We start from the raw sequence: 144179 nt of genomic DNA on the forward strand, positions 1-144179 counted from the left end.
TTTCACATTTGGACATTATACCTGAGTGTTGAAATCAGGAACTGAGATCAAGCATTCAATTAAATTGTGAATTATGTTAATTGTGATGACATTAGATTTCTTTAATTGAAGAAAGAAGCCTTGAAACCTATAATAAAAGGTGCGTAAATAAAGGGTAACTTCTGAAATGACAGCTAAGTTCTAGACTGTACTTTCAACATCATGTGATATATGGTCACAATCCCATTGCAAATCTGGAAGTCTGGAAATTCTATTCAAAATAGACTTCCATATCTAGTTGGAAAAGTGGAGGAAGATTGGGTTTTGAGGCAGCAATTTGGTCACCTGGGCTTTTGGTGCTTTTGAAGCCTCAAAATCTTGTTCAAAACACATATACACAAAAGAGGGAACATTTCCTTCTTTTTGAAAGTTCTAGGCAGGCACTACCAGATAACCAGCTACTTTGTTCAGAGAAATTATGATTGCCTTTCTTCATCCACAGTAAGGGACTGTGCATTATGGCCACTTGAGAATTGCATAAGACTGCTTAGTGATTATCAAGTAATGGCTGATTCCTTTTGCTAATGGGTTCACTTTTGATGTTGTTTGTGTCATGTCACTTCACATGCAAGATTCTGAAGTATTTTGCTGAACAAGAGATCAGTGTTAAAAAATCTGTCCTAAAATTCCACTGTTTGTGAATATAGGGGGTGTAAGCTATAGGAGGGACACAGGCACTACATCTCTGCCATTATTATCACAGATAGAATGACAGAAAAATTATAAAAAAATATATCGAGCTTAGAATGATGTAGTTCTTCAAAGAATAAATAACTGCTTCCCTCTTATCATGTTTCTTCCTGCTATTTGATAGCAACTTATCAATACTTCATGAGATATTTTTCATTTTTGGATGTTTTCTTCCTGTACTACAAGTAATTCTCCAGTGAGTACTCACAGTTATTGCCCATGTACTGAGGGTGGATTTTTATTTACATAAAATCCATAGTTTATTTCTGCTTTAAGGAATGATCTGTGAAACTGAGTTAAGTATAGATTGTGCATAGTACTAATTGTTTTACTTTTTTGTGTATTATAACAAATACTTTGCATAGAGCTTCTGGAAATGTCCATATATTTACCTTTTGGTATCCTTTCTGAAAATCTTTGTTCTGCTTCAGCATGATTGAAGTTATTTCTATCAGGACAGTTTCTTCATAGAAATCATCCCTGTTCTGGAACATCCTGGAATATTTTTCATTAAAATAGCTAGTCACATGTGCCAGCCTCTTCAGAACTGATGGAGTTCATCACACGTGTTTGAAGGCTCTGGCAGTTACTGAGCAGTGCTTGCACAGCATCAAGGCTTCCTCAGTTTCTTAGACTTTGAGTGGACTGGGATGCTGGGGTAGGGAAGAGCCTGGGAGGGGACACAGGACAGCTGGCCCTGACTGACCATATTCCATTACACATAACATGGTGCTCAAATGTGTGTGTGTGAGTTTTTCCGAGCTAGCCACTGATCAGTGTGGCTGGGCATTGATGTGACAGTGCTGAGATGCTGAGTGATTGCCTGTGCAGCACTTGTTTTCTTATTTTTACTCCACTTACCAAACTGTCTTTATTTAAACACAAGTTTTTCTTGCTTTTGCCCTTAAGATTTTCTCCCTGATCCGACTGATGTGGTGTGAGCAAGCAACAGGATAGTGGCTTAGCTGAGGGTGGGAGTCAACCCACCAGGTGCTTACATTTCTAACTGTTCTGAGAGTCTGTGATCCTTCACCTGCAAATTACAGCCATTATAAATGTCTCATTGCCTGAGTATCTTGTGTAGACTTTCTGTTGCTCTCAAAGAGACCCACAGTTTTGAGTATGAGGTAATATACCATAAAAGAACTAGCATTTTAATGGAAGGTATTAAGATACAGGATTTTACTGATATGTATTTGTGTTTTAGAATAGAGGTGAACAGACCTATATTGGCAAATCAAAGATCCACCTTAGAAACCTGGGTATCAAGCTAGTTTCCTGGACTCATCTTTTAGAAATTAGCTTGGGTTTATTTGTACATTTTTATTTTCTTTTTCTATGTTGGGATTGCATTGGTGCTTAGAAATAATTGTTAAAATAACTTCCAGAGAAAAAATTACTTGGGATAGGATTTAAAAAGTCTGAGAGATCTAATATAAAAAATTATAAGTGAAGCAAAAAGCAGTGCAAACAGAAGAGCTGGTGTATGCTGGCAAGTCAAGGATCAGAGCACTCACTAGAAGACTCAACTTCCAGTATCATGATTTCTTCTAAGGACATCCTCCTACATCTGCAACATCCCTAAAAGATGTTTTAATGGGCAACATTTTTTTCTGGGGGAGAATGGTGCTACCCATTTCTTTCAGCGAACCTGATCCACATTCTGGAATAAGTACTAATATCTGTACGTACAGTCTTCTAAATGAATATCATAATCAATAGGTTTACCATTTTTTCTCTTGATTACATGTATTTAAGAAATTAACACTCAAGTTTGATATTTCAAGTAGAATTGCCTAATATGAGACTGAAAGTTTTGCCTTCTTCTCCCAGTGTAGCTATAGGATCTGGGTAGGAAGTATTTTTTTTAGAGAGAGAGAGAGATATGTTTAAATCCTCTCAGAAAACTCCCCAAAAACCTAAAACCAAAACGAAACAAACAAGCAAAAAAACAACAAAAAAAACCCTCAAATAGCAACTTTGCTGTTCCATCATTACGCATTAGATGTTGAACTGAATAATACATTTCATTTCCTCCAGAATGCCTGTAAACACAAAACCAATTTTCCTTCTCTACCAAATATAATTAAAAATTGTGGATCATTCTTGGAGAACAGAAGCCACAGTAGGTTGTAAAAATAGATTCACAGGAATTAATTTTAATAGTTTTTGTAATGCTGTTACTAAATGCACATGGAGAAAGTAGTGAATATAGTTCATTTTATATAGACCGAGAGTTACAAAGTCTCTGAAGCTAATTACACAGGGAAACATTTTGTGCAAAAGGAAATTACTTATTTGCATAGTGTTAATAGCTGTATTTAGAACGGTGCTGGTTTTGGAAAAAATACTTATTTGCACTTTTGCAAATTCAGGAAGGTTTCTAGGTTGATCATAGGAAATTCTGGTCAAGAGTGACATCCAGTCTTACCTATTGTTCTGAAAAGCATAAATTATGTGGTCAGGCCAGGTTATTCAAGACTTTACCCAGACTGGCTCTTGAAATTATCTAAGAATGAAGTTTGCATAACCTCTCTAGACAGCTTGATCCACTGCTTGACTGTCTTCATGATGGAGAAGTATCTTCTTCTATCCACTCTGAATCTCTGTTCTTTCAACTTACACACCTTGTCTCATCCCACTGGCACACACATTTGTGGAAAGCCTTCTTCCATCTTGATGACATCCTTGCAGGTTTTAGGAGGCTATTAGGCATGTGTCCCACCCCAAACCTTCTTCTCTCCAGGCTGACAGGCTCTGTTCCCTCAGTCTCTCCTCCCAGAGCAGATGCTCCAGTCCCTTGACTGATCAGGTGGCCTCTGCAGAGTGTTCCAGCTTGTCAAGGTCTTTTTTGCATAAGTGGAACCCAAGGCTGAGTGCAGGTTTTGAGATGCAGCAAGGAACAGCAATTTTCCTCAATATGACAGCTATACTCTTATTGCTGCACTCCTTGGTAGAGCTGACCTGTTTGGCTGCCAGAGCACACTGCTGGCTCTTGTTCAGCTTGCTGCTACCAAGACTCCCATTCCAGCAGAGCTGTTCCCCCAGCCAGAACATCACCAGCCTATGCTGTTGCAAGTGATTTCTTCTTCCCAGGTATAGGACTTATTGAATCTTTTAAGTTCCTTCCAGATCCTCCCTGAACCCTGTCAAGTTCTACTGAATGGTAGATTAGCCCTTGAGCATGTCAAAATCCATCCATACATACAAATCCATAGGCATTCAAGCCACTTCCCATCAATGTTATTTGTGGTAGAAGCGTGTCAAAATGGAAAAGAAACAATATAACTTAATAACAAGAAAAACGGGAAATGGTACATCTGAAATAACAAACATGGAACCAACATATGCTTAGCTAAAGCAAGCTTTCAGACCAACTCTTGGCACAACAAATGTGACAAGTGAATGCAAAATGAAGAATGTAAAACTGTTCTGTTAAAAGCATATCTAAATCCCATATGCTTTTTCTGTGAAATAGCTGCCCTCTTTATAAACCATTTTCATCCTTCACACCTGAGTAGACAGGCTGTGAGATACTCACAAAAAAAAAAAGAATTCTAGGAAATTTCTTATCCTGAAGCCATTTCAAAAAAAGAAAAAGATAAAAGAATAATAAAAAATATTATTCATGAAACTTAGTAGCATCTATGTATGAATGCATTTATGTATTTTTAAAATAATAACACTATAGGTAATTTTGCAATGGTATACCAAAATCAAGTTATAATGTCTTTGATAAATGTCATTGTTTTCATCAACGTGGAAGTTTACAACCAACTTAACCTGAAGATAATTTTCTTCTTGGAGCAGTCCTGGCAGCATGATACAGGAGCTAAAAATTAATGAGGGGACCAAGTGTCAGGAAACTTCCAAAAGGAATGGTATATATTGGATTGAGCCGGTTGAACAGGATTATTAAATTACAAATTCAAAATGGTATCTACTAGTCAATTTTCTTTGGTGGACTTTCTTTGCCAAAGTGTATAGATAAGTATATAGACAATTGGACAAGAAAGTACTTTGAGGAAAGCTTATAAAAAAAAATGAAAGCCTAAGTTTAGTTCAATGTAGGCTTTCATTTTTTTTTATAAGCTTTCCTCAAAGTACTTTCAACTTAAAAAAACAAATCTATAAATAAAATAAATCTATACATTGTGGCACTTAGCTGGTTGCTGCTTAAGTCTGATATCCCAGAGAATTCTTAGACCTGCAGGTGCTGAGTTGAGAGTAAATACAATGAGATATCCATAACAGGTAAGCTATCAAACAGTGCCTTGATAGTGTAGATCATTTCTCCTGGAAAAAAAGAATTAATAGAAAATAGAAAAAAGCAAACCTTGCTTTTTGGTATGAACAGCTGAGGTACTTCCCATTCACAAAGAAAACATATCAATTATTCTGGTGATAGTGTCACTTTTTCTGTATACTCAGCCATTCAGACTTACATTTCAGTCCTTTGGAATAAAGCAGGATCTTTAAACTCAACTCCTTCCCAACCATACAAGCACACACAGGACAGGTTTTTGTTCTGTTCTGTTCTCATGCTCATTCACAATGGGAATCACCAGCTAGCTGGAAGAAGTCATGAGCAAGGTTTGTTTATTATCATTTTCTTGAAGGATTAAATCATGCATATTTTTACTTTTGGAGAAGTAATATCTTTAGAAAATACAAGTTTACAGGACTGGTCAACTTAACCCCCTTTTGTTTATTCCTATTCTCATTATGCTTTTGGAATCTTATTTAAGCATAAATTGCAGTCTCTTTCACTCAATGAGTGCTAAATACTGTACAAAATTTGGAACCCAACACTGTCTGGGGAACTTAGGACTGCTGTTTCCATATGGTACTGAAACCAAAGCACACCTGTTGCATCTGAATACCGCTTTTCCTCCCCATCCCACGTTCATGTAATGTATCACCTCACACAAGATACATAAGAGCAGAAATTAATTAGATGTTTTATATTTGCATTTATTTTATTCCCTCTAGTTCAATGGTATAGAAAAGTATGAAATTACATTGTGTAACATTCATCAGTATGGTTCATTTGAAATAACACATTTAAAAGTTTAAATTTCACTAAATGAACCATCATAAAAGGTAAAAAAAAATGGAATAGAAGATGGAAATAACACAATATGGTGCTAAATCCTTTTAGAAAATACATGATGTCTGAGAAAATCTACAGTCTATGAAGCCTACAGTAAGACTGCAAATTACGTGATCTACTGAGCTTTTAAAAATAAATTTATGTTATAAAACACCTCTTGTATTTTTCTTATAAAGAAACCAGAGAGCATCCTTTCTGGTTCCCTATTATTGGAATAGTATTTAAATAAATATTTTATGCCTTCCACAGCTGTAAATATTGCTGTACTTAAAAGCCTTTTCTGTTTGGATGTGAGCCTGTCTCCATGTGGGCATTACACACTCTGCATTCACCATTTTGCAATCCACTCCTTAACCTTCTTATGACAGAGACTCTTTGGCTGCTGTACCATTCAAATGAATTCACAAATCTGAATTAGATACGAGCTTAGCCATGCAATGTGTGGGCAGCATTGTGCACCTGAGAAATGTTAACAGAAGCCAGAACACTAAGCCAGAAGTAACTTTCATGAGCTGGAAAGAAATGCCAAGAAGAGTGATGAGACCTTGGAGCCTAAATTCTGTGTTTTAATTTATGGGTTTTTCAGAAAGGTGAGGAATGTTGTGTTTGACAAGTAGACTTGCAGAGGTGACTCCCAACCAGTAATATTCTATGAATCCTTGATTCTGTGGCTCCAGATGGAGGAAGCGACCATTACTTCAGCCTTTGTGTCACATTGATGACAAAAATCTGAATGTCAGTTTGTACCCGTGGTGTTGGCTGGCCTGGGTACATCAACTATAGTTGTTGTTCTGGCCAGGGCTCACAGAAGTCTAAGAGTGAATTTCTGCTTGGCCTGTGCAATGCACACAATGGCACCTGCACACCCATTTCTGAGAGCCCTCCACCAATCAGTAAGGACCAGTTTGAGCTCGGCAAGACCACACAAAATGGGCATAATTATGGCAAATGTCCTCCCTTCACCTTTGCCTTTGCTTTCTTCCCAATGGCACCTGTAGTATCTGTAGCATCCAGCAAAGGTGCTCCTAAAGTTCAACTGCCCTGCTAAGTCAGACAGACAGCACAGACAGACAGCAGCAGTGGTTGGGACAGGTAAAAAAAGCTCTGAGTTGGCTTCTAAACAGCACTTGGAGCAAGAGGATGAATTGGAGCTGCATAAATTCAGTGTGCAGAGAGACTGCATGGCTGGTACGAAGACATTCTGCATGAATAATGCAGAATCCAGGGAAAGTCAAAATATAGTGAACTTGGGCAGGGCTAAAGGTTTGCCTTGGCAGTGGCTGGCAGAAGGCAGAGAAAACCCACAGATATGAGGAAAGATTGAAGGTCATGGGAGCTTATGCAGGAAGTAGAGTTCTTTGGCCTCTGCCACACAGGCATGGATGGCTTCATACCTCTGCCTTCCCTATCAGCAGCTCAGATACCCAGGGAAAGAATATACAAATAGAGAAAACATATAGTCATAAATGCTCCATATACTTTTCCAGCATCAAGGAATTACAGCTTGGAAACTTGCCAGCAGCTGGCATGAGAGTTCTGTAGTTTAACATTTAACATTGGGTGAAGAATCTCTTCCTTTGATTAGTTTGAACCTACTAACCTTATTTGATGACTCCTAGGTTTTTGGGGTTTTTTGTAGAAGCAGTGACCAATATCCTCCCTCTCTCCCTGGGCACTTTTAATTTTGTAGGCTTTTTTTGGCACATTTTCCATTATTTTCCATTATTATTATTCCCATTGGTCATCTCCAACCTAAATGGAAGAGTTATTGTCAAGTTATTCTCACACAGAGGTTTCCCACACCCTTTATCTTCACTGTTGACCATATCCATCTATTTTCCAATCCTGCTATAGCCTTTTTTGCAGTTAAGTTGCATAGAGGAGGAGGCTGGCAAGGAACAGTTTAAGAAATGCATGGCAGTAGCATAGTATATTCTCTATTCTTTTTCTAGTAATTTACCAGCACTTACCATGGGTTTTGGCCACCACTGAGAACTGATTTGATGTTTCCATGGAACTATTCATTTCACAAAACAGGCAACTCTATCATATGCATACCAAAGAAGCATTAAAAGTTGCTAATTTAAAAGACACTGCTGTATGTTAATGGAATTTTTTTAGAGCACTCTAAATAATTCCAAGGGGAAAAAAAATGCTGTATGTTTTTATTTATTGGTGAAAGGAATAGCTGCGGGTTTTATCAAGACAATAAGGAAAATTCTGTAAATAAAATTGTCAGATTAGGAAAGTCAGGAGTCCTGTACTTTTTTTGTGTCAAGAAACACTGTGAGGAAGACAGTTGACTCAGAAACTCCACAGATAATTTTTACCCTAATACATGAAACTTTATAATTTAAAATAGGCAGAAGTTGAATCAAATTTTCTGAATTAATACGAGAATCTCAACAGCAAATAAATTGATTTAGAGGGGGTTTTCTGTTTGGGTTTTATGTTTCTTTGGCTTTAGTAATTGGATCTTCATTTTTGTTCCAAAATAATTCCATTATTTTTCCTTGTCTTTTAATCTACTGGTTTAAATGTGTGTTAGCTCTATGAGAGAAAGTAAGAACTTGGGCTGCAAACTCCAACATGGAGGATGAGTATTTAATTACTTCTGTGACATTAGTCATTGAGCTTGTCCAAGCCATTTATTTATGAAATAGAGGGGAAAAAATGGAAGCAAAAGAACCTTTTTCTACCAGCAGTAATTTTAATGGCCTATTCCTGTGAATTTTCATTAATGATTCTTCAACTTTTTTTTCCCATTTTTAACTCTGAAACACTGGGAAATAAACAACAGAGTATGCTTCCAAAACTTCATTTAGAAAATGGAAATGAGAAAATTTTCTTTTAACACTTGATGAAAAAGAACATTTTGGGAGAAAAATTTGGTAACACCTAACAATAGTTTCATTCATTGTGCTTTGAATTGCACACAATTTCTGCTTGCTTCACCCAGAAATTTGAAATAGATATGCTTATAAAAATTCTAAATTACTAGTAAGGTAGGTAAAGTTACATTTAGTGATAAAAGTTTGTTCACCTTGAACAATATAGTGAGCAACATCAACCTCCACTTAATGGCATAGTATATTCCTCAGCTGACCATCTGTTCACATGAATGAGATTATCAATCTCACTTGCATAACAACATGAATAACTACCCAGATATCCTGCCTGGACTTGAGAAACATTGGGTTTACTCTGCATTCAGTGAGTTAACTGAAAAAAAGGAGAGGCCCTATTTTTCACAATGAGATAATAAAAATTCTGGCATCCCAGGAACCTTCTGAAAGACATTTCACATCTACAGCCTGATTTTGTCTTCAGCCATTATACTTATGACAACACAACACCAAGCATTTCAGGTAAGATCAGGTGGCATAAAATGAGAGAGACACTCTGGTGAAACCCATCCTGTAGAGAGCACTCCAGGGTAAAGGAACTGGGAGATGTGATTCCCAAGATCTACATCTTTGTCCAGAAAGGAAGGTACATCTTTGTCCAGTGACTGTGGAAGGTATGATGATGGCTGCTTCAGGCAGTGACGCAAAAATGAGTGAGTTTTCCAACTTCTATGGGCTTCTGCTTTTGCTCTGTGAAATAATCATCTGGGCTCAATAAAATATCATCATTCCCCACTTCATACTTCAGCTTTTATTTATGGTTAAGTCATCCTCTTTTTGTCCTATTGCAATATTTTCCCCCTTTGTGCTTACTGTGGATAAGTATTATTGCTTTTTCTATTGTAGCAATGCCCAGAAGCCAACAGAGAACAGAATCCTGATATATTTGGAACACTTGGTACATACAAGTGGTAAGCATTCACATCCCAAAAGGACATAGTTAACAAAGTGGCAAGAGAAAAAGAAAAATTATTGTGGTTTGGTCTTCTCAGAGTTGCACAGCTGGAGAGTGGAAGAGGCACGAATAAATCAAAAGGCAATGGCTGCAATAGACTTTGCAGCACCACAGAACTGCAATTAATCTAGCAGGGGGCCAGAATGAGATGGCTGAGGGGCTGGAGTACATGATACAAAGTGAAAAGCTGGGAATTTGACCGTTTAGCTTAAAGAGAGGCTCAGGGAATCCAATTGTTGTGTTATTCTGCCCAAAGGGACACAAAGAAAGGAGTGAAGACAATACTCAGGCTGGAAGAAGGAAAATTCCAAGCAGATGGAAGGAAAAGGTTCCCCATCTCTATGATTCTGTGTATTCACTATAGCATTTTGGCTCCAAGGACTTTCACTAAACACAAGATTGTTCATCCTGTGAAAACTAGATCAGATGGGGTAAGAAGTCATCTGTGTTTCAAGCAGGGATCCAAGTGAGAAGAATAGACAGTTTTGAAGAAAAGCATTTGTATACATTTGCTTACAGTCCAGTAGTTATTCTGTGATTTCATGTTCATAGTGAGGTATTCTTACAGGCGGACCCACATCCTTTTTTATTATCCCAAAAGAAAATGATTCTCTGCTATCACATTTTCTTACTGATTATAAAAAAAATCCGTCAGACTCTGTACCCTGAACTGAGCGTCTGGTTACAAACATAAGCCATGGGCACTGCTGGTAACTAAGACACAAGCACTGAAACAATTTGCTGGTGTCAACCTCTACTACAACAAACATTTTCTAAGATAGCAATGATTGTCTTTCTGTTGTGTTTTATGTGAAATTTACTCTCTTTTTTTTTGTCACAGAGCTGAAAGTGAAGGGTAATAAAACCAGAATCCTCTTGATTAAAGGAGAGAAAAACCTTAAATATCGATTCTGTACTGAGAAAAAAAACCTCACTTTGATGTCTTTATTCTTCAGTGTTAGTTAATTTATTTTTGGAGAACACTCAAAAGCCCTTAAGGAAGTGTTGGCTTGGTCACTACAGTGTCCATTTTATCTACAAATTGCATTAAACAAGTAATGCATACTAATGTGATATATTTGTACTGCTTTGAATAGATATCCATTTATATATGTAGATAATTTTCCCAACAACGACACAAGATGTTTGCTGTTCTGTTGGGAGGTTTTTGTTGGTGGTTTGGGGGGGGGGGGGTTGTTGTTTGTTTCAGTATACTCTTTTGAATATATTTGTTAGTTACCTTAGATTTCAATAAGGTAAGTGCACAATTAGTCTGAGAAGTCAGCAACAGTAACCAAAACGTCTTTTTAAAAGGTCAGCAGTTCCTTAGTTTCTTTAACTGAAAAGTTTGGCACAAAACAGCTTGCTTAATGTAAAACATGTAACAGTTTTACTAGCTCTATTATGATGTGGGTTGCTCACTTTAAAATTGCAGACAATGTAGACTTCAACAAGTTTTGTATCCTATCCCAGATCTCTTTAGAAAGAATCTATTTTAAAGATATGTGGCAGAGCAGGCTGTATATTCATGTCTATTAACTTCTGCTTTACTTTTAATCACCAGGCAAAAGAGACTGCTCTTGCGTTTTAGATTATGTTTGCATACCGCATATATTTGCATATAAATTGGTACTCAGAAAAATATTCTATAGAATTACAAAATCATCTAAAAGTAATTAGTGCCCATGAAATAAAATATGTCTGTCTGTTTGTCTTTATGTATTTATTTCTGCACTGGGAGCAGAGTGTCTCAATATATTTTTACCAAAGCAAAATGTTTCTTAGAGAATTTCTTTTTGTCTTGTATCTTTGAAACACAATAACATTTTATTGATCTGAGAACTTCCATCAGGTGTTATAATTTCATTAAGTGAAACATTTGGTCCATAATATTAACTTTAGTACACCTAAGTACTTAGCCAATATTTGGGACTCTACACATGGCTTATGTTGGTTTAGACAGAGAAAATAATGATGAAAGGCAGCTTATCCTTTTTAAAAAAATCTTTCAAAATGGCACGTAATTTTATTTTCTTGCACTACAAAAGCTCTAATTTAGCTTATTTTCTGACAGCTCTGGAGCTTCAGAGACAGAGTTATGTCTCAGAGCCACACAGTTTTTCTGTGCCTGAGGCAGTGGTTATTTTTTTGTTCTTCTCTAATGGTTCTTTTCATTGCCTTTTTTCTCTGGTTAATGGGAAATTAGGCTCTGGAAATGTCTGCCATAAGCAGTTATAGCCCAGTTCTGACAAACTCTTCAGAAGGTCCTGCTATCTACAGGACAATAGGCTGAGCTGCTGAGATACCCAAACTTCTTCATTAGCTTCATCCTAACTCTCTACGATATTTTGACAGTCAGATTTACTTATCATTTGAGTCTAACTCATAATGGTCCAAAGGACTCATTTAAGTTGGAGGAAGCAAAAGTAGGAATCAGGGCTCTTCCTGAGTATATTTTCTTCTGTGCCACCTGGTAGGCATCAGGAACTGGTATAATCTAAGGGTTGGCTCTCACAGAACCTGCTCTGGAAGTGCAGAGTCACTTTTCAATGGTACACTGAAATCAGGATTTCCAGCCTTTCCTAATCATCAGCCTTCCTTGAGGAAGAACAGCATTGGCACATCTATCATGTCAAGGGGAAAACAGTAGTTTTAAGGAAGGACCACACTGACGTACACTTTAACAAACTTACTGTCAATCTACAGAGAATAGAAATTGCTCTACTTGTTTAGATTGCTCACCTGGTTTCAAATAGCTGCCCTAGCAAAAGTTGAAGTATTTTACAGCAAGTATTCTTTGAATAAGAAATTGGAATCCAAGTTGTTTTCCTTCTGAGAGCTTCTGCTCACAAACTAGAGGATCATATTTCACTCTCTTGTAGATTCAAATAATTCACAGAATAATAGAAAATGTGTTACAATCAACAGTTTGCTGCCTAGGCTACAGTCTACCGAAAAGAGTATCTGTTTTCAAATGATTTTAACATTGAGGTTGTTTGTCTCATTCCTGATCTTAACATAATTTTTTTTGTTTACCGTCTGTCTTAATTACAGCTTAATCAAATAGACCAAAGGCAATATGTCATAGAATTATAGAATGGTTTGGTTTGGAAGGGGACCTTGATGATCACCTAGTTCCACCCCCACTGCTCTACCCAGCCTGGCCTTGAACACTCTCAGGGATAGGGCATACAAAGCTTCTCTGGGCAACCTGTTCCAGTGCCTCACCACCCTCATAGCAAAGAAATTTTCCAAATATCTCATCTAAACCTACTCTCTTTCAGCCCTTTCTTCCTTCTCCTGTCACTACATAACTACATACCCCCATAAGTAGTCTTGCCCCATCTTTCCTCTAAGTTCCCTTTAGGTACTAGAAAGCCATAATTAAGTCACCTCAAAGCCTTCTCTTTTCCAGACTGAGCAATCTTAATTCTCTCAACTTTTCCTCATGGGAGAGGTGCGTCATCCCTTAATTTATCTTGGTGGCCTCCTCTGGATTTGCTTCAACAGGTTCTTGTGCTGGGACCCCAGAGCTGAATGCAGCACTGCAGGTGGGGTCTCACCAGAGCAGAGCAGAGGGGCAGATCCTCCTCCCTGCCCTGATGGCTTTAGATGCACCCCAGGACACATTTGGCTTTCTGGACTGCAAACACACTTTGCCAGCTCATGTCTCATCCACCAGCACTGCCAAGTCCTTCTGGGCAGGGCTGCTCTGATCTGTTCAACCCCCGGCCTAATACCAGGGGTTACCCTGATCCTGGAGCAGCACCTTACACTTGTTCTTGTTAAACCTCATGAGATTCCCAGGCACCCACTTCTCAATCTTGTCCAGGTCCCTCTGGATGGCAGCCCATCCTTCAGGTGTGGCAACTGCAGCACTCAGCTTGGTGCCATCTGCAAATTTGCTGAGGGTGCACTCAATCCTTTTGTCTACATCATTAATGAAGATATTAAATAACACTGGTGCCAGTATGACCCCTCGAGGGACATCCCTTGTCAGTGATGCCCATTGGGACTCTGAGCCATTGACCACTACCCTCTGAATGTTACTCTCCAATCTAGAGACAAGGATTTTGTGGGGGACCACATCAGGGTTTTTACAGAAGACCAGAAAAGTGACTTCTGTAAGACTTCTCTTGTTCACTGATGCAATCACTCCCTCATAAAAAGCCACGAGTTAGCTCAGACAGAATTTTTCCTTAGTGAAATCGTGCTGTCTCAAACCACTCCCACTCTCCTCCATGTGCCTTAGCAGAGCTTCAAGGAGGATCTGTTCCATGATCTTCCTGGGCTCAGAGGTGAGGCTGTCAGTTCAGTAGTTCCCAGGGTCCTCCTTTCTTCCCTTCTTAAAAATGTTTCCTTTTTTTTTTTTTTTTTTTTTTTTGGATGTTTTTTGGACTTCCTCTGACCACTTCCACTATGATCACTTTTTGAATATCATGGGAAGTGGTTTGGAAACTACATCAGCCAATTCCTTCAGGTGTCTGAGGATGCATTCTCTGTATCCCAGGAGCTAGCACGAGAAACACTCTTCAGAGAATACACTGTACAGTAACACCTGGGTTCACATCCATGCCAGAATGAGGCACCATTCTTGAGTCTACCATAGCCTTGTCTGCCTTGCATGAGACCACCAATATCACCAGGTTCTGGCTTTTCTGAACTCTGCATGTGTAACAACTGTCTGCAAAGCTTCAGAATATGTCACCTTTGCTCCAGTGAACAGAAGAAAAACCTACACAGCTTTAGATAGGGCTGTCTGCTGGCCTGTGGTCCTATGAAATAAGTGAGCTGGGAACATCCAGCAGATTCTTTGGATGCTTTGGCATTTAGAGGAGATTTCCAGGGAGCAAAGCAGGACAAGCAGCACTGCAGTCAACAGCACAATGGGATACCATTGATGTGCTTAATACCATGCTTGGTTTGCTATAGATCTCAGCTACCCCTTTGTAGGGGTACATGTCTCTCTAATGTGTTACCTCTGTGACCTTTTGAATAGCCAGTGTCAGAAATGAGCCCTTTTGTCACCTAGGGCTAGACTCACAAGAAGATGTGTAAGCCCAAAAATGTAAATGGGCACCTCCTGGGTGCCCTTTTTTGTTCCTTTGATAAATTTTCAATTGTCATTACTTTTTAATAAGGTGGATGTTGGTCATCTATCCACAGTCCCACCCCATTTCAAAAGCAGTCCTTATACCTCAGACAAGAGACACAGACTCCCTCTAGATTCTTTCTACAGCTGTTAGGTCCCAGACATTCTGGTTTCATTAATCCCTACAGCTCAGTTTTCCCTGAGGAGCTTCGGGAGGAATATTGCTGCCAAGCTGGGGAGACAGTGCAATGCAATGGCTCAAAGCAGCAGCAAGAGCACTGAACATGATATCAAAATACCAAGTCGTTTATACTAAATATGGGAATTTTTAAATTTTAATATATTGAACTTGCAAAAGCTTTTGTGTATGTGGAAAACCGTGGTTGCTTAGGCAAAACAGTATTTCTCCCATCCCAAAATATAAGAGAAAAAGTTAGGGGAAAGCATTTTAATTGTTTCTTTGCATGTTAGTAAATTTTTGACTGAAGTGGTAATGGAAAACCCTCAGTGAAACTGACAGTTACTGTTCCAAGTGTGAAGACAAAAATGTGTTTCACATATATCAGCAGCCAGAACTGAAAGTTTGGGAAAGAGAATAAGAACAGGGCTAGTACAGAATGATACTGTTTGTCAAATACTAGGAAACCCACTTGTTATGTGAAAACAAACCACGTTTCATTATCCTTCTGTTATACTACTGTAAAGAAAAAAAAGCTAAAGCCAAGTTGTAACTTCAGTAAAAGAAAGAGCAAGAAATGCTTTGGATGCAGTGGTAAATTCAATCTCCCAAATCTAGTACTTCTATTTTGATAACACATTTCCCTTTTTATTTTGTTTTTTTTGTTTTGTTTTGGTTTTAATGTTATATCTGGCTCTGCTCCAGGATTCCAAGGCCTGGGCTTCAGTATGACTGGATTCACAGCAATGCAGTGAGTCTGTTTTGCAACGTGTCATATCCTTTGTGTAAAGTGAAGGGGCACTTAAATCACAGATCTATCTTTGCATCTGGGCAAAGCAGATAACACTGCTACTTGTTAGGCACAGGCCAGTTGTTGTCTGCCCAGACTGTCTGTGTAGTCCCTGTGAATAGATGACAAAATTTAGCATGGGTGCACTAAAGTCAACAGGCAAAATGGATGTTCTCATGCTAGATCACTTCTTTGAGGGAGTTCCCAAGTCAGAGGTTATATCTGCCTTTTTCATTGTAATAACCTCTAATGGATAAGATTGTCTGGATTTGTCTAATCACTTTTACGAATTATATATATTTTGGGGAAGTATGGCATTGTGAGGCAAAGAATTCTACAGTTTAATTACATTTTTTGTGGAAGAAGTCTTTTGCTTGCTTCCAATCTGCAGCTTGGTAATTTTGGTGTTTACTATAGTTCTTGTCAAAAATAGTGAATTATTCCCTACTCACCCTTTTTAGGGTATCATGACTTTATAGACTTTGTCATACTGTCTCATGCAATTATTTCTTTTCTATATTGAATGATTCTAAATTCACTTAATCTCTGCTTGTGTAAAAATTCTTAGATGCATTTGCTTTTTTGTCCTGTGCCCAGCTCTTTCACAAAATAGATTCTGGATGAGAAGCTGTACATATTGAAAAGAATTTGTCAAACGTTTACCCTGAGTAAGCAATGTGTTGAGGTCAGTGAGACTAGCATGGATAAGGTCTAGTTCTCCAGGCCCCAATAAAACTTCTTTTCTTCCTACAAAGCTTTCTTCACTGACTTGAGTAGCTACCAGAAGGAACCAGAACACATTCTTGACAACTCTGCCTTTTCTGCTGCACAGCCCCAAGTCAGCCCAACACCTAAATAAAGCAGAGACCCTGTGGCTGAAGTGTAAGGCTGCATCTGAAAAGGGTCTAAAAGAATTCTTACTAGAAGCTCTCAAACCAAGGCTGTGAAGATAAGAAACGCCAGGTCTAAGGCAAACTTTTGTCTGCTTGATTGTGCTGCAGGCAAGTTTTAGATTTTCTTCTCTTCCAATAGAAACTCCCCCAGAAGCTCCCCCAGAAAATGCATATTGCATTCACAGAGTGATATAAATTGGAAGAGACCTCTGCTGGTCTTCCATCAAGCCTTCTGCTTCAAGCAAGTGCACTGTTGAAGCTAAAACAGGAAGCTCATGGCCATGTCCAAACAAGGACATCTTTGACATCTTTAATGATGGAAATTTCACCATCACCCTTGGCAAGCTGTTCCACTACTTAAACAGCTTCACTGCGAAATTTCTTTTCTAGTATCAGAACTGTGATATCTCTTTAGTAACTCGTGTGATAACAGATTTGGAAGTTTAAATTATTTTCAGAGGTCTCTTTTAATTGTCCCAAAAGAGTGACTGGCAAGAAAAAAAGAGTTTTCCTCAATTTTTGACTTAACCACTGAAAAGGCAGGTTCAACCAGTGGACTTTACCTGTTTTGATAGAGTCGAGTTATACTCCTTAGAGATCTTCAGTCTTGTTCAGTCTTTCACCTCTCTGTACCTTTGGTGTTATCCTCTGGCCCATACTTAAGGCTCTCCTCTCATCTCTACCCAGCTCCTTTACATTTTATTCCCATTTCTCCACACCCTTTGGATTTTTCCCAGGTTCAAGCTCCCTGATCAGGCAACTATTCCCAGTCTTTTCTCGAAATTTGGCTCCTGCACCACCAGCCTGGCGCAGTCTGTGGCTAGGTGGAGTGGTTTCTCACCAGAAGGAGGAGTGCTGCGATGACAGGAGAGGTGTCACCTCCTGCCACAGCCAGGTGCTGCAGCCCTGGGGCAGGAACCATGGCTCCATTCCCACTCAGTTCCTCAACTTCAAACTCGCTTTACCAAAAACAGTTAGTCTTGGCATTTAAACAGGAAAAATAAGGATTTTCTTCTGAAAAATAAACAAAAAAAGTGTATAACTCGTATTTGTATGGTTTGATTTGACTAGAACTTCCTCAACAGAGTTACACTGCTTTCTTCTATTCATATATAATATTTATGTATTTATGTCCTATTATGATACTTAGACATTTTTTCTTACTTATATTTTAATTTTTAAATATTTTGTCTCTCAAAATGGCATAAGAATTTTCCAGAACAACCAAGGGGCAGGGGATGTGTGAACCATACATCAAGTACTTTATTTCTACCAAGTCTTCATCCTAGAGAACAGATATGTTCTGCTAAGCATTAGTTATGACATCATAATAAAACAAATACTGTGTCTAAATAACAATCTCTAACTGGTTTCTGAGGACCTGTTGTGTATCAATTTGATGTATGAAAATCTACTGTTAATTTGGTAACATTATTATGCAGCTGACCCTGTGTGTTGAAAAGGAGCAGATCCCTGTTAGAGGATGCAAGTGTATGGACTCCTTCCTGCCCATGTGACTGCTCGAGGCACCCAAATCCTAACAGCACAAGATTTCAGAGAACAAAGAGTTTAGTGCACTTGTGAAGAACCTAAAGGAAAACTGTCCTGGCTGGAGGCACCTGGAAGACTGGCTCCAGTGCACCCCTGCAGCAGCTTGTTTCACCCACTACCCTACTAGCCATTGTTATATGAAACTTGTTCTGACTGTTTCAACATTAAGTTCTCCCTGTCTAACTTTCTCACATAATTATGGAAATGACTATTTTGTCACCAGCAGACACAAGTAACGGAACTTAACTCTTTGTTTTTGACAATTTTACATTTTCTTATATATTTGAAAATCAGTAACTGAATTAAAAGTTCTTGTCAATTTTCACTTCCTATAGTAGAATCTGGAATAGCTTTCAAAGCTCTGGATTAAAATGTATATGATGATTAAAGTAGTTGATCAAGAAGTGTTGCTAAATTCAGACTGGCAGGATTTTCCTTTTTTTGCTATTTCTGTCTCCTTTTTTGGCCTGAAAACCTCAGCACAATTTTTATAGCATGTTTTAACCTGAAGTGCTACCAAGAGAACAACAAACATAAAGCTCTTTTTCTGCTGGCACTAAAATTTAATCAGCAATATACTAATTGAAATAGAGATACCATAACATAAAGTCTTTAAGTAATTTACAGAAGCAAATATTCCAAACAGAAGATACTATTAGACTGTGTGTATCACTAAATCATTGTGATTTGCTTGCACTTTGCCTTCAGAGTCATAGTCATAAAATCATGGAATCATTGAGTGGTTTATGTCGGAAGACACCTTAAAGATCATCCAATTCCACCATCTCTGCCACAGAAAGAGAAACCTTCCACTAGAACAGGTTGATCAGAGCCCCATTCTGCCTGGCCTTAAACACTCCCAGGAATGGGACATCCACAACTTATCTGGGCAAATATTCTGGTACCTCACCCCCCTCAGAGTGAAGAATTTCTTTTAATACCCAATCCAAACTTACTTACTTTCTTTTTGTTTAAAGCTGTTTCCCCTTGTCCTGTCATTCCACGCTCTTGTAAAAATTCTCTTTTTTTTAGACTCCCTTTAGGCACTGCAAGGCTGCTATAAGATCTCCCTGGAGCCTTCTCTTTTCCAGGCTGAATAGCCCCAACTCTCTCAGCCTGTCCTCATAGGAGAGTTCTTAGTGCTTCAGGCCTCTGAGCATCTTTGTGGCCCTCCTCTTGACTCAATCCAACATGTCCCTGTACTTATGTTGGGATCCCCAGAGCTGGACACAGGACTCCAGGTGGTGTCCCACAAGAGCAGAGGGATGGAATCATGGGATCACCTCTGCTGATTATGCTTTTTTTTTTTTTTGTGCAGCCTAGAATATGGTTGTCTGCAAACCAAAATGCATATTTAGTGCTATGGCATAAGTCCACACGATAGTAGATCACTCCTGAGGTATTTCTTGTAGTGAGCCAACTGGCTGATTTGGTATATAGCCACAGGTGTAGCAGGCTGTAAATCGGCTTTCTTAATACCCAACTCTTGTGCCTTTTTATGGGAAAGAACAGTATAGGGCCATCTGGCACATGAACAGGTCAGTGAGGAGCCTCGTGTGTGTCCATATTCTTTGTTCATGGCTCCTCTGCAAGCAGCATCTCCAGGCACAACTGGAAAAGAAGGCACAGAATTCTAGTTCTGCCAAGAAAAACCCCTCTCAGCAATACAGTTTAATAGGGAAAGCTAGAAGTTTATGCAAAAATTTGGGATACAGACCACAGTTCAGTGTGCACATTTCCAGTGTGCTGAGCTGCACTGGCTCTCTGGCTGCTGTGTTGGATTAACCCTGACCACTAGCCAGACACCCACCCAGTCCCTCACCCACACCCCTCTCCCAGGAGGCAGAAAGCAGAAGGAAGGAAGGAAAGAAAGAAGACTCATGGATCAAGACACTATCATTTAATGACTAAAGTGAAAGCTGCATAAGTGTGCAGAATAGAAAGGAATTCATTCGCTACATTTTTTTTAATATCCCTAGTGTTGTTTCTAACCAGAAAACTTGCAGAACATTTCTGTTCTGAAGGGGTTTGGGTTGACAGATATACACACTGATATGTTTAATTTCATCCAAAATACATGAATTAACAAAGATAGTTGCTATACTCATAACTGTTTTCTCAAGTGAATTCTAAGCTTAAGAGATTAAATAGTTCATATGAGAAAAATGTACCAACTTTGTGATTCCTGCCTTGGGCACAGAACTGCTTTTCATTAATATCAACATAGAAAGATTTATCTAAAATTTTCTATGCTGAAAATAATGATTGAGTTCGAAATGTTGCAATGCACAAGTATTTTTGAATGATAAAACTTTTACTTGTTAATAGGCATAACTGGAGTGTTTCAACTGTAATTAATGTTACATGAGGGCATGAAGGTTAGCTTTATTTTTATAATTCCTTCCATGCCTCTTCCAGATTAGATTTTTATACTAAATTAATCAGTACATTGAAATGCTTCCAGATGAGAGGAAATATATTCATGCAAATAAAGCAACTTAAAATCCTAATTATTATCACAATTGGTTTTTGCAGCATGTGAATGAATTTCATCTGACTTCTTTGCTCATTAAAAGTTAAAAAAAGATAATTTATTTTTATTTTAAAAGTCACATGATCTTTTAATACTTCTGACAATGAAGTTTGTCATGGCTGGTTACAATAATCTAATTAAGCATATTTTGTTTATGTAGGAATGGATAAAAATACTAATATAGGGCATGAAGAATGTGAGGGGGATGAAATATCAGTATGCAATGATGAAAACCCACCTGTCTTTGGTTAGGATTAAAAGAAAGCCCTCTTAAATCTTCATAACTTTATCCAATTCTTGAGGTAAGGATAATCCATAAGGTGTTGGATTTCTCAAACATTTTACTCTTATTAATATGTGTTTTTAATTTTCTTTCATGAGTGATTTTATACTTAAAGGTATGATGTCTTATAACAATAGCTTAACAAGTGCAACTCACAGTTCTCTCTAAATTTTTTTTTTTTTTTTGCCTGTGTCATGTTCCAATTTTTAAATTTTTTTCTGTCTCTCTTTAATATCATGACTCTTGTAGACATATCTGTGGACGGGGAGCACTTCAAGATCCTTGAAATTAAGAAATTAGTTTCCTGGACTGTAAAGAGTGTGGTTCAAGCCTCTTCAAACTAGGAAAGCCCAGAAACCTAATGCTCCTCCTTCTTAAATGACAACTGATAATTATGCCAAAATGCCACTTGCAGCATCAAAAGCCAGCTGTAAATGAGTTGAAAACCTTCTGTCTACATAGGGCCTAAGTCTTGAGCATGAGTAATTTTCTGTGTCCATGGAGGCTTGAGCAGAACTGACCTTGGTTAAGAATCATATCAGGTCCACGAGCCTTCCCCTCTCGCTCCTGATCAAGGTATGCTCAGGAGCCCAAGCTTACATAGCCTGGGAATGGTAGTGTTCCAAATTAAGATGATTTGTGTAATTGTTCAAATCTGTTTGCCAAGTTAATTCATTCCCTGTTTAGGCATTTAATCTTCTGGTTATCCACACAGCTCTCACTTGGCCCAAGCCAGCTAATCCTTTCCGTGGGGAAACATGGGTGTTTTCTGCCACGATGCTTTCTGCCTTGGTCCTTGTTTTACAGTTGGGTCCCAAATTGTCCTCTTCTTTGTTATGCAGTCTTCTAAGATACCCAGTGATGTTTTCTGTGCTCAGAGCCTATGCCATGCCCTTATAAACATGTCTTGTGCTTGTCACTGGGCTGTAAAACATCAAGTCTGGCAGGCTGCAAATCGTACTCCTGTTATATGTACTGCTGGCTGTACTTATTAATTGTGATGGCTTAGGACCAGGGCAAAAAGCTTGCAGTCCAAAGGGGACAGGAGTCAGGGTATGCTTTTGCAAAGGACTTGCTCTCAGCCAGAACTCTGCTGCATCGTGAGGCCATGCTGGCAGCCCCACAAAAACCTGCTGGACAGTTCAGCACTGCTACTTCCCAGCACAGCACCAAGAAATGTTACTTTAAACTTAAGAATTTTAAATGGCCTTTTTGAACGTGCAGAACCAGGCAAAAGCTGCAACGTTGCCATGCCTTCACTTTCAGCAAGCTGCATCAGTCCTTTTCTAAAATAGTTTCAAATACAAGCATATGTATTTGTGAGATTCTCTATTGTAAAGGCTCAAAGGATTCTTTAGCCCTGGTCAGGACTCTCTACATGATAAAAAGGATAGTTATGAGAAATTCTGTCCAATCTGATCCAAGAAACAGGTTATGTACACAGTGAAAATAGTATAAATGTAGACTGAATGTTTGAATTTATCTGCAGACAATGAAGGAGCAGTGTACACTGGTACACTGCAGGTATATTACACATGTACCTAGCTCTTATTACTTATCAATATCAAAATGTTACACATTGTTCAAACTGTTCAGAGAAAACTAGGATATTTATTATTACTTATCCTTGTAGTCTACAGTATGAATTCTGTTTGCCCATGCACCTGATTTAATCCAATTTGTACAACACATCTGTTCTGTGAGACACTCTTCCCTGTAGTGCTTACTTTAGTATTCAGAAAGGCTGTCAGTTCTCTGGAAGGACTGTTTTCTCTACCAACTGGAAATCATATTTAAGATTTTTCAATTTAATTTTTAAAATATTTTTAAACATTTCCTTTCTATAGTTCCAAGTTTCTTTGATTTCTTTATCAGTTAACAACCATGACATAAAACCTATTTGAAATATTGTATTAACATGATATTTCACATTTAACTAAATGCTTTAATTTAAATAAATTTTGAAGGAATGGTATTTTTCACTTGAACTGTTGGCACAAGTATTTCAAAGGTGAAATAACTCCAAGGTCAAATCAAATATTTTGAAGAAGTTAAATGGTGAACAAATCATAGCCCCAGAGATACATGCAACTATCTCAGAGGTTGCTCCCATTATTATACACATTTTCATAAGGCTGATACATCATTTTAGTAACTGAATTCCCATAGTGATTTAAGATAGTTTCTTCTGTCTTTCCTCACAGTTAATTTAATCTATCAGGTTCCAAACTGTCTAGAATAGGAAAGAATCCAAAATATATGCTAAGCTATTTGTACCTAACTCAATTTCTATATTAATAAATCCCTCAGGTTTCAGTGCAGTTATGAACAATCTGTGAAAACGTTCTTCCATAAAGGATAAAAATGTTCTGGAAGGACCATGCGAATATTTTGGTCTAAAGATTGTAAGAGGGTTTTTTTGGGTTTTTTTTTTTGGCCTTCTTCAACATGGGCATGTCACCTACCAGAAAGTGATCGAGTTCACTTGATCAGGAATGCATCACTTGTCATTCAACACTTCATAACAAATCATAAATACATTTTTAGTTTATTACAGTTGTGATGCTCAACATATTGGCTTAAATCTCTCTAGGTGCCTAAGGTTATGAAGTGACTGTGGGCACATGAACAGCCAGTTACTGTCTCCCAGCTGATGTGTAGAGACTTTACTGAACTGCAGGAACTTGTTTTTGCATGATTATACTCTGGGTTGCATTGCCTCATATTACAAGAGTGTTTGTCTTTTCAGTATCCATATGAGGTTTTCACAGGTATGTTTTCTTCCTTCTGCTGCCTCTCCAGCATGGTGGTATTCTCACTATGTCCAGGTGATACATATATACACATATACTACATTTTACTATTTTTTTTTTGGCTTTTGCTTTCCTATAGAAGTCCCAGTAGTTTCTGTAAACCCATGCTGAAACTGCAAAGCATCTGTGCTCCTCTATGATCCATGACATCTCAGAAAGGTCAGCTTTGAAGCAAGCCTTTCACATTATTCTGAAACTGGCTCTTCAGCAAGCTGATAAAAAGAGATTTTTCAAAAAGGGGTTTTGTCCTCAGCCTCTACTCTTCTCCTTCAACCAAGCAAAACCCCTTCCAGAGGCCTACCGAGGGCCAAAATGCTCTACTGTTTGCAATGATTTAATTTGGAAAACGTACAGGTACACTGTGTAGTCAGGAAAGTCAGGAATTTTACTAATTTGGGCCACAGCTATTGAATGATGTTCCACTAGAGAAGGTGCTGGATGAGCTTGGCAATCATAATTACATCATAACAAACACTGTTGATGTTTTAGACTTGTATATCAGTCATTATTTTATGTGAGAAAAGCCCAGTTGCATCTCCGAGACTGCTTCTTAGACAGGGCTTTCAAAATTGAATGGGTATTGCCACAGATTCCCATGGTTCTTATTCAAAGAGCAGAGGATTTAATGAAGTGGTATTTTAGCAGTTAAGTGGACTGAGATGATAAAAATCTGAAGCATTTTTCTAGCATTAGAACTAGCAAGGTACATGCTACAAAATTAGGCAAGGTAAATGTTTTGCCTTGGAATCTGAGAAAGTAGATTTTAGAGGAAAATTATCTCAGAGAAGAGGCTAAAAGTCAGCTTTGCTCTTCATCAATATGAAAAGTCCAGGAAGTTTTCAGATTTTCCTCTAAGAAATAGCTACTTTGCAAAGATAATTAATTCAATACATGGGTGGCGATGATCCAGAGAAATGAGTGCACAAATCAATAGAAAAGTTTTAAGGGAAATGGTTCAATACTTAGGGAAACCATGAAAAATTAATGAAAAAAATTCATTCATTTTCTCCCTTATTACCATTTAGATGAGCTCAAAGCGAGCAGTTAGCACAATAAAATATGATTACTTTTTAAACTATTCAAAAAGATCTGAATAAAAGGCAGTGTCTAAGTATCACATCTCAAAGTATTTAGAATGCAATTTTTACTGTGAACTCATTAAATATTATGTCTGAATAGCAGATGTTTTAATGGTGAGAAAATATTATAAACGTGCTGAAGATTAATTTCCACTTTGGGTGAATGAGAAGTTTTATATTTGACTTGTGCATCAGTAGCAATGTCAGAACTCAAGTTTTCATCAAACTATCACGATATATGGCACCGAGATTAAAACTCCTTTTGCTTGATTGCATACAGTTCTGAGGTTATTTTAGATTTCATTTCGTTAAAAACAATACATTTCCAGGTCTTACAATCACTTCAAAAAGTATTGAAAATATTGTCTAAAATCAAAGAGCAAATAACAGAGAGGGAAAAGCTGGAACCTATATAACACAGGACAGCTCTCCCCTATCACAACACAATTCATGACAGCAGATGTTATGATAATACCATACTTGGGAGGCCACTCTCAAGTCCTTTTGAAAGGCTGTGATGATCAGAGGAGCTTCTTGAGACACAAAGACAGCAGATGTCACTCCAGTCATCCAGAAGGGCAACAAGAAGGGCCCAGGGAGATACAGATCTGTCAGCGTCACCAAGAAAGTGATGGAGCAACTAATTCCAGAAACCATTTCCAGACAGGTGAAAAAGAAGGTGATTGGGAGCATGGATTTATGAGGGACAAGTCATGCTTAATCAACCTTCTCCAATAAGACAAGTTTGGTGGGTGTGGGAAGATTGGTGGATGTTTTTTACCTTGCCTTTAGCAAAGCTTTCAGTGCTGCCTCCTGTAATATCCTGTATTGGGTTTGTGTGGACAGGTTTTAGTATCAGGAGGGCTACAGGGGTGGCTTCTGTGAGAAGCACTCAGGAGGTTCCCCCATGTCCAACAGACAATGCCAGCCAGCTCCAGTCCTGCCACTGGCCCAGGCAGAGCCAAGCAGCGATGGTGGCAGGAATATATGAGAGAAACCCTTGCAAACACCAAAGCTAGTGGGGAAGAAGGGGTGAGGAGGTGCTCCAGATTCCCCTGCAGCCCATGGAGGCCCGTGGTGGAGAAGAGATCCACCTGTAGAACATGAAGGACGCATCAGACCAGAGGGATCTTTGCTGGCAGGACTTGGGGTCCTGCAGGGGAGCCACAGTAGAGACCCCTTTTCCTGAGGGACTGCACCCCATGGAAAGAGACCCACGCTGGAGCAGTTCATGGAGAATGGCAGTCCATGGGAAGGACTCATGCCAGAAAAGTTAATGGAGGTCTGTCTCCTGTGGGAGGGATCTCACGCTGGAGCAGGGGAAGAGTGGGAGAAGGAAGAATGGCAGAGACAACATGTGATGAACTGACCATAGCCCTCTGAGGGGTAGGAGGGAGAGAAAATCAGAAGTGAAGTCTGGGAAGAAGGGCACGGTGGGGAGTAGGTGTTTTTAAGATTTGGGTTTATTTCTCATTACCCTACTCTGATTTGACTGGCAAAAAAATCAGTTAATTTCCCCAAGCTGAGTTAGTTTTGCCCATGACAAGATTGATAAAAGAGCTCTCCCTGCCCTTATCTCAACACACAAGTATTTTGTTTTATTTTCTCTCCCCTGCTCAGCTGAGGAGGAGAGCAACAGATTGGCTTTGGTGGGCGCCTGGCATCGAGTCAACCAACCACACATCCCAGCGTGGCCAGGCTAGTTAGGTACATGGGGAAGTGTACTGAAAACTGGCTGAACTGACAAGGCTCAGAAGGGCTGTGATCAGGACCATGAAGTTCTGCTGGGGGCCATTCACTAGCAGCGTGCCCCAGGCATTGGTGATGGGTCCAATCCTGTTTATCAATGACCGGGGCAATGGGACAGACCAGGAGAAGAAACAAACCTGTGAAGAGTGGCCAATACGGGTGGTTGTTTGTACTGCCATACAAAAGGATTTTGAGAAGCTGGAAAAATCTGTGAAGAGGAACCTCATGCACTTTAAGAGACAAAAATGAAAGCTCTGTACATGGTAAGAAATAACCTTATGAGTCAATACATGCTGGGAGACTGTTGACTAGAGAATAGCTTTGCAGAGAAGCCTTTTTAAATTACTCCAGTAACTCCATAAATTGCAGATCCTTGTTGGAGTAGCAACATGGTGGGATGCAAGCAGTTAAGGAAATTCTTGGTGTGTGTCAAAGATAATTTATTCATTAAAACACTTGTTGCAAACAGTTGGATCTGATATTCACTGGCAAAGGAGTGTTGCTGACTGAGACAAATGTTTTACTGACAGCTGACACAAGTTCTGAAGAAGAGGACAAGAAGATAGAGCCAGGCTTTTCATGGTGTTGTATGCTAGGAGGCCCAGAAAAAAGGGCAGAAGTTAAAATGAAAGATATTCAAAATAGCTAAAAGGAGAACTTTATTTACCACAAAGACAGTCATGTAGCAGAAGGATTTGCTCGAGCTTTTGCAATTTCCATCTTTGGAGATCTTTAAGGTCAAACTGGAAAGAAAAACAGCTGACCCTTCTTTGAGCTGGAGGTTCAACTAGATGACTTCCTGAGTTACATTCAGACTGAATTTTCCTAGTCCTACCATCTCATTTTTTTATTCTTTTTTCAACGAAATCTTTCCATTCAGAAGCAAGAGTAAAGCTACAGATTATTTTTGAATTTCTATTTTAAATTAATATCCATTATATAAATCACCCATCCAAGGCCTTTGTATTTCACAGCTACCTCATTAGTCATTTTTCCCCATGGTATGAAGTTGAAAACGTATCACTATTTATTTCTGTAAGTTAGTTCTAAGTCATGCTAATTGATTTAAATAGCTTTAAAGGTATTAAAGAAAACAGTTGCTATCAGTGCTGACCTTGCAGCACGCATCATCTTTTAGATATTCTATTCTGTTACATTTTTAAGGAACCAGTCAAACATTATGCAAATAACCTTGTGTTTCTGATTATTTAAAAACTCTCAGCTTTGAACTTGTTTTCCTGCTCTGCTTCAATTAGAGCATGTTGAAGAGATTACTTCATCTCTCAGAATTTTGTTCTCAGCTGTACATGATAAATTTCAAACTTTAGACTGAACCTACACAATCTGTTTTTGAGCTGTTCAGTTAAGACATTAGCTGTTGCACATGCTCCTCAAATGTATGAAAAAACCTGTTCTGGACTACTCCTGATATTGACCATTACTTTAAATGCAGACCAAATAGCATTTATTCTAATAATAATAATGTTAATGTTAACGTTTCAGATTTCTTTAGAAAGGTCTTGAGAGAAGTGAAAGGATGTACTTGAAAAGCTGGACTCTGTACTACTTTCACATTAGCAAGGTACAGAAGTAATATTAGGAATTGTGGAAAACTTTATTTTTAAACTTTATTTTGCAAATTTCTTTCTTGAAATAGGATTCATTATAGCTTAATCCAAACTTCACACACACTACTAAAATACATGTGTTGGGATTTTGGCTTTTTCTTTATTTGAATTATTGTTTTAATTTGGTTTGGGTTTGTTTTTGTTTTTTTTTTTCTTTGTTGGTTTTTGGTTTTAGTTTTGGTTGTGATGGTGTTGGGATTTGTTTGTAGGGTTTTTTTTAAATTTTTGCTTATTTGTTTCTAAGAGAGGCCATGGCATTTGAGATTGAAACAAGAAAGTCTTAATGAATGTCTGCTGCTCTGCTTTGCTCCAGTTGGATTTAGAGTCACCACCAGGCAAAATTAAGAGAATCAAGGGAAGCTGTTAGGAATGGGTGCACAGTGAGAAGACCTGAGGTGAGAAGAGTTAGGATGATTATAATCTGGGATACTCTCAAAGGGGTTCAGTGGGAAGAAAAGGTGTTTATTTCTTGAGAGAGTGCAGAAAAGGCACAGCACTTGCTCCCATTCCTGAAGTCACAAGCTTTTTAAAAATGTTATCTGAGCCAGTGATCTGCCAGAAATGGGGAAAAAAAGGTGTTCCCTGGGAAAGTGTTGTAGTAAGGCTGGATGTATGACATGACCTTTGTAATATACACTCTTTAAATATCTGAAGTGCAGTTATAAATTTCAGCTCTTTTTGGTTTCATAGCAAATGCTGCTAATTATTTGAGCTGAGAATCTAGAAACTGAGCAAGGCTTTTTGCTGAACATATGCCTCTAAGATATGCCAGCAGAATATTTTACTGTCATGACCAGTTTTGTTGCCTGAGCAGAAGACAAACACGAAAGGGTGGCCTAAGGCACAGTTGGAAGGTCTCTTTAATTACTGTTGTTGGCAGAATTTATTTCCAGAAATGTTATCACACAATTGGAAATAAAAATGTCTCCTGGCACCACAAGAGCTTTTTCAGATACCACTCTCAAATGTGACACTTCTGAACAAGTTGGAGGAAAAAAGAGAGGATATTGTGCCCACTGACTTCTGACAAAATGCTATAACCCCAGAAATACTCATTTTAAGATCATTTCTTTATCATCAGCACTTACAGTACAGAAGCAATCCTGAATCCCTCAAGACCCCTTCCAAACTACCAAGGCACAGTCACATTTCTTCAGCTTCTGCTGATTTATTATGCTTCTTTGATTTCTGCTCTTGGACATGGAGGGAGTGCCTAGGGCTTCTCAGTACTAACCTGCTTAGCTTTTGCTTCTGCTGTGCATAGAGAAGATTTGAGTCAGTCCCATTCAGACTAAAACTAGGACCAGGCATAGCCAGTGTCAGGTGAGATATCAGGTAAGTAAGACCTAGAATTTGAAGAAAAGCATCTCTGAAAATGCTATGAGAACACACTTTTCCCCTTTATGGCTGCTTATCAGGCTATAACTCATTGCTGTGTGAGGTCCCAGTTTCGCTGCTTGTCCTAATCCCATCTGGTGTCTGCATTCCTGGCCTGGCATGTGGCACTGGCTGAGGTAGAGCACACTGCAGGTGGCTGAGAAAGGCTTGGTGGGCTCCAGACTTCAAGGCAAAAGTTGAGTGCTTGTAGTAGTAGGTGTTGAATCTGGGGTTGGGTACTGGCTAGGACATGTGAGACCTGTAAGAAAAGACAAAGAAAAAGACAAAGAAAAAAGGAAGACAAAGACAAAGAAAGAAGGAAGGAAGGAAGGAAGGAAGGAAGGAAGGAAGGAAGGAAGGAAGGAAGGAAGGAAGGAAGGAAGGAAGGAAGGAAGGAAGGAAGGAAGGAAGGAAGGAAGGAAGGAAGGAAGGAAGGAAGGAAGGAAGGAAGGAAGGAAGGAAGGAAGGAAGGAAGGAAGGAAGGAAGGAAGGAAGGAAGGAAGGAAGGAAGGAAGGAAGGAAGGAAGGAAGGAAGGAAGGAAGGAAGGAAGGAAGGAAGGAAGGAAGGAAGGAAGGAAGGAAGGAAGGAAGGAAGGAAGGAAGGAAGGAAGGAAGGAAGGAAGGAAGGAAGGAAGGAAGGAAGGAAGGAAGGAAGGAAGGAAGGAAGGAAGGAAGGAAGGAAGGACTCCCCAGCCAACTGAAAAAAATCAATCAGCTAACAAACCAAATGGGAGAAATGGGCGAAGCAGGGTGGATGAGCCTGGGATCCCATTGTAAGATGTCAGTTTCTTGCAGCTCCAAAAACTGGTTCCAGATCTTCTGCTGCATCAGGTAATGATGAACAATGGCTCCAGAGCACACTGCAGTGGAGGGCATTTATATTGTTTTTATATTGTTCCAAATTCTGTGCCAAAAGACTTTCAGAGTATCAAAGCCATTTATAATATCCCGTTTTGAATGTGGTCCAATAATTCATGATTAATATTATTATAACTAAGAAATGAGAAGATAGAACGTCTATGATATTAATGTAAAAGGAGGAGTCTACCTTAGCACAAGTTCCCAGATTTAAATAATTTCAATAGTTCTTGTCAATGTTATGGCTTTATTATCTTTGATCAATATTGTGGACTTCTCCAGTCTGCATGTTGCGTTCTCTGATGTCTATTACAAAATTACAGTCATATTAGCTCACCTGTAGTCCAAATGTAGAACTGAACAAAACACCTCTTTAGAAGAAGAATGTGAACCTGCTGGCTTTACCAACCCAAGAGACTGACAATGTTGCAGCTGGACATAACAGGCACACACCATGCTCAGAAAAACAAGTCATAGCAGTGTACAGAGTACTGCAGGCAGGGACACCTTTGCAAATTATAAACTGCTACCTGCATCTTTTAACTTTTCCTTTTGCTGCAAGTGAAAAAGAAAAACCTGAATAGCAGCAAGACTCACCTTTATCACAGGGCTTGGAGAGAGCTTTCCTATGAGTCTCAAAGGATTCTTGCTTACAGGCATTTAATCTGAAGAGACAAACAAAGAGAAAGAAAGATAGCAGTAAATTTGATAGGATCTTACCACTGACTTGCTTATCTTGGTGTTCTGCTTTTTTTGCTGTCCTCTGCTACAGAGAGGACAATATTTAAGTACCTTTATATCTAAAAGTATCTGGGCTAATATTTAGTGTCTTAAATGCAGAAGGTGTTGCAAGTAATCAGTTTGTAACTCAAAATATAAATATTGTAATGCACCTTGCTTAGTACTATGGAAAGGCAAATGTCATTTTTCTATACAGCTATCTAAATATTGTTTTACCTCAATAATTTACATCATAACTTTCTATTGAAGAAAATTCCACACATTCATCCACAGCATGTGAAATACTTCCATGTTTTTCTGAACTCAGCAGCCAGCATTGCCACAACAGGCTCCCTCTTCTACTCCTTTTCAATCTTTCTTTTGAGGATGTAACTCATTTTGCTGTTTAATCCTCATGTACTCTTGCAGTCCCATGCCTTTTCTCAGAAAATTCAGTAATTTGTCCTGCTGTTTTCTGATTACTTATCACTTTGTGGTGTAACTGAGATCATAGGATAATAGAAGCATTTAGACTCAAAGGAACCCTGAAAGTCTTCTGACTCAAGCACAGTTCCAGACCGTCTTCAAAACTAATTCAGGTTACTCTGGGTCTTGTCCACATGAGTTTTGAACATCTCCAAGGATGCTGATTCCGCAGCCTCCCCAAACAATGTATTTCAGTGATTCAGTGCTCTTGTGCTGAAGAATTTCTTCCTTACATCTATCCAGGATTCTCCTTTTAAGTGCTGCTTTTTCGCTTTGCTCTGTTGTTCTTGTGAAAATTCACGCCCCCTGTTTTCTCTAATAACCCTTTGGGAGATACAAGACTGGATCATTCATGCAGGGTGAAAACAAACATAGAAAAACACACTATTCTTGAAATATCTTTAAATAGGAGTCCCTGTTAGTGTCATTAATTCTGATTTCACAGGTAAGAGTTGTTCTACTAGTCATATTTTTACTTAGGGAAAAAATGCAATACAAACAATTATTAAAATAACCCCTACTTCTTTTTTTTTTCATTAAGATCTCTTGTCTCCCTGTACCTGTTATCTTCCTACACGTTTTGCAAATCTGAGTGAATCGCTCATTCAGAGTCATTGTTGAACCAAAGTCTACCACATAGGAAGCTGGCAATATTACCTCTTCTGCTTTGCATTCTGTATTTTCTTAAAGGGGATAAAATAATTTGCAATACATATGCACAGTATTACACTATCCAAATGTCTGAACAAAATGTATCATGAAAATGTAGGAGCTTGTCCAACCAAAAATACATCCGGCTTCTCTAAAGAAATTATGTTATACATTCCCAGGCCTGACATTTATTTCCAGAAAGCTTCATGTTTGGATGCTTGGATACTAGGGGTTTGTTTTTTAGGACTGGTTAATTGCTGAACTACTCTGCAGAGCACTTGACCGCAGTCTAATCTCAGAAGAAAGGTACAAAATTTCCATCATTCCCATGGAGACACCATGTAGTCTTCTGACCCTGGTGTAAGAATCCTCAACTCTGATGAACTCTGTTCAGGAAGGTATTTGCAGAAGAAAACACATGACTTCACAAGGGAACTCAAGTTCAGCTTCACCTAGGAACAGTTTATCTAAGATTTTTCACCTTCTTGATTTATTTCTTCTCTTTATTGATGAGAAACTAAAAGAGAAGTTAAATTCCTGAGAAAATTTTCCTTTTTCCTGGTTAATCTGAAAGCACAGTCTGAATGGAAAAGACTGAGAATAATCAGCTAAGACTCGGAGACACCAAAATATTGTATCATCCAATCTCTTCAATGATGTGAGCTCAACATAAGAACAACCTGCCACCGAATCAAAAGTTTCTCCTTAGCAGGGGAAAAACAGGGAATCTAGGAAAAAAATGTAGAGGTAAAGAGAAAGTTTCTTTAAGTAATAGTTCAGTCTCTCTGAGCTTTTTTTTTCTGTTTGTTTTGTCTTACAGGATGAGAAATGTAGCATTCTCTGCAGATGAGAAGGTGAAGATAGTCTAAACTGGAATTACAGGAGGGATTTAATGAACTCCGCTGATGATATCCCTGGTAACAGAACAAAAGATTGCAGTGAAATGTCTGACTTGCTTTGTATTCACCGGAGTTCAACTTAATAGTAAAACTTAATGTTCTACTAGTACAAAATGAAGTTATCCATCCTGAAAGGTCTTTCTAAGTGGAAGAATAAAACAAACAGGCAGGCAGCGCAGCAAAAATATTTTGCACCTATTTTGGTTTTTAAATTATTTAAAGAGCTGTACACAATGCTAAGCTTAGATGCAAATGTTGAAATGCTTTCTCCATGAAGTATGATGCAATCTCCCCATAATGTCTTGGAGCTATTCCTCTTCAGTATGCAAAAAGATGCAAAGTGTCATGGGGGAGTGGCATGACAACACATATGTTTCTCACCATTCCTTCACTGTACAGTTTAACAACTCCATATCACAGGAGGCATTCTACCCCTCAAAGCCTTAAATGACATGCCCCATCCAAGTTCTTAATGTAAACAGTATGAACTATTTTTATGTTTCATAAAGGAGCTGCTAACTCCCCTCCTCCTCACTCAGCTGCACAGTTGTTGTGCTCCAGGGGGAGCGCAGCATTCTTCCTGAATCTCAGAACGAAAGGCACAGCAGCAAATGGTGTAACAAAACCGTTTTAATAATAATTTTAAAAAAAAACAAACAAACAAAAAAAAACAAACAAAAACCAAAAAACCACAACAGGAATAGGAAGAGAAATACAGGTTAGCAAGTAAACCTTATGCTTCTTCAGGTGCTGGAAACCCTACTCTTCGGCAGCACCAGACAGGACCATGGCATGATCCTATCTGTGGAAAGGTTTGTCACCACCCAGTACCATGTCTCCTTATACCAAGCATAGCAAACAAAATTATTCATCCTGTTTTGACATTTGTTTCTCCATAATGCTTTCTTTATGCCCATCAGAGCATGGCTCACTACATCTGCCCTCCACTGCTATCTATATCCTTGGGGTTATGCAGCAGTCACTTACACAAACATATGGATATACTAAGCCAAAGGCCCAGTGTGGCTGTCAGGGCTTGATGAAGATTGCTGTCTCTTGAACATAATGTCTTCCCTAAGCCTCAAAATGCAGTTATATTTCTTGTTTTTATCCCTTGGGGAGCTAAAACAGAAAAAGGTATACAAGAAAAAAACTGGACTGGAAAAAAAAGACTGTGATGAGATGACAGCCTGTGGCAAATAGTGTATCTTCCCACTCTGGAAAGTCTAATGGTGCCTACAACTCTGGAGTTTTATCATTCCTCTGCTGTCAACAAACATCTGTGAAATCAGGGCTGATTTAAGTAGAAGATGATAGCAGCAGTTGGTGTTTGTCTTTCCATTATCTTCAGTGACACACAGGTGTGCAGGAGATCTGCTTATGATGGGCAAATCACCTTATCTGTGACTGTCCCTTCTCTGATGGGATCTGAACTCTTTAAAAACAGATGAAAGGCTTCCAAATGTCACACAAAGGAAGTAGTAGCTTCACACACAAAGTTCAGAAGCATGAACATTTATATTCAGTGCAAAATTCCTCTTCTTTTTCTCTTCAGTATCCATTTCAGCACATTAGATGTGTTTGCCTGGTGGATGAAACAGAACAGTATAAGACAGTAGAACTGCCAGAGTTTGAAGGCATGGTGTCCTCAAGGCACAGGGCCATGTGAGACCACACTGGTGTCCTGATTAAGGAAATTAAGCTCTGATTAGTAAGCTTAGTCTTGTCTCTTCAGTGTTCATGTAAGGATCCTTGTTAAATTAGTAAATGAAGTTACTGGAAAGTAGTAACTCATCTATGTTCCTCTACTCTTTGATTCCTTAACTGAGGCTCTATTACCTGATTTAAATTTTCTGATTTGTGACTGTACCAAGTACTTGCAGCTTTAAATTAAATGCATTCTACAATGTCTCACTCTATGAGAATTTCCTTACCCTCAAAGGTACTCTGAAGATACAATAGCAATGTATTATGCATATTCATAACATTGTGATAAATTTAGAACAATAATATATGAATAAAGAATACTTGGGTTTTTATCAGACAGAATGGTTCATAGTAAACAAGGTACCATTGAAAAATAAGGAGAAAAGGCAGGTAATGAAGGCAATTGCTTAAATTATCTCCAACTAGGCTGCACATTTAAAGATGGAGGATGACAACAGGATACATCTAAAGAAGTTCTAAGGTTCATGGTGAACTCAGAGGAAGCTTCATGGCCCAAAATCCCATTTTATTCTGTTTGGGTAATGTTAGTTCTTGAAAGTTCCAAGGTGTGTCAGAGCACTGAGGGCATTAAGAGGCTTTGGTCAACCTACCCAGTGGGCTCCATGCCCCCATTCTGCTCATGAGCCCAGGCTCTTTTGAGGCCCATCCTGTGCTGTTGGTCCCTGTTGTTCTGATCTGTGCTGTAGGCTCACATGTCTGTAGCTGTATCAGGTGCCTGGCCATGAGCTCCATCATTGTGCCTGAGCTCTGGAATGACCTCCTGGCTTGACCCCAGACTTGTCTTGACACCTGCCTTGAAACTGCTGGGCTGGATCTGACAAGAAGTAGCTTTGGCCTACATTCATGGATAACTCCTTGTCTTGTTCCAAATGTGGTCCTGGATTTTTGCTTCAGTTTTCAAGTCTGAGGAAAGCATAGTCTTCTCAGGGCTTGGGAAAGATCTGAGAATGAAAACAACTTTGGGTCTCAAAAATTATTTGTGCTCAAGACCTCTTTGTATCACAGTACCCTTTCTTGAACTGGAAGGCAAAATACTCCTCCTTGAGAGATGCATCAGTCACATCAAACCTTAAAGAAGTTAAGAAATTCCAGATTTGACTTCTGAAGATAACAAGACTTCGGGGCGGGGGGGGGGGGGGGTGTGTAATTTACTTTTGTGGCTTTGAAGATTTTGCACATTATCTGAAAATGTGCTGCATGAAACTGGAGTGTTCTTCAGTCACGGGAAAGGCTCTAATCCAAACTTTAGTATTAATCAATCCTGCCTTTATGTCTCAATCCCACAGAATCTAATTAGTGAAAATTAATGGGTTGGGTCCTGATTTTCCTAAATTTTTATGGGCACTTATTCTATGTCATTTGTCATGATTCACAACAGTTGCAAATTTAGTCAACAGTCAGCTCATACTTCAGCCAGCACAGAATGTGTATTTCTATGACAGGTAACTTTGTCCTTATCAGATAACTTGGAAAGTGGACTATTAAAAATTTATTTCTCCTTGCAGAAACTTGGCTGGGATAAGAACACAGGGTAAAAGAGCTTTTACAAAGTTAAAAAAAAAAGCTTCCATAGCTCACAGACAAGAACATTTGGTTATTTAACTCTTATTTTGAGGGAAAAGTAACAATGGGCAAAAGATTATAAACTGTGGAAAGAAAAACCACAAAAAAAAAAAGTTTGTTTCTATGGATTCCATGAAGGCAACAGTCACAGACAGAATAGTCCAAAGAATTCTTTTCTGTAAACAGAATTTTGACACAGGACTAACCTTTATGTTGTTTCCCATCTTAGAATTCTATAAGGATGGATATTTCCCAGGAATCTGGTTCCATCTTCCCTGCCATTCCCTAAGGTAAAGGAAAACTGCAGTGAGGTTTCCCCTTCACCCTCCAAACTTCTTTTCTCCAGATTTATAAACCCAGATCCCTCAGGCTCTCTAAAAGCCACATGACATGCTCCAGCCTCCTAACCATCTTCCCCAGCAAGAGAGTTCACCTGAGGAGGCAATGGCTGCATGCCCCTCTATCCCAAATAGCTATCTTCCAATCCACATTTGGATTAACTGGAAATTTCTTCACATTGCAGCAGCTGAAAGGTGGGCCTCTGGATGCAAAACAAAATAGTCAAAATGCTGTCACAAACTAGCAAAGAGCAGGCAAGGCATTTTTGGGGTTTTTTTTCACATATGGACACAGAAGTTATTACTAGAATACCACTTTGCATTCAAACAGCATGGAGTCCCTAGAAGCAAGAAATTAAAGTGAGCTGCTCTTAATGTCTTAACAAATTGCAGAAGGTATTTCAAGGAGTATCCCACATCTAGCTTTCAAGTTAGCCCTGCTTAGAGCAGGAGGTCAGCTTAGGTGCTATCCAGTGGCTTAATTCAAATTAAATTACTCGGGTTATATTCTGTACCTTAAAGCACTCAGGAAAGTTCTATAATATACTTAAAAGAACATTATCTGTGAAGACAAGAGCAATTGACTGACTGGATAAAGTAAAGAACTCTAAAAACCTTTTTTTAAATGGAGATAAGTGGAGGTAAAAGAACAGATAGGTGCTTGAGTTCAACATTTAGAAACCACAGGAGGTTTCTAAAATACCCATTAACCTCTTACTTAAAGCTCTCTACCAGCCAGTTTTCCCTGAATTATCAGTTCAACCCCAGAGTCTCATTTGCATCTCTGCCCCACTCCTGCCACGGTGTCACTCCACAAATGCCAGTGGAGCCACACAGTAGAAAGGCCATCTCTTCCAAAAGGACAGCATTAGTTTAAGATGAATCAGACACCCAGGCACTTGATGGGCATCTGATTGGCAGGTGCCTGGGACGTGATGTGTGATTGTCATGTGCTGGGCACTCCACTGCTGCATGATGGATGCACACCTGTGATGTGATGCATATGATCAGTGCTGGACCAAAGGCTTTTACTCAATCCTGACCCCCTCAGTCCCATAATTACTGACCACTGGCCCAAGTGACACAGCTAGAAACATGACACAGATTTTTGAACACAAAAGCCCTTCCCTGGAACATTCAGGAAATCTTTCTACAAACCTCTGAGAAGCCTCTCAGACTTGCTAAATTCAGGATGTTTCCACTCTGCAAAATACAGCAAAGGGCTCTAGACTGCAAGAAATCTGTTGCAACCAAACAAAAGTTTGTCAACAGAACACCAGTAAAACTGCAATGTGACAGAATCGTCAATACAAAGATGAGCATCTTGGGTCAAACCTAAAATCCATCTTCTTGGTGCTGATTCTAGTATCCTGCTTCTCCTGCCCAAGGGAAGCTGGAGGACTGAGCCTGCCTCCCTTATAGGGCTCTATTTGCTTTTTAGCCACATTATTTTCAGCACCAAGCTGGCATATGCATGTTTGCTGCAAATTCTTCCTTTCAAGGGATGACAGACAGCTTGGAGCCATGGATCCAATAAAGCCTCTTTTTATGGCACATTATAGCCTACTTCCTCAGCCTCCAAATAGCTTGTGCTCCACAGAATACAAAACTTCTCTCTCCCTCTTTCTTTCCCCCTTGCACTAATATCCTGTTTGCTCCAATGGCTCCAAATACCTTTCCTGGTAAAGTCAAATAATTCACTGTTAAGTGATAACTTACTGATAAATAACTCACCTCAGGAGAATTAATCTTAATTCCTAATGATGTCCTGGGGAGGGGATTGTCCACTCAGAACTTTTCTACTTTTCTCCTTAAGAAACCATGCTGCATAGTTTAGTAAGCTATTTCTTGCTAAAGGCCTCGTTCTGACAATATCTTTAGACCATCATGTTTATAACAAAACGCAATATTTTGTTTTGGATTTGCTTGTTTGTTGTTGGTCTTTTACATGCACGGGGTATACAGCTGGATTGTCAAGTCTCCAGTCTTGGATACTGACCTAATGTTTCCCAAATATATTTACCCTGGGTAAGAGCCTAGCGCAGCTCACTGATCCCAGGCACTGATCCCAGGCTACGCCAGCTTAGGCTGACCTTGAGCATCTGAAATACTCCCTTTTGTTTTGTGTACATATGTAAAAGTCATCAGATGGCTTAATCTTTTGGCTATCGGTGAATATTAAGCCAGCAGTCAATACCAGAACCCAGACTTTGCAGCATCCAGAATTTGAATCACCAGTTGAAGAATCTCTTGGCTGCCTTTCTCATGACTATCTGCCAGATAGCAAGTGGAGGTATCCTTTTCTAACAGACTGTGAATGAAAGTGGAAAATAATGCTCTTATTGGACATAGTGGAAGACACAATGGAACTGCAATTTCCACATGTTCTTCATACAACTCATTTTTTTGATGGTCTACAAGAAACTGCAAAAGGAACACATGAAGAAAAGGATGTTGATCTTCTGTGTCCTTTTGAAAGGGGTCAGAAGTTAAACAAAGTTATTTTAATTTTTCTTGCTTACCTTCACTCAGAGCAAATGTGAATGCAGCCTTATTCAGGTTACACATCAGTGCTACAAGTGCCAGCCAGGAAATAAATTATGCACAGCAGCAACCAAGTGCCTTCCAGATTCACAGGAAACTGCTGTGCAGACAAACACACATTTCCTAGCACAGTCTGAAACTAAATGAACTGTCATTAGGGAAGATAATATCGATATAGGAAGTATCCGAGAACAAAATTTTCCCTCATAATCTCATTTATTCACATCCCTTTAAATTGCTATAATTGGGGATTCTAGGTTTTCATTTTAACAGTGGTATGTAAAGAAGTAACATGTTGGTCTTAAGCACTCAGAAATGCAGGAATTAAGGGCAGATACAAAGGAATATTTAAAGACTTATCATCCTCTCCAAGAAGAATTTCAGAAATTATACAAAAAAAAAAAGGATGAATGTTGGATAGGTCTTAGACCCATTTTTATCCTGAGCCAAAAGTCTTTGTTGTGTTGTATTTACATTGGTTTATAATTTTTGCACACATAAGTGAACTTATTTAGTCTACATGCCCATGAAATGAAGCAAGAATATCATTCCTGTACTGAGACAGCTCTCTCATAACTGAAATCAAAATAAAATCTTCACTTTACTGATAAATTAAAGTAACACTTCGGTTGTTTCCTACTTATTTCCCTTTTCAGCTTCAAATATCATTTATCTTCTACATGCAAATTTATTTGGAATGGCATCTTTTGTTTTCTCTCCTGTAAATATAATTTTTCAGTTAAATGCACTTAAAAAGAGTATTTAGACAACGAGTAGCACTGATAACATAGAAAATTTTTAAAAGCCACAGTCCTTGACTAAACAGTTTCACTGGGATGGAATCAAAATATTGTGGATTCTAAATAATGAGTTTCCCTCTAGCATGTTTCTGCAGCAATGCTGCCAAGTTCCTAACTGCCAGAACAGAGTAACAGCTCCTTTCCAAACTTCTAACCCCACACAGTTGATACAGGAGACCATATATGTCTCTCAGCTTGTATCAGTTCATGTCAGGCATGGAAATAATAATTAGTGTGATAAACACTTAATATGAACATATCTGGAGTTTTCACCATAGGAAAGGTCTAGGGATCAGAGAGGTAGGTCTTGAATCAGAGAGTGAGATTTTCTTTCCCGAGATGTCCCTTGGAGACAGAAGATAAAGGAAGTGGAGAAGGACACAAAACTTCAGAAGAGAGGTGGATGTAATGTACCTTGGCTTGAGGTACTTCCTCCAAGAGCATTCTCATTTGAAAGCTGAATGAAATTGGTAAGACTGTTAAAACTGTCTGGACTAAAAGGCTCAGTAGCTTCCATCTGGAAGATGACAGTGAATGAAGCAGAGGTTTGTACCTGTTCCCCTGTGGTCCTACACTTCCATCTGTGGCCTGGATGGTGGCAGAGTCCATCTTCAGCAAGTCTGTAGAGCACACTGACCTAGGGGTATGGCTATTAAGATTTGCCAAACTCAGTAGTCCAGGAGTGGAATTCTGTTTCCCCTTGATGCCTGCAGGACCAGCTGATATGCAGGCTGAGCAGGTTTTGGCCGAATGCAGCCACAGAGAGCAGCATGTGTGCACAAACACACAGCACGGGGTCAGCACAGACAGGCACGCACAGCCAGCACCAGTGGCCCTGTCCTGCTCCCCTCCCCAGCCAAGGAGCAGTGGGCAAGGACACTGGGACAACCACACAGTCACTGCCTACGCTGCTTGAAGAAGGAGCTACACAAGGCAAGGAAAAAAAACCTCATTATAATGCCAGGCCATATCATCCACAGCAGCAGCTGCATCTGGCACCTTGGGGCTTCCCCAGGAGAGCAAATCCCAACTGGCATAACCTCCTGTTGTTCTTCTCAGGAGCAGGAGGTCGAGGGGCAAGCTCAGCTTGAAGTGGGGTTCCAGGGCCATGGGAGGCCCCGGGTGGGGCTGGTCGGGGCCAGGAGTGTGGACAGCACCCACCCCTCCAATGGGATGCAGAACTGGAGCCCTCCAGATGTTTACTCCAAACAGCATTTCTGGGATTCTTCAGATGGAGCTCAGCTAATCAGGGCCAGCAGTTGCATAACCTCCACCACCATTCTCCTCATCTGTGTTACTGAATCCATGGAGCAAGCTGGAGAGCCAGATTCCCTTTACCTTTTCTTTTTTCCTATCTCCCAAGATAAGCTGGAGAGGGCAGAGAGACTGCCTGATCTGCTTTTCATAAAGAAAATCTGATTCTGAAAGCAGCAAGTGCTTGCTAATGCAATCAGCATTTCAAAACGTTTATGATTTTAATGAAAAAGCCTGACCAAAGTTTCCTAAGTACACTTTCAAGCAGATGTTCATCCTCAACTTTCTGTATTCCCATAGTGTCTGCAATGTATGCTCTGTGCTGTCATTTCTGTTTTCTGTTGTATTTCCTTTCGGCTTTTTGTGTGAACCAAAGGTACTTAGTAGAAAGAAAAGAGAAGCATCAATTTACTTGGTTTTGCATACACAGGTAGCAACTAGAAAAAGAGAAGGACCAAGTAAACCATGTGAGGAAGTAAACTTTGTTTTCAGCCTTAAGTAGGTATATACAAAGGCAAAATAACTACCTCTGAGTGATCAGCTACTCAAAATCATTGTGAGAGAGAGGGCATGAAAACTAATTTTGAGATGTGAAATCCAGATCTGTGGTGGCGTGTGAAAATACTTGCATAATGAGGGGCAGAAAGAGAGACACGATGAGATGCAGGCAAGTTCAAGTGGAAAAGGAGGAGTATATAAGTTATACCAGCTAAACCTACTGTGCTGCAGAAAGGAGTACATTCAGTAAGAACCAAAACTAAAAAGATGTGGAATGAAAGGTGATATATAAAAATTAATGCATATGCAAAAGTGAAAAGTAAAATCTTTAAAAGTCATAGGTGGGGAGGAAAAGTCATGATGAAATGGAAAAATCGTGACAAAATACAAGAGGAAAAAATGCAGAAAATATTGCACAATGATATGTAATAAAAAATGCATAAACAGAAAGAAATTCAAATAAAAAGACACTGTGTTATATAAAACAGGAAATAAAACATCCCAGGGAAAAGAATAGACAAAATGAGGTGACAAATAAAAGATTAAAAAGAGGTAGAAATGAAAAGCTGTAATGTGATACAAAGAAGGCACTTGTTCTTTGAAAGTAAAAATTAAATGATGCAACATAATGGCAAGTGGGAAATAACAGGTGCAAGAATACATGCAGGGAAATATGAGTCTATGTGATAAGAAAGTTAAAATAAATGTTGAGGTACAGAGCTTTAAAGAGCCTGTATTAGAGGTGAAAATACATACTGAGTCAAAAAAGTGAAATGCTTCAATGAGAGGAGAATGGAAAAATATAATGAGATGTGCAATTCGAGACCTAATGAATTGTAAAAAAACCCCAACGTGCAGTAAGAACACAGATTTAAAAAGGAAAACCTGAAAAAACATAGTGGGACAGTAGAGGAATGGATTATGAGATAGGCAAAAATCACATCTGGCGCACATGAAACTTCTCAAAAACACAAACAAGTTCTCATAAGTAGAAAAATGCAATATGAGCAACGCATAGGGACTTGTAAAATGGAAATGTGTAATGGCATTTTAAAGACAAATGGGGAACAAGATGTGAATAATGAAGCTGTAGAATGAATACAGCACAGTTATGAACAATAAAAGAGGAGATATACAAATCTAAAATGGGTGATGTTACACACCAAAGAAGTAAGTTAAAAAAAATCAAACCAGGTGATTCATTCAGGAAAAATTATAAGAAAAATTACATTTGGTGACAAACAAAAAGGAAAATGTATTCTGAAAGAGGAAATTCATTTTAAAATGCAAAAGTATAAATTAATAAATAAATAAAGAAGGAAAGCTTAACATATCCAAAATCAGAAATGTGTCATGACCTATGAAATATGAAACATCACTAGAAATAAATCAAGCTGTGAAATTGCAGGCATTAGGGAAAGTGCAGAAACAGCTCTGAAAAAGAAAACACAGAAAAAGTGCACAATGTGAAAAGAAAACATGTCAGGATTTTTTCAGATATGAAAATGTATGCTAAGAGGCACCACCCCCATCTTCATGTTTCAAAAAATACAAAGATGCATTCTTTCATTATGCACTCTTTCAATGAAAATCTAGTATGAGATACAAAATTGAAATTTGCAATATGATATCATTCAAATGCTAATGAGATATTAAAAGAATATATTTATTGAGGTGCAAAAGAAAGTTTACACGGAGCAACAAAAAGTACAGTCTTGAAAAATCATAGTAGGATGCTAATAGGTATATACAAAATTTATTATAAAATGTAAAAAGTTAACTAAAGAATGTGAGGAAAGAAAAATGCACAGGGAAATCTGAAAGCTCACACTCAGAATACAGTGCATAATCTGTAATGGGCAGCAAAAAGGAAATTGGCTAATAAGCAATGATACATGAAATTCCTAATTAGATCTAAAAGACCATAATGAGACACTGAAACAAAACCGAGCAGTGAAATAAAAATGAACATGCACATCAAAAATCAAAACTGGAAACGAGATGCAAAAAAGCATTCATATGGAGAATCAAAAAAAAAGTGGGTAATGAGATGTGACAAGGAAAACTCATAACAGGATTTGGCATCAGGAATACATAAAAAGTTGAAAAATTTTAGTAAGTTAAGAAATACAAAATCAGAGAGAGTAATGATAGGCAAGACCAGAAATGCACCTTTAAGAGCAAAGGGGAAAAATTAAATAAGGTTCAAAATTACATAGTGAACCCTGTGATGCAGTAGGAAAAATGCAGAACGAATTAAGGATGATTAAATCCATGAAGAAATACAGAAAGAAAAATTTGTAACAGGTTGTGAAAAATCAGTGTTTGATGGAAAGCAAACCCTCTGGTATATATTGTAATAGGAGCACTGAAATCCACAGTGAGGGTCTGGAAGATGAGTAATGAGATGTGAAATCAGAAATAAAATGATTTGTGATAACAATCATTCATAATGACAAGCAAAAACAAGAACTGAAATGCTATGCAGCATGGCATGCGAATTGCTGAAGGTGGTACAGTAGCTGAGATGCATAATGGAATATGGAAACAGAAATATATAATGAAGTGTGAAAAGAAAACATGTACCATAATAAAACATGCATTGCAAGCTATTTTATCTTAGAAGGACTGAAGCAAATAAAGCAGCATGAAAATGAACAATACAACTGAAATATTCAAGGGGTCCAGGGTAAGAATTGTACTTGAATATTTGAACAGTGGGGTTATTTACAGTCACTGGCTGCTGTGGGTTTATTTTACCCTTTTTTAAGTTTTGAGTTTGCCCCACTTGCTGATGCAGAATGGATCTGACTCCCTTCACACAGGAGTTGCTGACATCCAGCAATACCATCCTGTAATGTGCCAGCTTCACTCTGTGTGGCATCATCTCTTACATGTCATAGCAATAAGATGCACTGACAGATTATGTAGGAGAAACAGCCTTTGGGAATCCTCCCTCAGGCATGTCAAGGCCACCAAGCAGCATATTAGTTGCATAACAGTTTCAGCCCTAAGGCATTTGTGCCAGGCCACCAGCAGAAATGTGGATGACTTGGTGAGGTACAGGTTTACAAAGAATCAGACATCAGCAGTTTGGAGCATGTCAATAGTATACATAAACAATGGACTTAAGTGATCTAAGAGGAGACAAATAATTGCAATACCTTTTTGCTGCCTCACACTTTCATCATGCCACACTGTACACATAAGGCTAAATTCCCCAAGCAGCAGCAGCAGCATGTTTGGTCTCAAAGGATGCTCACAAGCCTGGTGAGCATGCTCTGCTGAAATGCTGGGGATGCTTGGCCTTTGTGGTGCCTTGTGGGGTATCCTGAGACATTGGTCAGAGTCATTGGACTCTGACCTTGAGTTTCACCTTTGAATAATTAATGCTAAAGCAGATCTGCTCTCCTGTACATACCCCAAAGGTAATGTGACATTCACATCATCTCATGCCCCCAGGATATTTCCATCCCACAGGCAACTCGTTTTTCCAAAGACTATTTGCATGGATAGCAGCTACTGCTCACAGAGGAGGCTCATCACGCCTGCAGACAGTGCCTGCAAAGAGGGAAACCTCTGAATCACCGGGAGGAGCAAGACTTGGATGGTGCAGGATGTGTGCTGGGGAGGCTACACAGTCACAGGCAGGCTGGGAGCATGATCCACCTTTGTAGAGCTGAGCAGAAGGTTCTCTGGGATCAACACAAGGGTGCTGAAGCAGTAACTCTAGCTGTGCCACCCAAGGCCATCCTTACCCCAAGATGGGTCCTTCCCAGGCTGCTCAGAGAAGGCACACCAAAAATGCAGAGTGGCACAGGCACAGTCGGGTGGTCTCCTCAGGAGGGGCCACTGCATGGAACTTACAGTGCCTTACTCCTGCTGCCTGTCATCCCTGCCACCAGCCACAGAAAAGTCACTGCCCAGAAAAGACCTAGAATTGAGGCTGACAACACTCTTTCCATTTGGAATAGCTTTTTTGGAGAAAGGGTCTCAAATTCTTCCAGTAAGCTGGCTGAAATAGAAATGGTCAGTGCTGGCAATGACCTATCTTTGGAAAGCCTCGCTGCCATGGTATAAATTAGCTGAGCCATCAATGTACAAAACTGTACAAGGGATCAGCCTGGAATGCTTCTGGGGCTAGAAAGGGTCAGCTCTTAAACAGAGAAAAGTGCAAAGCCCTCACATGATATCTCTAGAGCGCTCCCTTGTTTTATTATTTGCCACTAACAAGAAGGGTTGCATCCACTTTGTAACTGCCCACTATGGTATAAGGAGTAATTAGTTCCTTCATCAGTCTTGTCTTTGTCTCAACAATGTCATATGCTTCCTTAAGTCATGTGTTATGGGCCACTGATCATCTTTACCTAATGTTATCATGCAGCCAGCTACTCTATCTTATGATAAATGTTATGTCAGGGTCACAGAGAGGGATGCAAATAAATGGCTGGCACACCTTTCTTTTTCTTTCTCAAAAATGAGAAAGCTGCTAGAAAGCTGACTGTCATCTAAGCTTTGGGGAAAACTCCAGCTGACTGCAATAAAATCAGGATTTCACCAATAGAATTTTCTCTGCCTCAGAAACTCTGATCCTTTTAGTACAATAACCTGTAAAACTTGATCTGACAAGAGGCAAAACTCTCAATGGCATTAAGCTTATTAGACTGATTCAAAAGCTAAAGTAATACTGTGATTAGTGCATATTGCATGCATTATGACCATAATAAATAAGAATACAATCAGTTGCCAGCAGCAGCTGGTAACTTGTCTTATGTTGTAGAGTCAATCCAAATTACTCACTGAACAGCAGAACACTTTAAAAAATGGATAACGTTTTGGATGAGAAATAACACCAAAATACAGGCTGTGATAGTATAGATAATAAAGCTAACCGCTGAATAGAATGGAGATACTGAATGCACATCTACACTCCATTATCTTTCCACAGCATGCTTCCCTTCTATATATCCTGCAGCCTCCATTTATACTGTCTGGTATAACACTATTAAAACCACGCTCAGCCAGCTACAGAAAACGGTCACAGATTGTTTTAAATAAATAAGCACTCAGCAGAACTTAATTTTAATGGTGCAAGAAGTATTTTGTCAGACCTAAACATCAACATGAAGATTGTCTATTTTGATGAAAAAAGTTAACCTGTCAGTTGGTTTGTGAGTGTTCCACCTCATGAAAATGTTGAACAATGTCCCTCTTTTGAGAAAATGAAGATGTCATTACAAAATATTCTCCTTCATTAGTTAAGTGTAAGCCATCTTTATGCATTCTCTGAGCACACATTACTTCTCCTACAAATAAAACAGCCCCAGTTCTTGGAAAGGTACATGCACACCTTGCCTAAACCTCCAAACTCTTAAGGGGTTGTTATAAATTTTTCTTGCAACTCCTCTCTAGCTCACCATTTTGTTTTACCTCTGTATGATGCTTCTGGGGTTCTCCTTCTTGGCTGATAAATTGCAGCACTCCAATGAATTGAACCTGAACAGAAAGTTGCAACAAGGTTAGAAAATGCCTCAAAGAAAAGTGGAGTCTGTGTCTGGGCATTTCTGATTGAAACATATGGAGCATGCTTTTGCCTTCTTCAATATTTTAAATTGCCACATTACCATGAATCTAGGAGGCAAGTGAGAGGAGTCTGGTATTAAACAGCTCATGTTCTGATACATAACCCAACAATGTTCCATGTGAGTTTACACTGGCTGGCAGAGACTGCTTTGACTCTGGTAAGAGCTGAGTGTGAGAGATTCTCTAGAGACTACACTGAATGACACTAGTGAAAATTAGAGTTCCTGTTGAAGTTGTGACTCTCACACTGCACATTGAATGCATCCACTAACATTATATTGGAAGTGGAGGAAGGCTGTGTTTTAAAATTTTCATGCTCATAAGTAAGCAACAAATTGGATATTAACATAGAGTTAAGATTAACACTTTTTTGTTGTAAAACTTTGCTAATTACAATTTTGTGAGTCTTATGCTGTTTGGGCTTGAATTCCTTCATTTATGTGTTTGCTGCAATTGACTGTTACCTTTTCAGGTTTTAGCTCATGTAATACAGATGTTTCCAAGACAAATGTGCAAAAACACATTTTCCCCCAATTTGAAAATAATAAAAGGCAAAAAGAAAACGCCAGAAGAAACATGCCTTTTATACAATTTTCTTTTAGAAGTTTTAATACTATTGCAGATGAAGGAGTTGCTGCAGTCACTACATACGTAACAAGAAGGCTTTTTTTTGGCTCTCGAGGTTGCCTAATTACATTAAAATTATAATATTTTGGAAATGAGAATTCAGAAGTTCACATACATTCAAAGGCTACCAAATTTTCTAAAGATGTGGCTTTCACTGAGGATGGTCCATCCCTTTGCTTTTTTACATATCGAGCAAATGGCAACTGCTCCGTGAGCCACCGAGCAGATCCTTGGGTATCTCCCTTCAGTGCTGGGCTGAAAGGACATTCAGCTGCTGATCCTCCAAAACAGAAAGGCCTTCTTTGAGTCTCCCAGCACTCCCTCCTGTGGAAAAGAGCGTGAGGAGAGCCAGACTTTTCTTCTGGTGGTCCTTTTTGTAATGGGAATGGGATCCTAAAAGCTGAGACAGGAACAGATTCTCAGTATCTCTCAGCAGACAGATGGGAATATCACCAGCAAAATGTTGGGGGGGTTTTGTTTTTGTTTTTTTGTTTTGGTTTTGGTTTTGGTTTTGGTTTTTTGGTTTTTTTTGTTTTGTTTTGGGGGTTTTTTTGTTGTTGGTTTGGTTTGGTTTGGTTTGGTTTGGGTTGGGTTGGGTTGGGTTTTTTTGTTTTGTTTTGGGGTTTCTTTGGTTTTTTTGTAAGGGCAAGCTCTTGTACCAGCATCCCTTCTAACAAAGCAATAGAGGTCTGTGCTGTGACTCTTCAAGCCCCCAGCCAGCCAGTGAGTCATGTTTTAAGGAGGGCTACATTTTTTAAAGCGTTTTCCACTAAATTCTAAGGCAATAAGTCTAATTACACTTTTATGCTTTAGCGCACTTAGAAGAACAGCATGATTTGGAAATGGCTCTTTTCAGAAAATGGCTTTGTAGAACACATTTGAAAGTGACTGCTTTCCTGAATGCAAATGTCTGAATTGCTCTAATTATCTAACTGGGGAAAAATAGGCTTTTTTTAGATTGCCAGTATCTGAAGAAACTATGAAAGGACAGGACAGTTTCTCCCAGTATTCCTTTTTAGTAAGCTTTCTATTCTAGTTCTAAATACAAATAACCAGTGAGATTGCCAGTACATTGGTTTTATTCTGTAATAATTAGATGTCTTTCTTTAAAAAAATCTCTTTACAAAAAAATCACAATTTTAATTTTCAGTTTGTAAATCCTAATTATGCTAATTGTCATACTGAAGTCTGGACCCCCTAAAAGTAAAAGTAACGTCTTCAGGACTTCCATTACCAATCTTGTCTTTAGTTTGACAGGTAAATAACATCCCTGTAGTAAGTACAACACCTGTTTGCATAAAAAGCAGTAATAGAAATTGTATTTTTAGTTCCTTTTTAATGTAATTTCACAGCAGGGAACTGAAAATAGAAGCATCATGGCTGCATCTGATCTCCTTTAGAATATGATTTAGAGACTAAAACAGCCTCTAACCTCACTGTTTACAGGTGGAAGCATCATCAGGGCTGCTTCTGGAGACTTCTGCTTGGTTTTCTGGGATGGGTGTGGGTCAGGGGGATTCATTGCAAATTTTATTTAAAACTCTGAAGTGAACATTCAGCTGCAGGAAGTCAGCCCTCAGCTATCTCTCTGAGCCTTCTGTTGACAGTACCAGGCAGAAAAAGACAGCCTGCATGTCTTTCCTAACTGCAAGAGAAGACATGTCCTGTGGATATCAAGAACTTGGTCTCAATTCTTATTCTGTGGGTACCCACAAACAGAAGGAGATATCTGTTCTCCTGGTTTGGACTCATGAGGAAGCCCTGGTCCTTCAGCCAGTTCCCCAGATGGCTGCAGTGGGAATCTCAGGTACAGATGGGTCTGAACAACCCCTAAAGGAGCTGCCAATCCTGCTCCTACATCCTTACCTTCCAGCTGCCTCTTTTCCTACTATCACACTCTTTTGCTGTCACCTGCACAGTTGAACTCAAGTTTAAACTGCCAGTCATCAAGATTGTCACAGCTGGAGACCAGGTCTCTTCAGGTCCCCAGATTATTCCTCTCTCATCCTGCTGCCTCATTATTTTGCAGCCAACAGGACAGAAGGCAGAACAGCAAGACGTTCTCTCTGCATCTCAACACAGCTTTGGAACACGGTACATGTGCTGGGATTTGTTACAAGTATGTTAGTATGTAAGAGGTCTTCCCATACAGAAATTAGTTGGATAATGGAGATTCATGTCTACACCTCTGAATATAGACTTAAGTAAATTAGGTTTTGCACTTGCCTTTCTTCCCTCATTCACTGGTTTGCTCTGGATTGGATGAAGAGGATGAACTAATTTGTACATGACAAGGATAAGGGGAAGACCAGATCTCTGGACCACCCTGTGCAGACAAACTGACATGGCAGTGGCAGTGGGAGCATGGGGGAATTCTGGTGAGTCCCATAGGAGCTGTGGCAGGAGCAGTACATGGGCATGGCAGACACAGCCCCAGGCCTCCCTGTCCAGCAGCAGCAGGGCTGAGCGTGTGCTCCCAGTAGGCACCTGCACAGCCCTGCACTGACTAGCACTGGGCATATAGACAGGTCCTGAGCAAAGCCAGGGTCAGGCCCAGCCTGGAGACAAGCCTAGCAGCAGGACTAACACTGAGACCGACCCCTCTGCACTTCAGGGATACACTGATGGTGCTCAGCCAGGGAAGCCCTGGAGAGTGGCTGGATTATCCCGAGTTTTCTGCAGTGTTCTCTGGGTTCAGCCACAGTCCCCAGTACCTGTGGTCCAGGTTCCCTGCAGGGAGATTGCAAAGGCACACTGTAAGCATTGTTTACATCTTTTATGGGGTCAAGATCAGTCCCGGGGTGGATATAGAAACACCAAATTTAGATGCTGAAAGGGCTGAAAGCATCAAATCCTTCACATGCTTCGCTAGAATCACCTTACTTTTAGTAACATTAAGAGGTCTAGCTTTTCAAAATAGAGAACAGAAGCCTATGGTGAGTCTATCAGTACACAAATTTCACAGTAAACCAGTAATCAAAACTAGTGATAACCATTAAAAGTATTCTTTTGTTTTCACAAAGTAAAGGTTTGGAGCTCACAAGTGATAATATAAAAACACCTGAAGGAATAGTTATCCATGGTTCAGTGAAAAACATGTATATGCTTGTGCAAGTCAACAAAGCATTGTCCCTGGTATAAATCATGACATGAGTGTCCATTTTTCGATATATCTGCTGCTGTAAGTTCCTAAAAATATGTCTGAAATGTGAAAATGGGAAGGAGTATTTTTTCCCAACTCACTTTCTTGTGTCTTCAATAGCACTGCTGAAGATGTGACTTTTTTCTAGAATGGTTTAACATAGTTATGACATAACCTTTGGGTCTTCATTGTCTCTAAGGATGTGTACTCCTTGAGTATAACATAAAAGCTCCCTTCCAGTGTGTGTTTCAGACATGGATAAGACACAACATCACGGATGTTGGAAAGTGGAGCTTTCTTCACCTCACATTATACTATGCAGAAACCTGGAAACAAGAAAACTTTGATATAAAAGCTTCCAGAAGGGACTTGAGTTTCAAGTTAAGACCAACATTTCTAAAGGAAATACAAACATAGGAGAAGGGTACTTTTCCTAACATGGAGTTTTCTAATGCTTTTCTCTCCATTTATACTTTCTGCCTAGTGAACTGTTAATTGCTTAACCCAAACCCTATTTTTTTAGGATAGCAAGGGAGATAGTATATTAAATTTGCCCAGAGACTTCTGTGACTCAACTTCTCCTCAAAACATATTATTGAAAAAATACCTAGTAACTTGGTAGGAAGTTCTATTTTCCTACTAGTATCCTTAACAGTTAAATTTTAATCCCAGTATGCAACTGCTACAAGTGACAACATATCAAGAAATTAACATTGGTGGCGTGGATAGGTGCTCCCAAAGAAGAATCATTCTTTCTAGTTTGAGTAAGTGTAATACTTAGTGACAGAAATGTCATTGTGGCAGATGAGACCTTGCTGAAGTAGGTCAGGAGATTATTGCCCTGACTCTATATCTGACTTTAGCTTGATTTATCTACTCCCTACCCAACAGCTGAACAGAATAAGCAGTATTGCAGATATTAAGTATCAGCTTAGACTGCTCAAAAAACTGTGTCTGCACTACAGTGTCCAAGCTAGAACTGATCATGTCCTCATTACTCTCATTTCCTGCATTAGGTAAGTGAGAAATTGTGTGGGTATGCCTCCTCATATTTTCACTTGCTCCACAACTTCCCCTGCATATTGACTTCACTGATAACAGAACACTGCAGAAATGAATGGTACCATAGATTTATTCACTGTTTTTGCATGCAGCAAATTTCTGAAGCATTGAAAAAATACTTAAAAGAAGTGCTTTAAACCTTTAAACCCAATAATAAAAAAAAATTAAAAAATCTCCTCAAACTTCTCTTTTTAATCAGTTAGCATTTCTCTCTTTTTAATCAGTTAGCATTTCACTGGCGGACAAATGTCCATGGCAACACTCTGCGCATTTTAAAATGCAGTATAATCCATGAAGATACGTAAAAGGATTTTGTATGCATGCATTTTGTTCAACTAATAACTAAAATGCCCAGTGTTGGCTCATTGCATCCACCAAAATAAGATTATGATTTTTACTGCCCTTCTGTCAATTGCAGCCACATGGAGATGGTGGATAGAGATGGTCCTTCACATGGAGTAATATCCCAGGGAGCAAACTGCCTTGTTTGCTGGGAGAGTACAGGAACAAACAGGGCACTTAGAGAGACCTTTCACTGGGGGAACTTTTGCTTTTTTGGTGATATCAGTGTGAGTGGGTTGTGGCTGGAGAGAGGGAGTGCTACTTATAAACCTTGCAGGGGCAGGTTTGAAACCAGGTGTACAGATTTGTATCTGTTTTCAGACCAACAAACAGAATGATAACCGAGAGAAAAACCATTAGTACAGTAACTAAAATAACATCACTATTTCATGAACTCACACTGGTTTGCTCACCTGAACTTACCTATTTTTGAATTGTGTATAGGCTGCCTTGTAGCTGTACCAATATGCTCCTTTGGCTGATAACAACTTTGGGAAAGACATTAAAGGACAATAAAGGGAATATACTAAAGGTTTCACCCTAAAAATAATTTTCTATTAACAGAAGTTTTAAATTAACATTTCTAAACATAAAATATAATTAATTCAGTTCACAAATAACTTCACAAACAGATGAACTCCAAATATAGCCAAAGAACAGCTGAATATTTCAGAAATAATGCCATATTTGTTTAAGAAAAAGCACTGTTGTCATAAACACATCTTACAGCATACAGATCAGCAGAACACCATCAATACACAGCTGCACACATGAGCTTGTGTAAAAAAGAAACCACTGCTGCTGGGATTAGAGCAGCTAGAAAAATATAATAGAGATGAACTCTCTTTCTTTGAGAGGAATGCAGAAGAAAATCTCAATGTGTTTCTGAAAGTGAATGAATTTTTTACTAACATTGGTACAATTACAGTCCAGTATGGTTTCTGACACAAAGCCCCTTCACATCCTTTTAAGGAAGGACTCATTCTCTTGAAAAGATTATATTCTCTTGAACCCTCTAAAATATTACCCATGTTTGATGAACCATCAGGTCTTCTTGCTGTAGGGTCTTTATGTCTCTAGTGGGATCAAACAGCTGTAACTGCATTTTTGGAGCAATCTTCATCACCATAAGAAACAGATAATCCATGCAGATCTTTGTGGATAGAAGGTACCATAAACAGCTGCATTTCAGTTCTCCATGTGCTAATTTCCTAATCTCGTTCATTTAAATGAATGAAGATAATATTGAAGAATGAGGAGAAGGTAAAAAAAAAATGTAGTGAATATATTGCCTTAGAGGAAAAAGATGAAATCAGTTTAGTCACTAAATTACCAAAATATCACAGCAAATAGAGATTCATTTATGGCCATATTAATGAAGAAGGCAGGAACACCTGAAGGATTTAGCTAGAAAATTCACCACAAAATCTAATAAAATTCTTTACTGTTAAATCATTGAACTAAGCAACTTTAGGTCTTATAACCATCATTCATACCAGCATGTCCTTATTACAGCCAGGAAAAGAAACATGTTCCATCATTGACTAACTCAGATGCTAAGCTTGTTCTAGTTACATGAAAACGTAGAGGTAATAAACCAGGGTATCTTCATCTAAGGCAAATATGCTGTTCATTGACCTGTCTTAGGTAAATTAATTCCATCAAGAGATCCAAGTGTTAATCTAGAAACAAAGTCTTCAAATTTTGAATGAGGAACCAAATTACCTAAAAAGTGACACTGCTGCACCTCCATCTTCTCAGGTCCATCAGCAGCAAGGCTGGGATTCAAATTTAACTGTTAAAGGGTATCCATACAACTTATTCTTAGTAAAATTCCTGTGACAAAAAGTTCTAGGAAGAGTTTCATACTAGCAATGACTCTGTGTGAAAACTTTGATGTTTACAATTCAAGAGACAGTACTAAACCAGAAAATCCCACAAAGAGCCACTTCTTTCGATGAATCTTGTTGAAGAAAGAGGAAGCTAGCAATGGAAAGAAGCACAAAAAGTCAGATAACTGATACTCTTTGTGGACTTGAAATGCTTGTTCACTTCATCTGCATACCTAAAACCAAAATCCTGATCTAAAATACATTCACATTTCGGTCAAAATATCTTTGACCCATGCCTATTCATTTTAATATTAGAAAACTCTGGATGCATTGAATATCCTGGGTGTCTCTCATGGACAGGACTAAGGGACCCATGGGTGCCTTTTGTGCTGTAGCTGCTAACGCAGTTTACAGCATAAAAAAACATTTGAGACAATGTTTGTGTGGAACAATCCCTGCTTGCTTTGATTTACTATCGATATTTCAAAGTAAAAAACATTTCCATTTCACCCAAGATGGATCTTAATCAGTCTTTTTTCTGCCATGCTAAAGTCTCATCTAGGCTAGGAGAAAGCAAGAAGTTGCAATTTTTGTGAATAGGAAGTGAAATATATAAGTAATATATCGACATTATTTTAGTACATAACATGAAACCCCTACATAGAAGACCACCACATGCCACCTAAACAACCACTTCCTAAACACCTTAATCAAGCAAGACTGATTATTGAAGATGATCGATCTGGTCCATGATTAAATGTACTCCACCAACTCACGTTCTTTAGTTTTAAAAAGCTTAGTTCCCTGTTAAAAATTCATTAGCTGACATTCAAGTACACCACAATTTTATTTCATTCTGGATATATAAGCTATAGAAGAGGAGCAGATTCAGTGGAAAGAAAAAAAACTCATTTTATTTTAGTTGTTCAGATTTCTTCCATTAAGACTTCGTTTCAAGCCTTATTTTACTAGAATTTTTCCAGGTCATTAAAGATAACCAACAATTGTATTCAGCTCTGAAGAGAAATATATGCATATGTTGCATTTGGGTGGCAAGGTTTTGGTGGGAGGCATACAGGGGTGGTCTCTGTGAGAAGCTGCCAGAGGGTTCCCCCATGTCCAACAGAGGCAATGCCAGATGGCTCCAGGATGGACCCACTGCTGGCCAAGGGTGAGCAGATGGTGCTGGCACCTCTGGGATTACGTGTTTAAGTGTAAAAAAGTTGTTTTACAAGAGAAAATGCTGCCAGGGAAGAGAGAAGTGAGAATGTGTGAGAGAAACAGCCCTGCAGACACCAAAGTCAGTGAGAAAGGAGGGCAGGGAAGGAAACGAACATTCATGTCAAAGATTTGCTAAAGAAAATGCAAAATTGAGAGAGAAATGTGGGAGAAGTAAATTTACTTCAAATTTACAAATCAGGAGAGGAATAGAGTGGGATATTACCTTTCATTTGATTTTCCACATGCATAACTCATGTAAATTCTCAAGAGACATAAGGTGTCTTGAGTTTGAGTCTTCTGATGGCAATGTATCAGGCTGAAAAAGAGAGAGATCTCTTCTTCCCTATGTGGTATCTACACTCATCCAACAAAATGATTATGGAGAAAATTATTACAGGAGTAACACCCATAAGACAGGCAGAATGTCTTTATATCTTCGGTTTCCCTCTTGAGGAAGCTCAATTTGTATATAAATGAAAAAGCCTTGTCATCAGCTACATGGATATTCACTGCTCTGAAGTTTAAGAAGCTCCTTGACTCAGTGCATGCACCTTCACTGCTTCTTGCTTGTGGGTCAAACTCTGAGCACCAATATCCACACATTTGAGCTGTGTCCTTTGAACATCCTTCATTTTGAATAGTGAAGTGAAAAGTCCTCCTTGCAGCCTTCTCTCGTGCCACCTCCTCAACATGCAGCACTTCCTTACTGGATTCCACATCGAAGTCTCTGTTCTTGAGCATACTTCCAGAATGTCTTATTACATTATTAAATCTGCTCACAGGGGTCTTCTCAATATTAGGTGGATACCATCTTCTAGTAGACCCTCATCTTCACCTAATGGAGTTCTGTGATCAAATAAAAGAGCTTTCTAAAGATGCCAGTTAGCTCACCCCTGCAGCAGTACAGGCTGGGCATAATAAAATGAATGTCAATTTTAAATTAATTTCAATAAATTAAACATTGTCACTGTAGTTCTTCTAGTGGTATGACTGTATTGTGAAATACATGTTGATTGAATGCTCATGAAAGATCTTGAAATTAGAAACTCACGGACTGGACCTTTATATTTATTCCCAAAATAGACAAAGCATGCTGCTGAGAATCAATGAACATTTTCATTCTTTCACTACAGGCTTAGACAAGCCATTCAAGACAAGAAAGTGAAGGTAAGTAACATCTCACTTATTTATATATTTATTGAACCTTTTGCCTGTGTAGTAGACTGAAGTGTGGTCACTAAAAAGCAGATACAGAACAGTAGAAATATTCTCTCACTCCTGACTTTAACTGAGGTTAATATGGCAGCACGGAGGTAAAAAAATATGAATCTCAGCTTTCATTTGAACAGTCAGATTTGAAAGGCTGTTTTCACCATCCTGTAATGAATGAGATTGTGTGAGATGGAAAATATAAGAAAAAGGAATGAAACACTTTTCTTGGCTTAAAAAGCTCTTTTCCAATGTCACAGCAATGTGACATTAGTCTAATACCAAGTGATAGAAATTCTTTCTGAGAAGCTTCAAAATTATTTTTTTAAAATTGTCTTGATAAAAATAAACATGGTCTGGATATCTGTTAGGGATCTAAATTAAAACCACAGTCATTCATTACTAATCTACTAAACGATCGCTTTTGAAAGACAATCCATATTAAAAATTAGTATGAAATTCATATTGAAATTAATACATCAAAACACAGAATTCAAACTTTTGCTTGGCTCCATCTCTTTGTGTTTTTCTGCTTTAAAACATTTGCTGAGCCAAATACAGGATTTACATATTTCATTATCCAAATCATTAGGATGCTAGCTTGGGAGAACAAATGGGATAACATAAGTATGATTACAGCTTATCAAATAACACAGCATCAAAAGAGAACAACAGAAAATTTCTGTGCAGGATCATATGCACTCATCTGCAAAACCAGTTGTGAAGCCTTCAGGTTGTTAGCATTGAAATCTGAAAACAAACAAGCTCTTGGACTTCCAGTCATGTGTTCAACTTCCCTTCTGAGCACATCATTTAGGGACCACATTCTCTGCTGTTGTTTGTAAGTTGGGAATACTTTACTTTTTGCTTCCCCCAAAACGAACAACTAATTTTCCTGTGAATTAAGTGTTGCTACCAAAATGCTGGATACAGATTCCACTGACCCTGTTGAAGGTAGCTTGTTAGATACAGAAGAAAAAATGTTCATCCCAATCAACTAAAGGAGAGAAGAAAAGTCCATCTTACTACAGCTGCCTCTTTGTAATTCAGCTTCAGGTAATGGGAAGACACTGGTGTCTTCTAGTCATACCCATTATAAACTGTGATGTAAATCCATGACAGGAAAGGATAATGAGGAGCACACAGGAAAGACTTCTCTGCTGGAACTGGAGAAGCCTGAGCAGCAGCCATTACTCCTCATACCCAGTTAATAAAATTCCTCTGAATATGAGATTGCCCAAGTGTTTCATTTCTAAACATGTGTAGTAGTGGTGTGTTGAAAGACATGTCTATGCCACAACTCTTGTTAGAAGACACTGTGGTCCTGGTAAAATGGGAATGTCGGCAGGGATAAATCACCTGATTGGAGTAGCTAAAGCACCATGTAGCTTGCAAACCAAGAAGCTTAAAGCTTTAAGCTTTAAAGGTAAGGCAGCAAGTTAGAACTTTAAAATAAACAAGGTAATTGTGGCAGATGTGGAGGTACAATGGCTGCCCTGGTGAATGCTGCAACTATTTTCCAAACACAAAGCTGGTATTAAGTGCATCTTCAAGGTGACAAGTACATTGTGCAGGCCACTGCATAATGGCCAGGGACAACAATTTAGAACCATTTTTGCAGCGGGTGCGCCACCTCAGAAGCTACAGACTGACTGGGAAAAGAGGTTTTAAGTTATTCTTCAAAAAAAGCTTTTAAAGCTGTATAACCTTTAACACTTGTTACTATTAGTGAAGTAAAAGCCTCCACCATAAAGCACTTTAACTGAGCACTCTAAACCAAATAGTGCACAACACTTTTTGCTACAAATACATTATCAGACTATATAAACATCTATAACCATAGCTACAATGTCTGCCAGCTGCCTGCTGCTGTGTGTTGACACAGTTATGGTTAAAATAAAGACTGACCACAACAAACACACTTTGTTTTAGGAAGTCGATTGTAAAGTAGAATCTCCAGCCCTGTAAATCTCTGATATTTTAATAAACCACATCAACCAGATAGAAGCAAATTGATACAGGGAGCCAGCCTTGTAAATGAATTATATTAGCCAGGCTGGCCATGGTGTACCTGGTATTCCAAGCATTCCTGCTTTGTATGTCACATGCATAGGTGGCATGCTCTGCAGCCTGCCATGTATTCTGTGTATGAAGGAGGTATATTCCATATACCATGTGGAATTCCATATACTTCAGCTGGAGAAAGGCCAGACATTTTAAAAGGCTTCAGGAATTATAAAGTCAAATATTGAAAGTCTCAGTAAAAGTATTGCAGAAAATATGTTTGAATTCATTTCCAAGCCTGTGTTGGGGAAGCTGGAAGCAGCAGAAAATCAAGGAGGGTTTGTGGTTTATTTACATTCACAGAAAAACTTTAAAAGAAAGAGAGACTTGTCATGTCTTCTGGCATGGGGCAGCCTGTGTCTGTCCTTTAAAAAGATGAGGACAGGCGGCACCAGACAGCAGTCTGGCTGTGAAGAACAAAAGAACAACCCAGGCCAAACGGTTCAAAACAAAAGAAATTGAAAGCCTAGGGGAAAAAAACCCCTGTTCTATGACTAGGAGATAGATAATTTTAAAAGGATGACTTACATTTAAGGTTCCTCAGGAACAGTAGTGCAACAAATCGATGCTGGATTTCTTTGAAGAGTTGAGAAGATCATGGAGGTGACCACTTTCCACTATGGCAGTCTGCACCTCTGGGCTTCTCCATAGCCAGGGCTAAGGGAGGTTAGAGACATCTGAACACATGTAAAGATTAGGCTTGTGCAGCAAAGACAGCGTTCATTTGATGTGCTCCCTGTTTGGCAACAGGAATCTGCAAGCCAGGTTAATCCATGGCCTGCTGTGTGTGAAGAGAGTGTGAGTCGTACACAGGGTGTGTTTGGGACACACTGAGTCATTACACAGAGCCAACATTAAATGCTAGTTGGCCAGGTGGACATGAAAGGATTCAGCAAAACAGGCAGTCGCCAGGAATCCAGGAAAATTTGTTTCTGAACAGCTGCTTGAGTTTCTTGTTATCGTGGCGACAGATAACAAGACTTTTGGCAGTAAGCATGCTTAGAACCCTTTCAGCTTCAAATGGTAAGATGCAAATTTTGTGGTTCTATATGTGGAAGATGAACAAACCCTAGTAAAACCATCACAGCTTGACTTTAGAAATGGCTGTGGTGTGAGAAAATACCTGCAGCTCATACAGAGGATTGGCAGCCATAGGAAAGACCACATAAGTTCTCAGTCAGCAGGGAATAGTTCACTCCTGGCTATAACCTGTTTACCTTCGGCCTATCTTCATATATGTATTGTGTTGGTCCCTATTCCTTGAATAAAAAAGAAAAAATTCGAGCAGAAATATATTTTGCAAGGGCTTTGACCATCACTGTTAATATGAACATGTACAGCAGTATTTGGCAATATGGCAGAAACAAACCAGAGGAGATGCAAGCCTTTTGACTAAATGTGAAGATGGACACCAAAGTGTCTCACTACTATTTTTTTTCAACAAACTCCTGTGCCAGAGAATCCTTTCTAGGCATGCACCCAAGATGGCACATCCCTGAGTGCACTGAAAGATCACTGCTCCAGAAGGTACAGGTCACTCATCAGATGATGGGATGTCATGCTTCTAGCCTGCCCTGAAAGGCAGGATGTTGGCCTTGGTCTTGGCCCTTCCTCTTTAGCACCAAATGCAAGTAGCTTTTTGCAGTGTGTAAATAAATAGATGCACTGACAGAAAAAAAAAATCAGTTCTTAAACTAAAAGCCTCTTATTTCTGTATGTGACTATTGTCTCTTGTTCATCCATGGGGTAACACCAAGAAGAGCATGGCCCCATCTTCTTTACATTCTCCCATCAGGTGTTTATATACCCTTAGTACTCTTAAGCCTAATCCTCTCCAGGCTGAGAAGTCCCAACTCTCTCAGCCTCTCCCTATACCAAGAGTCATTAACAGCTTCAGCTAAATAATCCATAAATTTAATTACAAAAATATTTGCAGAGTAGTTCTGGAGTTTTCTTTTTCTTTTTCTTTTTCTTTTTCTTTTTCTTTTTCTTTTTCTTTTTCTTTTTCTTTTTCTTTTTCTTTTTCTTTTTCTTTTTCTTTGCTGTTCTGATACAACAGTCACCAGCAACTTTAACAAAACATAAGGCTGTCAAGCAGAGCAAAAAGTAAATAACTGGCATTCTCCAGGACTTTTTACAAAGCAATTTTTTCCACAACTGCTGTGCCTTGTCAGAATAGCAGTAAAAGGATAATCCTAGCAGTGACCAAATGAATGGCAAGTGATCCAAAACAGCTGGAAAGGCTGTCAATATTTTTAAGTAATGACTACCTTCTTGACATATATCATCTCTGCATCTTCTGAAGGTGCTTTGCTCCTATGACACACTTCTTGGTCCTGACAACACAGCACTGCTGTTCTCATGATCTTTTGGGGTGCATCATTGTCTGTATTTGTGCCATAGTCCAACATGAGGTCCCTCAGCAATTCAAAACCAATGTTTTCTCTTTGTTTCATTTAGAGTGATGCCTTTAACTTCCATACACATCACCAATAGCCATAGGATTTGAGTGCTGATGCTTCAAACTCTACAGTAAAGTGCTTGTCTAGCAGCAGCTCACTCATCAGGTCACATAATCAGACACCAAGTTTGGGGTGTTTTGTCCCCTAAACAATTCATGGAAATCTTCAGAGGCTGTATCATGATAAAATTGGTGCCATTGGAGGGCACCTACGATGTCATAAAGCTCCAAACCTGTGCTTGCAGGGGCAGAGCAAGTTACCAAGATGTTAGTGCTGTGTTCCAGGGTCACACCTCATTTGACACTTTGCCGTGCACATCCTCTTTAACAAAATCACAAGTGAACACAGTGAAAGAGAGAGAAAAGAGGCAGCCATACCATTTTCTTGGTTCCAGACAAGGTTGACTTTTGCAGCAGCCAGGACGGGTGATGGCAGGGACCCAGAAGTTATTCTGTTCTACCTCAGATCATTTCTTGGGTGGGGGTCTTCTGGGTCCATGCAGGGTGGCAGAGGGAATGGTCAGGTATTGTTTTCATATGAATTGTTCACCTCTTCCTTGTACCCTCTGTCTTTCATATTGTAGCTGTTACTGTTCATTTTCTTATCTCATGTCTTTTTGCAGCAAATTGTTCTTAACCCATGATCTTCACCTTTTATGCCTCCTGCTCTCCTTTCCAGACCTCCACAGGGGAAAGGATAGAGGGAAGGAGGGAGCAGCACATGGTTTAGAGTGCTTTCAGTGGGAATACTAAATTGGACAATACCACTCCTAAACCATAACCACTTATCTGGTTCTTTCCCCACTGGTAGCAATAGTGTTTGCTTTCACCAGCCCAAAAGGCCATCAAGGTATTAGAACTCCCAGAAATAACTTTGGGATGTGCAAAACAGTATTGTTCTGTTGACGAAGTGATGATGATTAGTAAAATCTAAATAATGTATCTCTCACCAGTCTGCTTCAACATACAGAGAAAAGGCACAGATCCCTCTCTGCCCAGAAGCACACCCCAGGAATCAGCAGCAGTGGCAACTCAGCTCTTTTTAACAGTCACACATCTCCCCCTTACTATCTGTGTGGCACGCCAAGAATTTTTCAGGGACTAATTTGTGAAGGCACTAGTAGTCCCTAATTCCTCCAAGCCTATCCACAGCTTTCACTCATGTCCATAGCCCAGGGGCTCCCTTTAAGTTCAGTTCTGGGCCCTCAACTCCTTCCTATGTATTAAGTGTGCCTGCCCCGAGCCTTATTTCTGGAGTGCTGTTTGTCTTTCCTGGCTTGACCTTGGACCTGTCTTGTTAACCTTGCCTGTGCCTGTTGCTCAGAACACAGGCTTGTGCCTGCTCAGGTCGATTGCCCCGTGGATCACCATTTTCTTGATGGACTAGTCTTCTGACTAGGTCTGCTACAGTCACCCCAAACTGCATACAAACCACAACAGAAATATAAAAAATGTTAAGTCCCATTACCAACCAAAACCCAGCTCTGCTTATTTCAGTATCTACATATGGTGGTTGTTGTTTGGAGGTGGAGTTGTTTGGAGACAGCAGGCACCAAGTGCAGGAGAGTGCACCAGTATTTTTATCTGCTCTGCAATGAAACAGTGTGTGGTGCAAATGCAGTTTATGGATGTTGGAACATTGTGCTGGCAGGGGATTTCCATTATAATCAAAAGATGCTATTTCATACTAGCCAGCCACAGTGAGATGGTTCATGCCCTGTAAAAAAACAGTCTTAGAGGCAAGTATAGAAGCTGTCATAATTTGCATTAAATGCATTTGGTATAGTAATTTAGGAAAGGACTGGGAATATGGGAACCTATTAACTGGTAAGATAAATTCATGTTGGGGGCAAATAGAGCCAATATGGTGCTCAAGGACTCTGTGAGATGACATTCATTTTTTACAGAGTTTTTGGTAAAAATGTACATGAGCCACTTGAAATGAGCAAGGCCTCACTGAACCTCACTGAACACCTTTCTACTGAAATTTTATTTTGACATGTACCTTTATACTTTTGCCTATTAGCACTACAGTCTTAGAAATATAAGAAATACAGAAATATATATATATTATACAATATATATATTATATAAGAAATACAAACAGCAACATGCAGATGCAGATGCAGCATTGCTTTCCATCTAGCATTCTACTCACACATTTTCATCACCTTCTCTCTCATAGCATGGGAGATGATCCTCACCACTATCTCACTCCTGTAGCCTCTCAAAAGTTTTATCTTTTGTAGAAGACAAGGCAGTCCTTACACATCAAAAATTCTCTCCTTTATTGCTATAGACTGTTCCAAGAACTGCTTAATCTCATCAGACAACTATTACTGGACTGTATCTGATCCTGATTACCCTCACCAAACCTGACCCTGGCCTGCAGATTGACTTCCTGTCTCCACCTGGACCTGACTCGTTTGACTTTACCCCTGCACCTGACTTACCTTATGATCTCGACTCACAATTCTACCTGGTTTCTACCCCTGGGGCTGCCTTGCTTGTCTTGCTCAGAGAGTGCAGGGCTGTGATCTGGAGAGTGAGGCACCAGCCCTGCTGCCTCCACTGTCTTGGAGTCAAGCTCATCCTCCCTGAGAAAGAACCTGTCATCACTATTCCCTGACACACATAATATTATTCATGTTGAGGAATGGGTTGTATAATTTTGGTTTTGAACAGTGTTAAAAAAAGGGAAGGAGGAGGAGTGACACTCACAGGTCAGTGCTTGGGAATGGCTGTTTAGTTTCATGAATTAAAAATATCTAAAGCTTCTAGGAAATAGGTGCTGGGATGGGCATATGGGTTAGGACACCTTATTCTTGTGCCCATCTTATGCTTACAGGCACTTGGCAGGTAGAGCTAGCTGTAATATTGACAGTCTTAGACATGTTTGTACAGTGAATGACAAACCTTACAAAAATGTCTTGGCCCAAAATCCTTCCTGACATCTTAGCCCTAATAACCACTGTGTAAGAGGAAAAATCAGCCCTGGGACATTAGACATGAGGACAGACTGCCACCACTTTCGTGTCACACAAGTTAATGTATGATAACATACATTAACACATAGCAGATACTCCAACAAGAGAATACAACTTTGTGTGCCTTTCCAGTTCATGGACCACCCTACAACTCATGTAGAACTTCTGCTGTGGGACTAGCAGCAAAACTGATTTTAGCATTCCTGTTACTTGCCAATAATCTTAGAATTTAAGACAGACTACATACATTATCTTGAATGCTTTTACAACAGTAGAAGTCAAACACAAAGTGGATTAAAAAAACACCCTATCAATACGCAAATTACAAATTAGTGACCCTTTTAAAAATGTATCCACATTCATAGTGCTTAAATTTTAGGGGGCATGATAAAAAATTGTGTATGCTGACAACTTCAGAACCTATCAGAGAGTCCATGGTCAAAGATTTGATACTATTCTATTCGCCCTACTTCAACTACTTTATAAGCAGTGAAACAGTGCCTCACTAAATCTATTTTCTTTTAACTGTTCTTATTGTTCCCTATCCCTAAAATTCTGAGCTTCTAATTCCCACTGACACATATATTCCATACCAACCATGAGCTGTATCCCTCCTTCTTCTCTCCTGCATTTTATGTGAGCAGTGAAGCTGGAGTGTATCTGATGGGTCCTTAAGTAACCACTAGACTGTGACAGAATCATAAGAAAAATTAGATCCAAAAGAGAAGTGTGGTGGGATATGGGAATCCATTAACCCTCTGGGCTCAAACTTCCAGCTGTTCTTTACCTTGCAAGACTGTGAGAGAGAGTGTTGAGAGCTTTCCTGAAGTTGTGAGAGTTGACATTTTTTGGTTCCCCCAACCAATTCCACATATGCAGTCATTCAATCACAGCAGGCAAGCTGTGGGTAAAGTACCCTTGGAAACTAATTCTATACTCACTGTTTCCAGTGATCTTCTGCATGTTTGGAGAAGTTCCAAGGTGACTCACTCCATGACTTTTACAGAACCAAAGTGAGGTTATGTTTCTCTGTGTTGACTTTTTGGGAATTTTTGAAGTTGGGTGCAACTTTTCTTCAGTTATATCAAGAATCTCCCCTGATGTCCCAAGCCTTCAAAACGATGGAGCATGTTCATGCAAAGACATTGGCCAGTTGTCTTGGTATCCTCAGACAGCGCCCATTGGGGTCCCTTGGACTTGTGGCACCTGAGTTCTCACATACAATCCCTGACTCAATCCTCACCTATTACTGGAAATTCCTCTCTTCCTTGAACTCTTTCACAAAGTACACAGGACTGGAAGACATTGCTGGTGAAGAGTGAGACTTTGAACACCTCAGTGTCTATTTTATTAAAACCACTGACCCACTAAGCAACTAGGACATGTTTTATTACTAAAGTAGGACTAAAAGTTCATGGTAGCCTTGATGTCCTTCACTAGTTTCAACTGCAACTGAGCTTTGATTTTTCTAATCATCCCTGCATTCCTGGGCACCATTTCAAAAGCCACCCTTTGTACTATGTAGCTGCTTCTTCTTCTGCCTATAGATGTATTTTGGAACTGAAGTCTCCAAGTGAGCCTGGTCCTTCCACTGGTGTCTAATGATTGTCAGATAGACAGGAAGAATTATTTTCTTCAGCTGACCAGCTCCTATCCAGAGTAACTCTTCTCCTCTCCCAGAGACCACAGACTGCTGGTCTTTGCCACAGTAGCCCACTGGTTGATATTTTCCCTGGGTTACCAGTTTTGCAAAGCTGCTGCCCAGCCAGCAGGAGCTGAAACTCCCTTGTTCCATGGGATAATGTTGTTTCTGGAGCAGGGACCAGCCTTTAGCTGTACAGCTGATGAGGGTCCTGTTGACCCATTCCCCCTGCATCAGGGCAGCCTGCCCTGCAGCACAGCACTGAGCTCCAGCTGGGTATCACCCAGAAGCTTCCTGGGAGTGCCATCTGCTTCATCATCAGAGGACAATCCAGGCTGGAGGAGGAGACAGAGATTCATGCAGTCAAACCTCCTGCTCAAAGGACAGCCATAAGACCACGCTGCATCACCAATGGTTTGCATGACTTCACAAACCTCCAAGGATGGTAGAAGTTGAGCCTTTCTGGGCTACCTGTTCCACTGATTTTTTTTGTCTTCGTGGTAAAAAAGCTTTTCCTTCTATCCAGCTCTCCCCTTTTAGTGGTATAATTTTTAATTAAGCTTTCCTGTATTCAAGTGTAAGCATTATTGTGATTGCAAGCAATATTGTAACTGGACTAATAATAACCAGTCTGTGGTATTTTCATTAGATTTTTAATTAGTAACAAATAAAAGTGAGCTTATGTTTGTCTCTAACACCTTGAGTGGAACAACAGCTGGGAAGGAGGGACAACCTGTGCTGACAGAGTGTCAGCACGAGAAAGATGCTTCTCTGCTTCATCTATAGGAGTTGGTCAAATCAAGCATCTGGTAAGAGTGTTGCACCTCCCTACTTTGCCCTACCCTGCATGACAAACTGCAAGTGCCCATCTCACACTTGTGACACAAACCTCCTCACAAAGCACGTGAGAGGAGAAGCTGGCTGAAAAGTAGAGCAGGGGTACTGGAGGGTAGTAGGGACTTGAAGGACCTGCATGAAGAAAGAACAAGCAAAAAACAGCTGAGGATGCTGCCCAAGGCTGCCTTGGGACTATGCCAAATCTGCAAGCTGGATCCTCTCCAGGTGTGAGAAGAGGGAGAGGGAGGGTATTTGCCATGGTAGTACCTCCTTGGAGTAGAAGTACCTCTGCAGATTAGCCACAAAAGTTGCTTTCAGGAGTGCAGAGGTGAACTTTTGCTGTGTGGCCAAGATACAAAACACCAGTTTTGGTGGTTTAGCAGTGTCCTGTGTGCTCCAGCAGTAAAGGAGTTGGCTGGGGTCCCCTGGGCAGAGACAGCCATGTCAGTCTGGTTAGGAAGACAAGCATTTAAACATCTTTACAGATGCTGCATTATCATTACTCAGGAGGCAGTGCTCTGGTTTATCCATAATCCCCAGCAGCTGCTGCTATGACTGCTGTGGTTGCCATGGGAGACTGTCATTTGAGGAGAGGGTAGCTCTCCACCACCCACAAAACCATGTGCCAAGTTTCTGCATATGTTGTCCACTGTGACCAAACGTCAGATGTTAGAGAGGCTTCATGTTCTACCCCAAAACCAAGTGTCAGAACCCCATTTAAGGCTCACTGGAGCTCTCTTCTGGCTTGTAACCCAATGAAGGTTGGAGATGCAATAGCAGATGCAAAATCACTGAAAGTGTCTATCTCTAGACTTCATACTGGCACTTCACATATACTTGGGAAGATTTATTTGATGCTACACACACCTTCACCCCCCCATATAAACACACTCCTGGTCCATCTTCCCACACAGGGTCCTCAAAATGAGGATCTTCACTTCTTCAGGATCCCACATAGCTCTAAGCTGTTTCTCTTGTCAAAGGCTTAAAAAAACAGCCTCTGAGAATAGTTTTCACAGCACAATGCAAAGAGTGGTTTTTTCATGACATGCAGATCTACATGGGAGCACAGGATCTAATGGGAAAGAGATGGATGACTGAAGCAGAGGGATTTTTGCCAAGATGGCATGATGTCATTAATCCTGGGAGCTAGGCACATTTCCTGGCCCAAACTGTGTCTGAGTATATTTTTAGTCACAGTTTAATTCACTAGTATAGTCACAGTCTGAGTGCCTGTCGTCCCAAAATTATATTTGTATTCCCAGCAGGAAGCAGTAGAGGGACTTATTCTATTCAATATGTTTATAACCAATTTAGAGAAATAAATCCACAATGAAATCCCTGAGTTTTTGGATAATACTAAACTCTTCAGAAGTTCAGCAACTGATCTAGATGTTTGGGTTACTTGTGATTGTCCCAAAATTGCCACCAGTCATATCTTGAAGAGGGTGGGCTTCACATCCCAAAGCCCTGCACTCACTGCTGTTCATCCCAAACTCACTGGGGACTGCTTGTGCAACTGTAGGGACTGGCCCACTTGGCACCAAGATTCATCCTTTGCTGATTCAATGTCGCCAGGGATAACCACACACTGATGTTGTTCATGGAATTCCACATCACCTAGAGAGGTTTTTCCATGTCCTCTTCATATTCCCCAGTCAAAATGGCATGGATATTCACTACTCTGTTTTATGAAGTTGTCTTGGAGGTCCTTGCAATTTAAACAGTCTTTGAATACTAAAATACATCACTTGCCAACTTTCACTGTGCACCACCATTTCTAATGAAAGAGATGAAGATGATGGACAAATCTCAGATCTTGGTCTAGTAACCCCTGGGATGCCACTGCTAATACTTTTTTTATCCTGGAAAATGACCAGCAACTCTGCTTTTATCTTTCTTATTCTTTAGAAGAGGTTTCAAACCATTAGAGGACCTTCTTGGCAAACCTGTAGCATCATCATCTCTGTCTGTATGGGTATCTCTAACTGCATTTATCCCCTACAGAGTCACAAAGAAACAATCCTAAAGCAAATCATCAGAGCAGTGTCAGGTTTTAAGCAGCATTCAGAGAGACAGTGAGGATGGAGTGCTGTATCCCTTCTTTATCCTCCAGAGCCAGAGCACCCAGTCCCAAGTGCTTACTTGGCCAAAGGTACAAACCAAAAAGTGGCATGTCACAGAGTGCCCTGCTAGTTCTGGCTCTATGAGGAAGGCAGTGAGCAGGTCTCTGAAATCTCATGGATGTAGTGCATGTAAGGAGCAGTGCCCTCCTCTGTTCCAAATGGCATTTAAATGTATTGGTTGCCCTCAGTGAGGGACAGAGTTGCATATGAATTGACAATTAAATAAACACTTAATGAGGTACAGTAGGATTGACTGCTCTTTACACCTGTGACTGCATTAGAGTCAGCACAATTAAATGTCTTTTAGAGAAAATGCTCCAAACACTGCATCCCAGAGCATCCTGTACCATCCTCTTCTTAACATCATGCCATGAGTCTGTGAGACAGGAGCTTATCCTGGAAAACAAAAGGGCTTTGTGAAGGTCCATCTCTGAAATAGGCAAAGAATGATTTCTACTTTGGTTGTCCCAAAGCAATGTCAGGGAGCAGCAGGAGTGGGACTGCTCAGAGAGAGACAACAGGCCAGAAAGTGAGGGTGACCACAGCCCAGGCAGTGTCCTCACCTATAGGGCACAGTCCCACAGGATCTGCACACTGTGGACAGGGCAGGATGCTGGTAATGGGCTCTATCAGCAGCCCCAGGAAAAGGAAATCTCTCAGTCAGGTTTGGGGGTCCACTTAGGACTGGCAAGGCCACAGGCAGGAGTGGAAATAATGTTACCTGATGCCTAATATGAGGAGCTGGAAATCATTATGTCCATGACACAGCTCAGGCAAGAACTGAGGACCCAAGCTTCAGCTTAATGAGTGCCTGGGTGCCCAGGTCAAAGAGGTGAGTGGAGTCCCTTGGGTGAGGCTGGCAGGGGCCATTAAAGCCTACTGGTGTCCCCAGGGTCTTCAACATCCAAAATAGCAGGTCTTCCTGTAGCAAGGAGAGCACTGTTTCCTCTTTAGGCTTAGGTAACATTTTTCAGACAAAACCATTCTATACAAATTTTTGGCTATGTTGAGGTCTCTTACACATGCATATTTTAGCAAGTGAGCTATTTAAAATCATCTTCAAAACTACTCAGTTCTGCCCTAAATACAGACAGACAGCTTGGATGATGATAGGGTTACCACAAAATTAGCTTGTTTAAATTCAATGAATTTTGACCGTGGCTCTTTAGACGCTGAGAGCTGTTAGTGAGTGGCTCTACTTCCCTCATACTTCAAGCCTGCTTCTTTTTAGAAGAGATTTTATCTACTAGTTTGTGAAATCTTTTCAATGAGGTTCCAGATTGGAAGTTGGAGGTGTTTTTTTGCAGCTCAGTCCCAAACATTTGAAAACTGAAGTATTAATTTTCCTTTCTCTAGGGCTGTATAGACAGCAACCAGATAATGAAAAAACAAGTATTGCTTCTGACTTAAATTTCCAGGCATACATATCATCCACAAGGAAGCCTGAGGCTAAGTGCAGTAAGGCAAAGTTATTTGTCTTACTTCAGGGACACACAAACAAACCCACTGTGATTTATTACTACTGACAAATTAAATGAAATAGATAGGGAATATCCATTCAAGAGGTACTAACAAGTGCAGGAGCAATACACCAATGGGTGCATAATACAAATGGTCTATCAAAATTGACTGCATGGTGTAAAGGTAATTTTTTATTCAGTACAGTTTAAAAATCCAAGTATATTTCCCTTTTTTTCACAGAAACTTTTTCAGTCAACTATACAAAAATCAGCAAATAAATAATTTTTTGTCCTAATTATTATAATCTACATTTTCAGTGAATTCTGTTCTGTTGAGTAGTCCAAATTTTAGCCAAAAAATGTTTATTTTTTCAAAACCAGAACACTGAACTCTATTGAATGATTTCTCTGCTAGTTTTTACTGCCAATATACTGTGAATACTTCCTTTAGTTATTTCATGTTTGTTCACATTTTTCATCCTTATTATTCTAATTTCTTTCTTGTATAGATGTATAATTTGAAAAATTCACAAGCCCCGGGTGATGCTTGCAAAAAATATTTCTTAAGGCTTGTTTGGTTGTTCAACTTTCCTACCTTCCTATATCTAAAATCAACACAACATGATTGCCTTTAGAATACACTCTCTTTGGCCAATAAATTTGGTGATTTTTATCCTTTTAAAAATCTATTTTTCCTTTTCTAGCACACTCTAGATGACATGTTGATCAAATAAACTCTCTTCCCAACCTTTTTCCATAAGAAGGTGGCGACAGAGAAGCAAAGGCACCTGAGAATTTGGACCCACAAAGTTAATTCTTGCCCCAAAGACTGCTCCCAGCCAACCCAGCCATGCTCAGATCCTCTAAGTGGCATCAAAGGCCACAAGCAGTAAGACTTCATGCAGTGCTATCCAGGCTTTCACAACAGAAATTGGATGAAAAGAGCAACTTGAGCTTGAACATACCACTGATTTGTTGTGTTTGAGCCCTTTTATTTCTTCTTCCACCTATATTACATCTGCCCTCTAACACCAGACCACAATCCCAAATTCTATGGGCCTGCCTTGATGCTTAAGCCTTAGACCTGCTGCACTCTTTTTACACACAACAAGGGAAGATTTCCAGGTGATAACACTCAGACATCCAGAGGAGGAACAAAAAAAAAAAAAAAAAACCTTCATAGGAAGTGACTGCAATGTTAAAAATTTGTCACTTTGATTTGGGCAACATTTGACTTTTCCTATGTGCAATAAATCTGGAATTCAGGAGTAGGACACAATGAACCATTCAAAAATGCCTCATTACTGAGTTCTGGTTTCTTGGAATAGATGTCCTTCAGGATGAGTAACTAGTGAGGTTTTACAGAATGCTGCTTCAGTATACTCTCAGTTTTTACAAAGCTTTATGTCAGAATGGGAAAAATACAGCATGAAATTAGACAAGCTTAACTCCGGTTATTATTAATTTGTGGCTTGTCATGACAAATGACACCTGCAGTCATGGAAGCTGGAAAATTATTTGTGGATACAAGGGTACCTGGCATGTACACTGGAGAGTGACTGAAGAAAATCAGTAGTTAATTTTTGTGTTTCGCCCGTCTTTTCTTACTTCTACAGAGCAAAACCAAAAGGTTGTTGTGGTCCTTAATAAGCAGAACGTTTCATTTTAAGATTGAATAGTACAGTTTTTCATTTCCCTTCTATTTAAAATGTTTATTACTATACCGTTTTTCAACTCCATCTGAATTTAAATGTACAATCTCTCAGTTGTCCATTAAAATTTTACTTTACTGCCAGCTTATTATATATAATCTCTGCCATTTATGTCATCTAATAGCATACATTTGGAATCTCTCAGGAAATTTATGGAAAGTGTCAGAGTAGACACTGTTAAACATTGTCCTCAAAATGAACCACAGCTCTTTCATCAGACCTAAGGAATAATTTGTCCCTTGTGGATAAATAATAATGAAAGATGGGCAAAGTCTGGGCAAAGTCAACTTCTGAGCATTTTCTGTTTGTGAGCTGAACAGTTGGACCACACCAACTTGATAAAGTAATGGTTTAATAAAATCACACCAGCTGTATACTAAATTATTTGGGGTATACACAAAACAGCAAATTGAATAGTAAATGGAAACATATTCTAAATTCGAACTCCTCAATTGTGGTTTCTCCTGAACTGTGATAAATGCACAAGAAGTTCATGTCTACTTTACATTCATATAAAACTTCAGGTTTAGTCTGAGGTCTGTTTCCAATTCAGTAAAGGTATTTTTACCAGATTTGCAGTCATTTGACATAAAATCCATAGAGATATATTCATGATGTTGTAATTTCCTTTCTTATTTTCCTAAATATAACTGCAAATTCTCCATATGCATTGAATTTCAAAAGGAAAAAAAAGTTTCTATCTATTTTGTTTTTTGATGGATAACCTTCATATGATGGCAAATATGATTTGTGTCTATTTTAAGGTATCTTCAGTCTTCATAGTTTCTAAAGCTACCTCCTCCTCGGGCTTCCTAAGGTCAGCAATTTAAGAGCCTTCATTTTATAACCACCATTTGTCAAACGGATCACTTCTAAATAGACAAACAGTTGGTAAAAGCTTGTTCCAGAAACAGATTGCCAAAACCACGGATGCACACACAAACCATTGCTGAAGCCTCTCTGTTGTTGGAGTTTGTGTTTTTGCATGGTGTTTGTCACCCACAGCACGTCACCAAGGGGTCCTGTGTGACACCAGGGGTAGGTTAAGCAGGGATGTGGGAAGGTAAATCCTCTGCTTCACATAAACACAGAATAATTATGGATGGAAAAGACCTCCTACATCATCAAATCCAGCCATTTACCCAGCATTGCCAAGTCTACCTCTAAAACTGTCCCCAAGTGCCACTCTGCTCGTCCTTTAAATGCTTTCAGAGATGGTGATTCCACCACCTCTCTGGGCAGCCAGTTCCAGTGCCTGCCCACCTTTTCAGTGGAGAAAAGGTGCAACCCAATGGTCTGCTCTGCCCAGGCAGGGCAGAGAATGGTAGGAATGATCCCTTCCAACATTCTTTTAACAGGCTTTTACTGCTCTTAAACTGCTTTTCTGATAGCTTTGGAAGTTTAAGCCGCTAGGTTTTGTATTGTAGAGCAGTGAACAGATTTGTAGCTCCTTTATTATATCCCTCCCATCTTTGCTAGACTGTAAAGTTACATGGTAAGTGAATAGAATTATACAATGGAAGAATGGCATCATTGTTTTCCTAAAAAATCCCATTTGGTTTCTATTTGGACCATTACTGGGTTCTGAGCCAATGTCTTCATGGAATCATTTAGCACAACCCCACCACCTTGCCCCTGAGTTGTGCAGGTCAGCTCTGAGCCTGCCAGTTTACAATTGACACGACATCTATCTTCCCCCAAAGCCCATTGCTTTGCACTTGCCTCTGTTGAATTATATTTGGGTAAGCTCATTACAAGACTGAGTGGTTTGAAAATGTCCTTCAACTCTTCACAGCCTGCTCTAAACCTTACTGCTACGAGTAACTGCACACTATTTGCAATTTCCTGAACTCCTGGTGCATCACACTTACAGGCAGGTTGGTGATGGGTCTTTAGCCATTCCTATCAAGCACTCTCTGCTCCCTCTGTAACCAGCCATGGACTGGTGAATGGACCTGCTGTCCTATGCCACAGCCACCTAGTGGCCTCTAAAGCTCTGGCAAGGGACTTTGTCCAAAGACACTGATCTGTTCCACTTATTTGCCCAAACACTGGAAGCCCTGATGGACCAGGTGCCCTGGGGTCGATGATCCAGCTTGTGTCATGTAGGGATGTAGGGAGAAGCCTGCTCCAGCACAGGAGCAAACCCAGCAGTTAAGGAACACCAGCAGCAGCAGCTGATATAAGCAACAAGCACAGTAATGAGCTGCCAGCTACTGCAAAGTGAGGCACAGGAATGCTGAGCACAACAAGCACTGCAGACCAGTGAAAAATTCGTGTTCAAAATCCGCAGGGCACTCTCTGAGGCATGGGTCTCTCTAAGTGCCACCCTGCATGAACAAGGCCAGTCATTCACAGGGGGAGATGCACTGGGGATAGATCCAAATAATTTTGACAAAAAACCAGCCTCTGACAACGGATCACTACAGTGTGATATGACAGTAACTATGCATACAATTATGTATGTATGCATGCATGTATGTAAAATTATAACAGTATGTCGATAAACATGATATGCATTTTAAGAATCTTTTCATATTCTAGTATTGAATACAATTAAATTGTTTCTTATAAATTGAACTAGTAGTTATTGATTTATAAGATATTACTGTCAAGTATTTACATATTGCATTTTAATTATTCATTTTAAAAAGTAATTTTTAAAATTTTCTGTCTGGAACTTCCATACTCTTTCATACCTAACTTTCAACCCTTACAGACATTGTCAAGAATCCAAATATCACATGAATTTTACAGATGATAATGCAGAAAGAAAATCTACAATCAGACAGCTGCTTTTCAGATATGACCCAAGAGATTAATTTCTGTTGCTAACCTTCGAAATCCATTTGCTTCCAAAGGTCATGGATTTTTGAATTCAGGGCAGGCACAGGTACTACTGTGGTGGATATGATAAAACACCCTGCAAAGACACATTTGGTCAGGAACGTTGCCCAGATCCTTACATATTTTATAAAAAAATCATATTTGTTGGGAAAAAGAGGTGACTTGAAAGAAACTGATTTAACAGTGCAGTTAAAGTCAGATGATTATTTTCTTCTACATAATAATTTAGAGGCAAATTTTTCCCCTAACTATAATTTTGCAAACTTCATTTCAGATCTTCTATCCTAGAGTATAGCAATGCATATTGGCACAAGTAAATGCATAAAACTGAAAACTGTACAGAAACTTTTCAAGCAAGATTTAAAATAGAACTCTGAATATATGAACAAGGAAATATAATTATCATAAAGAATCCTCTCAGATGCACAATCTCCTCTCTTGCAACATATTTTTACGAGAGAGAAGAGCTTTTGCTGGCAAAATGCTTTATATAAGACTTTTCATTTCACTTCCTCTCGCTTTTATGAAAGACAGGAGATGATTTTTGGAAGAACTTTTTTGTCAGTACCAGCCCTGTGAAGAAGCAGTAGGTAAAGCCTTTCTTTGAAGATGATCAGTGCAAAGCTTTGCTTTGAACATGGTCAGTGCCTGTCACAGAAGAGGCACAGCTGCTCTGGCTTTATGAGCAGAGAGCCAGCCTCACGCTTGCTTTTCCTTCTGGACACAGTACTGGGACACGTTCCTTAGCTATGCCCATACAATGGCTGGTATGATACAGCTCTTATAAAACCTCAAAACAACCAAGAATAAAACCTTAAAGTCTGTCAGCAGAGGTATTCCCAGTAGATGGAAAATTGCTCTCAATTGTGGATCCAGGACTGATGACCTATACTCAAGAAAGACAAATCTTAAAAGGCATGTGGAGAAGGCCTGCCTGAGAGATGAAAGGCATGAGGAATTGTTTTAAGAGAAACTGTGGGAAAGTACTTGCAGTTGGGTTCCAAGCAATTCTCCTCTAAAACGAAAAAGTTATTCTGGCATTTATACACACACAGTGGCAGATATTTCAGTTAACATCAGGGAAGGAAATGAAATATTATGCATGAGAACAAATGACTCTCGATGAGCTGTGAATAAAAACCCATTTGTAATAAGAGCAGGATACCTACACTATTGATGCAATCATGTTCTGAAAACAGATTCTTCTAAGAGCAGGATCAAAAACCTCAATTTAAAAATTTGCCTTAGTAAGTTCATGCTTGCAATACATCTGGACTGATCAGGCCACCCAGGGCCTGCTCACAAAGTTCCATTGAACAGTGCAATCTCATCTTGGATATGACCATAAGCACATTTCATGGATGTTTCCCTGTTTGTAAATTACTTTGAAGCTGAAAATGAAATAAGTTAAGCTCATGAGAATGGACTTTGTGAAGCAGGAAATGAAAGAGCCAAGCAAAAAAAAAACTCTCCGAAAATGGAGTCTTCCATTTGCATTTTAAAATATGTTTAGCTACCTTTATATTTGAAGTTTTATCCTATTTATAGATCCTGCATCAAAATTCATATTAAAACAGCATCTTAAACAATATCTAGATGTAATTTGTTATTCCTATCCAGCCTCATCCTTGTTCTTAAGTGACAGATTTCTATTCAGATCCACAACTAGATGCAGCAAGTAGTACAAGACCTTTCCCAGCAGACTCTCCCAAAGGCTATGTCTTTAATGAATGTTAATTGACTGACAAGGTATTGAAACACTCAAAGCCTATTGGAGAATTCCCGTAGGAATGGTTCTTCCCCTAGGCAAGACAAAGAGTAAATATACAGTGACTAGAATGTACAGATAATCTGAAAATGCAAACACTAAGTAGCTCACCTGCACTCCTCTTAACCTGGTGTGTAACAAGGGCAGAAAGACAGAGAGAAAACACAGACAATTTTAATGCTGACACTAAGAGCACTATGAAACCTTGACCTCAAAAGGAGTAATGCAACAAGCTCCTCTTGATATATAGAGGTGAGATGCTCTCCAGCCTATAGTAAATAAGAGGCTCAATGAAAAGCACTCCAGGGTGTTTATACAGTCCAAGTACAGAAAGTACTGCTACAACTCAAGAACTATTATGCATGAGAACAAATGACTCTGACATAATTTGCATCTTAAATATCTAATGCTATATAATAGGCTTTTCCTGGAGCCTGACATCATGGCTGTTAAACCAAACAGGCTAGTTCATTATGGCAGAAGTAGTGCAGCATCCAAATGTGATGATGTTAGAAGCCAGCAAGTTACTATACTTAGGAACTCTTGATTTTTATGCATAATTCATGTGGGAGGAACAACAGATCTGAAGACACTGAACCAAATCTCAACTTACTGATGCAAAGCTAGAAAATCTGGAATAAAATTATTAATAGTTTAACCATGTAACCTCTTATACAGCTTTGCCATGGTCACAGGCCATAAGCTTTGTAATGAGTTTAAAAGGCATCAGACCTTAAGTTTCTCAGATGTGTTCTGCTCAGTTTTCCTGATCTTCCTGTAAATTTGCTTTACTTAGCTGTTCTAAATAAGTTTACTTCGTGTAATTTACCATGTGTCCATGTCTAATCTGTTTTACTTTCATTTATCTTTGTATTGTACAACCACAGCTTTATGTAGCTAGCAATAGCAGTGAGTTATTCTAAGCAGAATGTGACATTTATGCCTGTAATATAACAATGAAGTATAGAGAAATATAGACCTCATAAGATAGTAGAACAATAACATATTTATTAAGAGCAATTCATAGAAGACACAAGATACAGCAAAGTTGATGTAACACTTGAGCTGGAGAAAAATTAAGAAAGAGCAAAGGTGTAAAAGTGTGTTAGAGAGCAAACAGAAATGACCCCTAGTAGTTCCTAGAAGGAGGAAGACAAAATTGTCCATGTGAAAATCATATTCCTCCTGGCAAAAGACATCAGGTGCTGACAACTCATCGTAGCACCAGCAGGTTTTATCCACCAGGATAAAACCACAGACAGCAGGATCCAGAGGAGTAGGGAATGGGTATATGAAAAAGGATATGAAAAGGAACAGCACTCTCCACATCTCAGGAATGCTTAAGACAAGTGTAGCAGGTTCATACAAAGAAAAAGACAACCTCAAAGGGAAAGCCACAGCCAGCTTCTCAGGCTTTTTCCATATTTAAATGAAGTAAATAGACAAGAAATATGGCAAATACTCCTAATTAGCTAAGCTGATTCCTTTGTTTTATGATTTAGGAAAAACTTGCAAGACTGGCTGTAGAAGTAAAAAGGCTCTGTAAGGTGTCAGTCTAGAAAGTCTTCTCCTACTACAAGAAAGAATCATTATAGGAGGACTAAACTTTAGTTTCTTATTCCTGCTGTGGATAAAATAGCTATTGGTTTAAAGACAAATCATATAAATAAACATTTGAACTGTTAAGTATGTGGGAACAGAGATGAACAGAGATCAACATCCATTGAAATTCCTTGGCAGAGAAACTGAAATACCAAAGCGTAGAAAGCAGCTTTCTTCAGCTCACCCTGCATAGTCCTGTTTTAACAGGAAAGTTGTCCTCACTTCCCTTGACCTCCTGAGGGTGTAGGATGTGGTAAAGGAAGGTCTTTCCCTCCAAATATTTTGAGCTTGATGTGAGGAAGAAAAACAAAATTTACACCTATTTTTATCACAAGCAAAATGAAGGGGTCTTTTAAAGAGGAAAAGCACTCTCCTGTTTATGCAATTCCCTATATATTCCATGCATCTATCTCACAAAGTCAACCAAATTGGACAGAAAAACAGGGTCATAGAATAACACAGACTGGGAGGGACTTCAGCCTCTGAAGGTCATCTTATACAACCTCCGATCAACGCAGGAACAGCAAAACAATCCCCAAGGTATTCTCCAACCTGGTCTTTAGAACAGAAACAGAAGCAATACAGACAGACTGGAATGGATTAATTCTGCTGCTCAAAAAACAACCTGCTTCTATCAGGTTTTGTTTTCTTCAGATACAAAATTAATTCAAACTCATTATGTAAGATTTGTATTCGCTGTTACCCTTTCAGCATGTTGCTTCTGCATAAATGTTATATTTAATCACTATTCACCTCTCTACAGTTAAAATGGAGCATGGAGCAGAGATCAGCTTGAACAATTTTACTCTCCATTGTTCAACTCAAATAATCAATATGTGACTTTCTCAGAATTATGATTGTTTTCCAGCTTTGAAAATAAAAGTAACTTCTGCATACTGAAGAGAATTTATAAGGAAATGAAAATAGCTCCAATTGTTTCCAGTGAAAGAATACACAGTAGTTATTCCTGGTAAATTACAATCCTGTGTATGGACATTTTATTTTCTGAGACTCCCTGAGGTGAGCCATATTTTTTTAAAGAATATCATATCAAATAGAGAACAACTTAATTAGCAGCAGGAGTTATATTCTAAGAATACACAGAATGTACCTGAGGCAACAAAGGAGACAAATTTAATCAGATTGTTCTCTGCATCCAAATCTTGGTATCTGCCACACAAGAAAAACTGCAGTTCAGTGGGATACAAGACACATGAACAGGTCTAAAAGGGCATATTCTTAGGGGAGTTTCCTAAGAAAACAAAGTTTATGCAATTCCACTTTGTAGTTGTCCCATCTGTGTTGATTCTGTTGGCCAACTTCAGACAGGCTGAAAAGGGGTGAATATCAAGAAAGTGATCATGTTACTCAGATTCACAGGAGTGTGAGCAGCCACACCTGATCACAGCAGTCCACTTGGGAAGGGAAAGTGCACTTACACACACACTGCATTTATCAACCACTGACAAGATGCTGATGTTTAAATCCTACTACCACCCCTTCAGATCTTTATAAGGACTTCCTAATTATTTCAGTATTTTACACTTCTCAAGACATTTTACAAACATTATATCCTGCATTCAAATTTTTGAGAGCCCTTTCTTAGCTGCTGTAAATCAGCTAATCCAACAGTGGCATTCTGACATGCACCAACAGAGGAAGAATTCCCACAAAAAAATAAATACTGCAGCTAAGGAGAAAAGAATTACCCAATGCATTAAATAGCCTACCTGATATAATTCTTCTTTCTATACAGGGGTATACTAAATGTTTTTATAATGAAGTAATAAGTCATTTAGATTTCATCCCCAAAAGCCCATGTATAGACAGAGTACTTACGGAGTAAAATGGAGTCATTCCCTGCATGTGAAATCACTGGAAGGGAACTGGTTTAGTGTCAGACATTGTTAAGCACCAGGATTAAGAATATTGCTGCATACCTCTGGTAAACATTGCGCAGTATTGACTAAATACATAGAAAGGGGGGACATATTTAGTCTTAAAACAAAAAACTCTTTAAAAGTATGACCAAGGGATTACCACAGAAGTTACAGCATCTCTCAGGCTGCCCAAACCTGTACCCAATCAAAACAGACAACAGCCTAAGCCAGAGGGCAAACCCAGTAAACAACACTTCAAAATTTGGTGCTATTAAAATAATTAGTGGTACATTGAAAGAATAAGCTACAGACTCATAATAAAGAGACTTCCACACACTAGAGAGAGCTTGTTTTCCTCTATATAAGTACATTAGCCTCACTAATATTCACCCCAGACTGCTGGCGTGAATCCCACAGGTGGCCAGGAGCAGAGCTAAAAAAAGGCTTGGCCACCCAGAGTGGTGGCAACAGAGATACACCAGAGAAGAGAGGGGTGGCAGAGACAACAGTAGCTGTAGAACCACACAGCATTTTGTGCTAGGTGAGCAACTGGGGCACAGTAGACAAACAAAGCATTTAAGCATAAACAGCTGCCAATTACCTCTTTTTTTATTCTGACACTTTTTACTCACAAGTTCCAACTATCTCCCTCCACCCTCCACCTCCTCTCTCCAGCACCTCTGTACAATTTATTGCAATTAGCTTATTCTTCATTTTTCTCTTCTCTCTAAAGCCCTGTACTACTCTCCACTTTCCTATACAATTGACGAAGTCAGTATCACCAGACTCTTTTAATGCAATTTTCTTTAATTTAATCTTATTATGTTTTTTCCTGGGTCCTTTTCATTGTAGAAACTCCTTTTCTCTTCTGTCCTTTTCCTTCTCCACAAAAACTACTTTCAGTTTAAGTTTATCTGGAGACAGTTTACCTCAACCTGAAGCCAGCCAAAGCTCTGGAAACTGTTGCCTGCCTCTGAAGGGGGGTGAAAAGAGATGCTTCCATCTGCACCACACAGCTCCTTTTCCAAACCAACTCCTCTGCAGCTCTGGTTGCTGCATCCAGAGGCGTTATCTCACATTTAATGGCCATGAATGGGTTTCTTTTCTAGAGATTTGTCCAACTGATCTTCCAACTCAAGATTTCACATACAAAAATCTTTCAGGAAAAAAATCTGCAACTAAACCAGGATTTACAAATATTGTTCCCTTTGCTCTCTTTCAAACTGCACCTACGTGATTTACTAGATGTTCAACTGCTGTCAGAAGAGAGTAGCAACTATTACCTCACCTGATAGTTTAGACCTTTGTCAAATCCATCTTCATTTATCTTCTGCCACAGGTGAAAAGTCCTATCTGTGTATCCTATGTAGCCTTATGTGAAAACTATACAGTTTACATAGAAACTAAACAGGGTATTAGTTTTGACGTCTCCAAATCTGACCATATTGGAATAGATGGCTTAGAGTCTTAAATTCATCTGAATTGAAGCATGCATGTAATGACTGAGAACTATGTAAAATTATGGGGGGGAAGACATCTTCTCTAGGCTGCACTGCTGAAAGCTTTTTTTAAATGTATGTTGGATTCAAATTAAGAAGTACAGTAACCAAACCACAAATCTAAAATATTTTATGAACATTGGGCATACAAAAGTTTGGTTAAACACAGCTTTGATACACAGGACTGGCAAAACATTATTTTTTTCCAAAGGACTACTCATTATACAGCATATGAAGTAGATGGAGAGAGAAACAGCCTCTAGGAAAGATCAAGTCCTTCTGGTATAGCAAAACAAATATTTACTTCTGACAGTGAAAGCCAAGCTCTGCAATCCCCCCTCTCTTGTTCCTTACAGTGTTAATATAAACACAAGAAAATGAAAGTGTCTTAGATGCTTGTTCTGAATGTGGGTCTATATGGAGGCAATACCCCAGCAAATGCTACAGGAGAGAAACATATCAGTACTCTTATCTCTAGTAACTTCCAGGGAGAAGTGGGCTGGAAAGCCCCAAACATAAAACCAACACCCAAATCTTGATTGAAATAATTCTGATTCTAATCTGCAAGAATGGACAAACTTGCGAGCAAACAGAGCTACGTTTTTAAGTTCTTCAACTAAACATAAGAGCCTATTTAAATATAATGCCTACAGATGCAGCCTGTTTCACTTGCAATTCCAAGTCTTCTTTAGAAGCACGGATATCACTGTTAAACTGATGACAACACAGACTCCCTGCATTCAGCCTGAACTGCACAGAAGAACTAAATAAAGTTCTGGGTCACACGTCTTTGTTCTGTGTTAGAAGTCTTGTTCCTATTCATTCCTTCCCATGCACAGTTAGTGAACACAAACTTGTTCGCCAGGGTGATTGCTGATATTATGTTACTGAATAAAGATTTTGCTCTACCCACTCTAGCCTTTAGAAAACATTATTAATGGTAAATTGACAGCTGAACTAAAGCTGGATAACACAAAGAACGGTGTTACCTGAACTCAAGTACTGGTTTGCACAAATCAAAGAATCCCCAAACTGGATGATACCTGGAGCTACTTTCAAGAGTGTCTTTTATATCCATGCTGAGTATATTCTATTTTCAGCTGGCATCCTAAAGTTGAAGAGAGGAGGAAAAAAACCCAACCTGAAACAGCCATTTCAGGCTAGCTAGAGAAAACCTGTCAGTATCCCAGTTCCATTTCCAAGAGCACTTAGGAAAAAAAGAGCCTCTTCTGCATGCTAAAGCAATTAGGAGCTCATGCAGCTGAGCTGGATATGCGTAGTTAAGGGACCGAGAGAACCCTAAGAAGGAAACAACAATTTAACCTCTGGAAGGATTTAACATTTTTCTATTGGTACAGCTGCACAGCACAAATTAAACGTGGGCTTCCCAACTACAATTTTGATAGACAGAAAAACAACTACCTTGCTCAGACATCCATTACTGATTATAAGTAAAGTGTTCTGAGACTTATCCGTATGAAACAAAACAAAATTACCTTTAAAGCTACCCTGTGCCTCAGGAAAGGTTTTCCCATCATGGTAACACCACCTCCAAACCAGAGACTCGAGCTGTTGCTTTTGCATTAGGAAATAAGAGTGATGCAAGAGCGCACCCTCCCTGTCACCGGAGCAAATTGAATTTAGCAAATCGCATTTTCCTGATTAACAGCAACAAAATCTTGTAATACTCTGTAAGGAGATAAATTTAAAAAAAAAAATCCTCTGCTTGAGTCAATTTAAATTCTCTTTTCTAGATGAGCAACATTCAGTTCCAAGACTCCACAGGGACTTTTACTTAAACATAAAATAATAATACTAAAAAAACCCAAACTCTCTGCAAAATGCACAGGAAAAAAAGCTTTTCATTCTCCAGATTCAATACTCACCTAGAAAGACACAAGAACAAACTAACTGTGAAGTAACTACCGACAGCAATCTGCTCAAACAATGCTGGAAAATTAATTCATGTTCACCACAATCCTTTTCATAAAACATCTTTAGAAAGATCCTGCTGAGCCTCTTTTTACCTCCTGCATCAAAAGGGTCTCTGAAATTTAAATGCATAATGAATGAGTAGTGCATTTTGCCTTGGTAATTTAAATAGGATTCATGCTCAGAGTATTACAGTCCTCACAATCAGATGCCTCCCCACCTCTCCTCCCCCATGGTCCTCTCTCCTCTCAGGAGTTCACCAGAAACAGAAAGCACAGGTTTTTATTCCTACAGAACATAAAGGCTGTAGGGAAAATAGAAGGAAGCTGTGAGGTGGATGAACAGGTGGGTCATTTTGAGAAGTGTTTATAAACCTTTTTTGTCTTTAAAGTTTGGATGCCATTACTGTTTACAGCCTCAGACACTCCAGGCAGCATCTTGAATCTTGGGGTCTGCTCAGACATTTCCAAGTCTTCCAATTAAATAACTACCTTAGCACTGTCCTGTAGAATGCTGCTGTACTCTTGGGTGCCTCAGCATTTCCATAATGTTTGATGAAGACACACATGGATAACCCATCTGGCTGCTCTGAGCCCACTGGAGGTACAGACATTGGTGGTAAGAACCACTAGAAATTCTGCTTCACAAAACTGTAAGACCATGCTATAATCTAAGGGGACATTGATGACAGATTTTTCTTTAAGATTTTTTTTTAAGTATCAAATTTAGAACAGCAGGGAATGTACAGAGGGGGGAAAAAACCCTCAGTCATATCCTGCATAAATCTGAGAATGTTGAAGACTAAATAACAAGTAAAGTCAGCCTAACAGAGTTATTGTCCCCTTTGGGACACTATAGACTATGTTAGGACTATAGATTTCAAGTGAAAGCAAATACACTAAAAAAGTGGAGATGAAAATTCTTCCATGTCACTGAGACCAGACTGTACCAGTAGGTGGGAGTGACAGCAACATTTATTCCATTTAGACACAACAGTCCTGGGGTAGATCTCTTCCTCCCCGTGGGAGGACTTTTCTCACTGATGAAGAATTAGCCATTTTCAAGCCATTGCAGACAGCCAGGTGCCACACAATGAGAATTTATATAGTTTTCATTCCTACAGGATTACATTCCTCAAAATGTCAGATGCCCCCCCACCCCTCCTGTCCTTTACTTTTGATTTTGGGCCTATCTGTGCCAGTAGGCCAATGATCAGGATGGGAAGCAAGAGCTGTAAGGGACCAAGCTAGAATGCCAGGCTAGGTCAAATTATGTCATGAAATTCACATCCAATTTTATCCACTGAAGTGGTCAGGGTTATTGGAGCTGTCTAAAATGTTGCATTCCTTTTTATTCCAGATACCACAAAAGCATCTAATAGGAAACCCAGAATAAAGCCACGTGTTTCTCCACCAAAACTGAGAAAGGAAGGCTGACTACCTCAGTCTTACCACAATCCCTAGACAGATTACATCCAGTCTGATCTTCTACTTGCCACCCAGAGATCTGAAGTGACAGCCAGCTAGCACATTCAGCATCCCCAGGAGGTAAGTCACTCCTATACCAAAGCCAAAGATCAAAAGTTTGTCAGTACAAGAACAGTGCAAACGGGTGCAAAAAGCTGGGTGATGGTATCTGTCATCCCTAGTACTTCACAGCATTTTGACATGGCATCATAAAAGCTAGCTTGTGCTTTGATGAATCTCCAGCTGAAGTAGATTTTTCAGGTGTCAGAAAATTCTTCACACCTGTGTCTGTAGCTGCTGCCATGACTGAATAAAGAAACAAGAGTATTATGCTTATTTTCTTTTTTGTCTATTTCTTTTTTCCTCCCCGAAATGAGGAAAGCCACAGGTAATTTAACCAGCAAAACTCTGGACTTGCAATAAAAGGAAATCACTAATGCTAATGGAAACATTTCATATGTTTGGTTCACTTAACTCTGTGAGACAAGATGATGAATTTAATCATACTGTTAAATATGTCCAGGTGTCTCCCCTCTTCGTAATTTCTAACCCATCAGCTTTTACTGTCTGGAAGTAGCTATAAATTCTCATTTTCCAGCCCTGTGCTTTATATTTAATCCCGTATCTATTTACTCAGTACTACAAAACTCCACCACTGTGTACAGGCCACGTTTCTCGTATTTGTCACATTAGGACACTCAGCCCATGCGTGGCAGCTCTTGTGCCACAATCATTAGCAAACAGATAAAACAATCTGTTTCCAAAGTTAATCTTCAACTAACTGCACCGCTTTGGCCCAAAAATTTGCATTTAGCGCCATCTATTGATGCTATTCGGGTTCGGAGTATCCTGGCTCAGTCACCACCTAGCACTGAACAACACCACAGGCTTTACCGAACAATTTAAATATATAGACACTAATAGCAGCAATACTGGATTAGGAAATAAAAATATTTGATAAATTAGTGTTAAAATTTGCCTCTGTTTCTAATTATCCCTATTCTGTTATGTGACAGAAATAAAAATGAAATACTGGTATGAATTTTCCAGATTAGACTTTTGGCGTATCTTGGCTTTATTAGTATTTTAGACATCTTGGAGCTGTGCTCCATCATACTACTAGTAGTATCAATAACAGTAGTAGTGGGTGATTAAGTCCTTATTAATAGATCTGCAGCTTGGCACGTCAAAATTCTTACTCTGCTGGAATGGCTATTTTATATTTCAAGTTAAGATCATTAAGGTCTTTGATTCTGCTTCCTTTTTCTTGGTGGAAATTTTCTTTTCTACATATCCACTCTTGATAAACATTGTTCACTGTCAGATTTCTATGATGCATTGTAAGGAACAACTCTGATCTAGACAGACACAACCTTTAGTTATTTAGGTACAATTTAGGCTAATAGCAGCTTCTAAATCTTACCCCTGAAAAAGCCTTTTCATAATGCTTTCAGCTCCATCAGTACTGTTTTACATTTACACTCCCTGAAAAATTATAAGTAATCTACCTACTCCTGAATTTCAGAATAAAGACAAACAAGCAAATTTTAATTATCAAGAGTTTCCATGATGAATCTGAGCAATTCACTGGAAAAAAAAAAAGTGAAGGACTTGGCAATTTGGAGTATTTTGCTTATGTCCTACACAAACCACTACTCCCACATATCTTCATTGTGTTAACATTACAAACGCAAGTTGACTGAACTCAGAAGAGAAAAAAATTGTTACCAATAGTAACCATCATCATACAGAGAAGATACAAAAAAATTGTATTTCTTGATCAGTAAGTTATGATTGGAGACTTCATTTCCAGGGATTATTAACTTTAGAAATCACTAGGTTTTTACCTGTTTCAGTCTATTGGTCTGATATATTTTCTCAAATGAAGGAGAAAGCAAAAAAACAAATAATACTTACCTGACTTATGTCCCTGTTAAAAACTTCATAAACCCAGCAGACAAAGTAAAATTTAAAAAAAAAAAAAAAAAAAGTTCTACTTTTTTCTGGTATTATAGAAAAATTTAATGAGGAAAAGCCCTACAGAGGTGAAGTGGTCCAGCAGGACTAATTGAAATTAGAATGGGTTATCCGGGGCCTTATCCAGCCATGGTTTTTACACCTTCAAAGGGTGGAAATCTTACTACCAGATTAGAGCATTTATATCCCAGTGCTTAATCACTCATAATTCCTAACGCTCACACCCACACAACACATTTCCCATTACCTTCCATTCTCTGACAATTCCTTTTTAACAGGGGAATGGGAGGAAAACAGCAAATCATTTTGTTCAACCACTGTATCAGGAACAGGTCAGAAAACTCTTGCACAGATCTGTCCTGCTACCCCCCTAATCTGAGGGGCAAACACATGGGCTGGGCTGCCTTGCCTCACTCCAGGGCCCCTGTGAGGACAAAACAAATCCTGCACTTGCAGCTGGGAACCTCAACACTGCCCTGCTCATCGACAGAAATCAGCCTACACATGTATGAATGACTGATAGGAACAGAAAATAAGATAATTTTGAGTCTCCTAAGAAATTTCCTCAAGAGAACAGACATGATTTGTTTATCTCACCCACAATTACATAGTAAGTGATACCCAAGAGACTCTTACGACCTGGACATGCAAGCCTTAACAAGGTTAAGACTGCACCTACACATTTTGGCTCCTGAAATTAGCCAGATGTGTTCAGTGGCAATCCTGAAAGAGTGGATGCAGCCCATCTGAAGATTCAGCTCTTCTTCTCCGGAAAGGAGGAGCATGAAGTAAGGAATTTTCTTACAAATGTTTTCTCAACAGAACATCCATCGAGGATCAGTGACGAACTTTTCACTAATAAGTGGCAACTTTAGCACAGAGGTTATGGACTTGCAGTCTAAACATTGCTTTCATTCTCTCACACAGAAAATACTGTAACATGAGCTCCTAAATCCTGTTTGGTTTAGGTCTGAATACAAGTCAGTGAAGCATCTATCTGGAAGCCATGTTTCAACAAATCCATAAATCTACCTACTGTTCAACTCGCCTAAGTTACTGAAGCAGGAGGCAGCTTGCTGCTTCCTAAGAATTCACATCAGAAGAACATCTCACATTTTGGTGGATAAGGGGGGAAAATATCTGGTGTTGGATGAGATCCTTAGATGGAGCCCTTTGTCCTTCCTGACCTCACACACAGGCATGCACATCATCAGTATGCACTGCACATGGGCCACTTGTAATTGCTTTTTATACTCAGGCAACAATCTGTCAATAGAAAAGGATTATGAAAAAAGCAGATGCTTGGAGAATCCTTAATTGATTTGAAACCAAAAGGCTACTGTGCCATAGGCAGGTCTAAGCCAAAACTTTTGCAGTAACACAACACTGAGAACTGTGAGCAGAGCTTTAGACAGACACTATCAGTTAAGATACTGAGACAGGCTCTGGTATTTTTCTTCACACATTTTCCTGATATCCAAGATACTTCTTTTCAGGCTTCTCTTCTAAGGCTACTTCCCAAATACTCCTTTTTTTGGCACATCTGCTTTCCACAATTCTTCAAGCCCCAGGTGAAACAGTGTAAGTGCACAAGAGCAGCCACCTAATCGATGGCTCTGACATGTCTTACAATTGAAAAATTCAGGTAATAACTGGGTTTAGTCCAGATATTACTAAATTTATAACCAGACTGGCAGCAGTCAGCAAGCAGGCAGCTTCCTGTCCTTGAGAGCACAGAAGCTGACACATTTACTTCCCCACACATACACACAGAGTGATCAGTTGCCTGTTAGCTCACAATTTAGGCTTTTCTTTTTACCCACAAATGATGAAGAGCTCACATTGCTTGAAGGTGTGCTGTATTCCAATGCTATTCTGGCTATTGCTATGCCCATTCTCAAGAGGCTATTCCCATGGAAAGAAACAGTGCTGAACCAGGAGAACAGTACCAGCAGTCACATTTCTCTCTATTTACCCCGCCTCAGCACACAGGGATGATGGAGTTACACGGAAAGTCCAATGCAACACCAGCACTGACATCTCTTGTAAACAGGAATAGATCACAGCTGAGTTCTTTCTATGATGGACTCTCTGGGTTCCAGCCCTCCATTCAATTTTCAGCTTCTTCCTTCCACTTCTTAAGTCCATGACTAGTTTTGCCTATGAACAGTGTACAAAAGAGTCATTAGGGCAGGGATCAAAGGATATCTCAGACCTTTCACAGAGAACAAGGATTCAAGGGAGAATCCTAATGCATTAAATGCAGACTACTAACAAGGATAGATAGTTGAGCAGAATCTGTAGGAAGAATAAAGTAAAATCATCATCTGGGACAGAAAGAGGGAAAAGATGGAGTATAGTACAACAGAAGTTACAAAACCAATGCTGCTACACTTACTCATTGTGCATGCAGAGATTACATATCCCTCTGTCAGTCATGTCCCACTGGCTGACTTGACAGAAAAAAAAAATTGTTATTATCCCAGCTACCACTGAGTGGTTATTATTTTCTCTTCCCACTACTTCTCTCCACTGCTTTTCTCCAGCAGATACTTATTAAGATTGACCAAGTGTCACAGACCTCTCTGATTGTCAATCCCTAGCCCTGCATTGCTGTCTATTAAAAACACTTCAGTTATATATATATACACATACATATATATACATACTAGATCTTCCAAAGACTAATTTTTAAAAATTTTTAATTAGAGTCAGTTGCTGACACTTCAGAGGGTCAGTAGAACTCAACAAAAGAAGACAAGATACATCCAATCTTTGAGGAGGCTGAAACCCAGATGAAGATTTTGAAAGGAATTTAAAACTACAGGGAGGGACTAGGAAAAAAAAAGTGAATTAAAAGTTAAGGCATCCCAAAGAATCAGTCACTTGATTTCCTTTTGAGAACACTGTGGGTAATACCTCCAGCTCCTCCGCTTTCTCACTTTTGAGATTACTACAAATGCAACATCCATGCTCATTACCCCCTTTAGAAAAAACATCATCATCATTTGAGAGCACCCATCCACCTTCCAAACTCATTCTGAAGGTGCCCAGAATGAACAATTTAAAGCAGATGTTCAAAGTGTACATCAAAGAATCGCACAAGGTCGAGTGTCACTTCATCCATTAAGTTCCCCATAAAAAATGTACAGAAGAGTGACTGGTCTCCAAAGTTTATTAAAAATCAAAGAATAGAAAACTTTACATAAAAATATGTCAATTTTAGCTTCCACATAGTTGTCCACACAAAAAATTTAAACATTTTTTTAAACCTGTAGCACATAACCACAGTGATAGCCAGGCCAATTCATTTGGTTCACCATGACTGAAGTGTTACATGATACCACTTTTCAAATGAGTTTTGCTTTAAAATGGACGCTAGTATAAGACACCAATTAAAGCCTCTGAAGGCTCTTTAATGTAGTTATGCTCAATATTGCTAGTGTGTGAAGACTAAGCAGTACAGGCTCATGTAACAGCCCTTAGATATTATTTATGAATCAGCTCACAATTTTTAGAACTTTTTTATTGTTATGAGTCTAGAGCATTAAGACAAACTTTCTGCAAACAGATATGCACTACTCTAGTTTGGAATGTTGCCCTCTCTCCCCTCAAGGACCTGTTTGTGTTTGACAGATTCAGTAATAACATGAACTACTTCTGCTTCAAAGGCATACAGCATATTAAAAAGCTTCATGCTTGACATCTCATTTCAATATTCAAATACCAGTTTTAAAACCTCCTATATCTGTACACAGTATAGATGTCCTGTTAACAGGATTCTTCAGCTTTCTCTGCTAGTGGACTTACATAACTCACCTGTAGTTTTCTGTATAGCTTAAGAACTCTCACTTTAAAAAAGGGAAGTCAGAGGGCATGAGATGTGACCTACTCCCAGGACAACTGTGGTGCTTTAAAAACTCAGGGTTAGGCAGGATGTACATTTTTCAAAAAGTTAAAGACAGTGTTTGTCATGGCAATACACACTTGCATAGTATACCTGTATGCATCTGTAAATTAAGTGCCAGCCACTCATACTGTGTACAACACTGGGCTGTGCTCTCCTGCAACACATTAAAAGTTACTTCTTGTAATGCTTAGAGCAGCTGAAGTACTTTTTATATATTTGCTCTTAACAGAACTAATGCATACTACTATACAGATTCCTTAATGGAATCAACATATTTCCTTTCTCCACATTCCTTAAGCCGGGTACCTCTGTTTAATAGTGTTGTTTCAACCCAAACATTAACAGGTTACATTACTAAAATGCATCAAAGCATGTAGTTCACAGCTTTTTAATTTCATATCAGGACTTGAAGCAACCTTTTTCCCATTCCTCTCAAAAGTTTTACTTCTGGTACTACAAATGTTCGATTTGTTGTCTAGTTAAAGAAAATTAAAACTCATTGGTCAGAGCAAGACAACTGATAGAGGCCAGACAATGAGCTAAAAAACACAGGGTCAAAATGCTTTGGAGCTTAGTAAATTCTTAAAACTGTAAGCCAAATCGCACTTTCATTGTGAATCAAGAAGCCTCAAATATTACCAAATGTCATGTTTATAACACTGCTCAGACAACCTGCCAAAACTATGACCCCAACTTAGATAATGCAACCTGGGAAAGGATCTGTAAATTAAAAAAACCTCTTCCCCTTAAATATAACTTATGTGATAATATGAAATTAAATTAAAAATTCCAAGTTATTGCACAAATCATACTTCCAATATTTACAGAGAAAAAAAATTGAGCTTTGAAAAAAAAAAAAAAAAAGAAAACAGGAGAGCAGCAAATTTACTTTTATGAATTCCCAACTTGATTTGCTGCAAAGAAAGAAAAAAAAAATAATTCCAAGGGGTTGAAGTTTCCTTCACTTCTAAAATAAAAGAAAAGGAACAGATATAGCCACAGCAAAAAAGCTACAGCATTGGTAAATGTCCTTGCAGTTCTATTGTCAGAGCTGCTTCGGCACTGAATGAACCATTGTGGGAAGGCAGAAAACAAACTTCCACATTGAATAAGGCTTCACAGATAAGCACAACTACTTCTTGAAGATGGACTGAACCACCACACAAAGAAACATGCAAAGAAGTCAGCTGCAGATATTTGGCAACACCAATAAAACGATGTGCTGGACGCTGGTCTCCATCCCTCAAGTCGAGTGGCACTCACTCAGTTTGTCTGAACAGGGAAGGTCATTTTGGCATCTGCCATTATCTGCTCAGACTAATAGGCAAGCTGTCTCTGTGTTTTTTCCTTCTCCATATATTACGATTGTACTGGTGGTGTCCCCGGTTACCAACTGGTTGCCTCATGCCTCCACTGTTGACGGGGCTGTAGCCGTTGCCTTGGTTATGAGTTCCCTTCATGGAAAACTTCATTCCACTGTGCTGCTAAAAAAGAAATAAAACAAGGTAAGCATTCATTTAGGCATAAAAACAGCAAACAAAACATATTACCAGTTGTATTTCCTCAACATATAAGTCTACAAAACACTGCTTGAAGTAACTGGTCTTTTCATGCTTTTTTATTTGTAGCTGTGCAAGTCTCAAGGCACTAACAGCTTACTAAGCGTTTTCTGAAGAAAAAGTCTTACAAATGAAACAGTGTAGATTTCAAAGCATCCTTAAAGCCCTTGGATCTCAGTATGAAACTGTACAACTCCCTTATAAACCAGAGAACTTCCACATTAAATACTAATTGTGGCAGATGTGTCTATTTTGGAGTATCTCAGCAAGAGCATGACCAAATGAAACACTTAAGTCTTTCAGAAACATCATGGAGAAATGTAAGGGCATGATCATATGAGGCACGGGGAGTACGTCTGCTTTTCCCATAATCTCAAGTCAGCAACAGGCAAACTAAGTATGGCTTGTGAGGAGCTTGTAAATCCTACTGGTCTGATCATCAGGTTATACATCTCCTAGACTGAGCCTCATATGCAGTCCAAAGCAAAACAATTAAGTGGTCAGAAATATAGCATAACACTTTCTTTGGGGCATCTCCAATAACTTGAAACAAACACTGCTCAGAAGATTTAGCAGCAGCCTGAGTAAACCTACCTCATCATAAGGCACTACAGGCATCTCTAGCACTTAACAGTATACAGTTAATTGGCTTAATGTGTATGTACTTAAATGAGGTACAAGAGTTTCTGAAGATTAAACTGAAAGACTTCCTAAATACTGGTAACATCAACGCAAGCAACCTTTCCAGATGTCTGACAGCAATAACTCAACAGACAACTGACAGCCTACAACAAGAGCTAATTCCAACCTTAAGTGGTTGAACAGGAGCACAGAGCTAACATTTGGGACAATTGCTTAGAACACTGAAACAGCTGCAGCTATTTCATATCTTGTATTTCCAAACAAGTGTGAAGTAGAAAGAAATGAGAACACCAAGCCACTATTACAATTGTGTGCACAAAACGAGAACAGTTATTGAAAGCGTAATTCCATAAGCAACATTTTACTGTCAAACTGTAACTAGAAGAGATACTGAGCATCCAGAAAGACAAAGTGGTAAAGACAAATGTTGAGGAACAACCACAGTTAACTGCAGGGAGGGAAAATAAAAACCTTAAAATGATTTTTGATTTGTACAGTCCTACAGCAACCTAATCAATCTTCAACATACAACTTGTGAACTCGCAAGATAGATACACCAAGTGTTATTTTCAGACTACCAGTGGCAAAATAATTCAAGGAAAGAGAAAAAGGAAATGCAAGCTGAGGATTTTTCATTCTTAAGAGACACTACTTCCCAACATAATTTATTGATGTATGTTTCATATACAGCTTCTAGTAGATGTTTTAGCCAAGTAAACAATACAAAACTAAAAAAAAATTAGAATGTTTTATATTTTTGGCAAGTGGTCCTTCAAGCAAACACACCATGTCACATTCTCATGCAAAGTTTTCTAGTTCAGTAAGTGTATCTCTTATTCAATTATATATAAACATTTACTTGAAATTACATCAAAATACTAAAAAGTACCCTATAATAGTAAAACACTATAAGTAGCCAGTCATCACAGTGACCCTCAACTATGTACTGAGGAAAGACAGAGGAAAACTTCAGTATTGCTACTGAACAGCCAGAATAAAACTGATCAAGGAGCATACAAACTTCCAGGAAGCCAATCCATCCACTTCAGTTGAAAAGGTGAAAAATCTGGGAATTTCTTCCTCAATATGAATGAGGATTCACAAAAATAAACAAACAAAAACAAAAAAAACCCCACACACCTACTGAGAGATGATCCCAAGATCAGACAGGCAACAAGCAGCACAGCAAGTATGACAAGTGCATCTACCTATCCCTAAAAGATGTCATACCCCTTGTTTGCTCAAAAGGTAAACAAGCTTTCCAAGAATGATTAATAACCTAGCCAGAACATGAACTCGAGCTTGTGATGAAGCATTCTGCATTGTTTTTAGGCCATCAAGATAAACACTGTCAATTTACTGGAGCAGGATATGAATCCATCAGTCTTATGACTCATCAGCTGAGAGAGGTTCTTAAGGAAGCTGATTCAGGGATCACTTCCATCAGAGATTACACCTTTGTATTTACCAGTTCTCAACCACACTTATTTTTTGAATCATCACCTTTTAGCATCCTGCATCCTTGGCATTTCACAGCTTAAATGAGAATCACATTTAATTTGAGCCTACTACGGGATGATCTATCGGTTCTTGGAGTAAATTTCTTGTCATTCTGTCCTCTAACTTCTTCATATACTGCTGATGGTGACACAGACCTAGATCATGTACCTCATCTTGTCGAGGTTAAATAATCATTCTTTCTTCACACAGAAGCAATTCCGTATGTTTGATCACTATAAACATCTTTCCTTATTCTGCTTCCATTTGTGTTTTGACTTTCCTCTAATGAGGAAGAAAATGGAAAAATTACACTCGTTATTGGTGTTCTGCAAGAACACCACAATGTCATCTTTACAAGAAACTGTCTGCTCAGGGCCTACCACTCTCTACAAAATTTAAATTATTTCTCTCCCTCCTGATGCATCACCTTGAAAGATCCTCCTGCATCTTTTCTCAGGTAGTCCTTAAATTACTTCACACCATATTTAAGACACGGCTGGAGTTGGGGATAAGGTGAAATTCAGCATAACATATCAGGTTTAAAAGGTTTCCAGGAAAAAAAGAAAACAACAGAAAAACAAACCAACAAACCCCCTAGAACTTAAAAAAAATAATAAAATAAAAGGCCCCAGAAAAAACTCAAGAAAACAAATCTGGTTGCAATAGAAATACCAAGTAATTATTTGCTAAGGAAACCAAATTTCTATTCTTAAATACTGGCAAATTTACTGTACAAAACTGCTGACATTTAAACACTGCCATTATTCAAAAAGCAAATTTATAGTCAAAAATCAATCCCCTACAATTTGAAATAACACAAGTAGCATAACAGAGCTGAAGTCTAAACATAAACAGGCTTCTGAAGTGTTTTGGTCTTTTGTTAGTTGTTTTTTTTTAATCTGATAGCATTTCTAAAGTAAAAAGTAAAAAAGGCAGAAAAATGTTGGCAATAAAGTATCTGTGCTCAACTTAAAAAGAGATTATACATACTGTGCTCCAAAATGATTGCTAAGTACTTACAGAGGTAAAGGAAAAGCTTAGAAAAGGCATAAGGCAGTTTTGAAAGATCACATATTTAGTATTTTGTTGTTAAGAGTACAGGATTAGAGGCTGTGAGTGAATCTAGTTTGCAGTTGATCAGACTTGTAATCAAACACACACCTCAAAACCATTTCATGTGAAAGAGTATTCAGTGCTAACTTAAAATGTCAATGGCACATTAAGTATCCCTTAAATAACCTATCACGTATTCTCAAAATATTTCACAAAGTTTGCAATTATTGTCAAATTCTCTGCTTTAGGCTTGTAGCACTCGCTGACTTCCCGAGAACAACAACATCTGTAAATACACTAACAAATTTAACTACTACTTCTTTCTGAAATAGATTGATTGTTTTGCAGAGAAATAATGGACAGTGGCCTAACTAAAATTTTAGACACAACTGCATAAGCAATAAGCCAATTATTATGAGGCAACCTAGCCTCATTACTTTAGATTAGTAACAGGATTCTGCAAGATACTTGCACATGCTACCTAGATGTACTCTTAACCTGGTAAGATTTCCATGTGGTTTAGAATTCTAAGCTGAAGTAGAGACAAACCAAAATAAGTTCTTCCAAAAGTTGTTTAGTACTGGCAATCTAGGGAAATAAGGCTCAAAGCACAGCAAACAAAGACACTTCTCTTTTCGGGACCTACAGGCCACTTTCACCTACAACTGATAAAATCTTGAGTCCTGCACAGATTTTATAAAATGAGCTCAAACTCTCTTCTGCTGTTGGTAAAAGGGGAAATTTATGGAGCCCACCATAAGAACAGCAAAGAAAAGAAAAACCAACATGGGGACTAAAGACAGCTCAAAAGCAAGAAAAATTTTAGATGTTTCTTACCTTCCAGCACAAGAAACTCAAAAATAAAAGCTGCAACAGAGCAGATTATTTCAATATTTCATATCTTATTTCACTTCATTACAGACTACTGGCAGAGCTACCACACAAAGGTCAAGGTTCTCTTCACCTTTCACAACATGTTAGGCAATACTAGTATGAGCATCTCCAAGACAAATTACTATTTTTTTATAGGGAGCAGAAAGTCTAGCGCCAAAATGAGGGACTGACAGTAGACAGTAGTGTCAGCATCACAGCAAATACTGAACTACGTTATGGTAAAGAAAGTAGAATGACACAAAAAATAAATATCCTTTTTGATCTTGTCAGTACCCAAGTTTCAAAACTGTGGGACAAGAGTCAAAGCAATGCTACCAGAAGACAGAACTCATACTGCAACTTTGCTGCTGTTGTGACATGGGCCATGAAGTGTATCTGCATACTTGTCACTACACAGAACAAGAGATAATAGCTTCTTTAGCACAAAGCTGACAGTTTCAGACCTTAAAGAGAAATCTTACCTCACTCAGAATTCTCACTTTTGATTTAGATCAGAAAAACTATTACTACAGTAAGAAAAACCCTTTCCAAATGATGAGGTGATATCAATACAGTACATGTGAAAAAGTCTGTAGAGGAAATGCATATGTGATTATTCAAATCAATCTCAGCTTGTGAGCAAAAATCTGACTACAATGATGCCGAAAGATAAAGGACTGCTATGCAAACAGAAGGTATGATTTCCACATTTCCATAAGTCTTTTATTTATGGTGGGTTTGTTTATATTTCTAAGAAACTACTATTTAAACTTTGTCTTTCCCACAACTCAAAAAGCACTCGGGAAGCAACCACCCATGGGGTCAGAGGATCTCACACAGCCCTATAAACATCTAGACTAGATATTTATATGGAGACCTCTGGAGATCGCTCAATCCAACATTCTCTTGTAAGCAGTCAGATTAGGTTATCCAGGGTCTGGTCAGGCAAATTCAGTTTCCACACATGGAAGGACAGCACCACAAAAAGACTATCTGTGTAAGTATAGGGCAACCTAGATGAAAAATCTCTACTACTGTTTTCAGCTGAACAACCTCTGAAACTCAGATCCAGTTTTTCCTTCTCTTCATTCCTTAGGAAAGGAAATAAAACATCTCCTAAGTTTTGCATATGTTAAAAACCAAACAATGTTCTGTCACACACAGAAGATCAGAGTCTGACATTTAGAATCAAAATTGTTTCCAAAGTAGACAACCATAGTCTACTTCCTATGAAAACACATGGACAAAAATGATTCCACTCTAAATGAGAGCATTCCTAATTTAAAAAAATAAAATAAAGTCATTTGGATGCATAAAGAAGCCTTTAGTACCTAAACAGCTTAAAAATGCCATTGAATAAATCAGGTAATTTCTACATTGAAATTGACATACCGAAAACACTGAAGTATCTCAATGTACAAAGGTAATCCTGCACGCTTCTGCACTGACGTGAATTAAAATGTGTCTTTACAAACTTATCCTTCATCCAAGTGAGCTACACCTAACTGTTTCCACTCTAAGAGAAATTTTGATTCAAATCCCTGACTAATTATGTTTGCAACACTGTTAACCCTCCAGCAATCATCTCAAGAGATACTAGCAGTATCAGTGAGACAAAGTGACACCATTAACAATTGTTCTGGATAAAAGCAAACTCTGAAACAAAGTATGCTAGCGACTAAAATGCCTGTAATGCAACATAAAAAAGCAGTTTTTAAGTTTAAATGTTCTGCCTTATTTGGCCAAATTCAAAAGAATCTGAAAAAAAAGTAATCTACTCCTGCAAGTCCTTTTACAAGTTTTGGCTGTGGTATTTAAGCACTGACATTAAGGTTTCATTTCCTAGTTGTCTCCATAGCAACAAACATATTCCCAATCAGACACCACTCCTCTTTACTGGAGACTTTCTCAGACACACTAGAAGCCAGACAGTGCAACAGAGGGAGACTGGTGCTTACTGGCTTTAGATACTTTGGAATCAAAACATAACCCTTTGAGGGGAAAAAAGAAAGCATCCTAAAATTTAAATGAAAGAGCTCTTCTGACCTAAGAAAAAGGAAGTTTCTTCTGTCTTCATTTTGGTAACCTAGCGAACAGCAATCCAGCATGAATGAAACTTATGTCAAAGCAGCAACAGGGAATGTAGTCCCCTCTTCTCTTTGGGAAATTACCAAGCAATTTCTGCCCCCTCTACTGTTGCGTTCCCTAGATACATTGTAAATGGTACATCCCGTGACCCCTGCTGTGCCCTGTATCTTGGTCCCTCTCCCCTCCTGGCCACACAGAGCTGGCTGGGATCCAATTTCTCCCCACCCCCCCTTTCCAGACCCTAGAAAAGGTCAGGACCCGCTGACCTTGCACTCTTTCCCGCACTCTTTCCCGCATTTTTCCCCCTCTCTCTTTCCTGCACTCTTTCCCGCACTCTTTCCCGCATTTTTTCCCCTCTCTTGCCCCGTTTTCTTTTTTCCCACTTTCTTTTTTCCTGCACTCTCTTTCCCGCACTCTTTTTCCCGCACTTTTTTCCCCACTCTTTTCCCGTTCTCTCTTTTTTCCCCCCTCTCTTTTCCCTTCCCTTTTCACTCACTACCCACGAGAAATAAACCTGTAACTTTATCAGGGGAAAGAGCCTCTTTTGATATCTTATCTACGTCTTTGTGGCTAAGGCCCAGAGGAATATCATCCCAACACCTGAGCTAGACCGGTGGAAGGTGAAAGACTCTGTATCGGCCGGGAAAAAGCCCTAACAGTTGGCGCCCCACGTGCGTGTTTCTTTAAAGCACCCACGTTTCGCTGTGATCCCTAATTTCGGGATTCGACCAGCATAGGAGCTGATCAACTAGCTAAAATTTCTTTAAGCTGCATTTTGTGCAGTTCGAAGACTTTTCAGCACGAACCGGCAGCCTGTCAGTCCCAGACAGGTCGGTTCAGGACGTGGATCCACTACCGTGTACACAGACGTGTCTGCCTGCAAGAAAAAAGGTGAGTTAAGCGTCCCTTTCCGGCGGGTGGTTCCCGGAGCTCCGCGGGGGGGTCTCACCGGTGGCATTTTGCCGGCCCGGAGCCGTCCTCGGAAGGACAGGCGGCGCGGGCGTGTTTGCAGCGCGCGCGGCTTGGAAGCCCTCGGCCACGTGGTGCGGCGCGGGGGCTGGGGGGGGGCTGGACGCGGCCACCCCAGGCGCGGCACAGCAGGCAGGCAGCTTTGATCGGTTTCAAAGCTGCGGCACAGGGAGGTTTTTTTGCGGTTTTTTTTGCGGTTTTTACGGGTTGTTGCGGCGCGGGGGCGGTCCCTACAGCGGCGCGGGCGCCACACGTAGGTTTTGCTGACAAAAAACGGCGAAATTAACATCGGTTCCGCATCTAGTAAAGCCTGAAAACCGTGGTGTACGTCTTAACAACTAACTCCTTTCCTGTGTTTTAACGGTAGTGGAGTAGATATAGTGCAAATTGCTAACACTATGGGGATACAGCAATCTGCTTTACAAAAGAGTATAACAAAACAACTCAAAGAAATACTAAGTTCAGGAAATGTTTTAATATCTAATAAAAAACTAGCCCGTTTTGCCAGCTGGCTGTCTGTTGAAATATCGGACCTTGAATTGCAAAATGTAAATTCGATTTCATTTTGGGATGAAATAGGGAATTTATTAACTTCAAAAGTAGAAAATGGAGATAAAACTGCCTCTGTATTCCTTCCGATATTCTTACAAATTCGGAAAGTTTTAATTCAGACAGAAAACAACAGACAGCAGCAGCAAAATGATTCAAGCTCACCTTCCCTCTCCAAAAATCCCTATAACCATAACCTGGAAAGCACCCCAGGGTCTCCCTTGGAAATGCAGCATGCTCAACACGGCTGTAACTGTGCTGAAACCCCAAATCCCCCCCAGTATCCCGGTTCTGACGATTTTTCTAAAATTATCAGCTCTCCTTCCTTGTTCCCTTCCCCCGCTGGCCACGAACACATGGCCGTATCTGGACAGGTCAGGATTGGGGTCCCAGATAGCATTGGACATGCGGTTCAGGGGGTGGGGGAGGGCCGATATGGTGACAGCCACGTGTCTCCTCCTTCATCCCGCAACCCCCTTCCCCCTCCGGTCCCTGCCCCTAAGCCTGTCCCCTCCCATAACTCCTCCCTGCCCTCGGCTCCACCGCCCCCTCCCCCCTCCAAGACCCTGTCCTGCCTGGTACCTGGCGACCCCGCCCACAGGTGTTGCAATCCTGAATTCCACCACCCCTCCCCCTCTCCGGTTTCACATTCCTTCCCTCCAAACTGCTGCAGGGTGGGGGAGGTCAATGTAGCCCCTGCTGGGTTCAGTGCCGGAGGGGGTGGGGGTGGGGAGGGATCAGCCCACAGCCCCTGGGGGATGGATGGTGCTCCCGTGGTGGGGGGAGGTGGGCAGCCTCCTGGGCCCGGTGGGGGGGGGATGCCCAAACCTGAAAGTCAGCACCAGGAGAAAGAGTATGTACCATCAGTTGCTCCTGTAGTTTATCTTGGTAAGAGAAACGGAAAAAGAAGTTATCAGCCTTTGTCCTACCAAGATAAAAAAGAAATTTGTAAAGTGCAAAGAGAATTTGGTAGGAATAGTGAAATCTTTAAAGGCATAATGAGAGCCACTTTTAATTCAAACGAATTGGTTCCACATGATATCAAAGAGCTTTTCCGGTGTCTGTTAACCCCTTCTGAATATGATCTATGGGAAAGCCTATGGAAAAGATCTTTAAAAGTGCTTTTACAAGAGCTTTTAAAAAGCTCAGATAATGCAAAGGATGCTGATAATAATGATATCACATATGAACACCTATGTGGGGAGAAAGATTGGCATTGCCCTGAAAATCAAACCAGAGTACTATCTAAGTCTGTCTTAGATAAAATATGCAATGTTGCAGAAAAAGCCCTTAATCAATTACCAACAGTAGATACTAAAGGCAGTTATATTAACATTAAACAGTTTACCTCTGAGAGTTTCTTACAGTTTGTGGACCGCCTTCGTATGCAAGTAGAGAGACAAGTGTCTGATCCAGTATTACAAGCTGAATTAATTAAAGAAATGGCTCAGAGGAATGCTAATGAAACCTGCCGTAGGGTTATCCTTGGCCTTCCCCTGGAGCCAGCACCTAGCCTAGCACAGATGATTGAAGCCTGCGCCAGAAAAGCAGAACTGTTCAGTGGACACGAAAGAAATCCAGGACTGGCACACCCAAGGACCATGGCAGCTGTAACACCGGAAGCCAAGAAGCAACCAGTGACACCAGAGCAACTGCAGCACACCATCTGCTTCCAGTGCAAGCAGCCAGGACACTTCGCCAGGGACTGTCCACACAACCAAAAACAGAAGAAAACCAACAAACAAAAAAACTAACTTTACAGCGCGTACCCGCCATTAACACCATAGCGCGCTCGGCTATAAATACTGCGGGCTCCACACTGGCAAAAGACTCTCTCTTCATAAACAAAAAGGGGGAGGATGGGATAGAGGGTGTGGGGATGTATGTCAATGAAAATATCAAATGTTCAGTTAACAAGGTTTGGAAGCCACTAGGCCGTTTTAGGCTTGTGACTACCAGAGGTTTTCATTTCAGGTCACCTGATTGGACAGTCATAACAGTGGACTTACCTAACAGTACACAGGACGTGACGTTAAACCACATGAAACTGGACAGTGAGTACTTTGTTGTCGGTGACACAGCACACACACCCCTAGAGATTGAGGTGGTTCCCATGACCATCAAGGGAAGCATAACTAGCCTCATTCTCCTGGCACGATGTCCTCTACCACCATATTACCTGGCTGAGGGACAAATCCTTGCCCAGGCCATTCCTGTTCCACAGGAGGTCCCAGTAGATGGAAAATCACCTGAAGTCTACTGGGCAGAAGTGGTGGGTGAGGACAAGCCCTCTCTGGCATGCAACCTAACCCGTGGATCAGATCACCTCCATGTGGAGGGGGTACTGGACACGGGTGCTGATGTGACTATCATACCTGAAAGGATGTGGCCATCACATTGGGAACTTCAGCCTGTGGCAGGCAGAATCCAGGGTGTAGGAGGAGTAAAATTGGCAAAAATATCAAAAAGCATCGTACAAATTGAGGGGCCGGATGGAAAATTGGCTAGCATCCGTCCATTTGTTACAGATTATAAATGCCCTCTATGGGGGAGAGACACCATGTCACAGTGGGGGGTAAAATTAATTATCCCTAAAACTCCTCGGGATTTTTAGAAGCGGCCACTGTGGGGCGCCCTACCCAAAAGTTGAAATGGCTAGATGATACCCCAAAGTGGGTAGCACAGTGGCCCATGAGTAAGGAAAAGCTCAGGGCGCTTGAGGAGCTTGTGGAGGAACAATTGGCTAAAGGCCACATAGAAGAGACCACAAGTGCGTGGAATTTCCCGATTTTTGTGGTAAAGAAACCAGGGAAAGACAAGTGGAGGCTGCTCCACGACCTCCGGGAAATAAACAAAGTAATTGAGGACATGGGGTCTCTCCAACCTGGAATGCCTTCTCCAACAATGCTTCCCAGAGATTGGCAATTGGCTGTTCTAGACATCAAGGATTGTTTCTTCCATATACCCCTACACCCAGAGGATGCCCCACGGTTTGCCTTCTCGGTTCCTACCATCAACCGAGAGGCCCCAATGAAGCGCTACCACTGGAGAGTTCTGCCCCAGGGAATGAAATGTAGTCCCTCCATCTGCCAATGGTATGTGGCTTCATTGCTGTCCCAGGTGCGTGCCCAGAGAGGGGAGGCCATCATCCTTCATTACATGGATGATGTGCTAGTGTGTGCACCCGATAACTCTCTACTCCAGGACACACTTGACCTAGTGGTTAAAGTTTTAACCTCTGCTGGATTTGAATTGCAGGAGGACAAAGTCCAAAGGATGCCACCTTGGAAGTACCTGGGCCTGGAAATCACTGCACGGACCATTGTTCCGCAGAAATTGGAAATTAATTGTAATCCAAAAACCTTAGCAGATCTCCATTCCCTGTGTGGGTCATTGAATTGGGTTAGGCCCTGGCTAGGCCTCACTAATGAGGACCTAGAACCTCTCTTCAATTTATTGAAAGGGGACAGAGAGCTGCTTTCTCCCAGGGAACTGACCCCAGAGGCAAAGACTGCAATCGAAAAGGTACAAAAGACCTTAGGAGAGAGGCAAGCTCACCGTTACCAGCCCGAGCTGCCCTTCAAATTCATTATCCTAGGAAAACTGCCACACTTACACGGGTTAATATTCCAATGGATCAAGGAACAGAGAGAGTCACTCTTAATCATAGAGTGGGTCTTCCTCTCCCACCAGAGATCCAAAACTATCACTAAGCCACAAGAGTTAATAGCACAACTGATTCGGAAAGCAAGGATCAGACTGCATGAATTAGCTGGCTGTGACTTCACATGTATTCACCTCCCTGTTAAACTGTCTGAGGAGGGAAAGAACTCTCCTGACAAATTGACTAAAGAGATGTTTGAGCATTTGCTCCAGAGCAATGCCAGTCTCCAATTAGCCCTGGACAGCTACAGAGGACAAATATCAGTCCATGCCCCGTCTCACAAGCTGTTTAATGAGGAATTCCACCTCATTCCTCGTGAGAAGAGGAGTAGGAGACCACTCAAAGCTCTCACAGTGTTCACGGATGCATCTGGGGCATCCCACAAGTCGGTGATGACTTGGAGAGATCCTCAGACTCAGCATTGGGAAGCTGATGTTGAGTTTGTGGAAGGGTCACCCCAGGTAGCTGAACTGGCAGCAGTCGTGAGAGCCTTTGAAAAGTTCTCAGAGCCAATAAACTTGGTAACAGACTCAGCCTATGTAGCGGGGATAGTGTCCAGGGCAGAGCAGGCAGTGCTCAGAAACATCGAAAATGAGCAGCTTTTCAGGTTGCTTTCCAAACTAATTTATTTGATTTCTCATAGAGAACATCCGTTCTATGTGATGCATGTGAGATCACACACAGATTTGCCAGGCGAAATTGCAGAAGGGAACCGTCAGGCAGACTCCCTTGCAACCCCAGCAGAACAAGCCACCCCAGCAGAACAAGCACGCCTTCCTGACATCTTCCAACAGGCAAAGCTGAGCCACCAGCAGTATCACCAGAATACACCAGGTCTAATGCGTCAGTTCCAGCTAACACGGAGTCAGGCTCGAGCCATTGTGGCCACCTGTCCCAACTGTCAGCTGCACACCATGCCATCAATGGGCATGGGGGTAAACCCCCGAGGTCTTGGCAGTTGTGAGGTATGGCAAACAGACATCACACACATTCCTAGTTTTGGTCGCCTCAAATATGTTCATGTAAGCATTGACACATATTCAGGCGCAGTCTATGCCTCTGCCCATGCAGGAGAAAGGGCTATGCATGCCAAACAACACCTAGTGCAAGCCTTTTCAGTGTTGGGGATCCCTAAGGAAATCAAAACTGATCAGGGCGCAGCGTATAAGTCCAAGGAGTTCCTGGAATTCGTCCAGCAGTGGGGAGTGGAACATAAAACTGGCACCTCCCACTCCCCCACAGGCCAAGGTATAGTGGAGCGAGCCAATCAGACACTCAAGCAGGTTTTGGCTAAACAGAGCAGTTCAACTGTGTGGATGTCTCCACAGCAGAAGCTCTGCAAAGCCATGTTTACTATCAATTTCCTAAATTGTTCATTTGAAAACATGAGTCCACCTGTGGTACGTCACTTTAACAGTAGCAAACAATTCAAGTTATCCCAACATCCTCCAGTTTTGATTAGGGACCCAGAAACCTGGGAAATCAAAGGTCCCTATGAACTTGTTACCTGGGGGCGTGGCTATGCGTGTGTATCCACTCCCTCAGGCCCTCGGTGGATTCCCCAAAAGTGGGTGAAACCGTTTGTTCCCAAACATCCTGCTCCAACTGAGGAGAACGAAGAACAAGTAGCAGTGGCTTCAAAAAGAAGACGCCGACGGAAAAAAGGAAAAGAAATCCTCATAGAAGGTGGCATTCCGGCAAATAGAGACTTTTAATAGGTTTTATAATGTTTGTTTTTCCTTCTAGAGAAAAGCTTCTCTTCTCTCAGTCCCGTGATGAACCCCATCCAAGCTGTCTTCCTGCTAACACTGAACAGTCTAGCAGCTGCATGGATTGTCCCTCAGCCACGTCAGAACATCTAGGTGACCCTGGCACAGACGCTCCAACAAGAAAATAGATTTTCTCTTGCTACTACACGGACATGAGTGCCAGGAATTTGAAGGACTTGGCTGTATGGACCTGACCTCGAGAGCTCCTAACATCCATGCTGCCCTCCGAAACATGAACAACTTAATCGGACAAGTAAAGCAAGAATCTGAAGATTGGTTCAATGGACTGTTCAAAGGCTGGGGACTCACAGGGTGGTGGACATCTATAGTCAAAACAATTGTGTTAATTTTTGTTATTCTTTTCCTTGTAATAATGGCATTCGGGATCCTACGTCACTTGGTTTTCAAGGCTATTCATAGTCTCATTCCCTCTACCTCAGTAGTCAATCACATAGAAATGAAAGACTTGAAACAATCTAACCCTCCCGCCAGCTACAAGTGGTGGGCAAAATCGTAATTTGAATGATACCAATATCCTTCTTACAACTTTGTTAAACAAAAAACGGGGAGATGTTGCGTTCCCTAGATACATTGTAAATGGTACATCCCGTGACCCCTGCTGTGCCCTGTATCTTGGTCCCTCTCCCCTCCTGGCCACACAGAGCTGGCTGGGATCCAATTTCTCCCCACCCCCCCTTTCCAGACCCTAGAAAAGGTCAGGACCCGCTGACCTTGCACTCTTTCCCGCACTCTTTCCCGCATTTTTCCCCCTCTCTCTTTCCTGCACTCTTTCCCGCACTCTTTCCCGCATTTTTTCCCCTCTCTTGCCCCGTTTTCTTTTTTCCCACTTTCTTTTTTCCTGCACTCTCTTTCCCGCACTCTTTTTCCCGCACTTTTTTCCCCACTCTTTTCCCGTTCTCTCTTTTTTCCCCCCTCTCTTTTCCCTTCCCTTTTCACTCACTACCCACGAGAAATAAACCTGTAACTTTATCAGGGGAAAGAGCCTCTTTTGATATCTTATCTACGTCTTTGTGGCTAAGGCCCAGAGGAATATCATCCCAACACCTGAGCTAGACCGGTGGAAGGTGAAAGACTCTGTATCGGCCGGGAAAAAGCCCTAACACTCTACTCATCTGGACATGCATAGTCACATCTGTTTTTCTGCTTATTTCCAATGGGCAGCACTGCTTCATAAACTGTTCTGCTCCCCCAAGTAAAATTTCAAACTGCTGTCAGCAGAGTAAAAGAATGATTACCTTGGAAAAATGATGTATGATGATCCTGAAAAGCACAGAAACCTGTGCCAGGAGCTTAATCAGCCCCTGAACTATCTGGAAATTCTCCAATTAATTATGCAGCACATAAATAGCATTGGTAATCACACCAAATATGTTTCAAAAACGAAAATACCAGGAAGCTTTAACAGCAGCAAATTTGCCTTGAAGGCAGTAATTTGTTCAAAATACAGTTAAGTGCTCTTGGCACCTCCTGCTTTTGAGAGTTGTACTCGACATCTTGGTGCAGATTTCCAAGTTGAACTGAGGTGGAAAAAGTTGCCACGGAGAAAGCTAAAGACACCATACAGACAAATGAGTCCCCTTCAAAATTTTTATATTATGAAAGACTTGCTTTTAAGAAAGTCTTCCACGTGTTCAAATCTGCCAGGGCAGGAGTCCTCTTAGATGGTAGAATGTGCCTATTAACAGTCTAAGCTAGCTGAGTCTCATCAACTGAAAAGAAAAGCTACAATCTACCACAGTAACTTCCAGAAAGTTGGAAGTAGAAAGGAGATATTTACAGTATTCTCGGTAAAATGATTTCATTTCCCACTTCTGACTCAATCATAAACTTTATCAAAAAAACCCACTTCTACTTCACAAAATATAAGCTTTTGGTAAATTCAATGCAAATAGCCTATTATCCCACTTCTAAACTATAGGTAGCAAGAAATTCTTCTGATTTAATGTGATTCTCAAAAGCACATCCTTTATTAAGCAAAGCCACAGAAAAGTTCCTACTTTTAAACATATAAGTACTATAAAACTACTAACAGAACAGTTAACAATCACTTGAAAGGACAGCCAAGGAACAGAAAGCCACAGAAAGTGCTACAGAGCAGTTGCTTTCCAAGATTCAAAATTCTAGCAGAGATCCAAAACTCACACAACACATTGCCTCTTCACAACTATGGCAAACACTCAGAATGCCAACTTGTATTGTACTAACAACTGCATGCCTCCTAACTAGCTCTAGGGTACTTCTTCAGAAAATCAGAGCTGTTAAGGAAAGAATAATCTACACTAAGTTTATATATTAGATGAAGTTTAACTTAAAATAACTCCCCACTTTTATTTTAAAGGAACTTCTAAAATTTCCAACCAGACTGTATTCACTCGCCAGTGAATACTCAATTGCAGACACTATAATAGAAATATATTATTCCATTAGCTTCTCACTAATACATTGTCTGTGCAGGTAAGCTGGGATTGCCTAGGCGGGACTGAGCAGTAGGGAAAGAAAGGAGGGGAAGAATCTGTGTAATCAGTTAGAAGCTTAAAACCAAAGGCAAGTCAAGTGATGTGATCATTTCCCCTCTACTCAGCACAGGTGAGGTCACACATGAAGTGTTGGGCCCAGGTCTGGGCTCTCCAGGAACAGAGATATGGACAAATGGGAGAGTGTCCAGTGAAGATCTATGAAGTAAGTGCTGAATCAAATAAAACAAGGAAAAGTCATTAATTTGAAAATCTCCCAGCCCTTGATTCCTAAGAACTCTGATAGAAGGACTTGGAGAAGAAGGAAGAGAACCTGACCAAAACTAAGTTTCAAAGAAACCAATTCACTATTTTGTTACCATAGGCAACCTAAAACTCACAATTCGCATTAAGCCTCGAGTGAGGCATGTTTGACTAATAGCTTTAATTATCAAGACTGACGGAGTGTTTTCCTACAGAAAGATGCACTGAGGTTGTATCAGAATGGATACATTAGTCAAAATACATTCAGGTCCCAGCACATTTATGCACACAATTTTTTGGTAAAATTTTTGTGCACATGTCCATAATTAATCTTCTCTACCTTTAAAATGTACTACAGAATATTAGAAGTGTAACCAAATCTGTTCTAATAATTCAAAAATCAAGACAACTGAATAAGCCTAGAAAGGTCAGTACTATTCCTTAAAATTAAAAAACTGTCTTACAGCTCCACCACCTATACGGTGATATAAATTAAATAGCCTAAAGATCTACAAATATCCAAACATGCTAGTTGGGCACAAGGACTCTCAAATACAACTCAAGGAGTCACACACCCGACACTCCTTCTTTAACTTAAGTGTCTGTGTTGTGGAAGGGCTCTTCTACTGTAACCCCTTCCCACCCTTTGCTCTCCCCGCACCTCTGACACAGCAGGTAAGTACTTTCATGACCACATGAAGCTCAGCACATGCTCTATGAAGGCTCTCCTCAGAGCTTTCAGACTGACAGCACAGCGCACACGACCTGCACTTGCGATGTGATCGCTTGCTCGTGACAGAGTTGCTGGCTCATACCTGATTACTGGCGGCCATTATCAGGGCTCTCGGAGGCGCAGATTGGGGTTTACCACTTGGCAGGGGCAATGCGGGTGCTAAACTGGCCATAAGCTGAGTCGGTGCTTGAAGACTGAACTGGTAAACATTAGGAGCTGTGCAAGGTGGTGTATCTGATTCCTTTTGGCAGAGAAAAAGGGGAAAAGAAAAGCAACTTTACAGAAAGTACAGTATATATAGACTATGCATGTGAAAATGCACCCAAATATCAACTCAAGTGAATACTGTAAAACATAATGATTTTTTTCAATAGTAAAAAAAAAATAGTAAGATAAAAACCAGCACTATGCTTATTTTATACATCTAGCAAAAGTTTAACTGAACCTCCATTGAGAAGACAATGTCAATAGGTCTATGGCAATTACAGGCCAGTTCCAGTCAGCACAAATCTACAGTAAATTCAAACTAGAAGATGAGAACTTAAGCTGGGAAAAAAAAAAGAACAGCAGCAACACTCTGGGCGATAGAAGGGCAAGAATTTTAGTTCTCATGACAGATTTGGTCCTCAGAACAGTGTTCTGATTTATATGGCCAAGTTTCTGTAATTGTTACAATCTTCCACTCTACCCAGCAACAGCAAAGTTAGGGCTCCACCTACCAAGAAAAAAGTTGATGCTCTGCCAGTCAGGACAAGTATATACACACCAGTCACACACACCACTGCTCTTGGGGAGTTCTGCTCCTCTCATTTTCCATCTGAAATCTGAAGGGTAGCTCTTCAGGGAAAGCAAGATGGATGCAGGATAACAGAAAAGATACTGCAGTGGAACTGATATCACTGATTACTACTCTTCCTCTTTCCAGCCTGATCACCTGCAATCTCAGACGCATCCTAAGCAGACATACTGGTGATGCTGAAGTACTGTGTGATTGGAGCACCTAACAGCAAAAAGGCAAGCACAGATCCAGGGGTTTACAGGAATTACTGAAGTCTGAAAACACCCAACTACCTCAGTTCTTAAACGATCAATTCTTTTCTAAATTGAGAAAGGTGGAAAGCAAGCTACAGCCTTTTAAAAAAACTTTGAAGACAAAGACTCTTGTAAAACTTACTTTCAGCCATAACTTAATGGCAGAAGTAGCTTCCCCTAAATTTCACTGCTGTTTTTTACCACATTCTTCACTCCAAAGTATTCTGAACTTAAAAACAATGGAAAAAACTATTCTTTATCTCAAGCCACTAGTGGTTTGTCCACTGCCAGCTATTAGGTTCAAAATATAGCAAGAGATGGGGGTTGGCCATTTAGTAGTTTAGAAGTTACCATATTAAAAGGCATTATTGGCTCAGGTCATCACAGATCTTTACTGTTGAAGTAATTACTGAAGTATTCTATTGCTCTGTCTCTAAAGATTAATTGCCTGGAAGCAAAGACTCTTCACTTAAACCACGTAAACTTTAAATAGATCTCCAGCACTACTACTTGCCCTCAAATGGCCTTGTTTTCTAAATTAGATTCTTCAGTTAGAGAATAGGATGCTCAAGAACAGAAACAAGAAAATGTTTAAAAGCTTTTCTTGGGGAAAAAGATTATATAAAGTGAGACTGACAACTGTGAATACTGAGCAGCCTAAGCGATGAGCTACTACAAAGCAAAACTTGCATCCCAGCTGAATTGAATACTCACAGTAGAAAGAGCCCTCAATAAAATCAATTTGTTAGAACAACCAGTCTTTTATTGGTCTGTATAAAGTTGTGCTTACCAAAAAATACGATCTAGAAAGAAAGAAGCTGCTCTCCTATTAGTTCAACTAGTGGCAAAAGTTACAGTATGTCTCTGTGAAGCAGATAACTGCATCATGAATTCACTAGAGAAACATTATACTCATAAAAAGAATATGTGCAGAAAGTTCTTAATAACGAGATCAGATATTTATTCTTTAATAAATATGTTTGTCATAGAGGGAAGCTATAATGCTGTAGCAGTGACCAAAAATTAAGCTTAGCTGATGCCTGGATAAGATGGCATTTTTCTCCTTTGTCCAATCCTACAGTATCAACCATGGGAGGCTAAGGTCTCCACAAAGATGAGTTTCCTTGGACACTTTTGGTCATGGAATTATTCAAAAGCTAATGAGAAGAGGGGGAAATGAACAGACAAGTTCTAAGCATGCTCACAAGTACCCATGAGCTAGCAGATGGGATGGAAAAAGAGATCTTATTGTCTAGCCAAACCAAAGTGCAAACATACTGCAATGCAGCCTTCACAAATCTGACCAAAGTACAATTTTAGTGTCTCCATTCAAAGGATCTCCCCTTTCTCTTCCGCTTAGAGACAATTAGATCCCTGAAGGTTCACATACCTGACCCAGATGGGACACTTGTCATTAATGAGATTTCCAAGGGGTTTTAAAGCAACAAAAAGTTGCTTGAAAGAAAAAGACTAGCAGATGGAAAAGGGTACCACATCATTTAACTGAGATTAGATTTCATCACAAACGAAGCTTGCGTTGCTTTATTTTAATTTTGTAATAGGTATGTTCTTCTGCCTCAAATTTATTTACCAAAACCCATCTCATACAGGTAGATGGTATCTTTTTTCTAAGGCAATCCTGGATTGCCAATGGCATTACTGTATGGAGCTGATATTGTGACTTCTCAAGAGCATCCAAATCCTTTCATAAAGAACAGCATTACCCTTCTTAAACTGAAAGATTAAACTCAGATCAGAAAACTGAGCCCAATGTGAGCAAATTTTCCTTAAGCACAGCCTACACTGAATGATGAAATCTTTCTTGGTCTTCTGGACCAGATTCTTAAGCGTAACACAAACTTGAAGCACTACAGAAGTTCAGATGACAAGTAAATACATGGACAATACTTTTGACATGTACACATCTGGAAGACAAAAGCTCTGACCACTACTAGGGTGAGGGCTACAGAGGTCACATTAAAAAAGACAAATATTCACTAAAGGGGTAAGATCCCTTAATTGATTTTAGCAGATAATGTAGGGCTAAAGCTACAAGACTGTACCTTGTAGCAGCACCTCATCCTGCAAAGAAAATATCTTCTAAAGATATGCTTCTGGCAACCAAGAAAGACTAACAGATGCAGGTTTACCCTCCTGGGACATTTCCATATTAAAACATGCTCATTAACCAGTTTCAACTTCCTGATTAAGAACTTAGTATGTGGAAGGAAGATTTCTACTACTCATAGCCCTGATTACTGAGGACTCTAGGTTACTTTAACACTGGAAAAAATAAAGTATGGAAGACACCCAGAAACTCAAATGTTAATGATGAATTTCTGCCTAGACAGAAACAGTGAAACACTGCAGTCATATGAAAGATGAGGAACTGAAATCCAGACTTCTCTTCCTGACATAGGATTTTACAAAGTAAAATCATTTACTTTTCTGCAAAATGCATCTCCTATTATAATAAGACCCAGGACCCCATCACCAAGGGAATATTTACTTGCCAAAACCTCATTACTAACTAGGTCTGGCTATAAGAGTTTATTTCAATTCCATTAATAACTCAAGGCTTAAGATACCTGGTAACTTCTCAGTTAACAAGAGCTACCATTTCAGAGCTTTCCATTTCCAAGACAGTATGATTTCTTAAGAGCTGAAGTCGTCTACGATTAATTCACGACCCCAGTGTGTTTAAGTTTGGCTCAATGCTAAAGGAGTCTAACTGTCCTAAAGTCAGTATTCAGAAAGAAAAACGTTAACAATAGAATGCAAGTTTCATAGTAATGTGATGGATTTGGGTTTTCACCACCCTCTCCAAGAATAAACTATAAAAGTCTTGGCAAAAAGATCCTTATTGTTTCCATCCTCAAAATTTCTTCCACTAATTAAACAATTTTTTTCCTTTTTCCCACAACACTCAGGAGCTGGAAGTTGTGAGAGAACAATGACCATTTCAGTACAAACTCTATTTCATCTTTGAAAGCAAAGAACTGAAAATTGTTGTTTATAGTTAACACTTTACACCGTACATTTTCAAGTATTCCTCTTATTTACAATTACAGTGATCTAACCGATGACTGCTGCCAGTCTTACTCCTTCTGCTGCTTTTCCCATTCCAGCCACCTCCATTGCATTAGCATCTGACATTATTATGTGCTAATTCACAGAGGTGAACCACAGAAACAGTAATCTTCTTATTACTAGTTGCACTTTCTGAATCAGCTCACCACAGGATTAGGTGAACACCTGTGCAGAAAAGCAGGAGCAGCTAATGAAAGAAAATTGGGGTAGCAAGTATATCCTATTACTGAATTGGCTGAGTAAAGTGCAAAACCACAATTCTTTGAACATAAAGCAACACCAGAGAACTTCAGACATTTCATAGTTTGGGGCCATGTACAGGAGAACTTCAATGCATGCTCTCACTTGAATGTCTTTAGCCCCAGCACTGTGCTTGACAAACCACCGTGCTTCCAAAAGTGACTGTATGATCACCTCCCTGCCCTCATCCCATTTCTTCCACATTGTGTGCCATTTCCTTTCTTGGTAGGTGGAGCCATAAATTCAACAACGATTTAAATAAAGTAGAATTGAGATGAACAAAATTTCTACTTCTACGGAAGGTCACAAGACAATTTGCATCAATACAGTTGCTCCACTTCCACTGGCCAGTCTATAAAAAATAGAAGCCTTGAGTTACAGTGAAATTGGTTGCTTTTTCTGCCTTTCATTGCAAAAAGAAAATATCTTGATCATTGTGATTACAAAAGGGGAGAAATGAAAGAATATATAGGATACACAAGCAAAATGAAAAATATGCATCCTCCAAAAGCATTACTGCTTGTTTTACAGAAAGACAACTGAAAACATTATCTAATTAGTATCTTCCAGATTAAATACAAGCCCAGTAGCCCTTCAACACCTCTTTATACCCTGAGAGGCCTGACTGCAAGCTTATTCCATGTTTTATCAATACTCACTGCATTTCAGATAAACCATCTTAAATAAAAAAGTCACAAAAGTGCATAATTTAAAACTTCCTTTGTTGCCCCAATACTTTTATTTCACAAGCTTTCAGATGGTCAGAATTGCTAACAATATAGAAATATCTCCACTTTGATTTTCAAGTTATGCACTAAATTACAGGACTCTGAAAGATGAACATGCACCATACTAGAGCATAATAATAAATTTAGTTTTTCTTCCATCCTAAAATGGCTTAAATACCTCTGTGGAGTTTTTCATGGGAGGGAACGTTAAGATATGGCAAGATTACAGCTTAGGCTTTGGCAACAGGAACTCATCTGAAGACAACTCAAATTATGTGCTTCTCTCCTTACTTTATTGACCTCACAGCAGTAAAATCCCACTTTACTTGCTGAACTACAGATTCCCTCTGTATCCTCTGCTGCTTAGAATAACTTATTAAATAAAATTACTTTAGAATTTTGTATTCAAAATTGTGCCTCCTGCAACTTTGCAGGAATTTAAGTGGATATGGAGAAGAGACTACTCAAGGAACTGATACAGAAGAGCATAAGACAGCATAAAACTCCACACTGAGATACAGGTTAAAAACCTCAAAAAGAAACGTGGGGCCATACACAGAACAAGGAAAATAGGCAAAATCAGCAGTGGAAAAATTTGTTCCCCTCTAATCTGCATAGCAAGAATAAGAAAAAAGAATGGAGCTTTAAAGGATTTGGGAGCTTAAACTCTTAAATGCCCCAAATCAAATGTCAATTAAATGCTTTTCCCCAGTAACACCAGGTTGTCTGTCTCTGCACCCAGGGCTGCCCACTGCTCTATTTGGAGACAAGCTGTCTACAAGTCAGCACCTGCATCTCTCTGAAGGCTAAACATCAAGAGACTTTTTGAAGAACTTGCCTCTATTTGCTCAGGAAGGAGTGAAGCTTAAGACAAAAACCTGCATTATTCTACTCAAAGATGATAAACTATTCATACATATTTGAACATTACTTTGGTTAGGACATGAGAATATTCAGGCATGTAGAAAGAAGACAAAAATTTGTACAGCTCCTGCTCTCAGGCTGAGAATTTTATTAGGCAACCTCCTTTTGCCCCCACTTCTTATACACATTTTAACTGCAACTCTACAAATTAATCAGTCATTAAGATGGATTTAACAAGGCTACAAGAAGAGCTGTTACATATTCTGAACTGTCTGTCCCTCTACTGCAGATAAGCATGCCTCATGCCTGCTAATTTAATCACTTTTTAAAAGCGCAACATTTATCCAGACAAGATATGTCATATAGTCTATCACCTCCCTCTGGGAATATGGAAGCACAATAGTTTGTCCTAGTAAGCTGAAAAATCTGACTAATAGGAAGGAAGGTGAGATAGCTGATAACTTCACTAAGCATGTTGAGTTCAAGTACTAAACTACCATTACTGCAAAGCAAGTAACAGTTCCAAAAATCAGTGTGGATCTTGTATTCATTCAGCAGAACTGAAAGAACAATGAGTCTTATTCATATCAGTCATATTTATATATTAATTTCAGAATGTAAGCATCCAATCAAGGTACTGAATACAAATTACTTCAGTGTCAGTGAAAAGACAGATACACAAAACATTGAAGATTTTGCTCAGCAGCTTATTCTCTAGCTGATGGGGCTGAACCATGGGCAGATCAAGCACTGACATTCTGATGAAAGGATTACAGTTAAAATTTCAAGAACCATCAGAAAGAAGATATTGTAAATGTTAAAAACTTCAAAAGAGGCAAGCATTGTGTCATCTTCAAAGCTAGACTACAGGGGTACCTTGTTCACTGAAACTTTAACTACCTTGGCATGACTGCAGAACTCGGAGGTGTTCAAGAAATTATCTCACAGAAGCCCACACAACATTATCACCAGAAACACTGGGATAAGGTATATGAAATCTGTTAGAAACAAACTTCTAACAGACAACTTGGAGTTTCTGTGATGGACTGGATATGACATTATACATCCATAAGGTAAGAGAAAAGAGCTTTAAGAATTTCCTATGAGTCATTTTATCTGCTACTGATATGCAGGCATCACTGTCACATAAAATGTTAAGTTTTATTTGGCATAACATCATCAGAACTGCAGAACATACTTAGAACCAGAAATCAAACCAGACCAAAATGCAAAAACATACCTAAGATTATTTCTTACTTGGCAGAGACTGTGATCAAGCAGTAGATATTCTCTAGCTTTACTCTAGGACTCCTGAGCTAATGAAAAGCATCCTTCCACGTTGATTAAGCAACAAGAAATCCTGGTCACCAGTTATAGAGTGCAGGTCCAGAATGAAAAAAAAAAAAGCACCCAGAAAAAAATACCTCAACCAACCAACATAGCATTTTCAAGAGGAATTTGGTCAGCTGCTTAGACTGTAAGACTGACAACTGCAACTACCCAAAACAAGTAGAGAGCTGGGGGTGAACATAGTTCATTACATCTGGTTTCAAATTCTCATAGCAATCACTTAACTCAGTATTGAAGGTGAGATTTTTTTAATGCCAGAGGATTGTTTTCTGTTGTTGAACAGTTTGACTCTGGCTTCCATACAGTAAAAATTCACACACTTTGGACTGTCTTTGACGGCAAAGACATTTATAAAGCATCTTCCATTATTCACTTCAACATTTTTCAGATCATGTAGGAACGTATCGTATTGTACAACTTACCTGTTTGCAGGAGTAAGGAATATACCTTTTTTTTTCAGGGCAGCATAAGGTATTTGAAATCAGCAGAAAGCTTCATTGAGAGAAGACTTACTACATAGATCAGTTTGATAATTAACATAATTGAGAAAAATATATGAATGTTCTAATATGTTCTGATAACCAGATTCCTTGTATCACAAGGTTTTTTAATATGTGTTTTTCAGTTTGCTCCTGATCACTAATATTTACATTCTTCACAGAGCCGAGGCAACAAGGCAGGAATTTTAATACTCAATATTTTGCAAAGAACTATATTAGAAGTACTGCTGAGTGAGTCAGAGCTCTGTATCGACTTGTACAGTAGGACAATCCCATAAACTGAACAGCTCTCCCACTAATAGTTACAGTGATACCCGAAGACAGGGTCTTTGATCTAAAATTTACTGGCCCTTTGAAAAGCTGTCCTTTGTGATTAAGATTTTGCAGTTGGCTAGAACACCTACTAAAGACAGCATGGCTAGAATTGCATTGGCCAGAGAGCACTCGACTAAGGCATTTTGTAAATAGCTCTGCTACTTTAGGAAATCTGTAAAAGGATACCTTTTGTTCAAATTATAATCTGGTGTCATTAGATCCAGTTCTTAATTTTGGGTGTGTAGACACACAGTGGCCCAGAAGCATGTTCTCCTGCAAGCTAGTCCTAGATGTGTAAAGATGAAAGCAAACATCCTCCTGAGTTGCAGATGGTATGCTGAGAAAAAGCACATTAAAATATATGAGGAAAGAGAAGACTGTCCTTCAAGAAGACAGTTCCCTTGTTCCTCAGTGGTACTTAAGTTCTCCTCTTTAAAAGGCTGCCACCAGTAAACATATCACCCTGGAGAACTCGGGGTAGTAACTGTAAGCTCTTATTTTCTTCCATTTTTCTGAGCACCTACAGACATTAATGGGCTGGCTTCTAAATGTTAGCTCTGGTTTATGCCAATCCAGTTGTGAGAAAAACATGCTTCTTGTTATTGCTATGAGACCTGTTCTCCTGCTGCCAGAATAGATCTATGACCATTGCTTTAGCTGACAGACCCATAAGTCCAAGATACCAGAACAATTACCTATTCAGCTGCTGAGTCATATTTACAGATTATTAATGCAAAACCTGTAACACTGGCAGAACGCTAAGGAAGCAAATCCTTAAAAACCATACAGCATGCTGTATTGCAACTGACTATCAAACTATAGGGTTTAATAAAAATTCTGGGATCCCTGTGAGCCATACTGCACTGCTCTGATAATGCCTGCACACTCGATATATAATGCCAATATTGTTTCCAGGACATGTTGACAAATACATGCAAGGCCTCCAGACTTATCACCAGTAAACAGTGATGTTCAAAATACAACTACTTTAGTGGATGGCTGGAGAGAGGCAATGTGACAAAGCAATGTCACAAGTTTTCAAGCCTATTTCTTCTTCCTCAACACAAGGTAAGCTGACTTCTATTATACTGGTAGGTAGAACTCAGTGATCAGATGCATTTGATCACTATTACCAGTGATACTTAAGCAGTAAATAGAAAAAATATGCTATCTAATCCCTTCAATTTAACAGATAGGATCCTGCATCTCATAAAGAGCGAAAGATATTCTGCAGTCATGAAAAATACACCTCCTGGAACAATGTTTTAATGCAGAGTTTGTGCTTAAGGTTAATAGTGACATAGGGAATAATATCTTGCTATTAAAATAAAATCTTAATTATCAGGAAGAGGTCAGCAAGCTGTAACTCTAGGGTCTCCTTGTCTCCTGCATTTTCTTTATAATCTATACTTTGCTTTCTGTCTTCCAGCACCAAAAAATTTCAGATGATTTAACTTTAAATAAATATAGAAACCATCCCGAGGATAATACTTCATCTAAGTCTAAAGTGATGAGATGTACCATATTCCTAATCACTTTCTTCTGAAGCTAACAGAAAAGCTCACCACATCATGCCTACTAATAATGCACCAGAAATTCTGGCACAAGTTGTCACACACGCCAGATGCTCCTCTGCTGCAACCTGGACACAGCACTATGCCAGATCATGGCATGGATCCCCTGACTATGGCAGAATAGGCTTCTCTTCATGAATTAGGTGCAGCTCGGGACTGCTCATTCAGAACTTTCTCCTCCTCACAAGCCCAAGTAAGAGTAGGATTAACTCAGTCATTGTCAGAAACCTGCCATTCCATTCCAAATTAATATAACGTGCTATTAGTCTGCTAAGGACATAATGCCAATATACGACCTAGCCTTTCTCACAAGGACATGTTTTTTTATTTTGTTAGAAAACGTAGCATTTCCTTTTGCTTTGTGAATGCCCAAGCTGATTTCAGTTCTATCTTGTTGAGAGCTTCCTTTTCACTTTTCATTAACTGCCCTGGCATCAGGCAATGAAGTTTCACCTTCAACATTAGGTGAAACAGGACTAAGGGGAGTTGATAACAACTCACCACATAATTTTGTGCACTCCCAATGTAATAAGCAAATATTTGTATTTTTCATAAAATTTATTATAGGAAAATCTTTCCCAATTATATACTTAAACCAGGAACATGGCTAATACTATCACTGGCAAGTGTCATGCTCTTTGCTCATTAGCCAGATGGTACAACTAAAACATTTGTCCTGTTTACTGAAGGTGGCATAAAAAGGCAATTCAACACTAAAAAAACCAGTAGCATACAGTAATTACAGAAAGTAACCAGATCACATATAGGCAGTGCTTGTCCCTCAAAAGTTACTAAATTTTTATTGAATACAATTCACAATTTTTAATTCTGCATTTGACTAGTTTTTGAAAGCAGACAAGAAACAGGTATTTGGCATCCAGTTATTCACTGCCATAATTGACTGCATATTATATCTTGTTCCATCAATGCCCCTACTTATGACAAAATGCTTCAGAAGACTTACAATGAGCATCTCATGCCTTGCAGAGTTGTACTTTATAGTCTGCATTACCCAATTCTGCACTGATTTAACTTTATACCAAAACAAAACCACCTGGCAGAACCTTAAAGAGTCTGAGAACATACCTCAAGAGACTGTAGCCTCCTCTTCCAGGAAGTTATAATAAAGCCCAGCAATTACTTTAAAATAAGGAAGCTGAAAACAAGACTTCAAGCAGGTGCCCTGTTACCATTAAAACATGAACTGACTGCTTGGCTGAAAATAATGAGTATTATTCACCTTCACAGCACAATATAATATTCATGTTCAATTTCAGGTATAGGGAACAAGGATCAGAATTTGATAATGGAAGATTTTGCTTAATGGAAGGATATAACAAGACATTTCTCCTCTTCTACTTAATTAGCTATTGTTAAATTGGATTGTTATATCTCATTACATCTAACTACAACCACAAAGGGTACCAAAGACTTAGGATGGAAATAAGACCCATTTAATTTAATAAAAAAAATAGTTGATTTCACAAATTTTTCAGAGCAGGGAAATTTCTGATTTGCTGTAGCAGTTTAGGGACATTATCACATTAACTGCTACTGTATCAACTGAGGCTTTGAAGATAATCTCTGCTACTTACTGGTTTAACCCATTAAAAGAAAAAAGCATTAAAAGCTTACAATGTCACTGCTGGAGAGCGATGACACAGAAGAGGCAGATGAACCAGAGGATAACTGTTGTGTATTGGCCAATGACAATGCCAAGTGTTGATTGTAAGATGGTTCAGAGTCTCTGTTCTGCTGCTGTTCTCCATTGCAGAGAGCTATTGAATCTCTTATTTTCAACCTATTATCTGTTAACAGAAAACATAAGTATCATTTAAGAGCACAGAATACAAACACATGGGCCTTGAAGTCTAAGAAGAGCTGCAGTTTAACAAGCTAATTGAAAAACAGGCTCAGAGAAAACTAATCTTGGGTTAGAAAGTTACGAGTTCCTTTTATTTTTTTCCTGTATATCTGAATGATTAATTTCAAGGCATGAGTAGTTTGAATTACATCAAATTCAAGAAAAAATTTTAAGTTTGTTTCCTGCTATACCTACCAAGTTCAGGTGATAAATTAATTTTGCTCCCCCACTTCTTTTTAATCCAGGCCCTGTAGTCAATCACTTCTTGGGTCACTTTGATGATTCTACCTAATGTGCTAAAAAAATTTTTCAATTAAGTATTAAACAAAGACTGTTGGTTACATATTTGCAAGCATTTTAACAAGCTACCAAATTACACTAAAAGTCAGTTTAAGATATCCCTAACCAAAGAATCTTTTTGAACCTTCTTTTTTTTGGCACACCATTTAATCCACTGAAGCACATTTATATTATTTTCTTCTACCATACTAACATGCAAGCAGTGACACATAGGTAAGATTTTTACTCTGTACTTCTAAATTGAGTGCATATTAACTATAAAGAATGCACATGCTGATAACAGTATATTTGATAAGAGCAATTTATGGTTCTTGCATTTCTCCATACAGAAAGTTTTTCCACAGAATCTGGATTATAAACAGGTATGGGATGCATGGAAGACAAAAAACATCCCAGCACAACTGTGTTGAGACAGTGACCTTCACTAATCCTTGCTTCTGGATTTACCAAGCAACTTAAAAGGTGTTAAAGGCCCCCACAATTACAAAGGAAGTACCATGGATCTTGAGGTAGTGGAACAAGAAACAGACTGACTCCAACACATGGTAGAATTTCAATCAATTCATAACAGTGAGAGGCTCAGAAAAAGCTTACCTGGTCCTGCTGAACAGTGACCAGTTATCAACAAAGGAGTGTTTTTCCAACACACCTTCCTTCCCAACATTCAGCTATTTGAATCGTACTTCTTGAGTCTTCTTGTTTGAGAGATAAATTTTCAAGCTTTCTTTTCATCAGAGACTAGTCACTGAAACTAACTGTAAACTCCATACTCAAGATATATGAAGAAATTACTATTGTACAAAAAAGGGCTGTGGGAAGTTACCACTGTGGCGCAGGTAATGTTATTTTTTTTAATCTTCAATGATTACATTAAAATTTATTTTGTTTTTCATATCATAAAGGTACCTTGTACCCATACTAGAATTTTGTTTTGGTTTAGGTGTACAATGGGAAGGCAGGACATACAAAACCCTAATATATTTAAACTACCTTTACTAGGTATCACAGTAACACTTTAGGTAGCAATAATTCTCCTACTATCCTAGTGATTACTATTTCATGCAAGACCAAATACCACACATTCCATGCTAGTCTTCCAACTTTAAAGACATGTTACTGTTAGTACTGAAAAAGTCAGTCCAGCAAACATTGAACCAAATAATAGCATCTAAATTACAAGTCCAATAGCTGCAGATGGGCCACCAGGACAGAATGCATGTCATCCACCATTCTATTTATGTAATGTGGATAAAATTATGCATGCTGGAAAATGGGAAAGTGGGAAAATCTTGAATTTTAGACACAGAATTCAAAGTATGGTTGTCACCACTCAGAAATTAAAGATCTGCATTTTAACAGATCATAGTCGGAGAACCACAGTTCAATAGCTAAGCAGAACACACTAAGAAAAGAACAAATAAATCAGAGGATCACATTTTGTTAATGTATACTCCCATGATGTAACAGCATTTTAAATACACATTGCAGGTCTGATTTCTCAGTCTCAAAGAGTAAGTTGAGCAAAAGGAGACAGAACAAAGACAGGGATGACCAAAACTGCAGAGATTCAGCTGTGGCCCTAAAGCTGCAGTCCTCAAGAGAGCAACACCAGTATGGGACTCAAACATGCACCAGCTGGGTCTCCTCAGCAGCAGGACAGGGATGAAATCTCGCAGTTAAAAAATTTCATCTGAGAACGCCTTCAGAAAGAGTTGAGCTTTTACTCTAGGACTACACATAAATTTCAAGACTACCACCAGCTGTGGTCTCAGAACCAGAAAGCAAACACGGGCTCAGTAACACAAGCTTATTACATAGAAGGAGTTTGTCAAGCCTGACGCTTCCTGGAGTACTTTCCTGGAAGTAAAGCAAGAGTCACGATTCCACGTAGCAGAAGCAAAATGAACAGTAGAGTACAATTGGTATTTTTAGCAGACTGGGTGACTGATATACAAAAATGCCTGCTATTGAATAGGCAAAATGGGTGAAGCAAATGCTATGCCAACAATTGTGGCAGAGTTGCAGGCACAGAATGGGGAAACATGTTCTCTCACCAGTTCTTTTCAAAGAACTCAGAGATCAAAATTCTAAACACTCTTTTTTGGTATAAAGGTAGAAAAAAGGAAATTCACTAAGTTATAAGGTCAGGAATCCAAAGGCAGATCCATCTTATATTGCTTGTGCAACAAAATTAAAAGCATTCATTATGAGACATCAGAAACTGAAAGGTGATTAAGGTTATACTGACATATATTTAATAAAGCAGCAAAGAAAGAGGAAGCAAGTGTATCAAACCAGGTATTGATCTCAAAAGAACATCATTTCCTATATATGGGTCTCAAGCATATCCATGGGTTCAAAGAACAATTTGTTAAAATAAGCATTTGAAAACTGTGCTTACATCTGTTTTCAACACTGAAAATGCATGGGAACAAAAAAACCTATTAATCTACCCTGCCTTTATTGTGAGAAAATGTCACGCTTTTGGGGCTTTTAGTTTGACTGAGGCCAGAATTTCTACAGATGTCCGAGACAAACAATTCTTCAAAGATGCTTTGGAACACATGAAAAAATACTGTTAACTAGTTAGTAAAATCAGACAGGTCTCCTGAAAAAGATGCCCCATTAAGTTTTTTCCCTTAATATTATCATACAGTAAGACCAGGAATAAGCTATTTACAGATCTACTTTATTTTATAGTAAAAACTCAAAAGTTTCTTCTTTTACATGCTGCAAGACCTTGGTTCACAGGGACATTTTCTCACTCATTACAGCACAACTACTGGGCAAGCAAATCAATCTTAAGATCACTCTTAAAAGGATCAGTGATGACATCATATTCAGCAAAATGAAATATGGAAAGCTCCAGCCCAGCTCCACATGAAAAAGCAGAGCCTGAAAACCATCAAGTCTGTGAAAGAATGGTCAAATAACTGAAATATCCCCTAATCTAAAAGCACACTAAGGTGCACTTGAGAATGATCTCCTTAAGCCTGAGGATTAAAATAAACCCCAAACCTAAGACCTTTACCCTAACAAATAAACTGGGTAGGAAAAGCTGGTATTACTGACATCTTTTAAGGGACAGAAGGCATTCTAGCAACAGTTCTCAGAGCTCCCAGAACTATTTTGGCCAACCAGTGGCAACCCAAAGCTAACATATGGACCTGTCAGCAGTTAGATCAGTTGAGACAAACATTAGGAAGAGACAACAAATTTCCAAGCACAGAGATGGAAAGATCACTTTCTGTCTAGCTATGGCTGTTCTGAAGACTATCACCTGTAAATGACAACTCCAGACATGGAGAAAGAAACTGCCTAGGCTTTCTCAAACTCTGACCTGTTAGCATGACAGACTCTCTTATACAGCTGCATCATGTCTAGCACAATACAGAAGACTTCCAAAGTCTAATTTATACTGAAGGGCAGGTGACAGCAAAACCAAGTCTTCCATTCCTCATTCCATATGACCTCCTCAGCTTTCCAGATGTGGCTAAAGAGCTGTTTAGAGATGCAGTCTGAGCGCACATTCACAGCCAAACTATGTGACGGACCAGCGTGTAAGCCAACACCCCAATCTGGAAAACAAATATCAACCTAAGGATGGATTTTTGTCACATCCAGAGCAGCATAACTTAGTGCTGTGACACTCCACCACTCTTTTCCCTCTTGCCCCTCATGTGAACTCCTGCTGCTTCTCTTGCTTCTGATCTGCCCATCATCAACCACAAGCTGGATCAACTTAAGCATTGAGATACTTGTTTCCAATCAGACCTGAAAGTCCATCTGACTCACCTTCTGACTGCAGGATTGCTAGATCTCACACAAGGGAAGATTCAGACTGAGAAGGAACAGCACAACTGATAGAAGACAGTACTCAGGTACTTAGCCTGGGCAAGGTATAATATGAAATTACACCTTAATATAAAGGCCATGGACAGGGTGGTAACAGATAATCCACTGTTTAAATGAAGAGGAATCAATAAGCAAGAGCTTGTTGCCAAATATCTGCTAATGTTTCCTGTGTTTCATCAAGAAACAGAACTGGAATAATGGTCACTGATTCAAAACACAGTCCAAAGAAGAGCGGGGAAGCTGAGGAAGGGTCTGGAGCACGAGTCCTGTGAGGATCCGGGTTATTTAGCCTGGGAACAAAGGAAGCTCAGGGTGGACCTTATAAATCTCTACAACTACCTGAAAGGAGGTTGTACCAGGTGGACATTGGTCTCTCTCCCCAGATAAGCAAAAGCATAAGAGGAACTGACCTCAGGCTGCACCACAGAAGGTTCATATCAGGTATTAGGAAGAATTTCATCAACAAACAGGTTGTCAAGCACTGGAACAGGGTGTCCAGGGAAGTAATGAAGTTACTGTCCCTGGATGTACTTAAAAGCCATGCAAATGTGGCACTGAGGGACATGGTTTAGTTTAGTGGTGAACACAGTAGTGGCTAGGTTAACAACTGAACCCAATGATCTTAGTGGTCTTCTCCAACCTAAATGACTCTATGAAAATATCATTCCTCACAGACTAAAGAAGTGAACTCACTTGAGATGGCACACTCTTTTCCCAGAGACAGGCTGGGGTAAAGATTATATGAAAGCTGTTCAAAGCACATACTGACACCAATCCTTAAGCAGGAGATATCCTGTCCATAACTGCATTTTACAGCTAGACTCATGCCTCTGTGGCCCTTAATATTAAGAAATCAATCATTATTTTCAATCACCTTGGCTGAAGACACAACACCAAACTTTACCTTGCATACAAGGTGTACAAGTTCAAAATGGATCAGTCTCTTATTTTCCTAAGAGAAAACTCCTGTTTCCAAGATGACAGGAAGCTGTTTGCTCTAATAAAATCAACCAAACTGTCAATCAAGCTCTCCTAAGCTGCTCTTGGAAGGGGATAGGTGACATCGACTGGGGACAAAATAGTGCTAAGGTAATTTCCACAGCTGTAAGAATTACCTTCAGGATTCAGCTGATTACTGTTTTCACTAAGAAGAAAGCTTTTCCACGACAGGGGATAGCTTTTAATTCCCACTACCCCTCAGATGTTCTATTTGGAAGCCTGAATGACCATAGATGTAAGAGTGACATGAATCTATCCTTTATTATTCTGTGGGATTTGCTACTACAGAACAAGAAGAAAAAGTCCTAATGCTTCTGAAGGACTACAATCTGATTTTATTTTTTTTCTGCCATTGGGACTATCAGAAGCAGCAGCTCTCTAGAAAGCCTTAAATTAATATAGACATTCTTGCGTTGGACTGACCCTGAAAAAGAACTGCAAGAACCACCACGAAAGATGTGAAATCTACTGAATGTCATCTACAAAATAGAACTCTGTACACAGAAAGCTTCCCTGACAGTAGGAAATATAAATTCAAACCCATCAGACAGTTCAAGAACCATCCACTTAGGAAAAAGCAACCCCAATTAGGCAAAACTGAATAAACTCAGCCTGGGGAGTTCAGCCTCCTGCAACTTCCTATCCTTTCAAGTACTCTTCATTTAGTCTCAATCCCGCTAGTAGAATGTCATGTTGTACTAGAAGCCAGTCCCTGGTCTTCAAGGGAGTCCACTGTTTATAGTTGCAGTTATGCTATAGTTTAACCTACCTACTAACAAGTCTAGAAAAGGGAAAAAATGGATCAGGACAAAGGGCTCCAAGATGGCTAGGGCTTAGGTCAGGCCACCAGAAAGGTCTTTATACAGAGCAGGGACCACTCTGTCTTACAGCAGGAAGAGGGATCCACAAACATACCCGGATTACGCAAACACATCAGGTTTAACTGAGACCAAATATGGACTGTTGATGTTTGCAACAAACTTGCTACCAAACAGCTCATCATCCATTTACAAGACCTTTGGCACTGACAAGACTGGTGCTAGGGGAACTATTTGTATACAGAACTTCGTTGCATTCTGCTCCTCTTGCAAGCCAGTGGCATGATGCGTTCTGAAATTCAGATGTCACTAGCACAGACAGCCCAGAACTCACAGACAGGTCAGACATGACAACTCAACACTGCTGCTGGGACTGCTCCACAGGTTTGCAGTTGTGAACAAAATTCAGACATTTCCCAGATCCAGTAACAAATGCAAGCCCATGCAAAGTGCACAAAGTGATGACACCTGAGGCTCCCATTAGATGCTGTACAAATATATTTTTTAATGCCTGTAGTAAATACAGACACCTCATAAGAGAATGACTACATCCTTCAGAGAAAAACAGAGAAGTTAATAATGGCCGGGACCCAAGACAAGCAAAACTTCAGGAATCCCTAGGTTACTCTACCTGTACTTAGGTAAAAACAAAGTTTCATTCAGTACCAAGAATTGTCATCCAATACACATTTAACAGTGACCTTTAATATCTTAAAATAGTAGTCTCAAATGCCAGTGTGCAACACCGTAATTCCTTCTGTACCTTCATCACAGTGCAGTCTCAACCTTTGTGAATTTAACACCGCTGAAAACCTAAAGGATTTACAGACACTCTTAAAGTACTGTCAATTTTAAATTCACAAGTGAAAGACTGCATCCACTTTGATGTAAACTTGCTAGAGGAAACTATTTCACTTCCTAGTGATATTAAGGCTGGAAGTTTACATCATGACTAGAGTTTGCGGTTGTATTGAGACAGTTTATGTGACATTTTACAGCCATCCTTCCCTATGATTAGTTGGGGAGCTCAAAGCCATTGGGATTTTAGGGAAGTCTCGGGGAAGAGACATCCTCTGATCTAGCCCAAATTCACACTGAGGGTTAGAACAAAAGGTGCTAGAGCACATACATGAATGGAAATACCACATGGCTGCCATGCCTTCATTGTCTTTCTCGTCTCTCTTTCAAAAAACAGAAATTGTAAAGGCAAGAGCTCAAAGTACTGGTAGTGCTTCTATGAAAGACACTAAGAACTGCATTAAAAATGGCAGGTCTAGAAGTATGCTACTTTTAACGGCAGTTCTAGCATTATGATCAAACAGGACTGATTCTATCAGGTTTTTTTAATATACTACTTTCAATTCTTAAATACATATCAAGTCTTTTAAAATAGCTTATGGGGGCATGTATTAAAGAACCAGGAAAATTCTTAGACTTGTTGTCTAGCTTTCTAATTGTCTAAACAAGCAATCTGACCACACACATTTCTGCCACAATACAGATATGCATCATATTAAACATTAAACCAGCAAACCCTCCCTTGAAAGACTTCAAGCAAAATGTTTGAGGAAAGACCAATTATCTTCTGGCTCCCTTCCACACTATCAGAATCTCACATTGGATTCATCCTGGGTTTTATCATACTCTCTTCATTTCAAAGCTGCATATTAAGGCATTGCACTCTCATATCCCTGGGCAGCTTAAATTTCTGTGCAGATTTCAATACAACCACAGTTAAACAACAAAATAACAACATTCCTATTATGAATCTAGACCCAAACATTCCTAACTGATTACACAGAGAAACGGATATTGAAAAAGTGAACTAATTACCTCTCAGAATCTCTATTTGGATATGATCTTGCAAGTGGTGATACTGCATGGCTAAGAACAATGTAGGCATAATCAAAAACTTGTTTCACTTGCATGGCACCATAAGAACTTCTGCCAACGTCGTTTCCTGAAATAATGTGACAGTCATCAGATCATCTTTTTTTAATATCAGTTACCAAAACATTCATACTTAAAGCTCAGAAGCCTTAACAATACAGCTTAACTCTGTTTAAACCGGTTATCCCATCCTAGCCACATGAGGAACACCTAAGTGTGCCTATTTCAACAAAAGAAGTTGACCTTAAGAATGATACTTAACATTATGCATTCAATTTACCACTTTTAAAATACTCACATATAATGCTTGAAAGAAACAGAGCATAGAGATAAGCTTAAAACTCTTAGAGCTGTCTTCAAGAGCAAACCCACCAAGCTTGAAGCATCATATCTCACTTACCAGTAGAGTTCCTGCAGGCCAAATTCACTTGAAAATTATATTTGTATAACCACATTACCTTCATTAGGTCAGACAGACTCACATCAAACCCTATTTAACCTTATCAAAACTACAGATTAATAAACCAGCACACACAGATAAATAACTCCACAGGATAAGCCAGTTTTTCAAAAATCTATCATAGAAGATTCCAGAAGCTTTTACTGTTTTTTGATCAAATTTGTGGCACTCTCAACTGCCCTACTTTAGGCATGAGTGACATTTGAACTGGAACTCTTTCCAAATCTGTTGCCATGTGAAGAACTGCAGAAGTTCAGAACACTGTACACCTTCTGTACAAGAAGAGATGTCCCATCTGATACCTAGAACAATCTTGCTGTTACGAGCAGAAAGCATCTGGGGGCTTTCTGTGGATGTATTTGGCACCAGACATCAAAATTCACTGTCAGCACTGAATTTAAGAAACATAAATAAAACTGCTTTCAAAATTGCATAGAATACAGACTAGGTCTTGAGTGGGTAGAAAACTGCTTCCAGTGAAAGATTCCCTCCTTCAGAATGATGTGTGAAATGCTGTGAGAACACTAGAAATGGATCAGCCACCAAATATGAAGATCAGATCAGGGCCCAAGAATAAAATAAATCAATGAAAAATCTGCTTTGAAAAATTGATGGCTAAAGGACAGAATCCATCCTTTGGAGGACTAAATCCAACAAGGCTAAATTGGACTTTAGAGGAACGCTTCACTTCCCTGAGTGTTTTGTCCAGCAAGCCACTATAGCCAAACACACTGAGATCTGCCATCCAGGGAAAAAAAACACGTATTCCTTTCAAAATTCTCCAAACATAATGCCACTCTAACAGAAAAGCATGATCAATGAAAATTAACTGAAAGCATAAAAGCATTTTGGGAAAATAGAATTTTTTCCAATAATTCACATGGTCAAATAAAAACCAATCAAGAAGTATTTCCTGTTTACTGACATAACTGAGTATCTTGCTCTGAATGCACCACTACTCAGCAGCCACTAGGCTCAAAGTTACAGAAGCTTCTCCAAATGGCTTATTTACTACTGAACTATTCTCAAGTAAAAGCAGAGATCAGTGTAGGCCTAGGACAGTGAATCTAGGAGGAAACACATGGTAATGTTCTTCACAGAGGACTTCACAAAGGACTTACTCCAAAGGTGGCTGAAAAGTGACCAAAATATTTTAGTGGTCACGAAATCACAACACAATGTTATTTCTACTAGAAAAGTTATGATTAATTCAGTATAGTCTTCATAGGCAGAAGATTTGTATCCAGCCACATAATGATATTTTAAACATAGATACATAAGAGAATTAAATTGAGAAGCAATACAGAAATGGGATACATACAAGTGGCTAAACACACATAATCGCGCCTACCACTAAATTCAAATCCACCTATGGTTGGACTTGATGTTAGGGCTCTTTTCCAACCTAAATGATTCTATAAATTCACATAATACACACTCAATGCACATTCAAACAACCTGTATTAGTTTAGTCTCATCTACTGCTAGGCAGGTACATTTGACATGTATCCTGCATAAACTTATACAAAAATGAAGACAGGGCTGCCACAACATATTGGCTATCCTTTTCATCAGTCATCACTACACCCTCTGTTATGCCAGCAAAAGAATCATAAGCCTTCCCTAAACCACTTACATACTGTAAACTTGGGCATTGAATTTAAATCAATAAGTTGTGTTTGAGTCTTGATTGAAGCAGACTTGAGAACAGAGGCAGAATAGCTCATGCCATATCATATTTATGTTCCTGGATTGCCTCATTCTGCACCTGTAACTAATGTCTGAATTAACAGGTCTTAATCAATTATACAGTCTGTAGAGCTTTTTACTTGGGCTGCAGCTGGAGTTAGTGCGAACTGCACCTGTCAAATCTGTATAAAGATGACCCTAGCCAATCCAGAAAGCAATATATTAAAGAAGCCAGAAGATCACACATTTGCATTTGCTGCCCTGAATAGATTTTCTTCTGAGAGATCACTCTCAGAGAACCATGCCTTACATAACTAAGCATTCTTCTTCTGTCACAATCTAGACTGATCAGTTAAAGCACGCAACTCAAATGCTGTCACTCTTTAAAAAAATCATACATACTTCAATCCTCAGATGTACATTAGCAGATAACAATGGTGTGTGATTTCATGTATAATTCAATCCTTATTCTTTCTTACAAAGCCTTCATCCCTAAAGGAGCATGTCCAAAATTTCCATCACTTGCTATCAGTATTACCACTCCATCAGGTAGCCTTCCTTAACCTGAAGCAGTTTTAAGAACACGGCCTGAAAAGGTAAAGGTAAGACCATGAGCTAGGACTGAAGCAGACCCATTTATGTTAAGCTATTAGCTAGCAAACAGCTTTTTGCAACATTCAGCATTACAGAGGTGCTTTCAAATGCTAACTTCAATGAACTTGTGTATTTTGGTAAACATTTATGTTTTATACACACACACAAACATATATTTGCAAGTTCTAATGACAAATAGCTGATACTGAAAAGCTGCAATGAATAATTTTGGGCAGCCACTAAGGCTAGAAGAGATGATCTCAGAGATGCTGCCAATCTCAAATCTATTTACTTGCTGTACTTGTGACTATCAAGATGTGGAAGCAAGCAACACGAAGCATAATGAACCCTGAAAGTTAAAGATTTTCTTTTCAAAGAAAACACATTGAATTTAAGGTTTAGAACTTTCATTACTGCTCACAGCAGTTCAGAACAAAGAACAAACTTTCTCATGAATGGAGTGACACAGGTGGAACTCCAAGTTTTAAACTCTGTATTAAAGAGTAGCAATTTAGCTACTCTAGCCACTGCCAGTCTAAAACTAGATGACAATTATTCCCTTTCTGAGCATCAGAAATGACTGGAGGACCTTGATAATCACCTGATTCACAAAGGTATAAAGTAACAAGCCCCCCTACTCTGCTGGATAAGTGCCAAGCTTGTTTTACAACCACAGATTAAAAGATTTGTCAACTGCAAACAGTTATGTCTTCCAAGACAGGATACTGCTAGACCAGCTCCAGACAAACCTCTTCCAAGATGACATCTACCCTGCTCCAACATATTCCTGTGAACAAACTTCTGAGTGCCTGACTTAGCAGCTCTCCTTAATAAACGCTTTCACTTTTTAAACATTTTACAAAAAGGATAAGTGCGAAACACGGCAGCTACAAGATGTTTATGGAAACTCCCTCCTTTAGACAATGCAAAGGGAATGACTTCCATCTTATCTCACCACCCTGTCCTAGGACACTAACTCAAGATGAAAGATCTTAGAATATGTACGAAGTTCAAGTATAAATTATTACTTCAAAATTCATCACTGCTATATTAGTCTGAAAATCAAATCCAGACCTCAAGAAGCTTCCCATTTGAAGTGTCAACTTCTGACATCTTTGTTGGAATCCTGGTTCTTAAATCACAGAAATTATCTTCTGGCACACAATGATCAGTCTCTGAGAAAACCCTGCAGCACCTATCAGAATCTAAGAAAACCCACTACAACCATAGCTCCATGCCTGCTCCTCCCAAATCCAGGAACTAACAGAAGGCAATGAGCAGATAGAATGATGCATCATATCCTTCTAATGACACCTTTGATCTCTTAGCCAGGCATCACTCACCATTTCACAATGAATAGAACACAGTTCTTCCGATTTAAACAAACTAATCCCACTAAACACACTCCTGCTCCCTACAAGATCACTTTAAAGCTATTCCTTTGAGTTATACCCTTCAGTATCCCATTGAACTAGTGCATACACTCCTAGGAGTGACTTTTACACTACTTTGATAATCTTTGAGAAATTGAAAGAGAGGTTTTTTATCTCTGTATTTTTTTGTCTCACTTTGGAATTAAGAAGCCATCTTTTCAAGTATTCTTCCAAGGCTTAACAGGAACTTTAGTGACAGTTATGATCAAGCTAAAAAAAAATTAAAAAAGAAAACTAAAAACTTGTGCATATCGTGCAAATACAGGTTTGCAGAGGTAAAACTCTGCAGCAGCTAACGCTAATTTAAATTGAGACTTTGTGAAAATAACTTATTCCCATCTCCTTCACAGTATTGCCACCAACCCTGAGAGTCTGACACTGAGTGGATCTGAACACAAACTAATCAGAAATGACTTGTAAACTGGGCAAGGACCTGAACCCTCGGGAAAGATTTTTGTACTGGGACAGAAGGAATAACAGAACTAAACTAATTAACAGAATTCTTGACAATACTAACATACACTCAACAGGCAATTTTAGATACTGTAGGAATATGTGATTAAGTCTGGATCTAAGGAGGCTGTACTCATCAGATCTGATTCAAAGAGCCATTCTATATGTTCTATGTAATTTTTCTCCTAGCTTCATCTGGCAAGTTCTGTGATAGCTGCTAGAAAATATCCCTATGAGACAGTGATCAGATAACTTCAAAATATTGTCAGCTTTCATTTCCATTGCCAAAACACTATCTCCTGTAAGCGTTACATTATCTCACACCATACAAACTCTTCTAGAACTTAATTCTTATCAACTCTGTGACAGCATACAACTATTCTTTCTTCTAAACTACAGTTCTTTGTTTCTGATTAATGCTAGGAGGAACAGTTCAGATCCCCTATTAGACTTGAAAGATTTAATTTCTTCTCCAGACTACTATTAGCAGTGAATAAAACATTGCATAGCACACACATGCAATTTGTTCTCTTTCAGTCCCCTGTAGATAGAAAGGAACAGAACTGGAGGGCAGTAAAGACTTTTGACTCTAAACAATTGTGGCTCATGCTGCTATTCAAATGGGTTTTCGAACAAGTAAGTACACAGCTCCTAAAGGACATCTCAATGACTGTTAACAGTTCTGCACAATCACACCCTAACCTATGCTTGGCCAAGTACAAGAGTCATGATGGACACAAACTCAGAGTTACAAACATAGAGACATGGTTAGACAAATGAGTATCACAGCCTGCAAACTGTTCTAGGGAACTATAAGCATTCAGCATATTAAGTATTTAGAAAGGTGCCAGACTTCAGCTCCTGATCCACGGTATTTGCTTTAAAAGGGCTGTATATAAGCAGTCTACAGACAAGATGTGACAGTGTGGCCTTTGAATGCCAATTACATTCTAGAAATATTTGTGCTGAAGTCCAAATTAACTGCAAATTGACTTTGTTAAAAAGCTGGTTTGAAATTTCAGCTACTCATGATGGTCTAAATACAATACAAACTAAGTACTATAAAGCTGGAAATTATCCTGAGGCACTTAGCCAAAATTAAGCTAGATTATTTTGAGGGTTACTGAAGCAAAACCAAATCTGAAAAAAAAATGATGTTAAGTACTTTCAAAAGAACATGTAACTCTAAAACACTATTCCCTAAAGATCCCTGTGCAGCATAGAAACAAGTTATGCAAAGTGCTCTCCACACCACCACCACAATGCAGCTGCTTTTTACAGATACCCATCCCTGTTCCTGTGCAATCTTTGTGGCACCGCCCTGCAGAACAGGTTCTGCATCTGGGGCATTTCTTTCCCATATGGTGTGATTTATCTCAAGTATGGCACCACAGACTGTAGCAGGAAAAGCTACACCTTCCAATCTCCTTCTCACATCAAATAATGGAGAATTGTTTTGCTAACAACTCCCCTTCCAGGATTTCCTAGAATTCTTTCACCTCTCAGCACTATCAGAGAATCTTATTATGTACTCAACACAGTTCTGGATCTCCAAAGCTTTATGCAACTCCACTGCCTGTGTGTAACCCAATTTACTCAAGCTAGCAATATTGGGAGAGCTCAGGTCCACATCTCAGCCCTCCTGACCTCTACACCAGCAACAGCCTCTTCCCAGTGTAGCTTCTTAACTCGTTTGACAGACTAATAATGCGAGCTGAGAGCACAAGCTGAGTCAGAGCTCTGGAATACTGCAGGAAATGTAGCAGTCTTACCAGGCAGGAGAGGATCCTCAATACATAGCATAGATGGTCTATATCCATTAGTCATGACTTTCATGATTTCTTCTTTGGCAATATAGGCACCTCCATTTTTTATTCTAATACCAGTTTTCAAGTAGTTAAAATTCCTTCCATAGAGTTCAAAAAATTCTATTAGAAGCATTCCAAGGTTTTCGTCAGCTCTTCTGGCATCAATTCTTGGATGTAGCTGTAGCACAAACCAGTTTTAACAATTAGTAGTTTTCAGACCATAATACAGGGCAACAAAAAGCTCTCATTTAAACTTCACATAAGTCTCAACTGAGTCATTCACTCTACATGTACGCAAATCACTCTCCCATAACCGAGAGGGGGCAGCACTTCAGCAGTATCTGGAAGCCAAAGAGCTCTTTCATCTTTCCTCACGTAGCTTTTTGAGGATTAGGGAATTCTTTTCCCTAAATCAGAAGCAAGAAAGAAGTACTGCATACTAAATTACAGCCTAGTTAGTAACAAAGTAGTACCCGATTTTCCACAGCAAATCTATCTCTCAATGTTTTCAGAAAGTGGGGGGGAATCTAGCTGCCCCAACTGAAATACAGTTTGTGTCTGTATCTCCACTTACTGTATTTGGCATACGAAATCTATAGTAATATTTCAGTCAATGCCACCAGCAGCAGAATATGAAAGCTTTCCATTACCACAGCTGCTGAGAGATGCTAACTCCATGCCTCATCATACCTGTACAAGGCTCACTGTCACAAAAATGTATTAAGAGAAGTTCTAACTTGTTTGTAACATTGTAACTTGGCTATTCCATCAGTCAAGTACAGCATCTGCGTCTTAAGCCTGTCAAAACCTAACCAACATATAAGTTAACAAACAACTTGACTGTTGGATTTCATCATTTTAATAAACACTGAAATAACTACTCTGCACCTTCAGTACCAGTAGTCTGGGAAGCAAAAGACAAAATGCATCCTGCAGATTTATGAAGCACCATCCACAAGGCTCCTGCTGCTGTTCCAGTCCACACAGGACAGATCCTGGACGTTTGAGAGGTAGTCCACTGGACCTTTCAAGAGTCAAACACTCAGAGCCCTAACAGTAATGCTGTGCATTGCAAGGGGCATCTGAAGAAACAGTACAATAAAAGGGCATAGGTACAGAAGCCAAAATATTTTAAAGAACATAGAAACAAATAAGAAATAGACTTACCTGCAGGAAACTAATTGCCATTAAAATTAGGCTGTAAGAGCTAATTCCACCAGTAAAAACTTCATTCAAATCCCTCTGAAGGAGGAACTGTTTTAATACTAAAATCAAGTAAGGTAGCAAAGAATATTTCTGCAAAGCAAAGTAAGTCTTATCAATGACAATGTCAACATTCCAAAACAAATAAAGAAGTACACAATTTCAGCACACAAAGATTCATCTAATACAAAAATATTTCCAGTGGTGTGCTATGCAATGTTTCCACGGAAAGAACTGAAACATGCTTTTTCTTATTCTAGAAACAGATTAACAGAATTCAACTCTTACTTGATCAAAGACCTTATATATCAAATTTATTTCCCACCTAAACAGTAAGACTTTTATATCCTTCTTTGAATGCCAGTGTCATCATAGTCAAAGCTTTCACTCTAAATAGTACTTTTATTGCAGAGCATAAAAAGAAACTTTTAAGTATGTAGTGACACAAGAATTCTTTTTTTGGCAGTTTAGCAAGACAGTATTCATAATGCAGCATCACTTAAATTCAAGGTAAGCAAAAGTTGAAGAGAGACTTGCTTCAGAAGCAAAGTTCAGTGCCTATCTGCAAATCTAGACATGACTGTAGAAATCCTTTCACATTGTATAGGTTTACCCATTCAAACACCTAGCACTCAAAGGGAAAACTGAATGAACTCCAATAGATAATAAATTTAAATATCCGTGTTTAATTAGTATTAATGAGAATAGTCTCCAGCAATAAATTGTCAAGCCATACCAAAAAAGGTTAGCTAAGCATCTACCACATCCCTGGTAAGTAGCATAACATTCAATACATGGCTGATACCTTCATGTATTCTTTGATAAATCGAGCTGCCTTCACACCAGTTTCTACATTAAAACTGATGTCAACTTTCACTTCTGTCTCCTGGTCAGTGAGTTTTATTATTGGTACCTGAAAAGATTAAGACAAGAATGTGAATCCCCAGAAATACAACACTGGTGCTATTCCCCAGCTTAAGACACATAGAGACCAGCAGTCCAAATGAACTATCAAGTTTGTGAGGAGGTAACAATCCTAACTTAACTGACAAGTGAATGCTTTCTAGGGAGATGATTAATGTAAAACCACATTAACTTACCATCACTCTGGTATTCTACCACAGCCATTAGCTATCTGCCTTCATAACTGCAACAGCAGTGTTTCATATGACAACTTAATTTAATTAAATGACTCATTCCAGTTAATAGGAGATCTTCTAATCTTATAACCTGTGGGAACTGCATTCCTCTGACCAGCATTGCACCATTCACTTACTGAACTGACAGAAAACCAGCCTAGCAGAAAGTAATGCCTTTTGGTTTATCAAGATGAACTGGTTCAATGCAGAGTCAGAAAGCCAGAAGACATAAAGGAAAGCAGCCGTAGCAATATGGCAGGAAAAAATTAATATAAAAGGACTGAATATGTAGTTTAGCTTCACACCACCTCCTGGAAGGCAGTGCCCTACAAAATCATCTTACAATCATAACCTAAACTTCAGCTGATGACATTTATTTTAAATTGAACTCCTAACATTTTTAATCTGAAATAGAAAACAAAAAAGAGTGGAAGTATAGCATCATTTTATACCAACATCAGAAGAAAAAAATAAGAAGAGATAGTAGAATTGTAAGCCTAGCCTTGTGCCATTTTCCACCATTAACTCATAATACAGATTCTGAAAATCCCATTAGCTCTCAGGTAAACCAAAGACTACCAAAGCTACTGTTATGTACTGCTACTCTAATAAAAGCCACAGGAATATTATAAACATAAAAGAGGAAGACTGCTTTAGAGAACACAAAACAGAAGCTTGCTAACAGAAGTTTCGAATACTCACCTTAATCCCCCAAAGAAAACATCACTTGCTCAGTAACATAGAAACAATGCATTTTATGAAAATTTTAACATATTCAACATGACTCAGGCTTACAAGAAAGATGCAAGAGATAACACACATCAGTCTCACAAATGACATAAAGCTCTCAAGCACTATATTTTGGATGGGAAAACTCAATGTTAGGTTTGGAACACTTCACTATGCCATCAGAAACAAGACAACCTGAAAACTGTGTTGAAAGCTAGACAGCTCTCGTTACTGGGTTAACAAATTCCCCTCAAAGATCACTGGAAAAACATTATGCAAATAGTTAACTTATTTTACTGGATATTTTGCAAATACTAACTTCCAGATCTTTATTGACAATATAAGTATAAACATGGCCTTCAGCAAACACAATACACAGGCTTACCAATGCCCATGCAAAAGACTCCATGCTATTGCTAAGCATATACAGATTCTACTGAAATCTTGCAGAGAGCTTAAGACAATATAATTTGCTTCAGGAATTAAGAATACTATTTATCAACAACATCTGAAGGGGTCTGAAAGTTTTTCAGTTCAGTATTCCAGAGCTATCACTTACCGTAGCTTTGTCAAGTACTTTAATGGAATATGGCTCAGCCACATTGTGTTTTCTCAGTGCTTGCTCCAACAGCTGTAAAGGGGGTCGTTCCCATTTCCCAAAAACAACTAGATCAATATCACTAGACAAAAACACAGCATGAAATCCATTAAGTCTAAAGCACAATACACCACCAAAAAATATGGTAAGATTGGCATTCTATATATTACAAGTCCTACAAGGTGATCATTTAGCAGTTTGCAATGTAGGCTCCCAATAAGCTTCTTCTAGGAATGTTAATCAAGAGAGTCCACAGTGTTTTAGGACCCAAAGCAGTATTCTAGTTTCTTGCTTCCATTACTCTGATGAGTTCTTCTTTGAGTTCCTTTCCTCTTTACCTTTCATGCTCTCTCCCCTCTGACTTCCACAGTTTAATTCCATCCCTCATCTATCTACATCTATCATCTGTCAACTCATGTTGACAGGCACTTTAATAAACCAAAGAATTTCATCAGTAATTGGTATTCATAGAAACAAAATTTCCAGTGCCTTCTTTCTGAAAATTTAATTGATGTATAGTCAACATAATCTTTAAGGCAGAACTACACAGGTTTCCATATCCAATTGGACCATTAAGTGATGTTAAATTAAGAAAGACATTTTGCTCTCCAAAAAGATGGGAATACAGCACTATGATGGTTCTTTTGACTTTACACAGTAACTCTGCCATAAGTGACACATTCTCAGTAACTCATCTTATTTAACAAAACACAATCCTTACAAGGGAAATGCTAAACATTCAGTTTCACCGACTGTTGAAAAAGAAAAAAGCCAGACTAACCCCAGACACAAGGAAGAAAAGGTTATTCACCAAAGGATCAATAAGCAGAGCACTAAGATGATACATTAAATACTTATCACAAATCTTGAGGTTCAAAAGCTCTTCCCTTTGTCACATGAAATATTGGATATAAGTTTTACTGAAAGTTTGACACATTTGCACATTCCATTCTAAACTCCTCTTTCAAATTTACCAGTTCTCTAAAAGAAGACAAGAGTAAAACTATTACTTACCTAGTTGGAAGATAAAGCCCTGTACTAAAGCTGCCAAATATCTGGACCTGAAAAAAACACAGCAGGAAAATATCTTGCAATTATGAATGCTCACTTCTTTTTACTTTCACAAAGCTTCATACTTTTCTCCAGTTGTTAAGGACACAGCCAGGTAAAAAAATTCTCTCTGCACAAATATACTTTGTCTTATAGATGCAACTTTAGAGGAATTTTGGCTTCTTTAACATGAAATAACTACCAATCCAGCTAGCAGAGAATAAATTTAAGCAAGTTCTTTTCATTATTTATTTCCAGTTTGACAATTACTTTCCCTCCTGCTCCTTCCTTTCCTTACAGGACAGCTTTACAAAAATTGGAAGAGTTTAAGGGAAATTTTTTCCAAATTGTTAGTTTTAAAAACCAGCAAGTACATCTAAACATCATTCAGATAAATACAAATACTCCAGACGTTACTGTTAAGAACAACTAGGAAGTAGCAGCAGGTGTTAGCATGTGGAAAAGCAGGCACAATGAAGATACACCCACAGACCACATCAGACACTCTCAGCGAGCTTCCCATCGAAAGAATTGAGACGTTCTTCCCTCTCTGATACAGCAAAGCCCAATTTACAAGCTCACTTTGTTTTTTCCTGGGCAACAGAGGCCCTTTTCAGTGTTTATATCAATTTACACAAGGTAGAAAAATCTCACTACGAAAGAAAAACATGGGTGAGGATGAAGCAGATGAGCTTTACAGTGTTTCTGGCTCAGTGCTGTGGCCGGAGCCCTCACTGTCTGCCATGGAAGGCTACGAAATCACCCTGGTCTGAAACATTCTTCTAGTTGTTAATGACAATGCTACAATCTGGCAATCACAAAGGTGATGCTAGAAACACAGTTTATTGAATAAGCAGACTTATTCACTAGGTAACAAAGTGTTTGAAATTACACCAGCTTAAATTGCTAAAGTATCTCAGACAATTTTCCCACTACAGCAGGACTAAAGTAATTCCTTGAATGTCAAATTCATGAAGAGTAAAAAAAAAAAAAATAAAAAAAAAAAACCAAAAACCACTGCATTTAATTGCTCTTTCGTAAAATATCTTGATTTAAGAATATTCACACATTAAGGACTCCTTGCAGAAATGAATACATAGGTAGTCAGTCTCACTTTAATATTCAAAATTAAATTACACAATCTATTTAATAAGCTCTTATTTTAAGAAATGCACTACGAAAAGCTGACAATTCTTCACATTCCCCGTTCTCAAAATTAAAAAAAATATCCAGTAGAATTCATTAACCCAAAATCTAGATTAGAAGTTTCCTCAATTTTTAAAACAAATTTCCAAGTACTGCAAGAACTATGATATTAAGTCAATTGCCTTAAATTGAAGAGATACTTGCTCATTTCTAAAAGAAAGGAAAATAATAGCAAGGTTAAGTGAAAAAGCTCTACAATTTACTAGAGAAGCAAATCACGACTGAAGCTACACTCACATCAGCGGTAGGCCAAAGATCTTTGATGACTGTTTCTATCCTTTTTACCACTTCTCTTCTCATAGCTGCTTCTTCAGGACGAGGGGACATGAAGTCATAGAAGTCAATGATTTCTTCATGTAGTCTAATGGAGAAAGTAGGATCAGTTAAAGTAACAATTGAACCATTTAACTATTACAATAAATTTTACAAGAAACAGCCATAGGCTTTATTTAATATCGTCCTTTAACCAAAGAGCTCAGAACACTAACTCTAGTAGACATTTACTAAATTTCTTACTGGCTCAACAGTGAAGGCCAAATTCAATTCCTGATTCTTAATGATTATTTTCTCTAAAAAACAAAGCTGAGTCTTAAAAACTACATAATGATGCAAATGTGAAGCAGCACAAGACCAAAGGCTTCAAGCAGGTTTATTCTTCCAGCAGTTCTCACTTCTGTGCATGTGGCAGTTCACACAGACTGCAAACAGGCCACTGGCATTAGTGACTTTTTGCAGAGGACAATAAAAAGGACATTTGAGTATTTCTTGACGTAAAAACATCCACTTTGACACTCAAGCCCTTCATTAGCCATTCATTCATAATACAGCAAGTGACCTTCTAACTGAACTCAAAGTGAGAAATGTTAAATATATTCTCAAGTGTAAAGCATTTTTATACCAATGTTACATGAAGAGTCCTGACACTGGAACCTTATACACCTATTAAGCCCTTTTGTTTCACATCTACCAGTACTATAGAACTCTTGCTGCCAAATTTGAGTTTTCAGGTGAATGTCACGTTTGCCTTCAATGGAAAAGCACCAAGCCATGCCGAACAAAAATGCAAATATAACTACTGCTGTGACATTTTTCCAAAGTATCTTTTTGATGTTGACACATTTCTAAGATTTCTGTCTAACTCACGAAATTTATCTAGTCAACATGGAAGTGAAATCCAAATGCTATCCTAAACCCAAAAATCAATCTATAGTTTATATACTTAGCTTTCCAAAAGGAAAATGTAATACCTCTCTAGTAGAACTCAACTCATCTGAGACTTTTGTAATTCATTTTACTAGCTAACTCCCCTGCTAGCAGGTTACTTCCAAGAGATCAAATGCCTAATTTTTAAGTGTCAATGTTCCTTTCCATACATAAAGAGATTTTCATAGCAAAGCTCAAAGATACTTCCAAAGAGCATAAATATTTTGAATTGCTGTTTGGCCTTTCTCTTGTCTTAAACTGAGACTGGACCCACAACTGAACATTTAACTACACAGCAGATTAAACATTTCAATTTGCTGATGAATCCGCTTGATTCCAAAATTTTAGAGCAAGACAGAAAATACAAACTAACATGCTCTTATTTTGTTTTGTTTATAGAAAGTATGTTTTTTTCCTACCTTTCCAAGACAAAAAGAATAATGAATAAAATACCTGAATACACCTAACAGCAATGAGGACAACCTAAAGACTTCCTATTCTCCTGCTTATAATAATCTGCAGTAGGCAGATACAGGGTGAAAGCAAGAAAAGCAAAGGGGCAGCCATCCTTCCAAGCCTCCAGTAATTTCATCTGGCGTACTTTCAGGGTGAGTCCCAACCACGATACCTATTAGCTCAAAGAATTGAATTCCATAGATATTTCCAGGTCTTTTAGTCCATTTCTGCTTTGTTATTCATGGCATTCCATGAGAATCTAAATATGCATCAGAATAAAGAGTGCTTTACTTTAAACTGCTGCCTGGTAATGATTTTATCAGATGTTTTTTTCCTGAGGCAAAAAAGAAAATGTTACTGGTAGTTCATCTCAAAATACAAGTCTTCTCAGGCTCTCAATCCATCTATCTCTATCCAACAACAGTTTTCCAAGCTACTAATCCTTCATGGGTCTCCTTCCACAAGAATAAGTACAAAGTTTCATCACTGCTAAGCTTCTTCAGCTTGTTTACAATTTGCACCACGTTTTCTGACACGTGGCCAGAAACACACATAGGATCAACACTTAATTCTGCCATTCAGTCCAGGGCACACACCTGTTCTCATTTTATTGTCCCTACACTTGGGAATATTGTTACTGCTTGAGGGTACCTGCGCTTTAGAAGAGACCATAATGAAGGAGCGTCAAGGTGTTTTCTGAATAAAACCAACAAAGCCCACTCACTGGGTGCATTCAGCCTGAATTATTTTTCTTCAGTCATGATTCTACATTTACTAGAATTTAATTTTACCAGCAATTTCATAATCTAATGAACAATGAACTCCCACTGTGTCTGCCTGCAGTCAGCTCTAGCTTTCTTTCTATTTCTAGCTATTATCCTTTCTATCCTTTTCTCACTCATTTCTTCCCTCCAGGTATTTATGAACATATTGAGCAACAGTCCTCAGTAATTCTATTTGTAACTCTCCCTTATTACAAGGTAAATAATTTATTCTTTCCTTTGGTTACTTCTAAGCAGCTAACCCAGCAAACCTTTAAATGTTTGGTTTTTACAAAGTCTTCAGAAAGAATCTCAAACATTCTTCTGAAAAAAAAATCAGAAGTTGTGTTATCAAACTGAACACAGAAATATGGATTAACAATGAATCCTTCAAGAAAATGAGACCTGTGAGGCACAGCTACCTTTATTAAAACATGCACTAAACCCTTTTTTTATGTTTGGTCATGAAAGAAGTTCTGGGTTTTTTTATGTTATCAGCCCTATCCAACCACTCCAGGAGATCTAGACATTTCTAGGAAAGAATGGATTTACAGTAGCCATCCTGTATTAGGGAAAAGAAAAAAAGGGGTCTCCATCCCCACCATAACCTCCACCACACACAGCAAAGTCTTTCAAAAGCAGCCC

The 144179-nt window shown here is 39.2% G+C and overlaps 1 protein-coding gene and 1 long non-coding RNA gene across 6 annotated transcripts in view; both read right to left on the reverse strand.

The window, feature by feature from the left end:
* Positions 1-19182: 19182 nt before the first annotated feature.
* LOC148225340 (uncharacterized) lies at positions 19183-83468 on the reverse strand. 2 transcript variants are annotated; one of them, XR_015805914.1, is made up of 7 exons: positions 83408-83468; positions 59619-59747; positions 50806-50948; positions 47439-47504; positions 31125-31192; positions 29527-29928; positions 19183-19818 (listed from the first exon to the last, which is right to left on the reverse strand). It is a non-coding gene; the product is annotated as an uncharacterized LOC148225340 (long non-coding RNA). The 2 variants fall into 2 exon arrangements; XR_015805913.1 differs by lacking the exons at positions 19183-19818; positions 29527-29928 and adding an exon at positions 30343-30529.
* Positions 83469-90443: 6975 nt separating this feature from the next.
* Positions 90444-144179, reverse strand: part of TENT4A (terminal nucleotidyltransferase 4A) — a 65368-nt gene continuing 11632 nt past the window's right edge. Inside the window, exons 2-12 of one of the 4 annotated variants that reach the window (XM_088171177.1) lie at positions 141352-141475; positions 139873-139919; positions 138820-138940; positions 137198-137305; positions 136357-136485; positions 135154-135367; positions 128696-128822; positions 121086-121186; positions 120662-120834; positions 109416-109574; positions 90444-92677 (exon numbers count right to left, since the gene is read on the reverse strand). In XM_088171177.1, coding sequence (XP_088027303.1) covers positions 92501-92677; positions 109416-109574; positions 120662-120834; positions 121086-121186; positions 128696-128822; positions 135154-135367; positions 136357-136485; positions 137198-137305; positions 138820-138940; positions 139873-139919; positions 141352-141475 — 1480 coding nt within the window. In that variant the 3' untranslated portion in view covers positions 90444-92500. Of the gene's footprint in view, positions 92681-109415; positions 109575-120661; positions 120835-121085; positions 121187-128695; positions 128823-135153; positions 135368-136356; positions 136486-137197; positions 137306-138819; positions 138941-139872; positions 139920-141351; positions 141476-144179 lie in introns of all 4 variants that reach the window. The other 3 variants (XM_014872309.2, XM_014872311.2, XM_014872310.2) reach the window with 3 other exon arrangements.

This window comes from Sturnus vulgaris, chromosome 1 (genome assembly GCF_052056855.1).
Source record: "Sturnus vulgaris isolate bStuVul1 chromosome 1, bStuVul1.hap1, whole genome shotgun sequence".
Taxonomy (NCBI): Eukaryota; Metazoa; Chordata; class Aves; order Passeriformes; family Sturnidae; genus Sturnus; species Sturnus vulgaris.